General features: G+C 34.2%; 2 protein-coding genes across 2 annotated transcripts in view; both read right to left on the reverse strand.

The window, feature by feature from the left end:
• Positions 1-25191, reverse strand: part of LOC145679667 (piezo-type mechanosensitive ion channel component-like) — a 215593-nt gene extending 190402 nt beyond the window's left edge. Inside the window, exons 1-7 of the transcript XR_014130497.1 lie at positions 25014-25191; positions 21920-22121; positions 17226-17321; positions 14269-14419; positions 9194-9379; positions 4436-4617; positions 3228-3378 (exon numbers count right to left, since the gene is read on the reverse strand). The gene's annotated coding sequence lies outside the window, so the exon portion shown is untranslated. The remainder of the gene's footprint in view (positions 1-3227; positions 3379-4435; positions 4618-9193; positions 9380-14268; positions 14420-17225; positions 17322-21919; positions 22122-25013) is intronic.
• A 6798-nt stretch (positions 25192-31989) lies between these two features.
• Positions 31990-121683, reverse strand: LOC145678976 (piezo-type mechanosensitive ion channel component-like). Its single transcript, XM_081749579.1, has 10 exons — positions 121623-121683; positions 120818-120948; positions 115969-116232; positions 107452-107542; positions 105847-106055; positions 77042-77187; positions 72541-72684; positions 50320-50420; positions 39677-39819; positions 31990-32175 (listed from the first exon to the last, which is right to left on the reverse strand). Exons 1-10 carry the CDS (start codon positions 121681-121683, stop codon positions 31990-31992), a joined length of 1476 nt encoding a protein of 491 aa, XP_081605705.1.
• Between the last annotated feature and the right edge of the window lie 19273 nt (positions 121684-140956).

Raw genomic sequence — 140956 nt, forward strand, 5'->3', positions numbered from 1 at the left:
TGATTATGGTCTTCTCGTATTCCTTTACAAACGATTGGATGCTGTTAAGGTCTCTCCATTATTTTGATCAGTACCTCTCTATATATATATCTGTCTAAATTTAAGTAAGTTGATAGATATACTCAATGCCTCATAAGTCTTGCAATTAAAGTATTTAAATAGCAAACAGGTTCAAGCTCTTCGTTAGACAAATATGATGACGTCAATGTATAATAATCTCTATCTAAAATAACGGATAAGTAAATTTCAAAAATTGACCTAATTTTGAATCCAACTTCAGTACTTTTTTGATAGAATTAAAATAAGAAACAGCTCCGAAATTTGTATTCTATAAACGCATTGAAGGCCATGCTCGTGCATAGCACGCGTGAGTTATTTTGTCCAAGTTGGCCATGCATATGCATATCACGAGCAGGCTAATTTTATTATATAGCGTTGCTTATTGCGTTTCAGTCAAGCTAGATATTATTTTACAGCGCCGATGTGGGTACCTCTGCATGCTACTACACTTTCGTGGGCAAAAAATGAACTTCGTTGTAGGCAGAAAGCCAGAACAATAAGTAGCTTTATTTAAGCGCGGAGCATGTTACACTCCGAGAAAGCTAATTAGATTAATTAAGATATGTTTAAGTGAATCCCAAAGTAAAGTCCGGGTAGGAAAATTTTTGTCCACGAGCTTCCACGTCGAAAATGGCCTGAAACAAGGAGATGCGTTGTCGCCATTATTATTTAACTTTGTTCTGGAATACGCCATAAGGAAAATCAAAGATAGCAACCAGGGCCTAGAGTTGAACGGCATTCACCAGATTATGGCATATGCTGATGATGTAAATTTAATAGGGGATGATAGGAGAACAGTAGAAATAAATGCAGAGATATTATTAAACGCTTGCAGGGACATGGGTTTAGAAGTAAATGCAGAGAAAACTAAATACATGGAAGTACGTCGGGACCGTAATACGGCAAATTGTGGAGGCGTTAAAATATTAAATAATACTTTTGATAAAGTGGATACTTTCAAATATTTAGGATCAATATTAACAGACGAAAATCATATTCACGAAGAAATTAAATGTCGACTAAAAGCAGGGAATTCGTGTTACTATTCGGTTCAAAATCTCTTGTCGTCGCGAATTCTGTCGAGGAATTTGAAGCTTAAAATATATAAAACGATAATCATGCCTGTTGTTCTGTATGGTTGCGAAACATGGTCGCTTACTCTCAGGGAAGAACATAGACTGAAAGTATTTGAGAACAGGATCCTGAGAAGAATATTCGGACCCAAGAGGAACGAGAATGGGGAATGGCGGAAGCTTCATAACGAGGAACTACATAGTTTATACGGTTTACCCAACATTGTTAGGGTCGTCAAGTCTAGGAGGCTTGGGTGGGCAGGTCATGTAGCCAGAATGGAAGAAAGTAGAAACGCTTTCAAAGTCTTGACTGGTAGACCCATAGGAAAACGACCATTAGGAAGACCTAGGCGCAGATGGGAGGATAATATTAAGATGGATCTCGCAGAGATAGGAATACAAAGTAGAAACTGGATGCAATTAGCTAAGGATAGAAGTCAGTGGAGAGCTTTTGTGAACGCGGCACTGAACCTCCGGGTTCCATAGGCCATAGAGTTAGTTTAGTTAGTTTAGTTAGCATGTTACACTTTTTTTCAGGTGTGATCGCACGAGGTTTGAAAAGACAAGCGAAGGCAAAATAATGCAAAATAACACAACATGGATGTGTCCTGAATACAGTGTGAGCTTTGCATGGTAGAATTTTTTATACCAAGGTAAATACGCTTAAGTACTCAAAGCACGGACTTCTTCCTATATTGAAAATAATGTCAAACATAAACCATTATAGCTCGGCTAAGAATACATGTATGGTTGCAATGTTTGGTGGATGTAGAGGAGATGATGGCCTTTAATTTGATGTAATAAACAAACCTACTGAGCACTAGAATATTTTGTAATTCTTTAATGAAAAACATCAAAAATGGCAGGTTTTCTGTGTAATTTTTGAAATAATACCCCGTTTTATAAGTGTTAATTTGTAAGAATCATACGTATTTTAAAATAATAAAATTCGACTAGGGCATCTTCAGAGAGGACAGGCGAAGTACAACTCAAAAATTTCAAATTTCAAAGGGGCAAATAATATATAATTTAAAAGATATTTGCAAGAAAAATACTTTAGTACATTAACGACACTTCTATGTCGTCTCCTCATGATACGGATTTGTATGTCAATTTCTGAAACTTGCTTGTTCACAATTTCGAACGGACTACGACATTTCTGTTAAGTTTCTACTCAAGATGACGCTAATCTGAAGGTCAAAATTTTGAAATCTGATTATTTATCATTTCGAATAGACTACATATTACGACATTTCTATACGGTCTCCATTCAAAATCACACTGATATCTTGGTTAATTTCTGAAACTTGCTTGTTCGCCATTTCGGACAAACGACGACGTTTTCATGAAGTCTGTGTTCAAAGTGACACGGATCTGTAGGTCAAATTGTGAAACTTACTTGTTTACCATTTCAAATAGACTACACACTACGACGTTTCTGTACGGTCTGTATTCAAGATGACACAGGTCAATTTCTGGTAGACTACAAGAAACATCGTAGTCGTATCAAAATGTTTTTCAAATGATGTATCATTTGAGCCCATTACTGTTTAACCTCTGGTTATATGGCTGGTTCAACTTAATAAGTTTAAACTGTTAGTCTCTCAAAAAATGGTGCTCCTTTTGGAATATTTCACTAATATTGTTTCTGAGGTAAAAGCGGTGAAATCAGAATTATGAAACACACACTATATCTATCTATCTATCTATCTATCTATCTATCTATCTATATATCTATATCTATCTATATATATATATATATATATATATATATATATATATATATATATATATATATATATATATATATACATACAGGGTGTCTCAAGAGTCCCCTGACATAGGTAATTCTGTTATTACCAGAGATACAACAAAATGTAAGGAAAAAACTGTCTCCAAATATGATGCTTTCAATCTAAAGTGAAGATTTTTTTTTAAAAAATCGGATGAGCCGCTTGGGCTGTACACTCTTTGTGCGCCCAATGTTAAATGAAAATGCAACGTTGCCATTTATCTGGACCCACAACATAAGTGAATGAAGTTACTGTCTTCATTTCTTAAAATATCACATATGAATGGATATTGAGATCTCACCTGGAAGCCAAAGTAGATTGAGCTTTTATTTCAGTTAATAAAGGAATGACGTAATAACTTTCAAAGAATTTGCGCTGTGCTATCAAAAATGCAAAACAAACAACATCCCATCCCATTTCAGTAGCTGCTGGTACCGGACACATCTGAACGTCTGTAAAACACATTACATAATATCAAAAAATAAATTTTATGGTATTACTAAATATTCTTAATCAAATAATTTCAAATCTCAATTTTTCCACAAAATATCAAAGTTTTCATATTATATTATATTATATTATAAACTATCGGACACAAAATAAATAAAAATCTTTATTTATAATAATTTATATTTACGGCAATATGAACTTAGAAAATTCTCCATACATACAGAAGAACTAGGCAGACTTAAGAATTGGCAACACTGATACCAATATGGTGAACTTTCTTGAAGATTGGGAATAATGTTTACAAAAGAGAAAATATTGTTATCTGTATGATGAGTCAAGGGTATTGGAAACCCCACTATATTTCGTAAACCCCACAATTTGCTTACTCGTGTAGTCCGGGCTACTTCTGGAAAACCGCTTCTTAATTCATATATTTTTTTTCTTATCTTCGGAAAAAGCGATAACTTTATATGTAGAGAATGATACGAAAGCTTGTGCCATTATTCTAATGCTTTTAATAATTGAAAAAATATAGTGTAAGACATGTAACTTCTCATATAGTGAATGATATTTATAAGAAGTGTACAGTGATGTAATGCTATAATTTTTGGTAAGTATACGCTCGATCGTTTTCTAAAGTACTATAGCTTATACGCAAGATTACTTGGCGTGTACGCACCCCAATATAGGCTTATTCTTTCGTAAATTTAAGCTGAGTATACGCTGGACTACAAAAATTTTAGGTGGGTATACGCCGTATACTCCCATATACGCCCCATTACATCCCTGATATACCATCTCCACGTTCATGGAAAGCGCTTAATTTTTGTCCTATGTCTGCATGTTGCAGTCTCAAGTATCTTTAAATAGACGAGAGACATTACATCTTTCAGCAATAATTTGCACTCATTTTAGAGAATTATTCGACAAATAATGTCTAGAAAATTATTCGACAAACTACACTGTCTTTTAAATTTTATTATGTGGATTCTCTGTATAGAAATGGAGATGATACATTCTTCTATTCAATCCTTTAAGGGTACTGTACTAAAAAAATACCTGCTCTTTCTTGTTCCGACAGTTGAGATAGATCACTTTCAACATTCCCGCAGCCTATTCCAATGAACTGAATAACCCAACAACATGTTATTTGGAGTTTGGTTACAAACATGCAACCAGCAACTTGCGCAACCGTTTTGATAAAAATTACCATCACATTGTATGCAATCAAATTATTCCACCTGTAATAAATAAGAAGAAAAATTGTCAGATTCACACAATTTTGAAAAGTAAACAACTAGCATATTTAATTTAAAACTTGAGAACAATTGGTTAAATATCTTCGAATGTATATTTTCATCTTTCTTCATAAATCAATCTTTGTACACAATGATATTTACAGGGCTATCAGGCTCAAAGCCCCGAAATAAATTTGTTAGTTTTCTTATAATAATCATCTTCTTACCGTTTCTAAGAATTGCATTGAATTTCCATTTTCTTATGCTCTTTGTTCAGAAACAATACTGTATTTGTCAAATTTCATTCCATGTAAGAACTGCGTTCTTTTTCTTTCTTTCGTCCATTCTACTCTTCTGTTTCTTTTACTTAGTTGTTACTTTCTTTCATTTCTCCTATCATACTTTCGACTGTTGTTATTTGTGATTCAAGTCGGCCATCGTAAGTAACGCCAAAATTAATGGAGCTGATAAGCGAAAGTGGTCTTCTACACCAGCTTGCACGGATATCAACATAACACGGCTTTAGTTATTATAGCAAAGGAATATTTATATGGTTTAGTTATAAAGAAAGGTAAATCTTTGAATTAAAGAAAATTAAGAGGGGCGAATAACTAGCGTGGGAAATTAGGTAGGCCAAGAGGATGCATTCTTTTTCTTCTATGAATAAAAAAAAGTTCAGATTCACTGCTAAATTTTTGTGCTTATCATATCACATAAGACTCACCAGTTTGCAATTCTTGCTGTTAAAACTTCAATTTATGCATAAATTAAAATATATTTAATTCTCAGATTCAGGTGGGCAATTACTCCCCCAGCTTTCCCGTGTTGTGCATAGCCCCCCGGAAACAAAATTTCAAATACGCCACTGTTTGTACAGTACCGTCTTGAGAACTGATATTAATCCATTACATGCTATTTGTAGTTGAAATTTTATTTATTTATTTATTTCGATTTAATGATGATGGTAAATAGTATCGCAGGGAATTTTACGTATGGCTGAAAATGCGTAATAAAGTAAAATATGGTTTCTTTTTCTTATCACCACTTAAGTAAAGCCATCACTCCAAGACACTTCAAATCTATTGAAGAAACTAAGCTGACAGATGATTATAACTTTAAATCAAACTCAGGCGATTTGTTTATATTTCATAAATACATATTTTATTAATAAAACTACAATGTGATGTAGTTTAAATACAAGATCCATAAGGGGATTACTCCTGAAGGAGATTTTTTCCCAGAAGGTTTTGTTAGTGTTTCATAAATAAATAATTCGTTAACAATGCTATGAAATGACATAAGCTGCTTTTGCTGATAAAGCCTACAAGGGGTAGTTTAATCTTGGGGTGAATTTTTGTAGACGGCTCTCACAAACTACTCAGCCGATTTTGTTAATATTTCATAACTTATTGTTTAATTAATACCCCTATAATACGGCATATCTTATTTAAAACGAAAAGTTTACAAATTGTACGATTCTTGGAGTGAGATTTCTTCAAAGATTTCCCAAAACACCTAATATAATTTTGCTCATCTTCTATATAGGAGTAGTTAAGGAAAGTGGGGACACGTTTTGCAACGTTCAACTTTCAACTACTGTACCAGTAATGGCTTTCGGATTATCAAACTGAAAGTATCGTCATATTAACTTTTGTTTTTACACTTGATAAGTATAGAGTCCATTCTTGAAGCAATGTGAATACTTGTTCCACAATAAAATTTTTATTAAAAATCAGGTACTATCTCCCTTACTCCGCTTTTTAGGGTAAGTGGGGACAACCCTGTTCCCTCCCATATGTTAACACGGGCAATAAAGAAGGGAAAGTGCGGACAGAGTACCTGTTGTCTACTGGTGATAGGTCCAAGTTTCATATTTCTGTTGCAGCTCTAGCCAGAGATACAATATTTTGAAAATGATACTGTGTGAAATGTAGAAAAAAAAGCAATAAAAAAACAAGTAATGTCAATATTTCAAGAATATGTTTTATTTTGTTCAGAAAACTCTGATATTAAAAATATGTTCTGGACATCGTTTATGTATTCCAGAAACATTGAAATTATGAACAATATGTGATTGTAGTTTGCCCTGAAGCTTGATATTTGGTACAGGGAAAGTGGAGACAAACAAAATAAACTTTTGTCAAGTACATTAAAAAAAAAAAAAAAAAACTCATGATGAGGTATGTCTCTGGACTATGACAACCAAATAACAGAATACTAAGAAATTTACTGGTGTCTAACAGTTCTAAAAATGGACAAATAAGAATAAATGTGGCCTACATCCTTAAAAATGTAGACCTATGTAGATTTATAGGTCGTTGCCTTAAAAATTGATGACTATTACAGAGCACTGTAAGGGATCTAATACAAATCTATTTTGTAGTTTATACGATACAAATAGGGTCTACATAAAACATTGACTGTATGAACTAGATTTGTAGTCTACAGTTTTGCCTAAAAGAAACGATAGTGTTTATCAATATCAGCTACAATAGAAGACTTCATTACGAAAGGCATCACACTGTCAAACTTAACAGGGCCATAGAAAATAGCTCTTTTGTGTACAGTATCTATATCTTCTCGAAGTGGAAAACGAAAACTGCATGCCAATTCGTTCAAGGAACTTCATTTCATATACATGTGTGCTAACTGACTTTATGACTCTGCCAATATACCAATTTTTCACGTAATCAGCTGCATAATACTAATTTTGTCCCACGTACTCTAAGCCAGGCATTGCACTTCCCTCATTATTTTCAGATGTAATATTGGAAATACCTACATCTATCCGTGTCCCTACTTACCCTGCAGGTATAAAATTTGTGTCCCCACATACCCCCTGTACAAAAATGTGAGGTAAGTGGAGACACCTCAACTGTGCATATACTGACAAACATAACACAGTATATTCAATTTTTATGGCTACCTTATAATCTCTTCTTAACCATACAATGTTTTCCTCAGGTGATTCTGTGACAATTATCTCGGGATAGCCAAACGCTGAAAGATCTACGAAAGTTGATTGCACGCTAAAACATGGACCCACTTTTGGCATAGGGGTATTCTTTTATATTCTTCGTATTGATTAAAATCACTATACCAGACCAATAGCACTATATCCATACCCTTCAAATTTGGAAGAACTGTTTTCATATATTTTCATATTTTTACCAGATTTTAAAAAACGTGCTTGTCCCCGCTTACCCCTGTCCCTACTTACCCCAACTACCCCTATCTATATTACAGTGGAATCTCTTTAATTCGAAGTCCAAGGGAACAGGAAAAAAATCGAATTATCCAAAATTTGAATTACCCAAAAACTCTCATTTTTAAATAAAATCAAGGAAACAAAATAACTGTACTGTATATGAAAAACTAGCATGCAGTGCACCTTACCTTTTAAAGCACCACATTTTCATAAGGATTTAGAATACGCTCCGAGATTCGACATTGTGCATAATGCACGCCAACAGATCACAAACGAATCTGCTTACATTTTTGTCACTGTTTTTAGTTCAGTTAATTGGAATTGCACAAATGCCTCGCACAAGTCATTTGCTAGTGGAGGACAGGGGTTCAAGGTCATTCACACTTCTATAAAAGGAATGGATACTTCCAGGTTATTGAGAAGGAGGAGAGATGCATATCAACCACCTTCTGCCAGATTCTCTAGAGCGAGAGGGGGTCCAGCGGAGGTGGTATCAACAAATAATGCTTTCTCTTTCCCACGGTCGCCTCTGGATAAGATAACAGATAAACAAAAACCAGTTGGAATTACATTGTTCTGTTTGCAATCTGTCGAACACTACAAATTTTCCTACTGTAAATACTTCGAATTATTCAAACAGGAGATTCAAAAGTTCGATTTATCAACGATTTTTTACCATTGTTTTTAATACAGTTTTCAAGGAAAATAGACTTTAGTTCGAATTATCCAGTTCGAATTAAAAAGAGTCCGCTGTATAAAAATAAAAATCACTATGTTTGTGACTTAAAAACTCTTGACCACCCGACCGATCTGGATCAAATTTTCAACATAAATGAGGTTCGAACCTGGGATATTTTTTACCACTTTACTTTGACGGTACAACTTAGGGAAGGCGAAGAGGGAGATATTTAAAATTGATCAAAAATGACTGATATTAGTGTCGAATCCATAGTTTTCAGGGTCGCTGAGATTAACAGTGACACTTCGATGAAGTTTAAATCCAAATTCAGCCCATAATAGTAATAATACTTAATTTTTATTTATATAGATTACTTATTTTCGTATTTTTCATTATATTTTCTTTGATCCTATCGATTTGACAGAACTTAAGGAATAGTAAAAAATGACTGACTACGGAACATATTACTGATTTTTCTTATTTTAATCCAGCGAAGCAGGTAATTGACGCCAGTATTTTATAAATAAATGCTTCAGTAATAACTGCAACAGAACTTGATGTAATTTAATAAATGTGAAGGAGAAAGTTTGGTACGGTGGACCCTACCTTTTATTTCTTAATCTTTTCTTGGCCTCCATCCTATTTTAAATCTACCACAATTAAATAAATAACACAAAATACCTTGTACTCACCAGACAAGAATATTGCTAATATGTTTTAGGAAAAAGTCCGTCCCCATCCATAGATAAATGAAGGATCCCACAAGATATCCAACTGCAAAGATACTTGTACTGTTGATACCAACAAGAAATACGAAAAATAACACTATGAAGAAAGATGTACTAAATGTATATTTCTTCAATACATCAAACCACGACCTGGAAGAAACAAAATTATTTCCAATTTATGTTCTCTGACATATTATAATGTGATATAATTTATTGTGTTCGTTCTATCAAATATCTATAGTTTATTAGTGGTCGAACTGGAGAAAGAGACAGTATAATCGTGTATTTCAATATTCAACTATATTGTCCAATAAAATGTCGAATTTTATGATGAAACAGGGTGCCCACCAAAGATGGCGTGGGTCAATGAAAACTTGTCCCACCGTGACCCACTCTAACCCACCACCCACCAAAACCCATCGTCATTAACTGACCCAACGCCCTCCTCTCCAGTGAGTAAAGTGCTTACACCTGTAATAAAACAAGGCTGTGAAATTACACTAATTGCAGTTTGAATTTCTACGGTCAATCGCTCAAACACCGCTCTGACAGAATACCTCTGGATCTATCTTTTACGATATAAAATAGTTAAGTGTTTGTCATGGGTCAATTACAATGAATTTCGATTTAATTATCATATATAATTATTTCCTTGTTGAATTACAGATACTTTTCAGTACAAAAATAGAATGAAATTTGAGTCTCAAATCAAGGTAAAGTAGACCAACGTAAAGGGGGTATAATTCGACTGTGTCTCGAAAGCTAAGTAGTAAGTCCTATTGCTATTGCTAAAAGTGCCCCCCCCTCTATTTTTTTTACTTAGATATCTCAGGTAATTAAACAGAAACAAATGAAAAAGGAAGAAAAATGAAGATCTAGAAAATAAAATATAGACAAATTCACCAGGGTTCACAAGACGCTGTTTACAATGCACTAAGCCGGTGAGTCAGAGTGGATCGTTGTGGGTTGGTGGGTCAGAATGGGTCACGTTCAGTTGATTCACGACCAACTGACCCACTCTATCTCAGGTGCCCACTCAACCGTGAAACTGTAAATAAGTTGTGGACTTCTTATACCGTGAAAAGCCTGAAATAAGTCGTGAATTTCGTTATAATACCTCGGAAATCTAGAAAAGTTTCAAGCTTATATGAAGAAAGAAAAAAAAAAAACACTTATCAGAAATTATTATTGTCGAGCGATTATTATTGTCGTTTTGCAGTCAGTAAAGGTTATTTCTGTGAACTTTTCGACCGTGAAATATGAAAATTTTTGGATCGTAAAAATAGCATGAATTCGATTAATTAGCTTGAATAGAAACCCTGACGAAAGTAGACAACTACAATTTTCCAATCCCTGTAATAATAAAAACAATAATCCAATAGAGCTGTGGTTTCTCATTGAGAGGTCCCGCGATCTAATTTCAGGTTGGCCATCTTGACTGAGATTTTCCATGATTTATTCTCAGTCTCACCATGTAAATACCGGAATGGTACCTTGAACATAGGCCCTGGCAGACTCCTTTCTCACATTACCTCTAATTTTCATGCGCCCATCTGTGGTACTAGATAGCCTTTTAGAAACAGACAAGGGTTTATTAGTTGCTCTTTCTCTCTTACTAGACAACCGAAAGTGTTTTTTTTTTTTTTTTTTTTTTAATAAACCAAAATAAAACATTCCACTTGAATACAACAATTAAAGATTATTTTATTTTGGAGCTCTTTATCCGTAACTAGTTTAACTCCCTTCAACTACCAATCAGCACAAAGGGGAAAATTTACGTATGATAGGGTCATAGTTGTGTTTGTATCGACAAATAAACTTGTAGCTACTCCTTTTTTAAAAACTCAATGAAAATACGATAATGGTTGTTTCATTATCTAATTTTAAATCCGTATAAACAAAATTAGCATATCGCAAAATTAGCACAACTTTTACTTCTGGCGGTATGAAAATTAATGCAATGAAGAAGTGGCGGTATCAGCGTATACCACCCCATTTCGAGCACTGGTATTTACCAATATGAAAGTCAGAAGTTTGAAATGGTGTTTTGACAACTGTGACTGAACTGGCGAAGATAAACTATAAAATACAACAGCTGGGTGCAGTAGTTTGTGGCAAATTAGCACGGAGAGATACATAATTAAAGAAGATAGTGCACACAGCTCGCCAGACTCTGGATTTATTGCACGAAAAGTTCCCCTAGTGCATTCTGTCGAGAAATGGTGATGTGAACTGGACGCCCAAATTATGTGATTTCTGCCCCCTGGAATATTTCCTATCTAGTTATTTCAGGTTTCAGTTCTATGAGAATTTGCTACGAACGATTCGTGAACTGAAAGAGAACACTGTATACCCTATCGTGAATTTACCCCGCAAAATGTGCCCAAAAGTGATGCAAAATTGAAACCTTCAGAATCCATTCCATGTACCGAAGTAGAGGAGAATACATGAACAGCATTATCTTTAAAATATAATCCCAAAGATCGATTTTCCCAGCAAATAAAAATAAAAGATTTTTTTTTTCTTAAAAAAAATCATTATCATCAGTAGTTTTAAATTTTCGACCTGCTTATTGATAATCCCTATTCACCAGGGCCGTTTTTATGTGTCGGACAACATGGGTCATGGGCTGGGGCGGTAAATTTTCTCTGACCAGTGTCGCAAGTGATATTTTGAAAAGAAAAAAAGATTATACCGATTAAGATGTGACCGATAGTTTCGCCCAAGAGAAAATGCGAAGGAAACCTCTTCAGCAGTGACCTCATTTTAGGTAGCCAAGCATATTATACGGTACAGATGTTGTTCAGTGATAACGACCAAGATTTCTAAGATATCAATGAGCCAACAAACATATCCAGATCTGTTTAGGCATGATTTGAGGAACATTAGAATTAACTTCAACAACCTCCTAGCCTAGTCAGTATCACGATTTAAACATTATTGAACATCAATGTCCAGAGTACAGATCCGGTGAGATTTTCTCTTCCACCGCCACTGACTTGATTAAGTACTTCACTGCATGAAAAATTGGTCCACTATTCCTCTGGAAATAATTTCTGAGTTCTATGCCTTAATTTCATGGTGAACGTAAGCTATGTTACAAGGTGAAGGTGGTCCAACGCCGTATTAACAAGATATGTTGCATTTTATTAAGACTTTTCCATTATTTGGTAAATACGTCGATGTAGGTCTAGGTCGAATGTTATGACTTTGGGTAAGAAGAATGGGAGGAAAAATTAAAATTATGTGATACTTGGTTATCAATATCACTTTGGTGGTTTGTCTATTTACCTACTTTAGACAAATTCTATAAATTTCATGGACATACTATAATGTACGAGGCTAGTATAAATGACTCACTCATTTTGAAAAGGCTATATTTTCAAAGTAATACAGGTACACACCTGAAAGATATATGAAAAGATTATACGCCCTCTACAAATGTTCACCAATGTGTGCCCCTTTGGTGACAAGACACACATCCAAACGATACTCGACGTCTTTTATCTTGGTTTCCCTCCATTTTGGACAGGTACTAACCTCGTACTGCCATAATGCCAACCCGATCGGAAAAATAATGGGACTCGTACTGTCACACAATACAAACTTGCTGAGTTTGTGGTTCCTTTCGTATATTTTTCATGTGTGTACATGTGATACTTCTGAAAATATAGTCATTTCAAAACGAATGAAATTAAAATGAAATGAAATCTTTGAGTTTTACGTCCCACGGTTATGCCGGTTAGGCTAAAGGAGACGGTGATGATGAGTAATGAATGAAATGGTGGAATGAAGAAAGTGGGAGGAAACGGGAGAACCCCGAGAAAACCCACGCACACGGTGTTTGTCCACCACAAAGTTCACTTGGCGAGGGCTGGGATCGAACCCGGGACCCCTAGCACCAGGGGTGAACGCTCTACCACTGAGCCACCGTTGCCACGAATGAATCATTTATGCTAATCCCGTATAATTTCACTTGGATGCTGATACTCACATAATGTCTAACGAGTTTAGTTTAAACACTTGTTTAATGCATAATTGGCATTATACTTAAAGGAACCTAACATGGCACCATATACAGTAATATCTATAAACAAGATTTAAATATAGATAGTTTCGTTGTTAACACAATCAACAGATAACGGATGTAATAGTACAGGATTTTTGAAAAGTTGATTCCTTTTGGGATATTGTGATCAAGTTCCTTTTAAGGTTAAATGTGTAGTTAAATTAATCTATTCTAAAGTTACTAATAGAACATAAGAAACACATTGTAAACTATTATCTAGATTACTAATCTCAATGTATTCCCCTTACAATCGAAATTCTTCAATTGAGGGGGTGAGCACAACAGTGGTTTAACCCACATTTTTAAAAATGGAGAAAAATCAAGTTAAACACACGTGGTTTTTTGTGCAATATACCAAAAGCAAGCACAAGTGATTGAATGTGTCACATATTGTACATACATACATTGTACAAAAAAACCACATGTGTTTATGTTTAACTTGATTTTTCTTCATTTTTAAAAATGTGGGTTAGACCACTGTTGTGCTCACCCTCTCAATTTATCATCAATATTTTGAGCAGTCTCCTTGAGTCTCCATTATTAGTATTATTAGTAGTTTTGTGATTAACTTGCTGTGTTACATCATATAAGCACGTTAAAATCATTTTAATGAGGAGCGTCCTCAAAATATTAATGGGGACAAGCAGTGGCGGCGATTGGACGTTAAAAGTGGGGGGGCAAAACATGATCTGAATATTTGTATATCAATGTTAATATACAAATTTCCCTGGTTGAAACTAAATACATTAATAGGCCATTTCAGAAAAGTGGGGGGGCAACTGCCCCCCTTTGCCCCCCCTAATCGCCGCCCATGGGGACAAGAAGAAGTTTGCTTGCCAGAAGAATACCTTCAGCTTAGTAATTCGGATAATAATACTCTAAAATTATTGTCAAAAGGAAATTTATCTGGAGAAATTCACTTAGAATACTACTACTCAAACACTCCTTCGAGGTATCAATTTTTTCTTACTTGGATTCAAAATAGTCGGCTACAGAGATCATTTCCGAATTCTCAAAATCTACGCTCACTTCCCTATTTTTACCTCCAGGGTGATGTTCGGATCTCTCTCTCATAAATACCGATCTTTGGCTGCACACTGCCATAAAAAGAATGAAGTCTCCTAGAGAAATAAAATACCAATCACAACCGTCATGACAATAAGATTATAATAGCAAAGATATGAAATTTTCTATTACAAAATTTGATAAATACAATATGAAACACATATTTACATACTACATTTACGCAGAAAAAAAAAACACACTTTTGATGTAAAGCTGTAAGTTCTGGTCTTTGGTTCCTTTCTCAAGATGGGCCAAAATTTGCATCAGAGTAAAATTTTATAATATTCTTTGAAAGTATATTAAATTGACATAATTGTAAATAAAGCACTCATATTTGACCCAAAAAAGAAAGAAAAAAAAACATAGTACAAAGTTTCGACACTATGACAGTATTTTCATCAAACATAAGAATGTCTCCATATGATAGTTTTGCTTGATGAAAATACTACTAAAGTACAGAAACGTTACACCATATACAGTAAAATGTCGCTATAACAAACACCGGTATAACGAAATGTTCAAAATTACAAAATAATTTTTCCATAGTTTATGTATGTTAAAACATTTCATTTAACAAATTTCGAATTTTCAGTATAAAGAAATAAAAAGTTCGTTTTTTTGCCTATATTTAATTTACTTTTCTCAAAATATAATTGAAATTAATCTTGTTTTATTACCGTTAATCTTGTTTTATTATACATATTTTCTTATAACCGTACGAGTATGCAGGATATTTGGCGTTTTTTTTTCTTTCTTGAGAGAACCTGTTATCACTTGATCTCCAATATTTGCATCTCGAGTTCATTCTTTGTCTGTCTATTGTCTGTAAAGCAACGTGTACATTAGTGTACTTATTAAAATAACGGCACTATAGATAAAAGAAAGCGACAGCAGTTCTCTTTGAAAAAAAAAGTGACATACTTGTGGTAGTGGAAGAGATAGTGAAGAAATATGGGATTATCCCTTCAATATACATATTTTGAAGGACTGCTGTACAGTACAGTCCTTTAGCATTATCTTAATATTTCTGTCATTTAATAAATACTATATTAGACCTTTTTATGTGTAAATTCATGCTCAAGTAATGTAGATCCTGCAATGGATATTGCAACAGGTGAGTTATTGGAAACTGACATATTTCAGCATAACAACTTAAGTTCGTTATATTGGCATTTTACCGTATTGTTTTTTTTTTCCTTTCTATTTTTATGAATTGTATGTGCCTTGTTTACAATATATAATTTAATATTATATATTCACAAGATAAAATAATGATTTAATATAGTTAGAAGCTTTGTATGCTTAGTTACACAAATGAGAACCAGGAACATTATTGAAACGAAGTAAGCTCTAGCGAAAGGACCTTCATTATCACCCCCGAAAAGTGCATTTGGTTTTCTTCTTCTTCTTCTAAATGGTTCAACTATCTCAACCAAATTTTTTTATAGTTATCAGGACCATTGGTGGTCAGATTCATCTCGAGTATCATGTCCTACAGAAGAACAATCACCGGAAGCCACTTCTCTGATACAACTCAATTGAATTACGGGGCACCTCCACTGAATCCAAATGCGAACTTCCTACCATATGTAAATTAATTGCAGTGACTCGATTAGTTCTGACCTGCGAATTGCGAGGACCGATGAAAAGATGTGAGTACGAATGATCCCAACGTGCTGAAATTGTTGGTTTTCAGCGCGAGAAGTGCCTATAGAACCAATATTTGGTGGAAAAACTGCGAGTAGATAAGTGCAATATATATATATTTAAAAAAAGAATAGAGTAATACAAACAATTTTATATTTAAATATTTGAGACTGAATTTAACACTGTTGATACTAATGAAGACATGTTATTTTATAGAGTCGTACACTTTATTATATTCTCATTTCATATTATATTATAGTATATTAATTAACCAGGCACATTATGATGTAACTATGTAAGGTATTATGAATGAAATGGGCACCAGCGCCTTTATGGCTCTAGAGAAAACTTAATTGACACAAACAAAATCGACAGAAAAAAATATTTATTCAGACGCAATATAGCAATATGACAGGAAATGAAAATTACTTCTTTCCAGTAAAGTAACAAGTGTTAGTATGTTGTTATTGCTCTCTCAGTAGCTAAAGATACAAATTTTCAAACATAAAATTTTGTATTGAATCTTTAAAAAGAAACACGTTGATGCAATTCGCATTCGCAAATTTTCGTATCCAGTGGAGACAGTTGAGTTTGCAGTTTGCATCCGCAGTTCGATTCCACTAGAAGTGCAGCCTAAGAGACGTCTGAGTATATGAAAACATTTATTCTTATGTATAGTCTTCTTCAAAAACTTTTGGCCACCCACCTTGCTTTAGAATGCTATATTCTGACAACCATACATAGCAACTTTGGCTCTAAATAAAGGTCTTAATTGTTCAAAGAAAACCGAGGTTTACTTGATTTAATTCCAACTGTATGTAAAAGTACAGAGCATTTCAAATAGAATTGGCTGGGCAGATCATATAGAATAAGACTGTACACATGATAGTGCTTCATAACTAACTGCAGCTTTTATAAAACTCCATGTTTTCTCGCAAAATCTAACAACTGATAGCCTGTATTGCAAAATTTGAATGTGCACAAAGACTTTGTTTCATATCAAATGAAGCAAGCTTAACTGTTTCACTCCAACTTGAGATTCGGAAACCTACTTACTATTAATTCCCCCTAAGCTGATAGGAAATCAAAACAAACTTCTCTCTTCTCCTTTGATTCCTATTGGTGAAAAGAAAGTTCGTTTTTACATCATCTTAGCTTAAGTAGAATGTATAATAGTTTAAATATTTGTCATATATACCGGTACCAACCACTTACCAATCATTTTTTTGCAATCTGGTTTAATTTCATAATCTATTAGAAAGAACCAAAATCGAGCTCTCATGAGAAGTGGATGCTTACCCCAAGGTAATTCTGTAAAATAAAATGAATTAATAAATTAACTATAAATCCCTAAAAGTCAAAATTGATATGTTAGAAGTTTCTAAATCAGTTGAGAATATTCCAAGAGTATTACCAGAACGAACTTTAAAAGAATTAATTTTTCTTATTAACTTCTACAGGGTTTATACCAATTGTTCTATGTACTTTACTATTATACTCATTAAACAATTCTTGTATTATATCTATCCATTTATAATTTCCTTGACTACTAAATTTTTTACACATGTTTTGATTAAGAGATCTATTAAAACGTTCTATAATATGTTGTTTTACGAAGATATATCCTCAAAATGGAGAGCTCAAAATTGAAAAATTCGGAAAAGATCATGTCTATGACTGAACGGTTCCCGGGATATGACTCCTTAAATCTCCCGAAAATGGAACTTTTTTTTTTTTTTGGACAATATCTCGGAAACACTAAGAGTGACGTGAAAAGTTGCATCACTTTCTCAGATAGTTTTTGATGCTCTATCAAATGGACGCCTCAAAATTGAAAAATTCACAAATAACACACACACACACACACACACACACACACACACACACACACACACACACACACACACACACACACAGAGAGAGAGAGAGAGAGAGAGAGAGAATTCAGTAAGTCGAAATATGGTAGTTAAAAATCAAGAATACAAGTTCATTATTGAATTCCCTTAACATTGTTTGTTACAACTTTGGACATAAAGAAGAAATATCATGCTGAAAAAATATACTTAAAAATAATTTACAATTTGCAGTTGTATGTACTTAACTTATTATTGAACAAAACAGAATTAGAAATAAATTATACGATTTATGTTAGTACAACATTTTCCACGAATGAAGAGTTCCTATCCCTTTAGACTTTTAAATTTGTGATTATGATAAATTAGATTAAATTTGTGATTTGTGATAAAGTTCAGCTCACAATACCAATTTAGACGTCTAAAGTAACAAGATTTGTTTATTTCTAAAACTTTTGTACTATCATATCATATATTTCTACTCTTTTGAGTTTAATAATAAGGTAAGTAATGCAAAATAGCATTACTAAAGATATCTTGTTTATTATTTTTAATAATTTTCTTTTAAGTGGGACAATTAAAGAAATCACTGTTAGTTAATTATTAACTAACTTTGTATGTTATGGAATTGTTAAAAGTACATGTGAGAAAACACAGGATGTTTCATTATATTCTTGTGTAAACTGAAACTTCAATAAGTATTAAGATACGTGGGACACAGGGAAATTTCCTGCAAAACGGGAAATTCTTAGCGTTGGCGGTAATGCTGGTTAAAAATGGGAAATTCTGTCAAACTTTTCTCCTTTTTATGTCATCTCTTTCTAACTCATTTTGTACATGGAATAATATGTCGAAAAAACAAAAGAACCACAACAGCAAGAAATGTTTATAAACCAAACCAAATGGAAGTGATAGTTAATTGCGCCGATATCCATTTTCTGCTAGAAGAAAGAAGGGAGAGAGGGTTTATGGCCCTTTGCTTACTATATTTGTTGTGGCTAGTCATTCACGGAATGTTAAGGTGAAGTGAGGGAAAGGAGGGAAGAATATAATGCTTGGAAGTAGCACACACATACATATATATATACAAAGGATATATTTCTCTCTATACCAAATAAACTACAGATAGAAAATAGAAGGATAGCCTTATAATAGATTTCCTATCCGTAGGAAAGTACATAGGAAAAAATGTACTTCTGATTCATTGTTCATTGTTATTTGATTTTAATTTGAAATTATTAATATAATGATTAATTAGGTTAATATTCATTCTTGGCGGGAAATTTTGAAGGCGATCGGGAAATTTCAGGGCTTTGAAGGGGCAGTCTGTTACTCTGAATCTGACAACACTGCATACAAAAGCATCGTATTCAAGATATTAGGGAATACCATAGTCTAGTGGTTAGAGCGTTGGACTTCCGTCCACTTGATCCCGAGTTCGATTCCCGGTCGGTGCTTCCCCAATGTTTTCGGTGCCCACCTAGCGTCGTGAGGCAAACTGGGGAGTCGTGTGAATGAAAGACTCCCGATACGCCGGTTAGTGACAGGACGACGCAGCGCGCTGACTACGTCGCTAGGGGTTTGACGTAGTTCAGCCAGTCGCTAACAATAGCGTTGGAGTGGCTCAGGCCCTTAAAAGGGCTGTTAGGCCAAGTGGTTTATGTATGGCATTTATGGTCTGTACCTATACCGAACCTGCAATAATATTATCAGTGACGCATTTAGGAGCTCAGCGCCCCCAATAATTTACATGTTTCACCATCCCTTCATCCCTAACTTAAAAATAAAACTTATACAACTAAATTATCCATAACTAGTGAATTAACAATTTATTACAGTTAAATACCACTCACTAGATGCTACAGCTACAACTACGAAACAAAAAATAACAAATGAGAAATATTTTCTGAATTATTTTTAGATTTCTTACGCTACCGTGAAACATATTAGAATAGAAAAAAAGGATTGTTCATGAAATGGTATATTTGCTCTTGATTTTTTTAAGTTTTTCACACGAAAAAGAATTAAAATAAGGATTAATTTTTAAATTTTGCATCCTTCAAAAATTTTGAGCTCTAGGCACGGGCCTAGTTGGACTAATGAGAAATGCGGCACTGCATATTATCCTTTGTCATGAGAATGATGGTGATAGACTGATTCTTTCGACACTTAATGTTTCCTATCTCAATAAAACTTCTCAAGAGCTTGTTACTCATGTCATCCAATTCTTTACGTGTAGTTATTTAAGTACGTTGAAGACTTATATGAGAGTAGGGATAGACCGTGTAGCCTAAATGTTGAAGTGGAAAATGAAGTAGGCGAGGAAGATAAAGGATTTAGTATTCTTCGGGATGAGTTTGAAAAGGCTATATCCGAGATTAGGAATGGAAAGGCAACAGGAATAGATAACATACCAAACGAATTCATTAAAAATATAAGAGACATGGGAAAGAAAGAATTGTGGCGACTATGCAATGAAATATATGAAAAAGGAGAATGGCCAAGAGACTTTCTGAAAACGATCATGATATCGATGGCTAAGAAATCGAACCCAAAGAGATGTGAGGATTATAGAACTATTAGTCTCATATCTGATGCAGATAAAATTCTACTCCGAATACTAAACAGAAGGTTATATGGAAGAACAAATAAAAATGTTGAGGAAGAGCAGTTCGGGTTCAGAAGAGACAAGGGCACAAGAGATGTTATTGGATTATTAAGGGTGATCGGTGAAAGATTTATAGAAAAAGGGAAAGAGGTGTATGTTGTATTTATTGATCTAGAAAAGGCTTTTGACCGCGTGAATTGGGAATTGTTGTTGGGAGTTCTAACAAAGATAGGGTTGGAATGGAAAGATAGAAAACTCATAAGAAACTTATACATGAACCAACAAGTAAGTGTTAGGATAGGGGAAGAACTGACGGAAGAGAGTGCAATTGGAAGGGGAGTTCGACAAGGATGCTGCCTCTCGCCAACACTATTTAATGTCTATCTAGAAGAGATAGTGAAAAAGAGCCTACATGATGATGATGGCATTTCGGTAGGAGGTAGAATGATTAGATGCATAAGATTTGCAGACGATATGGCGCTTGTTGCAGAATCTGAAAAGAAAATCAATAAAATGTTAGGAAAAATGAGAAAGGGCTTTGAAGAATATGGGATGAAAATAAATGTTAGAAAGACAAAAGCCATGGTGATTGGAACAAAGGGGTCTGTGTCAAATATAAAAGTAGGAGGGGAGAAAATAGAACAAGTGAGTAGTTTTCGATACCTGGTAGTATTCTTAGTAATGACATGAAATGCGAACGTGAAATAAAAGCAAGGATAGAAATGGCGAAAGAAGCGTTTAAAAGAAAGAAAAGTCTGTTTTGTGGGACCTTGAACAAAGAGTTGAGAAAAAGACTCATAAAATGCTTCGTGTGGAGTGTTGTACTGTATGGGGCGGAAACGTGGACATTACGTAAAGGTGACGAAAATCGACTGGAAGCCTTCGAAATGTGGGTGTGGAGAAGAATAGAAAGAATTAGTTGGGTCGAGCGGAAAACGAATGAGAGAGTGTTAGAAATGGTGGGTGAGAAAAGAACACTTTTAGATATTATTAGGAAGAGGAAGAGAAACTGATTGGGACATTGCCTAAGAAGAGATTTTATCATGAGGGACGTACTAGAGGGTATGGTGGCGGGAAAGAGAGGGAGGGGGCAAAGGAGACTACAAGTAATGGATGATATTAAAACAGAAAGATCATACGCGAAGACGAAAAGATTAGCGGAGGACCGTGGAGCATGGAAGCTTTTCAGCTGCGGCAAGTGACCTGCCAACAAAGGCAGAATACCTATGATCATGATGATTTAAGTACGTTAAGTGGTTTATGTTACTTATTTTCAGAGATAACGGGACTTTGTGGCCACCCTGTATATGTGTTGAAGAAATTTCGCATCAAGAAAATTGTACACAATATTTAAAAAAAACACAGAATGGATAGGATAATAATAGAAAAAATCCAAAGAGAATGTCTACATGTACCTAATTATATTATAAATAAATAGTTCTATTTACCGTAACAAAAACTTGGAGGAATGCCGATACATACAGAATATTGATACAATATCAACAAACCAATAAATATCATATAAATCCACCAAACTCTTCTTAAAGCTTTTCGTTTGCGTTTAAAGAGTAGTGCAAGCCATATTGCATAATAAATAGATATTATATCTGCTCTGATAGCAATCACGATTACAGAAATAATGAAACATATCTGAAATTAAAAGAAAAGGTTCTTTTGGAAGTTTTACATTATGAGCCTGACATACTAAAAAATAATACAAAATTTACCATTTTTCATTTGCTTGTTTTTCATAAATGAAAGGAAATAATGAAATGTAACTTATCACAATCATAGATAATGTCATTCTACCTGGAGAATTTTCAGTGTTGCCATTCATAGAAATTACAGTGTTGCCAGAATAACATTTACCACAAAATCTAAGTTAAGACAGCGACTAGAGGAACGAATTCAACTGCATTTGATTACGTATTATGTTGTCTTGGAACCCTGTGAATTACTTATTAAATAATAGTTGTTTTTAGTATGTAATAAACAAAATTGTTTTAACATACAGTTATTAAAATTAAATAATAATGTTACTTAGAAAGTAGTTCACAGGATATTAAAAACATGATATGTAATCAAAAGCCGTTGAGTTCGTTCCTCTAGACTCCGCCTTAACTTAGATTTTGGGGGAAATGTTATTTTGGCAAAACTGTATTTTCTGTGGATGGCAACACTGAAAATTCTTCAGGTTCATATTTTCTGTTGTAGAAAAACATTATATATGATTGTGTTAAGTTGCATTTCAGTATCTCCTCTCACTTACGAAAAAGAAGCAAAAAAAAAGTGGTAAATTTTCTATTATTTTTAGTATGTCAGTCTCTTATTAAACAGTTACGATTTAAAATATCAACTACATTAACAAACTTATTATTTGTGTACTACCAACTTTATTTTACTTCTAAATAGATACATTTTTATCTCCTGGAGTTCCTAATTTTTATTAATTTCTTTGTAATATTTCGAAATTAGCAGATAATATATATGTATTTTGAGAGAACGTCTACTAATTTACTTTTAAAACATACAAAAAGAAAACTAGAATTTCAAAATATCGAAAATGAAGGACTATATTACAACTTGGATTTCGTAGTGAACTTTTTGCCCAAAATGTGCTAAGGAGACATGAGCAATGTATATACAATTTGAATGCCCTTTAATTATTACATCATTCAATAGGTGGAAAATAGTCATATATCAAACATTGGTTTTTGACAAAATTTGAAATTTAAAAAGTAGAAATGTCACGGAATTATATCTATAACAAGGATTGGGAAAACAAAAAATGGATCAAAATATTGTGATCTTGCCCAATAATTAGTTTTTGGATCAGGGGCCACAAACTTTTTGAACGGACTCTAAATCGAGTTTTCGTATTTTCTATGGAATAAGCACATCATACTGAGTTAAATGATAGGTTGCGTTTGGCTACACTGTATGTAGTTCTCCAGATATAAGACGTACAAAAAAATTTTGATTGAAATATATTGGATCTTTTGATCCAAAAAGTAAAACATATTGGCAGTCCTAGTACATGGGTTGTAAATAAAGTACTGCAACACTGTCGAAAGCAAGTATACGTATGATCGATCGTCCGTGAGAAGGAATTGAAAATTGTTAGTTAGAAACATCGAAACATTATCGAGATATATAGTACCATAGCCTAAACAGTTAGGAAACCGAATAATCGTGATACTGTGCGTGGTTGAAGTGGCCAGTGGTGTGTGAAGTGCCCTAATGATAGGTTGCGTTTGGCTACACTGTATGTAGTTCTCCAGATATAAGACGTACAAAAAAATTTTGATTGAAATATATTGGATCTTTTGATCCAAAAAGTAAAACATATTGGCAGTCCTAGTACATGGGTTGTAAATAAAGTACTGCAACACTGTCGAAAGCAAGTATACGTATGATCGATCGTCCGTGAGAAGGAATTGAAAATTGTTAGTTAGAAACATTGAAACATTATCGAGATATATAGTACCATAGCCTAAACAGTTAGGAAACCGAATAATCGTGATACTGTGCGTGGTTGAAGTGGCCAGTGGTGTGTGAAGTGCCCTAAAGTATGTTTACGAAACTTAAATACTATTTTTGGATTAAAAATTCAGTTAGTCTGTTGCGACAATGCATATCAGTGGCTTGATATGGTAGCACAAGAGAATGGCAACGATGCGCTTCCATATTGGAAGGTTGCACGATGGGTCAAGGCATTTCATTCAGGCCTGGCCTGGAAAAGGCAGCAGACTGGACTCTTAGTGGTCGTTTATCCATTACAGAGCAGCTTGTGTAATTGTTATCAGGTGTTCTTGAAATAGATCATCACTGTTAGAGAAATCATGGGTAGAAGTTGAGCTTAGTCATGAGACTGTGTGGCTCGTTCTGAAGGAAAAACTGCAACGCTCGTTTTATGGCAGGTATAGTGTTGGCCAAGTAGCCTTAGAAGACCTTGGAACATCCTCTATACGCCTCAGATGTGAGCCACTGCGATTTTGACCTATTTATACGGTTGAAAGAACCCTTTCCAGGCGCGAAGTTTCCACATACTCCGATCTTCTTACATGCCGTATTTTCTACTGTTCCATGGTCAAGATCGACAAAAAATGACTTCACCAATAACGTAAGACGACTACCACGGATCTTGGAAAGCAGTGTAAAGTAACGCAGGAGATTATATCAAAGGCATGTAATGTTATTGTCAATGTCCGTTCAGCAACTTCTTTGCACTACTTTGTCAATACTTTAGTTATAACCCACGTAAAATAGAAGAGGTATAATTTTTTAAAAAATCATTTAATTACACGATACACCTCAGCACAAGTAATCAGCAATAATAGGTGAAACTTCTGCTTAAAATAATGTAATGATCTAATATAATAAATAGCCTTCGTCGTGTTGGGCATATTTAGACTAAATTTTAACTTCTTGTTAACTTTACAGAACAATTCTAGATTTTTACTTTATACAACTTAACTATTCTTCGTATAACATACTAAGAATTCCAACTATATTTATTTAAAGTTATCCTTAAGAACATACCTCGACTCCAAATTTATAGAAGCCAAAATTGCACACGAATTTAAAACAGAAAAAAATACTTTTGTCGGCATCTTTGCGTTCAACATTAGGGAATAAAACCATAGGTTTAGGCTTTTTATGGTTATTGACTAATCTTGCATGTGCCTGACGAACTTTCACAACTGCTTGTAGTGCCATAGTAAAAATTAAGCCTGAAAACAAAGCCAAAAAAAAAATAATAATAATAAATAAATAAATAAAATAAAAAAAATGAACGAAATGAAATCTTTTGAGTTTTACTTTCCACGATTATGCCGTAAAAGCAAAGTAATACTAGAAATAAAACATTCTGAAAATAATGATCTTTAGATTTGCTGTAAGATCAATTAGTTCCCATAGCTAATTAATTCTACTTTCTTCACTATTTTTACATTTTGGAGATTAATATAACTTTTTTAGCCTTAAGGCTACATGAGATATGGATCTACAGTTTAATGTGAGATCCGAACCACCAAAATATTGGGAATCGAATTCAGATCGCCTGTATTGTAGACGGGAATTCTAATCATTTAGCCCCACAAGAAAGCTTTACTCTTTTTCATAATTAATACTAGGAGAGATATTTTAATACAGTAATTGATATATATATATATATATATATATATATATATATATATAGATAGATAGATAGATAGATAGATATAGATAGATAGATAGATAGATAGATAGATAGATAGATAGATAAATAGATAAATAGATAGATAAATATAGGGTGCACCATTTATAATGTCCAACCGTGATAATGGAGAAACGAAAAGAGGGAGAAAAGCGAAACTTTGCACGAAGCAACTATAAGAAGGTATATCTTTACATTTATTAAACAGGAAACCCAATGAAGTGTTGCCAACCTAACATAAAGTTATATTTTTTCAAACGGCACTACGTCTGATTATTATATATTTCAAATAACATGTCAAAGAAAACTTAAAATATCACATTTATTGTTCAGTGTTACAATCTAAGGATGTTATAGTATTTTTATAGTATGTTATTATAGTATTTTTATAGTAAGGATATTATAGTATGTATAGTTAAAAAAAAAAGGCTTAGATAAGTATCATATCTAGTTACTTGTATGATTTCGTACAAATTATTTTGTCGTTTACAGCACTTGAATATCTCAAACCCTTCCGGAGATGTGATAAACATTGATAAAGTTCGCAACATTGGTGAAATTAGCGTATTTGTGGAAAATATTTAAAACGACTGTTGTTTCTCTTCTCTTTTATAGCATTACAGCAATAGCTTTTAGTAGCTGTAATTACAAGTTCTCGCAATTACAGTACATGATTTAAGCAGTGTTGCAAACTTCAGCAATGTTTATTATATCAAGAGTCTGATTACATTCAAATAACTGAAGATTGATTTACGTACATTCTCATTGGCGCTAGTGTCGCTAAAAGGCTACAGGGTGTTCCAAACTCTTTAGATATCATAGATAGGCAAAAATTAAATTTTCAGAGTTAATCATAATTTGGGACTATATCTCAATAACCATATCGTATATTGAGCTATATCTCATTAACTATACCATATACTGGACTATATCTTATTAACCATACTGTACACTGCATTTTTTCTAACTAACGGCTGAGGAAGATATAAGATTTGCTGTCATCTGTCTTTTCTCAATGTCTGATGAAGAGGACGTTAGGTCCTTGAAACTTTAACAAAAATCGTATAGTTATTAAATAATTCATTTTGTTCTGGTCAGAAAAATGTGTTTTAAAATGTTATTGTGATTATCCAGAACTTGGAGTATATTTAATATATATATATATATATATATATATATATATATATATATATATATATATATATATATATATATATATATATATATCATAACTTAGTTATTGAGATAAGGGTAAATAGATTCAATAGTCAATTAGCTTTCAGCAATTAATAATCTACATTACAAAATTGAAAATGTCTATGTTTGTGACACTTAATCTCTTGAACCACCCGACCGATCTCGATCAAATTTTCAACATAGATGGTGTTCAGGCCTGGGATGGTATTTATCTATTCACTTTCACAATAGAACTTAGGGGGGGTGGAGGAGAGAGATATATAAAAATAAATAAAACTTAATAACTCTTGAACCACTGGACTGACCTCGATAAAATTTTCAACCTAGATGAAGTTCGAATCTGAGATGGTTTTTGTCATATCACTTTGATTGTGTAACTTAAGGGAAGGGAGGGGGAATAGACATTTAAAAATGATCGAAAATTACGGATATTAGTGTCGAATCTATAGTTTTTGGGATCGTTGAGATGAATAGGGACACTTGTGATGCCGTTTAAATCCAAATTCAGCCCTGTAACTTGGGAGAGGAGGATATATATAAAAATGATCGAAATGACCAATATCAGTGTCAAATTCATAGTTTTCAGGGTCGCTGAGATGAACAATGACACTTCTGATACCGTGCCCCAGCAAAATGTAAAGAAGAGGGGATATATATATATATATATATATATATATATATATAATCGAAAATAACCGATATCAAGGAGTGCTTTAGTAATAGTAAGAAGTGACTGACTAACGGAACATATTACTATTTTTTTCTTAATTTAACCCAGTGAAGCGGGTACTTGATGCTAGTTCAAGAATAATCCACAGTTCTTAGCAAATAAATAGTCAAATTTTAAGGTTGCATTTGGAATCACCGTATTCATAAATAAGTTGAAAAGAAAAAAATTAATATCTACGATACACAAAGAGTGAAAAGTTCATGACTGGACCAAAGCTCGATCCCCGGATCTTCTGCGATCCGTGCTCATGCGTTAAGAGCCTGATATACTAAAAACAGTACAAAATTTACCATTTTTATTTTGCTTGTTTTTCATAACTGAAAGAAGATACTGAAACGCAACTTACTGTGATTTCTATGGATAGCAAAGCTGAAAATTCTTCAGGTTCATATTTTCTGGTGTAGAAGGACATTATCTATGATTGTGGTAAGTTGCATTTCATTATCTCCTTTCACTTATAAAAAAGAAGTAAAAGAAAAATGGTAAATTTTGTATTATTTTCAGTATGTCAGCCTCTTAAACCACCATGCCACCCAGTCCGTTCTCAGAACAGCCATACACCCTATCACTCTTGAAATCGGTATTCTTTCACTCAAACCACATGGCTTGTACCACAACCTCCTGTTGTGCTTGGACAATCCAGTGTCCATATTCAGAACACCTCTGACAGAACACTTCTATACAACCGAGTCTCAATTTACTCATGCACTTTTTCACTCTTTGTGTAACATTAACCTCGCTCCTACAGAGGATTTGGTGTGTTGAAAATCGGTTGTTCTCTCCTTTCGTTAACATAAACATTCACAGCATTTAAATCCACAATTATCATGAAAAGAATCCCTTAATTTTTGTTAACTATAGTATATGAAAAATCTTGACATTGACTTGAACATTTTTTTATAGATAAATTAATTTACTTTTTTTGTTGATCTTACCCATATATCCTCTTAAATGGTAAGCAAAATTATTAGATTTCGTAAATCCAATATAAGCAACATCATTCATAAGGTTGTTTACATTAATTAAATTCTGGAAATAAAACAGACAGATGAAATATAATTTAAAATTGAATGGTCTTACACACTGACATCTCTGGCATGTAAAATTTTGGGGGGACATCAAATAAAGTAATTTAAATGGTATTATCTAGCCCAATCTGTTTATTATCTTCGATTCCGTTTTATCTTTCTGCTTACCTTCATGGACCTCCTGAGGTATATCAAGGACTCTGTTATAATCGTTTCACAGCATGAATATTATATTCCAAATAAATATAATTATTATTATTATTTATATGTTATTCTGTAGTTAGTAAATAAATAAATTTAGAATAAAATATTGAATATTTTGCACTTCAAAATATTGGGGAGACACGTCTCCCTCGTCCCTTCCCCCCGCCAGAGACGCCTGTGGTCTTACATAGGCTGAGTATAAGGAAGGCTGGTAACAAGACTTCAAGAGCATTTGCCAATGTAAGCTATAGGATACACATTCTAAACTAAAATCAAGCACATTCCAGACAAGTCTGGAATAACTAGAGACCAGATGTTTAGGCTTGGAAAATAGGCACTTAAAATTTAAAAAAATAGGCACTAAAACAGAACTCGAAATAATGAAGATAAATACTCAATACAATTAAAAAATAAATTCAAGTTCCAAATATATATATACGTATAAAAAAACGAAGTTTGACATGTATTCCATGTATATTTGGTAAATACATTTTCTACAGTACTTTATCACTATACATAACAGTCCAAATTTTATACACTTTATCAGTACACACAGCAGTCCAAAGTTTTACAGCACTTTATCAGTACATTTAGTAGTCGAAAATTTTACATCTTATCACTACAAACAGCACTTATCTCGGAAGAGGCAGAATCCTTTCTTGAAATACTAAATTATATACTTTTCTCCAGTAAAGTCTTATTTTGAAGAAAATGCATAGAATAAGCAACATTAGGCACTAAATCAATTATTTAGGCAGGAATGAGCGAAATAAGCAAAATAGGTAAAATGAAATTGACTTAAATTGAAACTATATCCTCCCATATAAACTTTAAAACGTTATTTTCGATCATATCTTTAATATTAAAGAGTAGGCATTTTGCCTAACATCCGGTCTCAAGAAATAACTTAATTTAATAAATCTAATACATTTTTTTGGGAATACAAGATTAACACTTAATTTTAATTAAAGAGTCCAAGAGCCCTAACAAGTGCTTATAGGGAGTAATGTGCGTTGATCAAAATTGAAGTACCATGTGGTAGGAGCGGACAGGAGTATTTTTAGGGACTATGTAAAACATAATAAGACAAAGCGTTATCCTACCGAACTGTGGTGTAAAGGAAGATGCAGTTCAGGACAACTCCTGTTCAGAACGTTTTCAAACTGATAATCATACAATTGCAACTCATTGCTTCTCTACATGAAGTCGATCACTGAGAGGCTGTACGTGATTCAGTGACGGACGTAGGCGTATACTACAAAATCGTGGTTCACATTCTACACTTTCTCTGGTACCGCAAAATTTCAGCGTGGTGGATACTCTATCAAGTCACTGAGGTGCAAAAAAGGTAACTCTATGCAAGTACATAAGACATACTGCATCATTATTTGAGGAAAAGTGATAATTTTGGCTTGGACGGACAAAACCTGGATTTGCTCGTTTAAATAACGCTTGAAACTCTAACCTAATGAATGAAGACATTCTGAATCTTCTCGGTCAAAGACAATGTATCCTACGTAAGGTCGTAGTGTGAAGGTGATGTTCATTATAATAGACTACATTCATGGATAATCCTTCACTACTCTGTATGTCACAGGTAGAACTTCGCCTTCATCTCACTTTTAGGAAAAAGCAATGGCACTCTTATAATAATTTCAGGTGTCACGCAGTTAGAACTGTGCAAGATTTCTTGCATAACTGGCGATAGAAAGACTCAAACATCATCTATATTCCCCAAAATGATTCCATGCGATTACAGTCTTTTTACCAAGATGAAACAAGCGCTTTATGATAACCATTGTGACACAAGAGAAGCTACCATTAGTGATATAGGGCGCCCCCTGCGAAATATGGACAAAGATTAACACACGCACAGAGTCTACGACGCCTCCCACGGGCGTGACAGAAGATCATAGATATGGCGGACGTTTACATTGAAGTAGAATAACTGGTATTTAATCTATCCATAAAACAAGGAAAACATTGTAGCAGTGTTAATACTAGTTTTTATTCACTTCTTGTAGATCTAGAAAAATATATCAAATGAACAAATCAGAGTAAATTACAGTTAACAACAAACGAAGGATTATACAGCGCGTTTCAAAAAGAAGGACCTGATTTTGGACGGTAATAATTACGAAACATGGAATGTGCCGGCAAGAAAATGCGAGTTGTTTGAATAGACGTAGCCTAGGGTTTCAGAAAATCGCCGTTAGATGTCAGTCAATGCGTCTTCTCAGTTTGCAGTCATCCAGAAGTAAGATGGTGTCCGCTCAACAGAAGGCATTCTGTGTGCTGCAGTTCGCAAACACTGACTCAGTGATTTCGTCCAGTGGGCTTTTCGGCGATATTTTGACATTGATCCGCCTACACCCAAAAACATTCTTCGTTAGTATCGTCAATTTGAAGAGAAAGGATGCTTGTGCAAATGTAAGAGTCCAGGTCGGCCTCGCTCTTCCGATGAAATGGTAGAATATAGCTATCGTCTAGATGTTGTTCGTGCTCTGTTGGTGGACACATAGAGCATTTAATAGCATAGCTAAAACTTGAAAATGTTGTAAGTATTTTGCAATTTATCTCATTTTTGTGGTATGTTTTTACCAATACATATGGACTTTTAAAATCAGGTCATTCTTTTTGAAACACCCTGTGTAATACATTCTTCTGAAATCAGAAAAGTGCAAAACTTCAATGCTCATAGGCGTCGATTGAAATGTATTTATTTTATTGGCTTGAGAAGTTAGGGTATCATAATGTTACTGAATTTCGAAATTTGAAAACAATGCGATATACCCTAAAACAAAACGTCATATTAAGGGGCCGCGGTAGCTCAGTGGTAAAGCGTTCACCTCTAGTGCTTGGGGTCCCTGGTTCGATCCTACCTCGCGTCAAGTGAACTTTGTGGGGACAAACACTGTGTACGTGGGTTTCTTCGGGATTCTCCCGTTTCCTTCCACTTTCTTCATTCCAACATTTCATTGATTTGTCATCATCACCGTCTCCTTTAGCCTAGCCGGCATAAGCGTGGGACGTAAAACTGAAGAGAAAAAAGAGAAAACGTCATATTTGTGTAAGAGCTACAATTTAAAAGCCACAACACACTAAGAATAAAATATATAATACAAATACTACGGCTATCTTTGCTACATTTATAAGTAAATATTACTTAACTGTGCAATTTACATCGGTTTTTGTGTGAACTATGTGTCGGAGCTGATAAAACATCTTTGCTAACATAAAACAGGACAAAAAGAACGAGCAAATACAGCAGATAAAATACTTCATTTTATATCTGAAAGGCTGCGCAATTACTGTGAGAAAAACAATAATCCAGTGAATGACACACACCTATGGAGAAAGAAAAAAAAAGCTAAAATTATCGTACACTATTTGCAAGCAATGTCTGGCACATTGTAGTATTATGCCTGGTAGAACTAAAAGAAGGTTTGGAAATCGTTTCCGTTTCGACCATATACAAAATGTTAAGTCCCGACAAACACTCACCTTCTTATAATCCATTGTTACTCTCCTATACTTTCTTTCTTCTTTATAGTGTCGTGGTTTAAAGAGTCTACTTAATCTATATTATGAAATTGAAAGTGACTATATATGTGACTCTTAATCTCTTGAACCATGCGATCGATCTCGATCAAATTTTCAATATTGATGAGGTTTGGGTCTGGCAGTGTTTTTATCTATTCACTTTGATGGTGTATCTTAGGGGAAGGGGAGGAGGAAAGATATAAAAAATAAATAAAACTTAATTACTCTTGAACCAAACTATCAATCTCGATCAAATTTTCAACATATATGAAGTTCGTATCTGGAATGTGTTTTATCATTTCAGTTTCGCGGAGTAATATTGGGGAGGAGGAGAAAGGGGAGATATACAAAAATCAATATATATAAAAATAAAAGTGACTATGTACGTGAGTTAATAACACTTGAGCCACTCAACTGATCTCTATCAAATTTTCAACATAGATGAGCTTCGAGCCTGGGAAGTTTCTTATTATTCCACTTTGACAGTAGAACGTAGGCGGGGGGAGAGGATGGAGGAGATATATAAACATGAATAAAACTTAATAACTCTTGAATCACCTGACCGACCTCGATGAAAATTTCAACATAGAGAAGGTTCACGGCTGACATGGATTACATTATTTTACGTTGACGGTGCAACGTAAGGGAGGGGGAGGAGGAGAGAGATAAAAAAAATGAAAATGAAAGTGACTGTCTTTGTGACTTCATCAGTCTTAAACCACCCGACTTATCTCAAACAAATTTTCAACATAGATGAGGTTTGGATTTGGCATGGATTTTTATCATGTCACTTTGACGGCGCAACTTAGGAAAAGGAGAAGGGGGAGATATTTAAAAATGATCGAAAATTACTGATATTAATGTCGAATCTATAGTTTTCGGGGTCATTGAGAAGAACAGTGACAGTTTCGATGCTGTTTAAATCCAAATTCAGCCCCGCAAATTGGGGAAAAGGGAGGAGGAGATATATATAGTATATATATAAATGATTAAAAAATGAACAGCATTAGTGTTGAATCCAAAGTTTTCGGGGTCGCTGAGTTGAACAGTGACACTTCCGATCCCGTTTAATCCAAATTGAGGCCCGCAACTTGGGGAGAGAGGGAGATACATAAAAATAACCAATATTAATGTCGAATCCATAGTTTTCTGGGTCGCTGAGACTAACAGTGACACTTCCGATCCCGTTTAAATCCATATATATTATTCAAAATGATCGAAAAAGGCCGATATCAGAGAGCGTTTTAGTAATAGTAAAAAGTGACTGACTAGCGGATTATATTACTATATATATATATGTATATATATATATATATATATATATATATATATATATATATATATATATATATATATATATATATATATATATATATATCTTAAATTTAATCCAGCGAAGCGGGAAATTGTTGCTAGTGTTCCGATAATCATCAACTATGTTTAAAACGTTAACATATTCATTTTCGTTTACATAACATACTTGTATATTAATGTATAATGATAAATAAAACAAAAATATTAACCTGACATGCCTTGTTTTATTTGTTCATCCAAATTATTGGTACCTCTTGGCTGTTACCTTTTACAAGGAAGAAATTGTGTTCAAGGTCCTCGTAGTTTCAGCTTGTTTTCATTATTTGCGTTAAATATTACAGGAAATAACAACTAAATACAACTTTATAGCGAATTAAAAAAAAAAAAAAAACACCAACAACGGAATAGTAAATTAAGAATTTTTGAGAGGAAACATCAAGGTAAAAAAGAGGAATCATACTAGAGCCTTTCTATTTTAACTGTGTCCCTTCTGGTGCTGCTGTCGATGTGTGTTTTCCCGTCGGCCGAGATCTTTCAATTGTTGGATGCAGAAGCGTTGCCATAATGAACTAATCCACGAATTTCACTGTACTCTGTCTTGTTAGCCATTCAAAGTAACCTACGATCTTCACTCGTCAAGACCAAATGACAGAATAACATATTGGCAACACAGCTGAGATCATTCCTCTCTTTTCCCTAAGCAAATTAAGGGTTTCTTATTTTTTTGACAAAGACTGGCGGGGGTGGGGCCGAAGTATGTTTCGGATATTTTCCGAGGGCACACCCAGAATAGACAAGCTCAAAGTGGAATCATGTTTTTCATCGAATTTTTATCCCTCGCAAAAAATAACAGCCAAGAGTTATCAAAAATGCCGGTAAACAAATAAAATAAAACGTACTCAGGAAAATATTTTAATTGTCAATATACATTCGTTAACTATTGTTTATTCTTGTTATTTCTTGCATCGAGTAAACAATATTGTTATCATTTCTTATTAATACATTCTTTTCTTCTGTGTGTTTAAATTTTAGTCTGTCAAGCAGCAAATAAACATTTTTTCAATATATTCATAATAATATTATTTGGACTCCCCATACAGGGTTTCTACTGATCAGGAGAAATTTATTTCCTTGACTTCTCCCTGACTTTCCCTGACCTTTTCCAGGAAATTCCCTGACTTTCCTGACAAATGTCGGTTGACGTTCATGTATAAATACGAAATAAATAACGGTGAATATTTATATATGAGAACATTTATTCTATAGAGACAAAAAGTACTCAATTGCTTATATATACATTCCACTTACCTCCCATAAAAATGTTAATAACGTCCGTTATAATGGTTGGCTAAGTTGAAATTTTTTTTACCGTTACTGTTAGAAAACATATATTTTATAAAACTTTCCTGACTTTCCCTGATTTGCAGTCTTTCCCTGAAGTTCCCTGACTTGCACAATTTTCCCTGAGTTTTCCTTAACTTCCCTGATTTCCCTGACCAGTAGGAATCCTGTCATGATGCCCAAAATATACCCCAAATATACCCAAATGATTGAAAGAGTACAGTGCACGTTTTTGAAACTATTAATGAAAAAAAAAAAAAAAAAAACTGGATTTTACCCCGCATATATATCATACCTAGAACTAGCAAACAACTTTAATATACTGACATTAGAGCAACGTAGGTACTTTTTCTGTATAAAATAATAAACAATAAAATCTATTTCATAGAACTAACTTCTAATATATTCATGCAAGATCCAACGTCTAAAACGAGGTTGAACAATAGTAGTATCTTGTACTGTAAGAAAGCACGTATTAACATCCTATATAAAGCCACTTTATGGAGAATGAGCTCTTACTATAATAAATTGAAGAAAGGTGTAAAGTGATAGATATATTCAATATGTCTGAAAGAGTGTTTAGGAATATAATTTGCAATCTGATAAACTAAATTAGTTACTGAAACAGTAAAGATTTCTGTATTTTATTCTGTAAAAAATTATGTTCTTTGCCATACATGTAAGCAAACACTGTAAATGGGCAGAATGCTTGTTGTGTTGTTACAATCAGTAAATAAATAAATAGTAAATAGTAGTAAAAATAAATAAATAAATAAATAATAAAATAAATGATAGAATTTGTTGTATTTGATACAAAATCACACAACTGACCCCTCACTAAGTTGCATACAAATATGACGATTATTTGATTAACTAAAAATTACTTTGTTAATTAGCTCCGTAATGTGAAACAAATCCATAAATCGCAGAACCAAGCAAAACTTTTATAATAGTTAATTTGCGTCATCGTAGACCTTTTTGTTCAAAGATAAATTAAATTGATTGAACTTTATAATATAACTGATTCAATTATGTCTGCAAACTTATCCTGTGAAGGTTTTCAAGGACTCTTCTATGCCCTTCGACGATCACGACGAAAAGAGGGAAAACGAATGCCAATACAAAACTCACATTCCTGATAATCAAAAACAATTGCACAGATTTTATAATTTCGTGATATGACAACAGAGTATAAACAGTATCTAAAAGCACTCACATAATTTGTCAAAAAGTGGAAGACATAAAATTATAATATATATATTTGAAAATGTAACCTATGATGAGCATTCACTGACAAATAACAACTCGTGGAATATAAACATAATAAAAGTTGTACTTCATTTTCCCCCCCAAGTCCAGTTACTATTTTGGGAAAGAACATCTTTGAAAATTAGTTTTCTCAGAATAGCAAGCAGTGATAAACTATAAAGTAATTGACAAAGCTGTTGGTGATAACTGCAAATTCTTATCCAGGTTTAACCCTTTATTTGGCAAGAATTGAGATATACCCGTGAAATTTTTTTTTGGTTTGTTTCTATGGTTGAGACACGTCTTCTTGTCCATGATTTCATAATTTTTAAAGTATATTCGTATTGTGGCTAAAAAGATACAAGATGTTTACTTCCAAGCAACATTGCTCTAAAATAATTAATCTTGTGTTTTTAGTTAGCAACGTTACCTGTAATATCGTCAAGTATAATTTGGAATATTTCTCAATTACATTGAAATATCATTTTACAGATCAAGAAACAACAAATAAAACAAAGTTTTGCGCACTTGGGATATGAACAATCTACAATACTGAATCTCCTGTTGACAAGAATTACAATCTACAGTACTGAATCTCCTGTTGACAAGAATTACAACTATCTAAAGAAGTTATCCGCAAGTCATATATGTAAATGTTGTCTGAAAGCAATGCCTAAAATACAAATTACAATAAGATCCATACAATTCCTTTCTGTTGGGGAAGTTGCTTGGTGGCCTAATTCTACAGGGTGTTTTTCAAAATTTGTTACAATATTATGGGAATAGATTCCTCACATAAAAAAAAAAAAAAAACTTAAAAAAAAGAAGTTCATATGGACATGTGGTCGGAAGTGCATAGTTTTGTAGTAATAGACTGCGTAGTAATAAAACGTGAAAAAATGTCCACCTTTCCATTATTATAGGACCGATTGTAGTCAGGTCAAGACAACACTGAGAAACTAGTATATGAACTATCCAAATATCCACCTTTCAGAACCTACTTGTACAATCATTTATAGAGAGGCTCTTTGGGAGTACTTAATCACTCTCCACCAACCTCTCTAAAAATTGGTGTGCAAGTACTGGGGCATTCTGAAACACGGATATTTGGATAGTTCATATACCAATTTCTCAGTGACGTCTTGACCCAACTAAGATAGGTCCCATAGTAGTGAAGCTGTGAACTTCTAAAGAACACTTGTTTCATATCTTCGCACCCTATAACTCCGAACCTATCCATTTTTGAACACAGGTCCATATCAATTTTTTTTCTTATTTTGATGTTAGGAATCTGTTCCCAAAAAAATATTCACATATTTTTGTAACACCCTGTATAGTTGGACACACCTAAATGCTCTTGCAACCCTGAAACAACTGAAAAAATGCTAATCCTTAGAATCTCTGATATATTCATGATTTCTGATAATGTTGTTCATCTTGGTCCTACCAATATATGAATTTTCACTATGACAGATGTTTTCATAGACTCCTGCAAGGGTAGACTTATTAACGAAGTACTTTATTAAAAGCCAGGAAACTGTTTTTTCAGTATCAAAGAGTGATTTATAGCTAACCTTGTAACTGTACATTTTAGCAACTTTCCCCAAACCAACCATTTAACGTTTTTATGATTTAAATACTTAATTGAAAACCCTGCATAACCAAATAGGTGGCCATCTCAATCTTTTGGTGCGAGAGATTCGAGTTCGATCAGGTAGAAACCAAAACAAAATATGTATTCAGTTGCATGATCATGTGAGTTTAGGAATATGCTGGATTTCTAGTTGTAATCAGCTGGAAAGCTGAAATTCTGCTTATTGTGTGATTTGAGAATAGCCTGAAACTATGAGATGCGTTGTCGCCATTATTATTCAACTTCGTTCTGGAATACGCTATAAGGAAAACCAAAGATAGCAACCAGGACCTAGAGTTGAACGAGGATTCATCAAGTTATGGCGTATGCTGATGATGTAAATTTAATAGGAGATGACAGGAGAACAATAGGAAAAAATGCAGAGATCTTATTAAACGCTTGCATGGACATGGCTTTAGAAGTAAATGCTGAAAAAACTAAATACATGAAACTGCATCGGGACCGTAATACGGCAAATTATGGATGCTTTAAAATAGCAAATAATACTTTTGATAAAGTGAACACTTTCAAATATCTAAGATCAATATTAACAGATGAAAATCATATTCACGAACAAATTAAATGTCGACTAAAAGCAGGGAATTAGTGTTATCATTCAGTTTAAAATCTCTTGTCGTCGCGAATTCTGTCGAGGAATTTGAAGCTTAAAATATATAAAACTATAATCATGCCTGTTGTTCTATATGGTTGCGAAACATGGTCGCTTACTCTGAGAGAAGAACAGAGACTGAAAGTATTTGAGAACAAGATCCTGAGACGAATATTCGGACCCAAGAGGAACGGGAATGGAGAATGGCGGAAACTCCATAACGAGGAACTACAATTTATACGGTTTTCCAAACATTGTTAGGGTCATCAAGTCTAGGAGGCTTAGGTGGGCAGGTCATGTAGCTAGGATGGAAGAAAGTAGAAACGCTTTCAAAGTCTTGACTGGAATACCTATCGGAAAACAATCATTAGGAAGACCTAGGCGCAGATGGGAGGACAATATTAAGATGGATCTCGCAGAGATAGGAATACAAAGTAGAAACTGGATCCAGTTGGCTAAGGATAGAAGTCGGTGGAAAGCTTTTGTGAACGCGGTATTGAACCTCCGGGTTCCATAAGCCATAGAGTTAATTAGTTAGATCTGGATATTTATAATATGCCACTGGCGCAAATCCTGGGTGGGATGAGGGGGACATGTCCCCTTCATTCTTGGAACTGGGGACTGTTCCCCCAATAATCCGATTTGATTTTTATTTATTTATTTATTTATTTATTTATTTATTTATTTATTTATTTATTTATTTATTTTTGAGGGAGAAATGTGATGATTTGTGTCCGATTGCCACAAAGGAAAGTGAGATGAAATTGATTCCCTCCCCCAGAATAAGTCTAAAATCATCCCGCTTCTCAATGTTGAAGACAGCTCTGCTCTCCTAATCTTTCATAGCATTTTTTTAACTTCATAAATATTTTGAACATCGCTTAAAAAAAAAAAAGATTATAGGAACGGTCTTACCCGTCTCTCTGCCCCCCCCCCCCCAATGTTGAAGACAAATTTGCGCCGCTGTAGTATGCTCCTTCTTAATGATTTAAGGAAATCCCGAAAAGAGAAAGGAAATGTTAACAACTATTTTGGATCTTCAGACAATTTAACCGAAGGTTCGTTTGTTCATCAAAAAGGTGTGTTAACTTGAAATAAATTTGATTTAACAGTATTTGGTTACCACTCATACAAATGTATAAATATAATTAAGTACTTACATCATAAGCTGCAAAAATAATCATCGAGATATATATTATCTTTAATATATGAACCTCCAGGAAGCCAAAAATTAAATCTGTTAGTATATTGGCTACTTTTTTGACCACTGCTTTAACTCTAGTTATATTCAAGCTGACACTAGCTTTAAAAGAGAAAATTGAAGAATCAATTACATTTCTTTTAATTGAATACTTAATATTTGAATAACTACGCAACATTAATTGAATACTTAATATTTGGATAACTAAGCAAGATTTGTTTTGAATAAATTTACTTGCCCAAAGTACTTAGAATATATTATAGATATTTCAAACGTTAACTACGATGCAGTTAGTGTTTGAGCATTGAGATATAATCAACAATTTTCATTTAAAAAAGAAATGAATCAAATACTTTTTTATTTTCTTTAGAATTAAACAATATTTTTTAAAAGCATTTACGTTGTGTTTATTTTAATTTTTAGTTTCGATAGTTTCGCTACTTACTTACCAACTTCCTCAAGGATACATTTATAGTACATTAAACTCGCAATATAAATACCTCAAATCACTCACCTAAAGTCCGGCTTAAACCTCTTGATGTCTGTCAAAAGCGAATGGTGTGTAGGTGCTGCATTGTTGCTTCCTTTCGTGTGTAGGCATAACGTGAAACATTAACGCGAGAAGTTAAGATATTGAAAAACAAATTTGTTCTTACAAATGTATTAATTCTATAGTCACATATATTATAAGGACGTAGCTTTGAAATTGCTTTTTCCTAATCCAGGAACAAAGCTATTATACAACGTCGCCCAACTTGCATTGGGTATTGTGAAAAGGAGAACACGCCTTAAACGTTAGGAGGTTTGAGCCGGACTGTAGTAACGTTTCTCATAACCTTCCTTCAATATTTCGACTGAAACACTCAGTGACTCATCCACAAGGGCACACAATGGTTTAAATCCGTATTACAATATGATTTTCCTATTGTTTATATGTGTTTACGGGTCTCAACAGTGATAATTATGAATATTGTTTAGATTTTAGCGATACTTATTGTCGCCTGGCTTTCCCGATAGTTATAAACTGCTCTTATTATTTTGCTACATAACAAAATATACGTAACCCTATTGTTAGTGCAGTAAATTAATTCACCAATACCCTTTTCTTATTTATGTTTTACGATTTTCTTTCCGATAGTTTCTTCTTAATTAACACGTCAACCATGTTCAATGCATTCCATAAGTTCAATAAGTAACCTCAATATAAATGTTCATACCTAGTACAGCGGACTCTTTTTAATTCGAACTTGGATAATTCGATTTATTGAATAATTCGAACAAAAGTTTATTCCCTTGAAAACTGTATTAAAAACAATGGTTAAAAAATCGTAAGTAAATCGAATACTTTTGAATCTCCTGTTTGGTTAATTCGAAGTACTTATAGTAGAAAAATTTAAAGTGTTCGACAGATTGCAAACAGAACAATGCAATTTCAGCTGGTTTTTGTTTATATGTTATCCAGAGACGACCGTGGGAAAGAGAAAGCTTTATTTGCTGATACCATCTCCGCTGGACTCCCTTCCGTTCTGAAGAAGTGACACAAAAGTACGATTCATTTGATGATGATAAAGAAGACGAATACGAGATCGGCGATGAAGTAACGCAAGAACGTGTACCTACATCATCGGAATTTTTCGAAATCGTTCAAAAGTTAAAACAATTTATTGAATTTCAATCAAATGTAACTAAGAACGTATTTAACGCGATTAATGAAATTGACGATTTTGTTGACCGCGTGAAAACAAACAAAAGAAAGCAAATGAAAATCACGAACTTTTTTTAAGTGAGAGAATAACACATAATTAAGGTTGTCACTTGTGTATGTGGTACTGCTGTGTGTGTATATATAAATATGTTTTCCATTATACGTTTGATTATTTAATTTATGTGAGTACAGTAAATATAAGTTTGTTCGTGTGCGGCAATATTGGATTACGCAGAAAATGTGATGCTTTGAAGCTAAATTGCATTGTATGTCAATTAGTTTTTCATGTACAGTGCAGTTATTTTGTTCCCTTGATTTTACTTAAAAATGAGTGTGTTTGGTTAATTCGAATTTTGTATAATTCGATTTTTTTTCGTGTCCTCTTGGACTTCGAATTAAAGAGACTCCACTGTACTACAATAAATACTGTCACAAAGTAATCAATAAACGGATACAATATGATGAGAGATATTGTAATATCTGAATACTAAATCATACGGAATACATTGTCAACAGAAAACATCTATCATTACTCAAAATGAGCACCTTTTGCCGGCACACAAGTCTTAAGTCTTTGTCACCACGCATTAATTGCATTAAACAGTTTCCTCACAGGAATCCGCTACTGCTTGAATAATAGAGAGCTTCAATGTGCCAGTTTTGTTGTGTCGTTCCTTGCAGGCGATTTCATGCAGTACAGTGCACAATTGGTAGTCCAGAGCAGTGTGCGAATTGAAAAATTTTCCCAGGGGGGGATGAATTTCACCCATATGCGCATCCAGTCCTCACACGCACACACACACACACACACACACACACACACACACACACACACATATATATATATATATATATATATATATATATATATATATATATATATATATATATATATATATACTAACAAGTACAAAACAGTTGAGATGTGAGATCTTTCATAAATTTTCACTAAAGTAATATTTAGGTTAGCTACGCAAAGTAAGAATTGTTCCCTTTTTCTATCTTATCTTTATGTCCATTTAAAAATACTCCAGAGGGGGAAAAAGTTATCCCTGCCAGGGATAAAAATTTTTCTTCTCCAGGGTGGGAAAGATTTTTGTCAGGGGGGAAATCCCTGGCATCCCCCCCGCCAATTCGCACCCTGGTCCAGAGGACTGATGTCTGGACTAACAGAAGACCAATCAGATGTCGCAATGAAGTCTGGTACATTCCTCTCCAACTACTCAGAAATGCTTTTAGCCTGGGTGTCGAATCTTGCTGGAAGCTCCAGATTTGGCCATGCAAAACAGAAGTGTAGAAGTGAACTTGTTTCTAAAGTGACCTTATGGTATAAACTCTCTTGTTTTGAGCAATGAAAAATTTATCATCCGTGCAGAAGATTCGTCTGTGCGGATTTGCTACGTAACGCTTCAGCAAGCGCTTTGTTTTTATGACTGTTTGACGTGTTAAATCATTAACGAGGAGTTGTCCGATACGTCGTTTGTAAGCTTGCTGTCTCAGGTCACACCTTAACACACGCGATAGATATTTTAAAAATTTGCAGTTCACGAGTCATCACTGATTGCCTTCGTATGGGATTTCTTCGAGCACGTGCCACTACCGCTTTTACAAGCTCTGGAGTCCGCACTGTTTGTCTCCTTCTTTGTCTAATGCTATCTTTCACAGTTCAGTTTCTCCTAGAGGTGTTCATCGTCTGAAGAAGCCTGAACATCTATCCGTTTGCCTTCTCTACTACATTTAGTGCTATTACAGCAACACGGTTTTCGTATTTGCTCCACTCCCTGACGACTGTCTACACAAACCACCTTTCACTTCTACAACTGAACCATTAATGACTCATATCTTCCTGCATTCCACAAGGAAGCGCTCTTCTCACTCCGAAAGTGGAAAGAATACCACGAGCAAATTTATAGAACTGTACAACAATATCGTTGTATATTGTATATTTTGTTCGTAATTAGGATAGCAGTGTCATAAAATAGAAGAAGTAAGAAATAATGTAAGCAATATCTGCAGATTGATATATATATAATTTCTGTTTCTACGTTGCATGGTGATGTTAACCATTGTCAAGAAAATGTTTACGATATATAATAGTGTGTGTCGCCATGATAGTTAAACATATAATTTTGAAGTATGATGTAAAACAAGCTATTCTCGTTAAATATAGTGTTTTGAGAATTTGAGACTGGTGTATTTTTCCTGAAGTTATCGCTAATATTCGTAGAAACTAAAAATAGCTACATGAAAACATATATACGAACTGAGGCATAGTGTGGTTATAACCAGTGATGTGCCGTAAACTATAATTTTACGTCTACGCGATTGTCTACTGTAATCTATACATAATCTACATTACACCTTTTCCCGTGTAGACTATGTAGACAACCACTATCAAATGTAAGGAACAATTTCGTTGCTCGTTTGTTCAGATTTCCTCATTCAGTTGTTTCGCTTCGGTGCAGCGAGCATTTTTGCCGAACCCAAACGTTTCAGCATTCTCCGATTTGACGTCGAGAACAGAACCCAAACAACCCCTGCGGGGCTTCTAACCCGTTCCTACTACTACATTAGCTATGGATGTATATAGTACAAGGGCAACGTACTACTACTACATTTGCTGTGGATCTATACAGTACAAGGGCAAACTTATTTTAATGAAAGAAGTTTAATGAAAATTTAAAAAAAAATGATCGTTAAATCACTTTTTGAATATTATTTTTAATCTTATTTTAACGAAAGAAGTCTTATAAAAATTTTTAAAAGTAGTAGAAAAAACTGTCCGTAGGCAGGATTTGAACCCACGCCAAAAACATTCTCTTTACTGGCATGTTGCGCTAGCCCACTCGGCTACCCGAGTCGACGCCATCTGCCGTTTACTTTGTGCTATATGTAGATCATGTCCTGTGATATCGTATCTGTATCGACCAATCAGATCAGAGGATATGTGAAACGTTTGGGATCCGCAAATATGCGTGCAGCGAAAGATTAGGGAAACGAGTAACATATAAAAAGTAGAGTGAATTATCTAATCTGTATGTTTACTCTGCTCTACACATACCACTTCCTTAGATTTTCCACTTCGAGCACTGCTTTTATAATGAAATTTACAAAACTAATTCTCACCTGTGAGCTTTCAGTCTTGAATATGCTGTATTTGCCAATTTTTTCTTGCATATTTTACAAAATGCATAATATTTTTCATTTTCCTTCATCAAGACGAAACTAAGTATTTGAAAGTTACTATTCACTGGTCTAGGCATTTTATTTTGTACGCAATTTCGCAAGGTAACTACAAAATAAAGCTCCTTTATTGTCCACGATGCCATATTAAATTACGTGTTGTTGACATATTCTACATAGTCTACGTTGTTTACATTGTCTACGCATAGTTGACACGTAAACGTAAACTATCGTTTTTTACGCGTAGACGCACATCTCTGGTTATAACTGATCAAACTGTGTGAGTAGAAGACTTTTATAAAATTTCAGCAATAATGAATTTAAATATTTTTTTCTTTTAAAATATCGTTACACTGCGAATCAATCATTTCTATTTGAAGCTCTAGGGGCAAGGGCTTCTATGTCGGAGTTAAAAGGATTTTGAAAAATATTGATGTTATTTGCAATTACATGAAATTCTGAAAAACGAGACTCAAAATTTATTTTGAAAGCACCAAAAGCTTCAATTGCAAAATCTACTGGTAATCCAGTCTCAGTTTGCTGACTAAATGTTTGGCATGTATTAAAATGCGTGAAACTTTTTTTTAAAAAAAACGAGATTGTCACAAAACAATTTTCTTTGTCGAGAAGACTTAATGTGAATGTACAAATCAGGCAAAAGCTGGTTTTCTTTTTGTAATTTTAAATTACGATCTCTCATATGTTTAGTTAAATATGTAGCCTATAAAATGCTAACTTCCATAACCATTTATTGTTGTGTAACTCAGCCAGAGAACGATTTTTTAACGCAACAAAATTTCGATTATTCTTCGGAACTCGAAAAATCTCCTTAGAACTTTTCTGCAACTAAGACAATATACTGCAGTATAATATAGTAAGTTATCTTCTCCAATCTCTTCAATAAATTCGCGGAATTGACGTTGATTGAGCCCATATGATCTGATATAATTAACAGCTGACATGACTGGCTTTAAAACTTCTGACATATCCTACCATTTTCTGTACAAAAACTATTGATTAATGATCGAAAGTACGGTTAATGGTTTTGAACCCCGTCATTTTGTATGGCCTTTGATACAAGAGCAACAACACCTTTATTTTTTCCACACATGTTTTGGCACCATCAGCAGTAGTACACTTTATTTTTTTCCCGTTGAAGATTGTTTTTCTAAACAGCATTTTCAACTTCTTTTAACACATTTCTTTAGTGGTTGTGTTGTGAATGCTATGAATGTCAAGAAGCTCTTCATATACTTCATAATTTTTATCTATTCCTTGAATAAAAGTAGTATCTGAAACTTCTTTGACTTACTCAAAGCGAAAGAGAACTATTGTCAATTGTCAACTGTCTGTCAGATATTCTTCTGCAATGTCATCTACTCTTCGAGCCACAGTGTGTGCTGACAAACATATGCTTTTAAATAGGGTTGCCATATGTCCGTATTTTGTACAGACTGTTTGTATTTTTGGGTCCGTGTCCGTATCGTACAAAGCTTGAGATAGGAAAATGTCCCTATTTGACAGTTTTTGGAGCTGCCCGAAAATTTCCGAGTCGGGAATCACTAAAATCTCGGGCGAAAAGAACTGTGTTTTCATCATATACGGTAACTTATATTTTAGTTATTATTAATAAAGTAGGTTACCTTTTTAAAAAGTGTCTCATTTTTCCATTCCAGGGTTCTTTTGGTTAGATTTGATATACGTAATCTAATGGCATGATTTATTATATTCGTGTTAACGAAAAAAATATAAAATATGTTAGTTTCCAAAAGTGTTTTAAGAGTTACTGTAAACAATTATCTGATAACCTAAAAAGGTGATTTTTAGGTAAGAAATTTGATAATATTTATTCTGTGTTTGGACACCGTATCTTTGATGAGTCGTCATTTTAAGGCTTGTCCGTATTTTGGATCAAAAAATTATGGCAACCCTAGTTTTAAATAAATTAGCTTACTCTGGGCACACTTCTTCTGCTCCTGCAACCATGTAATCCTTGATTAATTCTCCGTCGGTAAATGGTTTCCCATGTTTCACTATTGAATAAGCGACGCGGCAGTAGCGTAGCCAGGATGTGTGTTTGGGGGGGGGGACAAGTGCTGTTATAGGTACATATAGAAAAATTACAAACAAAAAATATATAAACATAAAAATATATATAAAAAATACAAACATTAAAGTACCAAAGTACATTGTCGGACCTCTTTGGGGGGGCCGGCCCCTCTGCCCCCCTTCCCTACGCCACTGCGACGCGGTAACTAGCACGAGTTGCTGCTTCTTGTTCAGCATTAACTTTCTTAAACAACAATCGCTGAGATTTCAACCTGCTTTTCAAATATTCATATTTTTTCTAACCGTAGGCTTCCTGTAAATTTGGAGTACTTCTGACTGTTTAGTTTCATAATGACGTTTTATATTTTTTTGCGGAATGATGTTGTTTCATCGCTAATTATCTTACTGTTATTACGTGACAGACTATCTTAATTACCTTATTACAGATTATCTTCATACAGATTATATTATTCTTATTACTTGACTCAATTACGAAATATTATACCTATTATTCTTTAAATGTCTTCAGTCAGTATCTAGCTCAGTGGTAGAGAGTTCACCTCCGGCGCATGGGGTTCTTGGGTCGATCCCAGCTCGCGTCAAGTGAACTTTGTGGTGAACAAACACCATGTGCGTGGGTTTTCTCGGTCTTCTCACGTTTCTTCCCACTATCTTCATTCCACTATTTCATTCATTTCTCATTATCACCGTTCCCTTTAGCCTAACCAGCATAATCGTGGGACGGAAAACTTAAAGATTTCATTTACTTAGTATCTATCTTTCGTTTCTTTTCCATATTATACAAATGCACAGAAAAGGTACATAGCTTCAAATAATAATAATGTTAATTAATGCCATTAAAAGCCGGGGTTCTGAATAAATAGAATGCACTGGTTGTATCAACTCACAATCAAACACACTATCTTTTCACTAACAAGGGAAGAGAGGGAGATTATATATCGAAGTGGAAGTTAGTTTATATACCAATCGAAAGCAGTAATAGCGTCTATTACAAAACTGTAATAAAAATTTTCCGAATGCATATACTGTGCTAGTTATATGAAAATACAGGGTGTCCAGAAAATCCGTTTCCACCCCTAGAAATCACAAACGATGAGACAGATGCTAAAAACAGGAAAACACGTGTTTGATCATTTTAAAAGCACAACGTATCAAAGCAAAAAGTGTTGTCCCAGGGCCACCTGCAGGGTCCAACTCAAAAATTGCAAAAGGTAAGGGGATCAAATAACATATAGTTGGAAATCTATTGGGAAATGAAAAAAGACGGAACAAGTCTCGATTCTCTAAAATTAAAATGTCTGCAAAATGGCCTCCGTTCAAAATGTCAGCAAAAACGTCATTGTAAAGTCTATGGCCACCCCCAAAAAACCTGAAACGGTGAGACAGATGTAAAAACAGGAAAACATGTGTGTCATCTTTTCAAAAGTACAATGATTGAAAGTAAAAATATTTGTCCCAGGGCCCCATTATGGGGCCCTACTCAAAATTTTCAATGGCAAGGGAGGTCAATTAGCATATCGTTGGAAAGCTGTTGGGAAATGAAAGAAGACGGAACAAGTCTCGACTCTCTAAAATTACCCTGTGTAAAATGGCGGTCGGTCAAAATGTACATCTTCATTTCGATTCTCCGAGCGCATTCACTTTCCAATTTGCAATCGGCACTTGTTGTCATTGTGAGACATTTGCAAGTGTTCACTATTCCTGCTGCAAGATTTTTTTGAATCATTTTATAATTGATAATCCAAACAACAAGCATAAGTATCACTATTGTAGAGTCACTAACACAAAAAAGTAGAGGAAAGAGTCTTTATTTCTTATGGCTCCAACCTCTACTTATTTATGTTCATGGTTGTATACACATTATAAACTAGTCAAATCTATATTCAAAGATGTCAAATGTTATGTCTTTCCTTTTCCTTTCTTTATTTCTTAATTTGCTTTTGTTTTATTATATTTTTTATTTATTTAAACATTACTAGGCCCAAAGAGCAGAATCCCACAGTAGAGGCATTTTCTTTCTTTCCGTTGAGTACAAAAAATAAAGTGAAAATAAACTAAAACCCGACTACAGAAAAAAAGAACTAAAACACACTGTCTTTGCCCGAACAACAGCTTTAAACGATGTGCTACTTGAGCCCCTTTATCATTTGAAAATTTTTAGTAGGACCCCGTCTGGGACCCTGTGGAGGATCCTGGGACAAATATTTTTACTTTTAATCATTGTACTTTTGAAATGATGACACACATGCTTTCCTGTTTTTACATCTGTCTCGACGTTTCAGGTTTTTTGGGGGTGGCCATAGATTTTACAATGACGTTTTTGCTGACATTTTGAACGGAGGCCATTTTGCACGGGGTAATTTTAGAGAGTCAAAACTTGTTCCGTCTTTTTTCATTTTCCAACAGATTTCCAACGATATGCTACTTGATCCCCTGATCTTTTGCAATTTTTGAGTTGGACCCTGCAGGTGGCCCTGGGACAACACTTTTTGCTTTGATACATTGTACTTTTAAAATGATCAAACACGTGTTTTCCTGTTTTGGCATCTGCTTCATTGTTTGCGATTTCTAGGGGTGGAAACGGATTTTCTGGACACCCTGTATTTTCATATAACTAGCACAGTATATGCATTCAGAAAATTTTTATTACAGGTTTGTAATAGATGCTATTACTGCTTTCGATTGGTATATAAACTATCTTCCACTTCGATATATAATCTCCCTCTCTTCCCTTGTAAGAAATTATAGTCACAAAACATACTAGTCGTACCATATTTCCATTTTCAGATCGCATCTGCACTCCGAACTCAAAATTTGGAACTGTCCGTTCTCGGTTGTCTTCCGTACTTATATCACGCGCCCTCGTTGCATAGAACATGTTCAAAAACACCCGAAAGTACTTGAATCTTCCAAACAAGTGATCGCGCAGCAGAACTTTTCCAGAATATGCTCTAGTTCTGCTGTTCTCCACAAGATGGCGCTGAAGCTATAGAATGGTCGTATTATGACCTATGGCTTGGCCCTTGGAACTTTATAGAGAAGTCAGTGTAACCCTTAGGCTAAAAAGTTCGGAGACTCCTACTCTATGAAATTCAATTTACGATTTTCAGCTCGAGGGATGCTTGGAGGCAAGAAAATATGTGCGAAAACTTATGCACTTTCTCATAGTTTCTAAGCAAGGATGTTATAAAATAGAGGAGCTGCCGATACGTATCTTAATCATATGAACTCAATGAAGCCCCCCCCCCCCAAAAAAAAATAAACAAGCATCATCTGAACCGGAACGTCTGATTTGCTACTCTCGTTTCCGGCATGGTTGTTGGCTCGAAACGTAGCGACCTTAGTGGCGCGGAGTGGGCAGAGTAGGTGTGGCGAAGCTGTGACGTATGGCTTCACGATTTTGTTGTATGGGCAGATCCTCTATTTTATAAGATCCTTGTATCTACGAACGACTTGTGTGTATGCAACCCCGTTACTTAATGGTTGTGCGGGCTTACATAACAGCATAGGATAAACTCCGGAAAATGTACCGTAGTAAGAACTGTGTTCTTGTCTCTTTTAACTGAAATTCTGAATTAAAGAGTCACCAATGGTGGTGCTTAGAGGTAGTTGAATAATAAAGAAAGAGAGTTTCTCATACGTACTTCTAGTATGCCCACCAGCTGGCACTGTAAATGTTACTCTTTTCTCATTCTCAAACGAAATTGTTTTTCTATGTAATTCTTCATGCTGTCCTTTTGGGCGCCTGGAAAATAAACACGAACAGATTCATAAAAACTAACTTTTGAATACATCAATACCAGAACACAAATATTACTTTCAGACATAATAGACGGCAATATACAAACACTGCTTACATCATAAGACATAAATATATAATTCATGCCATGAAGCAGGATGCGAATTATCGTGGGGGAAATCCCCCTTAATCACATTTTGTTCCCCCTCAAAGACATCAACTGAAGTATACCATGCACGGTAGATCCGACCCTACTCAATGCAGTTTTTTACAATAAAAACTCACAATCGTCAGTAGTGTGATCAAGAGTTAGATTCATGTTCAGGAAAGAGTTCTTCGTTAGGTAAAGAATTACACCATTTATGTTAAAATATCATATCATGTTGGATATCATGCAAACTGCTATTAATTGTTTGCATGATATCCAATAAATAGAACAAGTGGACTTAATAGAACACAAGTGGACTATTATTGCCTAGATATCACTGCCTTTTACAGTTTACGGAAGTGAACTTTTGAAACTGTACTCAAAATCTGAGTTATATAGTCTCTTGTGGCCCTATGTTAACGTATACGCTGGGGATGCGTTCGTAGTGAGCAGACACGTTAGTGAAGGTGAATAAGCGCATAAGATTTGTTTCAGCATTTGCTAACACGACTGATTCTCCGTGTCATTCATTGTCCGTGTCTGTATAAGCACTTCAACTGCAGCGGGATTTTTAGTTAACCCCTTATTTTTCCTTTCACTGTACAGTTTGTTGTTCACGCCAATAATGCTGTTTGGAAAACTTCAATGCTTATATTTCATTTGATAACGTAGCACAAAGTGAATCAACTCAGCTTGAACCTAACAGTAAAGTACTTGTAAGTGTTTACTTCCTGAGCTTCACGGAATCAATATTATTTTTTTAAAAAGTGTGAAAAGCACAGATTTAGCGAGTAGTAGAAGAGCAAGTTCGAAATTTGAGTTGAAAGTTTTTAAATATTTGGTCTTCGATTTGACCTTGATACCAGAAATCGGGGCCAGCAACAATCCATTTCTCGTATGATAGACTAATACGTAGATGTTTTTTTTTTTTTTTTTTTTTTTTTTTAAGTACGTCTGGTTTAACATAATATTAGCTGTTTTCGTAATACTGAAGTAGTTTTTTTTTTGAAAGGTTGTGTGTAATAATGCAAAGTGGAAGATTTCAATAGGATCGGAAAAACTGACTATGCTTGTGATCATGGCTATCGCTCGAGCCTAATTATTAAGTAAATAAACCCTAGAGAGCTACGAGCACAAGAGGGAGAACAACATTTAGACATATTCATTTAGGTGTGGTGTGTACAGTAGGCCGCAGAAATTTCTGAGGTACAAAATCCGTGAGATAGGCAATCCAACTAACGCCCGCTCCAAGATTAATTACGGCTGGTAGAGTAACTAGAACTGCAGGATGAAGTTACCCCCATCTGTTAAAAGAACAAATAGTAAAGAGTGTTTGTGTGCAGGAGTGAGGCAAAACGCTGGCTGACGAAATGACAAAAGGGAGTCTTTGCATACTTGTACTCACAGTACACAATACAGCGCCAGAAAAAATATACGGACACTAGAGGCGCCGATGAGACTTAAATAATCTTATAATTAACTCAAATGAGGGATTATATAAACAAGTTAACTTACTTCAAATGACTATACATATATGCGTATTAGATAATATAAAGATATATTATGCGGTATATGTATTAGTTTAATGTTTAAACTAAACACAAAGCCTTGCCCTGAGTTTTGAAACTATTAACAGTAGTCCTACCTACAAATCAATTAAAGTATGGACTGATCATTCAGGGGAAGAACCCAGCCCTTAATGAAAATGTTAGGGTCTAACAGAGCCTGAGGTCCTTGGTTCCTGCACCACTGATTAATACGTAATGTTACTTCGAAAGAAGAACTGATTTCATTATTCGTTAATTGACTTTTGAAAATGCTAAATATTGTTATGCAGTAATTTATTTGTAAATATTAAAAAAATGAAAATTCGATAACACTTAAACGAGTTGGAGAACTTATCCGTACTAAGCGTATTTCCCCTTAGGTTACAAATATAACTGAGGTTTCGTGATTTGTTTAATATTTGAGCAAATTTACACATTGAGACACAAAGAGAAAAGAGGAGAATATAGTGTCAATAAACAACAATTTAAAAATGCACGAAATTAACGGTTAATATCAAATATAGAACCATTAACAGAATTAACTGTGTAACTCGTTTTCTCCATTCATTTTCTTTCTTTATTTTCAGGATTACATCATCACTGAATTTCTCCACTGGAGATTATCTTTCATTTAGCAGTATCCAACTGGAGCTCAGTCTTGTAAATGAAACATTTTAAAAAGTGTAAACGGCGAAGGCGAGAATCGAACACGGATGGCCGTATTACGAAAATACAACGCTAACCACTCATCTAAAGCGTTACTTCTTCCGGTTTACCTAACTAAAGAACCTTTTCTGTTCTCTCAAAACAGTTGGTTGTTAATAGATTGATTGGCAAAACGCAGGAATATGTAATTGAGAACTCGGAGGGCATTATATCACTGTATTCACTAAATTATCAACATGAGATATTTTTTTAAAACAAAATACAAAACTCCTTTATTTTGAACCAAATACGGCGCGTGCATTAAACTCGTGAACAAGCTAAAGACGAATCAATTGCTGCGCAGTAATCGTTGTTCAGTGGTCAAGGCGCTTGACCAATAATCTCAAGGTAGTCGAATCAAACCGGATCTACGAACGACAAGTACTTTTTTTTACTTTAGAATTTTTGTGGCGATTGATCGGCGATGACACACGTTTTATTATCTTCAGATATTTGAATACTCGGTTGTTTCAATACTTGAATTATCAAATCCTCAGGAATAATAATAATAATAATAATAATAATAATAATAATAATAATAATAATAATAATAATAATAATAATAATAATAATAATAATAATAATAATAATAATAATAATTATTATTATTATTATTATTATTATTATTATTATTATTATTATTATTATTATCTCACAGAAGATTAAAAGTTAGGAGATTATTATAGCTCAGGGCATACCATTACAACCAGAAATGTAACATTTGGGAATAATATTTCGGTTTTGTTTAGTGTTGCCCACGAGAAGAGGAATTTCTCATCTCGTTTCTAAATTTGTATTTCGGAGCTCATTGAATTTATTATGGTCTGTGTAGGTATTTTTGTAGCAAAGCTTTTATAATTACTTCGGCATATCTTAAAAGTTAGTTTATTATATGCCTTACTGTTCAGTGATATTCGGTTATTTTTATTACAGTTATTTTCCTCAAAACGTAAACTAGAATACTTTCTACATGAAACTTCAATGGAACGCTTTGGTTTAAAATTTTGGTAGTTGCAGAGGTGTGTCCTGGAGGTCACCGAAATCCCGACTTATCTGTAATTTTAGGGCAACTTTAAAAATTTTAATACCATTATTATTATTATTATTATTATTATTATTATTATTATTATTATTATTATTATTATTATTATTATTATTATTATTATTATTATTATTATTATCAAACAAGCAAATTTCCTAGGTATTTACAAGGGCATTAGAGAAATTGACTTAATAAATAATTGCAGTAACAGTGTCAATGAAACCACTGACCATTTATATAATTTAATTTATTCTGTATTTAATGAGCATGTATCTAAGAAGTCAATTGGTTGTAAACAAAAATATAAGGGTCCATGGATTACGCGAGAATTGAAAGCACTAATAAACAAAAAAAACTAAATATTTTGTTAAAGCCAAAAGAACAAATGATGACGTATGGTATCAGAGATATTAAGACCTAAGGAAACTTGTAAAAAAGAAATACATTGAAGCAAGAAAATCTTATTATTCAGGTTTAGAAAATAGTATTTATAAGAACAGCTCATATTTTTGGAACGTTTTTAAAAAGTCTGACTGTAAACAAGTACCGAAGCAAATAAATTGTAATGGTATGCTAATTCAAGACACTGTCGAAATTGCTGAGGCATTTAAGAGTGTATTTTATGAAGCTTTTAACTTAGAAGTAGGTCAAGAGGTATTGCCTGAGAATATCGTTAGTAATAGTGCTCTAATCGGAATTCCTACCGTTACTGATTTAGATGTAATGGAAGCAATTAAACTAATTAAACCGAACACTACTCCAGGTCCAGATAATATTCCTTAGTATGTAATAAAAGCTTGTGCAACTGAACTTTCAACTAGTTTGGCAAATATATTTAACGTTTCATTACGTACAGGTGTATGTCCTTCAATGTGCAGGGAGTAATCTACACCCCCAACACCCCCTAACACCCCTCCAAATTTCTTTACACACACCCCTGGATGGAAAAGGAATACTCCCCCAAATCCAATTGTATCAATCAGTATCATATAGATTATTTATTACATCGAGTTAAAAAAGGTTTAGCGTTTAGGAAAGAAGACAATATTCTTATTTATTTATTTCACTTCAAAATACGAAGCGACCTCGTTCTCATGTACGGCTTCGAGAACCACATGACCTAATTGTTTCGGGCGATATTTCGATCAAAACAGTTGACAAAACAGACCGCGGATACCTACCCTCCTGGGCTCCGCGGTCGTTTCCGAGAAAAGAGATTGATGGACAGATGCAGATGACTGAAATTGGCAGTCTTGAGCGGTCATTCACCTACCTTCTCCTCAATAAGGAAAAATGTGACAATATAGTAATAAGCCTATACCATATTCATTTGGTATACAAGTGCTACTCTGCAACAGGCTCGTAACCAGAGGGGGGCTAAGGAGGGCCTGGCCCTTCCTAAATTTTTCATGTCCCCTCCAGACCTCAATACGAAATGCACAATTTAGATATTTGTAAGAGAATTTTTAATGACTTGTCCCCTCCTAACATATTCATGGACCCCAAAGCTCTGTGGCTGGTTTCGAGCCTGCTCTGCAAGTGGTGTATCAACAGATGGACGTTAGAAGGGTGTAGTCAAAACGTTTTTAGAAATGAAGAGATCGATCGAAGTAAGAATTATATATTTTTTAGACTGAGTCTAGTGTTATGCAGGAACGCATTTGGCGCTAGCTTAATTTTTGTAAAGTATATTTTTATTTACGTAAATTCATTGAGCGGAACAGGGCTCATAGCGAGTCACTTTTTAACTAAAATTTACTTTTTTTCAAGTTGGTCACTAAAAGTTATTTTTTTTTCACTAAGAGTTACATTTTTTAGAGGTAAAGTAACTTTTTCGTGTGATTTGTTTCGCATTGACAGTTTGCTAAGAAAAATATAAAAACAAATGGAAAAAGGCAGAAACTTGTTACTCATAACTCTTCTGAAAGCTTCAGTACTTGCTGCCATATGTGAAACAGCTTTATTCTCACTTCGGCTTCTATTCTTTCTAAAGCACAGTGGAAGGTTGGTGGATGCTTAAGCTCTCAAGGTGAGGTTGAGAACCCTTCTGTGTTTATTCTTTCTTCTATCATAATAATCTTTTAGTTTTCTCTTTTAATAGTTAACGCTCCGTTCAACGTTGTGTGTATGTGTTTGTGTGGTTCATCATGTTCGTCTTGTGTTATGCTTCTTGTATGTTCTTCTTAAGAGTAGGTGATGAATTTGAATATTTCCCGTTTTTGAAAACTCTTAATGCGAAGTTAAATATAAAGTCTGGGATGAAGAAATTCGGAAATAGGCCAGAACTGGTTCTACTTACTTAGAAGCTTTTTACTTCTGCTAAGTCTGCCTACCGTAGCTACAAAGAATACTTTGAAAACCTAGGAAAGGAGGAAGCTCAAAAAGAAGTAAAGAAGAAACAAAAGAACAAACAAAGAAAGAGGTGATGGAGAAATTGACAAGGGAAAAAAGGGGCATGATGAGATTTTGGTCACTTTTCCGTGTGCTTTTGGCCATTTTTGGTCACTTTTCAACTATTTACAAGAGATCAGACCACTATGAGCCCTGGGATTATTAAAATTAGGATATATTAAAGAAGACAAAACAGAAAGATACAACATATTTGTAAATTGAAAAACTGGATTTCTGGAAAACAACTAAATCAATGAATAATTTTCTTATGAAAGACATTCAGAGCCAATAACGTAGCCAGGAAGAGGCAGGAATTAGAGACCTGCATGGGCCGGGCTGGGGCCGATTAATTGCAATTCTTTAGTAATTATCGACTATCGTTAAACGATAATTAGAATAAAGGCAAATGTTGAAGAAGTGTGCCCGTGAGAAATGTTACAAAATGAAACTTTTAAAATTTACCGGGCCCGGGCCGGGCTTGGGTCAAGAATTTTAAAAACTTATCGGACCGGGCTGGGCTCGGGCCGAAAATCTCCAAAACTTGTCGGGCCCGGATTGGGCTCGGGCCGGGCTCTAGCAGGAACGGAAATTAAGAGATCAAATAATATTACAACAGTTAACGTTAATAACAGGGTTAGAATATTAAAATAATGAAATTGGAACTATGTATAGTATTAATTACTAAACGAATGTGATTTCAGCTTGGGACGAGGGATTTTTTTTTCCAATTAATATTTTGAAAAAAAAAAATCACCCACTAAAACTTGCTGGGGTGAATAAATTGAAATAATAGCAGAATTTTGCAAAATAATTAGACTACAATAATTCGTATGTAATCAATTCTCATGTAATTACTGGGTAAAATAGTGGAGGATAATTCCTAAGTTTAATAATAATAATAAATTCTCAAATGTGTGAACTTACTTTATTGAACCTACCACTGCGAAGAGCTGATATTATTATTATTATTATTATTATTATTATTATTATTATTATTATTAGTAGTAGTAGTAGTAGTAGTAGTAGTAGTATTGCAATAGTTGCGTAACAAAATATACTGTTTTCTTGTTTGAGTTGAGAGCACACACCCCCTTTTATTTCGAACACCCCCCCCCCAAGTAAAAATTTCTGGCGTACTTACTGTTCAATGTGGAAGGAAGTATATGTTGTTCCGGTGTATAAATCAGGTGATAAGACAGATTGCAAGCAACTACAGGCCAATAACTCTTGTCAATGCATTCTCGAAGATATTTGAACTAATTGTCCATAAACACATATATTTTAATGTAAGAAATATCTTAAATGAGTCTCAACATGGTTTTTATAAGGGCAAGTCAATTGTAACAAATCTAATTCATTTTACAGACTTTACCTATAACGCACTGAAAAATAAATTGCAAGTCGATGTAATATACATAGATATATCAAAAGCTTTTGACTCTGTCAGTCATAAGTATCTCATTAGCAAGTTATCAAATATTGGTTTGTCACCTTTGTACATTCGCTGGTTTGAAAGCTATCTGTCAAACAGAACTTACGAAGTTAAAATCGGACCTGTACATTCTAGTGTAGGCTATGTAAAAAACGGAATACCACAAGGGTCGCCCTTGGGCCCTCTCTTATTTTCTTTATTTTTAAATGACCTGACAGAAAAAATAAAATACTCTAAAATTCTCCTATATGCTGACGATATGAAGTTGTTCAGATTAGTCAACAATGAGTTCGATAATTATTTACTGCAACAAGTCTTAAATGCAGTAAACACGTGGTGTAGAAATAATGTTCTAAAAATTAATGATAAGAAAACAAAATTTATGACATACACCAATAAAACTCAATATTATGTCAGTAAATATGAGGTCAATGGTGTACAAATTGAGAAAGTAAGCATTATTAAAGACCTAGGTATTACATTTGACAGTCAGTTAAAGTTTTCTAATCATATAAATTGTACTGTACAAGGTGCCAGAAGGATAATAGGTTTTATTTTTAAACAGTGGTCTGTATTTCAAAGAGATAAAACGTATGTATTTCTATATAAATTACTTGTAAGACCAAAATTAGAATTTGGTTCGGTAATTTGGAACAGCATTTATAAAACTTTGACAAACAAGATTGAATCTGTGCAAAAATGTTTTATTCGACTTCTATGTTTTAAAATGAAAATGAGCTATTACTCACATAGTTATGAATATTGGACTGATTATTGGGGTTTAGAAAGCCTTATGAATAGACGAAAAAATTTCGACAGAGTATGCATGCAAAAAATACTAGATAACATTTATATCAGTGAATACTGTTTACAAAACATAGGTTTTAAAGTGCCAAATCATAGCATAAGAAATACCATGATTTTAGTTCCTCTGAATTGGAAATGTGAAATTTTAAAAAGATTGACATATTCTTTAAGCTCATTTTAGACTTATTGTATCAAACAATGTGAAAGTTTTATGTGATCTGACTGATAGTTTTTAATCAATGACGTTTAGAAACATTAAGCCAAATGTAATTTTATGACTGCTGTTCTTAGCTTCTTGTTGTTTTAGATGGACGGAAAACTTGATAAGTTTTACTGCGTTGACAAGGAATTATTTCTGCTTAGCTGACTTTTAGCTACATTGTGTTTTATATTAGTACCCTTCTTCTTATTGTTTTCTTTCTTATTATTTATTTTTAGTAGTATTATTATTCCATCGCATACTCTGATACCAAGTGCTGTATTTTTGCCAAAAGCTGTTCGCGGCACTAAAATAAAGATTATTATTATTATTATTATTATTATTATTATTATTATTATTATTATTATTATTATTATTATTATTATTATTATTATTATTATTATTACTGAAAATTTAAGACCTCAATTTTACGTCCTATTGCAATGTAAATAAGCATACTGAAAATGATAGAAAAAGAAAAAGAAAGGATAAGAGATTCTTTCGAGGGATTAGTGTCAGAAAGGAAACTTGAGGGGAGAAAGAAGGTGTCAGCTCCTGGACAATATTATTATCGAAACTTCGGATGCCTAAAGAGAAACTAAGTAGGATTTGTCTTCATTAAGATACATAGTAACACGCTTTCTTTGTTTAAAAGACTTTGGATTACGTATATGTTATATTGATATTTTAACAAAATATACATACCAATATAATAAAGGAAAAATAGTACGTATTTACAAATTTTGGTTGAACGGATACATGGAACGTGTTGGAAATGGCGAACAAAAAATTATTATTTCTAGCACTAGGAGTAATAGTGGAACAATTGCTCGGAATAATTGCACGGAAACAATATCGTTTCAGACAAATTTATGACTCTTACTAGGCTCTAAGCATGACCCTTAGGGGTCGTACTCATGAATTGCTTGGTAAACAATTTACGTTTCCACACACAGTACGAATCAAGGTTGTAGACAGACATGTAACGTCATTTTCCTAGTATTTCCATTGTGAAGAAAACCGTCTCCACTATAACTTGTAATCGGGCCGCGGTGGCTCAGTGGTAGAGCGTTCACCTCTGGTTCTTGCGGTCCCGGGTTCAAACTCTGCTCCCGCCAAGTGAACTTTGTGGTGGACAAACACGGTGTGCGTGGGTTTTCTTGGGGTTCTCCCGTTTTCTCCCACTTTCTTCATTCCACCGTTTCATTCATCTTTCATGATCACCGTCTCCTTTAGTTTAACCGGCATAACCGTGGGACGTAAAACTCAAAAATTTCATTTCATTTTTATTATAACTTGTAAGACCGAAAGAAATTTAGTATTTTTCATTTTATTACACATCAGAAGTATGAGTATTGTAGTTGATAAAAACAACTTACAGCACCGAGAATCGAACCAGGGACCCCTAAATTACGAAACGAATGTTCAAGCCACTATTCTAAGACTGCTGTTAAGTAACCGTCAAAAAACACTTGTATATGAAGCAAATTGCACACATTTACGATAACGACGAAACACACTGATTTCGGTCATGATAAAATACTATAGTCGAGAGACTTCAAATTTAAATTAAAAAAAACAAAAATAGACATATAGTGCCTCAGACCATTTTCTTTTCAGATTCACCGAAAGTATGCGTATACTTATACTTAGTATACTTATACTTATACTTATACTTAGTAGTAACTTAGTATACTACTTAGTTATACTTAGTATACCCGTTTTACAGTTTCGTGTGCGTGGGTTTCCTCGGGTTCTTCCGTTTCGTCCCACTTTCTTCATTCCACCATTTCATTCATTACTCATCATCACCCTCTCCTTTAGCCTAGCGGGCATATTCGTGGGACGTAAAACTCAAAGATTTCATTTCGTTTCGTTTTACAGTTATTTCCAGTAACCTTGAACGACATGGACACGAACACAGATACATCGAGGACATATACAATTTCAAAGCATCTCCCACCGGGAATTGAACACGGGACCGCGAGCACTGAACTATCTGAGGCAGTGATGGCGTGGGTCAATGAAAACTTGACATCACACAGTATGACCCGCCATGACCCTCCATCAACCGTGACACACTCTGACCCACCATGACCTACTCGAACCCACCACCCATCATGATCCACTCTGACCCACCACCCACCGACCCGCTCCGACCCACCACCTACCAAAACACATGGTTATCAACTCTGACATATGATACACAGCCTCTTCTTTACCGACTAAAGAGTTTATACTTGTAATAAACCAGGTTGTGAAATTGTAACTAATCAGAGTTTGAATTTTTACGGTCACTTGCTCAAGCACCGGTCTGTTACAATACTGGTGGATCTGACCTTTACGATATAAAATGGTAAAGTGTTTGTCATATGCCAAATTTCGATGAATTTCAATTAAATTATCATTATATTTATTTCCTTGTTGAATTATCGATACTTTTCAGTGGAAAAACGCATGAAATTTGGAAGTCCCAAAACAAGGTAAGTAGACTAACGTACAATCCAAACTTAAAATTTTTGTGTAATTAAGCGTACATTACAAATTTTGTGTATTTTTCTCACAACTTTATTGCTTGATTGCCCTGTGCCCTAAGCGCTCCATATAATAAACGTAAGCTTCAGCAATTATTATAATAGAAAGCGCATGGTTTCTATTTCTCAATTTGTTTGTGAATTTGTTTCTGAACTAATATCGATCGTTTTCGATTATTTTTACAAATCAACCCACTATCAATTTTGAATATATAGAAAGTGCCTCCCTCATAAAGAAGAATTTTAAAAAATGCTATGAGATGTTCTGTTCATTTTCGATGAAGAGTTAATATACTGCATTTCAGCTCCGAAAGTTTAACGGCTTGTGAGATACTCAATTCTCTTCGCAAAAATATGGATCCAAACTACTCCCTTAAGATATTATTATAACGAAAGTGATATGATGGCATCCCTGTTTGGATTAAGGTCTAACTATATACCAAAAGTCATTTCATTTGACTTTGCAATTTGACCGTGATGATCAGGCACACATAGTTACATCCATTTTTAATATAATAATTTATATATTATAGTGATTCAAAAATGTATTGTTTGCAGTAGTAAGCTCCTCTAAAAGCTCTCAGGCTGTGTATCTTGAAAGCCAAGTATAGTATAAGTCCTATTGCTATTATTGCAATTACAAATATCAATATCCAAAAATACCTGAAGTTCTTTTTTCACTTAGAGATACTCATCTGATGTAAGTAAACAGAAACAAATTAGAAAGGAAGGGTAATGGAGGCCTTGAAAGTAAAATGTGGACAAATTCACCAGTGTTCAGAAGCATATTTTTAAGGACGCTCGACGCTAGCAATAGGAGCTAAATACGCGGTCCTGATTAGTTGAAGTTATACGTTTCTCGCCACGTACCATAAACAGCAGAAATGAACCACCTACCACTGTTGGTCTTCGTATCCGAGGTTGCTGGCACAAGTGATTAGTAATTATAATTACTTTTGGCGTGGGTTCAAACCCGGCTCAGAGACACTTTTTTAATTCTTATATCTTATTTTTAATTAAGTTTCCATAACACTTTTTTTCATTAAAATAAGATAAATAATACTCAAAAAGTGATTTACTTACGTTACGCATGCAGTTTTGCTACACGAATCCATAAGTATAAGTAGTAGTAGTAGTAGTAGTAACAACAGGTCAGAAAATCCGCAGGGCTCGTTTCGTTCCAGTTTGACTGTCATGATATTAATTTAACCTCAGGTGCTTCTACAATTTTCTTCTTCTTTAATTCCAACAAAGTGACAATTTCCTTCTATTACTATAATACACAATACATACACCAGCAGTTTTGGACAATCCCAAACTGCAACCAATCAGAAACGTGTAATTATTTTCTATGGCTAGTGTCGAGGGTGAAAATAATATACTGTTCAGAAGATACTGTCTACAATGCAATAAGTAGAGTGGGTCAGTAGATGAGAGTGGGTCGGTGGGTAGCAGTGAGTCATGGTGGGTGGTGGGTCGCAGTGGGTCACATGCTGTTGACCCTCGACCCACTGATCTACTCAGAAAATACGGTGCACTGACCCACCGACCCACTTCAACTCTGATCTGAGGGTGGGGTACTTGGTTCGCTCCCAAGGCAAGTAAGCTTGAAGTGAACAACATCGTGCTCGTGGGTTTTCTCGGGACACTCTAATTTCCTCCCACTTTCTCCTTTCACTTATTCGTCCATCGTAATTCACTTGTTTTCATCATGGTCTCTCTTAATCTCACAGACGTAGTCGTGGAACATTAAACAAAAAGATCACGAAATGTCAAAAGTGCTCATAACAGTATGTCAGAAGTGCCTAAGGGACATGATGAGTTTGCAACTAAACTTTGTGTACGAACAATACGCAAAAATAAACGAACACGTGTTTTTTTATTTTCTGCAGAAAAAACGGTTTTAGGGGTCAAAAGCCCCCACCCAAAATTTTGAAATTTGAAATTTGACGCCCGAAAATCAAAAAGTGGACCAAAGCGAACGGAATTGTGCACAGATATTCTAGACCCGAAATGAGGGAATATGTTTCATATTTTCCTGGAAAAAGGGTTGGGTGGCCAGGGACTCCGGAAAGCCTTTGATTATGAAATATCAAAATTGCTAATAACAGTATGTCATGAAGAGTTGCAACGAAACTTTGGCTAATACGCAAAAAGGAAACGAATATTCATTTTCTGCGGAAAAACTGTTTTAGAGTGCAAAAGCTCCTACCCAAAATTGTGAAAGTTGACGCCCTATAGGCAAGAAGAAGCGGACTGAAGTGAATGTAATTGTGCACAGATATTGTATACGAAACACATATTGCCTCATTTTACGTATCTCCTGCTCCATCACCGCCTCAGATAGTTCTGTGCTCGCAGTCCTGTGTTCAATTTCCGGTGGGACATCCTTTTAAATTTTATGTCCTCGATGTATCTGTGTTTGTGCCCCTGTCCTTCAAGGTCACTTAAAATAACTGTAAAACGAGTATTACTAAGTATAATAAAGACAAGTTACGGAGATATAATACATTCGGTGAATCTGAAACGAAAGTGGTCTGAGGCACTATATATCTATTTCTGATTTGTAATTTAAACTTGAAGTTTGTCGACTATAGTATTTTATCATAACCGAAATCAGTGTGTATCGTCGTTATTGTAAACGTGTGCAATTTGCTACATATACGATGAAGACGAATTGTCGTGATTGGGAAGGTTGCTAATCTCGAACTTAATTGCATAATTTAGAAAAACTATAAACTAAAATTAATTTTGATATTTTGTTTTGTATGTATATTTTAGGATTGGGTAATTTATATAGAACTTCCGAAGAGGAACATCAAAAGAATTTAATGACCGTATCTGTAGCGACGACTCCCAGTTACGACCCCTCTTCAATTTTATTAGAAATAAAATAGGAAGAGTGAGGAAGAAGAGAAGAAGGTAGAGGGAAAGAAGGAAGAAGAAGAAGGAAAGGAAGAAAGAAGGAACAAGAGATGAAGGATTACTGGATAATGATGGAAATATGGTAAAGAAACTTGAATTGTTATTGGAAAGGTGATTCATACCCGAATGTTATTACTTGAGAATCTCTTCTGAAGTGATCCCGAAGAGACAGATGTTCCCTCATACTGCTCTGACCTGGATCCAGGCAACTGCACACGTGGGAGTAGCCCTGACAGCCCAGGTGATGAGAAGTTTTAATTTAATCGTTTGTCTGTTATATGCGAATGTTGAATAACCTTTATCCAATATCTGAATTTCCATAGTGGAGATCGAACACACATTTCAATTAGCCAAAGAAAGAAAAAAATCAAAGTGATTTATATATTTTCCTCAAATAGAAGTTTTCCAGATTTTTTGAACAGACTGTCGTTATCCAACCTCATCCTGTTGTTTTGGCTTTCCTTTCAGAGCCGATTTAGAATAATTTACAGTTAGTTATCTTTCATGACCTCGGTCATGCACGAATACACATATAATATAGTATTACACGTGTATTGTAAACACTATTGTCGTAAATCAAGCTTAAAAGCTACTACTTAAAGCTAAATTTATCACTCATTCACGCACACATACATGCAGGACAATGTATTGATATAGGTGGTTCAGTTTAAAAAGAAACTATAATCTAACTACAGTTGGTCGACATTTATTATATCTATTAGGAATTTAAAACATAAAGAAAATATTTATAATGTGCAATTGAATACACATATAAAAGTATCATTCCACATAGAATCTTGGATTACATCAATATGAATTTAGAAAGATGAGAGAAATACAAATAATAAGAAAAGCATAGTTTAAATGTTGATAAAATAAAATGTACATTTGAAAAAATCTAGTTACATTCTATAATCTTTTGTATTAAATGAAAAAAAACTAAAATAAAAGATGATTCGACGAGTCCTTTCTCGTACTTTCAAATAACTTTTTCTATCGCACGTTCGTAAGGCAGCCTTATGGTGTTCATGTACTTAAATGCACTTTATGTCGATATGCACACATGAAATAATATTTATAAATTGTGAGAAAAACATATTCAGTTCGTAAACTTACTTATTCATACATTTTTTATTCTGAGAGATTAAGGAAAGTTTTGTCACTAATTTCACAGTGACTACGTCACTTTGTTATTCCATTTATTATCCCGTCCATTTACTAGCACTTTGAATCACTATCACATAGTACCACATTAGGTGCACATAATTATAGTTATATTCGCACACTATATAGGAAACGAGAATTTTCTAAGTTCAAAGAGGTTTTATTTTGTATTGAAATCACCATTAATGAAGTAAGAACACTATTTAGTTTCAAGGATTGGTATATGATGAGTGAAAGTGGAATGCAAATGCACAGAAAGATTCCAGGTTTGTGAACTTGAGGGTAAAGTTTTAATAATAAGTTAGGGATACGACGACCTGCCTTAATTTCAGTCACCGTTAGTATAATAAAAGTTAATATAATAACAGACGATCGATATTAATAGTTACATATGTTAATTAATAATATTACAAAGATTAAGGAAAATATCTAACATGCGGCAGTATTTTTTAAATTAACATTTTATATTCGTCGAATATTTCGAAACTATGGCAACCAACGACCGTTCGGGATAGGTACCAAGATCCTTACAAATATTTATCTAAGTCAACATTATGCATTTTGCTTTAATATCACATTTATATTCAACACATATTTATATCTCAACATACATACGCTAAATTATCATTTAATCTTTCAAATCAATGACCCCGATTAATAGCATTTTCAGGTTGCAACACTTCACATAAAAAATCCAACTATATAACAAAATTCGACTAATTAACCGCGCATAATAGTAAACATTTCTATTCTCAAACATTTTTTAAAAGAGTGGACATTTAATGTACAAGGCAGACACGTAAACACTATATATATATATATATATATATATATTAATGACCATCAATGTTAGTAATACTTATGGGCCGAAAATTTACACAACATTCATCTCTATGGTAATCAACAGAAACAAAGGTAGAAACAATGGACTGTACAACGGAGAATTTCAAATGGATAATGACAAAACAGACGAAGGAAAAATTGAATCGTACACTGAACTATCGCGGTGGGTCAAATTGCTGATGGAAAACGGTCCCTTGATATTCGACATCAACAAATACCTCAACGAATCGTGTCTCGAGACATCTCAGTTGCTAATTCAGGTTCAAATGATATATGTCAAGTGGTTGATATTTGTCAAGTTCAAAACTGGGAGGGAGGTTGAAAAATAAAAATTCTTGAAGAGGAGAATAGCGAGATAGATAGAGAAGAGAAAAGGAAAAAGCGGCGTTCCAAAGGGAAATACAGTAGAACAGTAAATACTACAAAGATAAGTGGTCGAGTTTAGACATATGACAATCCACAGCCAAATATACTTTTATATTCCGAAACAGGTGGCCTACTAAAATGAGTGGCCCAACGGGGTCTCTGAGTGCCTAAGTACGAGTCCGTGCCTTCTAGGCAACCATCTCACAAGGAATAAGCCCTGTGGAATGATTTACTATTAAGTGTTTCCGGTACCAATTCACTCAGATTATGGCCGGTCCAGCCGGAAGATTGGTGTAGTCTCTAATTTAGAATTTCTAAATAAAAAATTATCTGACCCCTCAGAAACTGAGAAGAGTTTCGAGTAAAGTATGGAAAACTAGAATAAAATCAATAAATAGAAAATTCTAACAGGGATTTGCCAAAATTTAAAAAAAACAAATAAAATAAATTTTGTACTAGTAAGTTGTCTGCCAAATCTTACTAGTATCTCCAAATCCGCAAGATTCGCTACATCTTGAGGTGTCATTTAATTTCAATCACTACCTAGTTTAAAAACTAAGGAAAATGAAAATATTTATGGGAGGGAGGATCGACACCGGATACGGAATAACGATATACTACTGTAATAAATTTACTATGTTATTTACTCCTATCCACTTCGTCACCTCTGCGAACAGTGATGAACTTGGTTTAATCAGGTGACGTGGAAAGAAAAAATCAAAGTTGCAGAGTAGTATCGCAAATGTAAGCTGAACGCACATATTTAAACTGTACCAATTCTGCAAACGAGTATTCTGTTCTGTGATTACTTGGGAACTAAACGGGATCATTTGCTGCATGACCCCTATTCGCATCGTCAGACCAGATGAGCAGTTAGTATGTACGGTTACTACTAAATGTCAAGCCACGAAGTGAAAATACAATCCATCATTTTCACACGACACACTATCATCACACAAAATTCTGACGTAATGGTCAGTGCACGAAACATTTATAATTATTATATATAAATACAGTCAATACATTGTGGCAAAAATTACAACTGGTCACATATATGCACGGGTGTCCTATTATTTATTCACACTCACTACAATATATATATATATATATATATATATATATATATATATATATATATATATATATATATATATATATATATATAATCACTATCTTTATTCGTTTATATTTATTCTCATTTATTACATAAACTCCTTTATAGACACCCTATTCCATCATTCTGCCGTAGACTGTTCAAAGCAGTCTTCTTATATATATTAAAATCAACAAGCTACTACATGATCGATACTTGAGAATTTGTATGAATTAACACTAGATTCTTTCTGTACAAACCAAAGTATATTTACACTTCACGTCTTCATATTATTTGTATATGCAATGTGAATTGAATATTATTAACTATCCTCTTAACTAAATGCGATTATATTTTAAAAACGACAACAATCCGATCGTTCACAGAACGTAACGAAAAGAGAGAATTTGAAACTGCAGTCTGACGACAAAATAGTGCTATATAGACAAACTTCGGTTTAAGGATAAACGCAAAGTTTAATTTTATTAATCATTTAATTATGAAACTATATAACGTATTGTGCTTTTCAGAAAAGCTAATTTATAACGTAATTCGTCTACATATCCATTCATATGGACCAAAACTAATATTTATGCATCAATAATTACAAAAGAAGAGTAATTTTCGAGTTGACTAGATTCTTAAGTCTCGGAGGAACAAAACAGTAGCTGCGAGTAGTTTTTAGCCCGACTCGAGATGGCGTTGGTAGTATGAAAACAAACTTTGCACTACTAAATACGTTTTGTACTTTATTATCGATTAACTATAAGTAGTACACTATGTAATAACGGTACGAAAATACTATAAATTTGCATTACGGACTAATTTACTTATTTAAACCGACCAAACGAGGTGAATAATCAAACAACAATACACTGTCCTTAAATAAATAAATCATACTTTCATTCACACATTATTCCTACTATCCATGTACTAAATTACACACATACATGCTATATCACACATAAACTAAGAAAGCGCATATTAACACATATCACTATACATACTAATCCATATTATTACACAAAAAAATTACTACATGTAAATCAAACAAATCACTAACATTACCCCATTCTAAACCGGATCGGGAACTGAAAAGGAAGGGAATAGTCAGAGCCGGAATGGGCCTTCTATCAAACTAATTCATTTTTCCAATTACAGACTTATATTAATGCCCTGGGAGGGACATATTGAAACTATTAAGAAAAAGAAAGATAGGTCCCTTTCCTAAGGGGAAAATAACCCTTTTGAATTACTTTTTTAACCCATGATACGTTGGAAGCTATGATCAATTTAGGAATAAATTAGAGTCCCTGTGCTAACTTACACTAACATAATGGTAATTATTCTACTACAAAGAAACCTATACCTACTTCCATGTAAAAAAAATCACATACTACTACACATAGAGAACTATACGTGGACAGACTATCGTACCCTAAATGAATTCGGAAGGGTAAAAGGGATATCCTAAATGTTTTAAATCACTTTATCCCTATCTGGGGAGCTCACGACACCAGATTACCAAGACACTATTGTTTCACTGCTGTCCACAGCAACTTGTTGATGTAAACATGACGTCCTTGACTTGAGATTCCATATCTCACCGATTTTCTGACTGTTTTAGTGAAATTTCGCTCAGTTGAGACTCTCAGATGCTTCCTCACTATTAACTAAAACATTTTTTTACCTTAATAATGCTTGTTTTTTTTCATTCGAAATCCAAAATGTTTTCGGGAGCGGAACTAGCGTGGTCTTGCCCGATGCTTCGAAGCTTTTCCCAAGTAAAATAACTCAAGACGCCCCATAATACTAAGGCGTCAGAAATATAGTTCCAAACAGAGCAGAGAATTTTGGCGGAGGAAGATACAAATAGGGTTGCCAGAAGTCCGGCTTTTAGCCGAACCGTCCGACTTTTGGACATAAAAATTGATGTCCGCCTTTGTAGCCAGGCCGGACGCGCTTTTGTCCTCTTTTTCGAGTTTGGAGACCAATTAATAAAACAGATCAACAAAGTTGGGCTCTTCTTCCGAATGATCGATCCATACTTTAATTGATTTGCAGGTAGGACTATTGTTAATAGTTTCAAAAGTCAGCGCAAGGCTTTGTGTTTACTTTAAAATATAACCTCCTACATATACCGCATAATCTATCCGTATATTATTTGATACCATATATGTATAGTCATTTGAAGTAACTTGTTATATAATCCCTAATTTGAGTTAATTATAAGATTATTTAAGTTCCCTGACTGTTATCTTCTCATCGACGCCTCTGGTGTCCGTATATTTTTTTCTGGTATTGTGCTGTTTATTGTGAGTACAAAGACTCCTTTTTGTCATTTCGTCAGCCAGCGTTTCGCTCCACTTCTACACAAAATCACTCTTTAGGATTTGTGGTTTCAACAGTTGGAGACAACTTCACGTTGCTGTGCTAGCTACTACCAGGCGTAATTCATCTTGGAGCGGGCGTTAGTTGGGTTGCCTATCTCACGGATTTTGTACCTCAAGAATTTCTGTGGCCCACTGTACATGTCAGACATATATATATATATATATATATATATATATATATATATATATATATATATATATATATATATATATAGTTATTGTCAGTAAATTTATTTAATTAACAAATCTCTTACTTCTTTAAAGATGTCATATCATATTTATGTGTGGACGGAGGGGTCGTAAGGCATTATTGTCTCATTTTGAATTATTCCTCCTTCAGACTCTACGTCCTGTTGGCTAATTTTATCCCTCCCCCCAATATAAATTATCTAATTCGTATACTGCCATGAAGCAAGTTACACAGTACAGTTCTATTGTGACAAACTGTCAGAGAACTGTTTGCAAACTACGTGCAACAAAACAAAATGAACTTTGGAATTGACAATTTGATTCTTGTGACACAATATGCAGTGTTTTGAGTTAAACGCCTTGTATAGTAAGTGAAGTAAATATTTAATATACTAAAGAGTGTATTATTCAACTTGTCATTCCAAAGAACGTAAGTTAGAAAAAGAAGAATAACTTCTTATTGCTACAGACAACAACACTACTCATAATAATAATAATAATAATAATAATAATAATAATAATAATAATAATAATAATAATAATAATAATAATAATAATAATAATGTCCAGGGTAGCCAGAAGAATTTTTTCCAAGAAGGAGAGGTGGCAAAAGACCCGAAGCACAAGCACAGTCGCGAAATGTACACGTACCCATAATACATCCATAAAACAATAATTATTTACGCCTTTATCCTTATTAGAGTACTTCGTTTTACCTTGACACCTCTCGCCAGTGCACTTGGTTGACCTTTAAAGTACAGAGTGATTCCAAAAAAACGGAAAATTTTGAAAATTAAATAAGTGCATGAAAACATTTTTTTTAAATATACCATTTAATAGTAAAAATAATGCCATTTTAGAATACACAAAAAGAAATCACAAGCTCACATATCAGGGGATCTGGGAGACTATTGAATGTAACGTTTTTCGAAATTACACGTATCCCACACAATTGGCATACAGCAGCCATCGATATTCGTGCTGTGTGGGACGTTGATCTATCTTGTTGAAACCAGGCTGTGTGAATGTCTACACAAATCTCTGTAGTTGTTGCACAACAAAGGTTTCAAGCATGGCGACGACGACTCGATGTGACTGTAATCGCATGGCCATTCTCGTCCTCAAAACAATAAGGGCCCATCACAGCGTATGATGACATAGTACACCAAAGAATAACTTTGTTGTTGTGGAATGGACGCTGGTGTAGCTCGATAGGATTGTCCTGTGTCCCAGTATTTGCACACCAATTTTTAGAGATGTAGGTGGAGAGTGATCAACTATTCTCAAACAGCTTCTCTAAAAAAATGATTGTGCAAGTACCTGAGGTTCTGAAATATGGATATTGGATAGTTCACATACTAATTTCTTAGTGATGTCTTGACCCGGCTATGTCTTGGTCCCTATAGTAGCGGAACTATGGACCTTTAAAGTTCATTTCACATTTTCTTCACCCTATAACTAGAAAACTACGCACTTCCAACCACAGGTCTATATGAACTTTTTCCTTAAGTTTGATATGAGGAATTTATTCCCATAATATTGACAATTTTTGTAACACCCTGTATATAGCATAGTTTACTAAAATTTTAAAGTATTCTTGAGTGCTTTACCACTAAGAGATATTTCATCATTAAAATAAAGAATTCGTCGATATGCTAACGAGAGAGAGTGCATATTCTTCCGAAATTCCATGTAAAGTAATTCATGGATAAATTTAACCTAGGAATATGTGTCGACCATATACGGAGCATTATATTTAAAACATACTGGGCCTTATGCAGAGTAGTTTTGACGCGTTATTAGTGCCATACTAAAGTGCTCGACTAACATATGTTTCCTGCAGTAGTCAGGCTTTTAGTATGACGCTAATCATACGTCAAAATGACTCTGCATAAGGCCCACTGTGTTCAACACATGCGATGTAAATGTTATTTAAATTTTCTTATATAAACCCATAAACAAGAGTTTTGGAAAGACACATTCCGCCTTATGCAGAGTAATTTTGACGTATGATTAGCGTCATACTAAAGGTCTGACTACTATAGGAAACATATGTTAGTCGAACTCTTTAGTATGGCACTAATCACGCATCAGCACAACTCTGCATAAGTCCAATTAAATTTAAGAAATATTAAAGTATTTAAAATTGCTAGAACTTAAGTGTTTGAAAATATAATAAATAGAGCCTATGTAAAGAAAACACGAAACTCGTTAAGGTGATAAGAAGGATGAAAACAAAGGCACAAAGAGAAGAATGATTGCATTTTGTAATAAAAATCCTTAAAAAAATGTTCCCTGTTTACAGATATTGTATACAGTAATTTTAGAACAATAGACCTAACACGTACCTTTTCTTTAAATCATATTCCTTTATAAAGTCCTTATGAAAATATTGCAGCTGTATTACAGCAGTTATGACAAATACTGTAGGCAATAAGAGATTAATAAATAAGCTTTCTGTATTATAAACTTTAAGTCCAATATCTGGTTGCCTGAAAAAAGAAAGAAAATAGTTCTGTAATTTCAAAAGTAATTTTAACCATCAACACATTTAACCTTATATATTTACTTGAATAAATGATGATGAGTATAGCAATTTGTTTTATATTTTTATCGCGAATAAACTATGGACTACATATGCAGTGTTCTTTTGTTAATATTTTATTAGCATCATTTCGTTCAAATTTGAGCCCTAAATTGCATAACCAGGCTTGTCAACCACACAATAATTTATCTTGATAAAATGATCATTTAAGTCTTAATGTTATATACGATAATGCCCTTGCGGTAAATAGGTCAATATATCTAACTAACTAACTAACTAACTAACTCTATGGCCTATGGAACCCGGAGGTTCAACGCCGCGTTCACAAAAGCTCTCCACTGACTTCTATCCTTAGCCAATTGGATCCAGTTTCTACTTTGTATTCCAATCTCTGCGAGATCCATCTTAATATTGTCCTCCCATCTGCGCCTAGGTCTTCCTAATGGTCGTTTTCCGATTGGTCTTCCAGTCAAGACTTTGAAAGCGCTTCTACTTTCTTCCATTCTAGCTACATGACCCGCCCACCTAAGCCTTCTAGACTTGACGACCCTAACAATGTTGGGTAAACCATATAACTTATGTAGTTCCTCATTATGAAGTTTCCGCCATTCCCCATTCCCGTTCCTCTTGGGTCCGAATATTCGTCTCAGGATCTTGTTCTCAAATATATCTAGGTATTATAATTTTAGAACGCAAACTTTTTTTTACAGTTTTTGAATGTGGAAACAAACTGTAGATGTGCATTAAATAATTATAAAATACACACATGTAGGTTTTTAATAGTCATTCTCTCTCAAATAAATCAATAACGATTTGAGAATTGGCAAATGGCAACCCTGCATTCATTTTTTATATATTCAATTGCTTTTGCAAGGGGGTAGAAATGTTGTTATTCAGAGTAGTACTGTTAATAAGGATTTAACAAGAGGGTAAGAACAGTGATGATGATTTGGAGTTCGAAACTAAAGATTACTATATATTATTGCTATTATTAGTAGTAGTATTCCTGTTTCTACAATTATCCTGTGCATAACAAATATACGATATTTTTTTGTAACATACGATAATTTTAAAGACGAAAAACGATAATTTTGTTCTCTGAAGTTGGTAGCTCTGATGAGAACATTGTTTTACGTCACAGAAGTTCAAAGGACATGCTGGTAACACTAGTAAATCATTGTTCTCTTCAGTTTCTGCAAGTAAAGTTTTCTCTTTTGCTTTTATGTGTAAATATTAAGTTTTCTAATAAACTATTAAGATACGTACTATTCAGTTTTAAAAATATTTTGCATCACTTATTTCTTGATTGCTTATTGAAAACTGGGCATACTTTGCCCAAAGGAAAAGAAAGATTTCATTTTTTCCTACATGGTTATTCTTTTCTTCTGTTTCTTAAATACAGTGTTACAATAATACTTTCGTGTATTAACTAGTCATTTTGACAATTGGGCTAAAGTTACCTCAACTATGAAAAATCTTGCATGGCATCAAAAAAATTGGAACTATTATTATCATTCTTGGTCACACTGATCATTCAAAGCTTTCAAAAGAAAGCCAAAGGATTGCATTTTAACAAAGAGAAATGTCAATAAATTACCTGCCTAATCTTAGGAGATATTAGAATGGGAATTCTGAAAATTTATATTTAAAAAAGTATACCCAAAGTATACCCAGTTTACGGTATGTGTACAGTTAGTTCTACAAAAATTACAATGTTGTGATTTTACTTACCAGGGTTAATGAAAAACATTTCAAGATGTAAGTACAGTAAAACCTGCCTTCAACGGACCCTTTATTAAACGGAAAACTGTCTTAAAGGGAAATATTTCATGGTCCCATGGATTTTGGAGTAAAAGACATGTAAAAGTCCCTTCATTAAGCGGAAACTGTGTTATGCGGACAACGGAAAGCAAAATAAACCTTTAACGGAAAATTCTGAGTTTCAGACTACATCGTTTTGAAAATTTTTAAACATCCTGTGAGAGGGTAAACATATACCGCCTTATGCAGAGTCGTTTTGGAGTATGATTAGCGACATACTAAAGGCCTGGATACTGCATGAAACATATGTTATTCGAACTCTTTAGTACGGCACTAATCACGTATCAGAACGACTCTGCATAAGGCCCATACTGTCTGCGATAAATACTTCGTTCTTTTGTTAAATCTTTATGGGCAGTGTTGACCTTCGTCAATCACTACTCATATTCAGCTCCCACAATTTTTCGCTAGTCCTACGTAGCATGTCAGCTGTCAGTCTTCTTTGTAGGCGTACTTCTGTTCCGCTTGTGTAGCAACTAGCGACAGCCAACAAAAATGAGAAGAAAACTGACAAAACAAAGTTCTGGAAAAAAGGAATTGAGGTAAAGCAGAAGTTATATATCTCCATCACGTGTCGTGAAAACAAGGAGGAAAGACTTCACTCAGAGGACTTTCAAAATTCCAGAGAAAGCTTTTCTGTGTCCTGAAGTATATCGCAGCCAAGTAGTAGCAATGTATGCAAAAAAATCCTGCTTGACTATTGGAAAAAATAAAGGAAAGTGTGCACAGCATATTTTGTGTTTAAGTTTTTTTGGGTATTAATCCGTAGAAGGAAAAAGTACTGTAATTGAACAAGTTGCGTACATCAATATATTTTCTCATTATGTCCGTTATAAGCATATATTTTTTTTTAACGGAAAGGTCTATCTCCATTAAGCGGAAACCTGTCTTTAACGGAAATTTTTGCGAGTCCCGCTCGATTCCGCTGAAGACAGGTTTCACTGTATAACAAATTGCGTTTTTTTTTTTTTTTTTTTTGGAAAAACTAATACTGTTGACCACGAAACAATAAGGCAATTCGAGAAATAAGATTTTCTCGTCTCGTCTCGATTCTCGAAGGATTCTTTCTCGCCTCGAAATTTTCCACCTCATTTCATAAATGTATGTACAACAATTTATACGTACTCTGATTTTTTTTCGTAATTTCATTTAGAAGTTAGAATCCTTCCAGATCACGAGAAGTCCACGAAGAATGCGATATGACAACATTTAAATCATATTTTTTTAAAATTGAAGTACATTTTGTAATGACTTGCGTATCTTTAAACGTTGATAAATGACGTTCATTGTGTTCGTATAATCATTTTATCAATTTATAGTTTTTATACTATGAATCATATAAACTAAAGCAGTATTTGAGATCTAAGACTTGAGTGAACCTGTATTGGCCACAAGACTATATCGATTCAAATGAAGGAAGTTTCGCTACGCTCCGTTAATTTATGATTGGGAGAACCTTTATTCTCATTAATACTGCATTACATATAATTCTATGCATTATAATATATATATATATATATATATATAGAGAGAGAGAGAGAGAGAGAGAGACCCTATATATATATATATATATATATGATCTAGCTATATTATATAGGATCTGGGAAGCACTTTCAAACTTGAACGACCGACTGGAAGAAAACATGCAAAATGTAGATAAATAAGAAGAAAACCAAAGTGATAAAGTGCACAAGACAGGTAGGGGAAAATGTATGGCTAGATGGAGAGAAAATCGAAGGCGTTAAGACGTTCTCCTATTTAGGAAGTCTAATATCCTCGGACGAAAGAAGCGAAAAAGACGTAAGTTCCAGAATAGCACAGGCTACAAAAGCATTCAATAGGAAAAGAGAACTACTAACATCAAGAAATGTGTCGTTGGACGATCGTAAACGATTTATTAAGTCATTTGTATGGAGCGTGGCGCTGTACAGTTCAGAGGCGTATACATTGAGAAAAGCTGAAATATCCAGGCTGGAAGCATTTGAAATGCGGTGTTGGCGCGAAATGCTGCGCATAACATAGACCGAAAGAAAAGGAATGAAGACGTACTAAAGGAACCAAATGAAGGACGACAGATCATGAAGATAATAGGAAAAAGAAGAAACAGCATGTTTGGCAATCTTATTCGGCACTCCGATTGGATCACCGTGCTGATAGAAGTAAAGACAAGGAAAACCAGCAAGAGGAAGATCAAGGATAGAATATCTAAACTCAGTTACGAAGAAGAAGCCTTATCAAAGTATAAAACAGCTCTCCCAAAGCGAGAGAAATGTTTTAAAATTTCCATGTTGCCCACCAACTTAAGGTTGAGGTGAACAAGAAGAAGAAGAAGTTATATTATGTGAGTTAGCTGTTTAATATTTGGAAATCCATATTAAATATAAACAATCCTAATATCTTTACTATCATCTATTTACGTACAAGATTATTCTAATAAATATATAGTACAAAATTAAGACTAATTACTATTGACTCTTCCTTACACATCTTTTGGAATACCCATCTGCTCCCAATAAGCATCATATCCGTCAAATTGGTATGTATAAATACATATTAAAACAACCATTGAGTACACAATCACCACCACCCAAAAGCCAAAAACTATCTTCCTCCATACATTATACGAAAACTGAAATTTAAAATCCAATTCATTTATGAATATTTTATTTATTACACTACTGACTTTCATTTCAAATCTTAAATTTAGCAAAGCGTATGTATACGGTACTAGCGGAAATACGTTTAAGAACATAGATAACGTGGGTGACTACTACACTCCAGTTTACCGGTTTTGGGGATGGGTAACAACCATACCTTTTCGGGACCTGCCTTATTACTTACGACTGATCCGGTGTTTGTAGATCCGTAGCCATTTTTTTTTTTTTTTTTTTTGAGAGGCAGAAATAAATGCTGAGAGGGCAATGACAAAAGCCTCAAGAAAAATCATAGAACCTTTTATTTATGGAATCTGTAACATATCTGTAGCTCCTTATACAAAGAATAAACTATACTGACAAATATTACGGTATACAGATACAGCATTACATCATTAAAATATAAATATTTTTAAAAAGTACGATGGTACTTAATTCAGTTACATATTTTTCTATGTTCTAAGTGGTACAGAAAAATGCATTATATTAATTTATATGAACAGAACTTGGTAACATTGTCAATTTAAATACTTGGGAATTACAGAACACTTATCAGAAGGATATTTGAAAATATTTTTAAAAAAAGGAAAATGAGAAAAAAATAAAGAAAAGGCATGTTGCCTTACATGGCGGAGTTCAGTGTTATAAAAGACAACACTCTCGCCACATAAAATGGTCTAGCTCGCTTAGTTTTTAAGATACAGAAATGATTTTGCTGTCAATGGAAAGAGGACATTCTATTCTATAAAGAACATTTCAGATGTTTTTTTGGAAACTTTAACGGTTTCATAGTTATATACCAATTAAGACATAACGAACCGAATATAACGATTTTTTTGGAAGAACGACCGCCATATTTAAATATGGCGGCATCATCACAAGACTTCACCACCTTTCCTAGGTTATGTTATCTATTACAATTAATTTGACACAAGAACGGAGTTTCTATCTTAATTCTGTGAGAAGATACAATTGCTTTTTCCGAGAAAGGTGTTTAGTAACAAAATCCAAAATGGCTGCCAAATGGACGTCTATTTTTTGCTAATTTTTGGTATGTTGTTCAGAATGCTTTTTTCTACCAGAAAAACTAAAAAAAGCTTTTCTTGCAATTAGTTGGGGGTTCAGCCCTAATTTTCCTTACTTATTTACTGGACTATAAATGTTTGAAGCATATTGTTCTAGAATTTCTGTTATGTGTGTGGTAGATTTACACCCAAACCACAAAGGAAAAAATACATAACCGTAAAAAACTTGCATATTCTTTGTAGTTCGGTTGTCGAATTGGTGACCAGGACAAGCCACGGGCTCCGTAACAGTGCTGTAAAATTTCTGCAACAAATATTATGTTGTAATTACATAGGAAACTAAAAGCCTTCAGTTTGCTATACCGATGGTGTGGATGATACCAACGAACCACCTTAATGACTGTTACTTCTGCATGACGAAGATCTCCGGCATGTCTAGAAAAAGTAAATACGTCATCTAGTATCCTGATATTTCTTCGGTCATACAACCTGTGTCTCACAGTGACAATTTTACCAATACCTGTACCCCCTGACCAGGGGCGTCATTTCAGACTTTGCTTGGGGGGGGGGGCAAGAGCACCACCGACGTAAGACTTTCACGTTTTGTACTAGTATATTAGTAGGCAATCTATTAAAGTATATGTATTCCTCAAACTCTTGGGGGGGCAATTGCCCCCTCCTGCCCCCCTAAATGACGCCCCTGCCCCTGACACATGGACAGTGGGAGAAGGTGACTGGAATGAACTGACATTTCATGGCTTCTGTGTCAAAAGATCCGGAATATATACCAATACATGTTGACAGTAATATACATTTAATAGAGCAGGAAGACTTAAATGATTTAGCATGGGACAAATTTGTCGAAAAAAGCATCCGAACTTCTAGGTTCTAGACTACAGGAATGGAAATTATTTGCTCCTGGTACAAAAATTTCTGAGTTTCGACACAGACATCAATCCTTTGCACAATATTTTGCTATGGAGGGGAATATGTGTTTCTGTACAGATGTTACTGGTTTGATGAACAAAATAGATGTTTTATACAGTCCAGATGCGTGGCAATTGTTTATCGATTCCTTAAAATTTATTAAAGCTGTATTGCTTCATAATAGTAATATTTTGCCATAGGTTCCGGTGTTCCGTGCTGCTGGCTTGAAAGAAACCCATGAAAATGTCTGTCATTTTGCTTGGTACAAAATACAAGGATCATGGTTGGAAAATATGTGGTGAAATGAAAGTGATTGGCTTGTTGCTTGGATTACAAAGTGGTTTCACTAAATCATTCTGATTTGGTTTGTGAAACAGTCGTTCAAAAGACAAACATTATGTGGTGCAACATTGGGAGAAACGCGAAGAATTTATCCCAGGAATATGTAACATAAAAGCAAACCATTGATTCCTCTTTTTCCTCCCTTGCATATAAAATTTGGGTATATCAAGAACTTTGTGAAGGCATTCAACAAAGATGGTGACGTACCTGAAAAATATGCTTATTGAGATTATGTACGGTAAATTGAAAAAAGGAATTTTTATTGGGCTCCAAACTAGGAAAGTCATTTTGACGAAGCGTTTGAAAATCTTCTACAAGGAGCTCAGTAAGTAGCTTGGCAGTCATTTACAAGCGTCGTTCGTGGGTTTCTCGGAAACGAAAAAGAAGAAAATTACGAAACATTGGTCAGAAATTTGTTAGAATGCTACAAAAACAGGGGTCCTTGAAAATTCACTTCCTTCATTCACACAACTAGACTTTTTCCTTGACAATCTAGGAGATGTTAGTGATGAATAAGGGGAAAGGTTTTTTTCATCAAAACATTTCCGTGATTGAGAAGAGATACCAATGTCGTAAGGATCCTGCAATTATGAGAGACTATTGTTGGTTCCTTCTGTGCGATAAGAAACAGGATTACAAGAGCAGCACAAACACAAGCGTTTGTAAGGGAGGTAAGAAGCACATTTCGTTACAGTATAAGGTACCAATTATGTAGATAAAGGGGGGCACTTAATAATGAAATCAACATCAAAAATTCGAATATATATATATATATATATATATATATATATATATATATATATATATATATATATATATATATATATATATATATATATTTCCAAGGCCTTTTATAAACATCTTATCTCCGTGCACCCCAAAATTTATCAATTCTTTCCTTCGCCATTGTTACGTGATTTCATGCATACCTATTTACATTAGTAGGCTGATTTAAAAAGAGAGTTACATGATTTTACAAGTGTGACCATGTAACAATTCTGGAAAGTCAATTTTATCGTTTAATAATTTAGGTTGATAAGAACTGCATATCAAACACCCATCTCTTTTTTCTAATGTTTGAAAACTAAAATTCGTTACTAAGTCTTCATAGGGGACTTACTTTGGGTAGAAACCGGTTTTCTTGTATGCAAGCATTTAAAAAATTTTAAACTATATATTTTCTATTGCATTAGAGTATGTAGTGACATTTGGTGTCCAAACTGTACAACAGTATTCTAATTTTGACCTCACATACGAAAAATATAACCTTAAAAATGTTGAGTCTTTGTAGAAACCCTGTCCTATCCTATAAGTTAAACCTAGGTTTCTATATGCACTACTCGTTATTGTGTCAATGTGTTGAACAAATATTAATTTGCTATCAAACATAACTCCTAGATCTTTGATAGTATTTGTGGTAGACAAGAAAGTGCCACTTATCGTATAGTGAAGTTAACTGGATTTTCTTTCCTCGTGAAAGACACAGGTTTACATTTGGACACATTCAGAACTAATTTATTCTTATCACACCATATTTGAACTCTCTGTAGATCCTGTTGAAGTTTCATGCAGTCATCAATTGAACTTACTTTCGAGTATAATTTGAGATTGTCGGTAAAATGAAGAACTTGAGAAGTTTTAATACAGAGAGGAATATGATTAATAACAAGAAGAAACAACAGGGTACCTAGATTAGATCCTTGATGGACTCCTGATTGAGTATTGATTTTGAAAATTACCGGAAATGTAAAACATTGTCTAGGATTAGTCAACTGGAACTCTCTCCAGACCTCTGTGAGTTTTTTTTTTTAAATCTTGAAATTTAATATTTGTATCGTTATTTGTATACTTATATTCTATGCTATTACCATGTTCATGTGTATCAAGTTCAAAATAAACAAGAATTGCACTAGATTTCAATAATTCAAAACCTGTTTTCATTAACTACGAAAGGCATTCAGTTTTAAAAATTGACATCATATCAACTTCTTTTATCTAACATTATGATCTTACATTCCATATTTAAATGTAGGAGTACAGAATAAACTCTCATCAACACACTGCGGGGGTGCCTTGGAATTCTCGCCCCGGGCGCTTACAACTCACGCAGCGGCCCTGTCTGTATCGAAACGTTTTGAAGTACCGGTACGTATAATACAGTAGGACATCGATTATCTTACACAGTTTCCGGGTTATTTCTCAGCCCCTATTCAACTGATCTGTACAAAATTTTGAGGGACATAACTAGATAGTCCTAAAAGCTTACCCTCCAAATTTGCTGTAAATTGGTTGAACAGGGACTGAGAAATATCCCGAAAAGTATGTCGGATAATCGAGGTAGTGCGAATAATAAATCTGTTCATATGTTTTGAACCTGGCGTGACAGGACATTCTTGTGGTGATTTTCGAGATCAGCGTGACTATTTCCTTAAGAATCACCTATTTTGATTTCTGAGGTATTAAAAAAGTGTTTATTTGTTAGGCAGTGATATCTAATTAAAGTTGTCTCTTCAAGCGTTGAATGTTGGCAAAAAGTCATAGTTTGTTGAACAGAGGTATTATTAAAGAAGATATTGATTGGAAAGCTAAGATTAGACAGTATTATGTTAATAGGCGTAACAACATACAATACTTCTAGAGTTCTAGTTTTGTCTAACAGTTTTCAAGTACAATGTATCATAGAAACAGGATCATTCCACATACGATGCTTTATAATTACCCAAGCAGTTCAAGATATTTTCTTTTCTATAAAAATAAGATATCAATTCTTCGAAATATAGTCGTCTAAACCAGTGGTGGCCAAAGTCTTTAAACTAAAAGGCCGCATCATAGAAATTTCTATGTAGTGAAGGCCGCAACTACATATGATACTTCGCTTTACATTTATAGTATTACAACGATATTATATATCTATTTTGTAATTTCTTCTATTTTTATATCTTGGTTTTGGGCAACGGTGCTTAAAAGTACACAACCTGTCGTGTAGAAGAAGAAGAAGAAGAAGAAGAATTTAGATTTTGATTCTAAATATAAAGAAATAAGATTTAATCTTAGTATGTTGATATATATGTATGATCGATACTTTTAGTTACCGTAACACAGGCACGTAGCCAAGGGGTGGGTCCGGGGGGTCCGGAACCCCCCCTTCGGATCCAGAAATGAAAATATTAAGGAAAGATGAAACAAAAGAAACGAGAAAAAGATGAATCAGGGTCAAAAATATAAAGCTACAGCAAGCGTTTGGTTTCTCTTTCTTATGGGGCGTTTACACTTGGTCGATTTAGTCGCACAACTAATTCGACTCGCTGCATTTGCCACTAAATCGAAGCAACTAGGCCGAATCAGATCGATGGATGTGTTCAATTATTTCAACCACAGAAAATAGAACGTCTTTCAATTCAGTTGCCAGTCGATTAGTCGCCTTCGATCAACAAGCGATTAAGTTGAAGTCCCGTTTACACGGTCGATTAAGTTGAAAGTGACGTCAATTCAACTGAATCGAACGCAAATCGACTAAGTGTAAACGCCCCAATATGAGGAGCTTTGTGTGGAGGAAACGGGGGGGGGGGAGTCAAGTTGAAAATGAATATTATTGTAACGAATCATTCTGAATTCCATCTATTTTCATGCTAATCCTATGGACTACAAATGACAATCGATAAACCGGTACGATAAGATAGACTCTCAGGAAGAACTTAAGAAATGTCCAGAATCACCAATAATATGAGCCGTTTTGAATTTCGCGGCAACACTAATCCATTTATAGGATGTCTTTACCCCAGAAAGAGATCTCGTTGCTATCCTTGACTGCATTAAACGAAGATAAGAAAAACAAGAAGACAAATAGAACCGAGTTCGAATGATCTCGGAGGACTATATGTTTTTCAATACCTTTTTTTTATTCTTTTACTCAAGATTTCTTCACAGTTTTTCTTATTAAAGTACTTACTAACATATCCTCATTTTATTGTTCTAAAAAAAAAAAAACAATATGGGTATGTTGCCAGTAAAATAGTTCAGATTGATCGATCCCCTGGTGTGTAACCACAGTATTTTATGTCACTCCCCTCCCCACACCATTACGAAATCCCGGGTAAACGAACAAATATATGTTGCCAGTAATTTGTTTAGAATGATCGAGCCTCTAGTGTAATAACCACAGTATTTCGTCACGGACCCCCCCCCCCTATTGCAAAATCCTGGCTACGTGCCTGCGTAACATCAGATAGTTATTAATTTAAACGTTGCTATGACAACTGAAAAAAGAAGAGTTTGGAGAATAAAGGTAATAGTGATATAAGTAGTCGTGTCTGATTTAATGTAATTGATAGTGTTGACATAACTAAAAATTACACGGACTGTAGGCTGGAATATAACGTGAAAAATAATAGGTTATAATTGTTACAGCATATACTCATGACATTCTACCCCAGAAATCGTCAAATTTGCGGAGTTTTCGTTGTGACACGAGATACCTTATAAACACACAAGATACTGTAGTTCAGTATCTTGATTGTCCATGAAAAGAAATTCACTTTCCCACTTATCTTGAAACTTTCAGTCCGCAATAGCACTAACTCAAAAGACAACTCAAAATAATGTGATTCTTGAGGAATCATCTTGCATTCTGAAGTATGCAGATGTAACGTATCAGTCTCAGACACAGACTCAGATTTGCCAGATTCTCAATGACGAAATCCCTCGAACGGGTCTTAGAAATATATTTACACTATCAAGGTTGGATGAAAATATATTGGATAATTTCTCAAACATGAAAACATATGAAAGAAATAGAAAACAAATATTTTAAATCGAAAGTAAAAACATAAACCTGCCCTCAATGGTACTGACGTTTAAGAATATTCACAACCACATATTTTTCACGCTGTGGCGTGAACAGAAATAGTACCCAAAACACTAACCTAAATATTTTTAGCCTTAAATTTAATTTTTGTTTCCGCACCTAAAACATACATTCACTTATGTATTAGTCCAAGTCATTACATTTTAACTATTTTTTAGAATTTTTATCTACTCAATAAAATATATTTAAAAATGGTTAACATTTATATTCTCGAGGGCTGCACGAAAATGTGGCCCGTGGGTCCGTAGTTAGCCATCCCTGGTCTAAACCTTCAATCAATTGTTGAAGCCTCATTAAGGTATGTTTAGATGTTGTATGACGATATGTGCTCGATACATTCTTTTTTTTTTGTTAAAATTTAATGAGATCTATATTACGAGGAAACCTGGCCACAACGAAAATAGAATATGGTGCCGTGAAATACTGTTAATAATAGGTCTCACTGTATTAACAATAGAGATAAATTTAAAAAATAAGATTGAATGGGATATCATGCGAAACAAATAAAATAAAGAAATTTAGTTCGAAGAAACGAGAAGAGTACTACAAGGTAACTTGTTCTGGGACTGGGAATTAAATTGTTCAAACATTGCAATCACAGAAACAAATTAGTCAATATAAAAAGAAGTAGTGAAGGATCAGCGTTAAAATCTTCAATTAAAAGTAGATGCAACGTTCTTCATATAATTGTTTCTTCTATAGCAATACTTCAAGTTTTGAATTACTCAAATCTAGTACTTTTGATAGATTCTGATAAAACCGAACGAAGATTGTATACACTCATAATGTTGTATTACCAATTATAATAAGTAGATTGGGTAGCTAACTTCTGGCCCACTTTTCCCCCCACCCCCTAACTACCAAAATTTATGAAGCCGCCACTGACCATTGTACTTTAACAAAGTTACAGAGCGCAAAGTAGATTGAGTATTGTACCTTGTGCACTTGCTTTTATCACATTTAGAATGATAAAAACGCTTACATCTAAAACTTACAACTTATAGCGCTGTCTTTGATTGAAAAAATAGTTTTTGTTTGGTGTAAATTGGTTCAAAAATAACTGAATTATAAGATAAAGTTTACTATGTTGCATACTACAGATATATGTATATACACTCCCGCTCAATCGCACACACACACATTTACAATATCAGCTGTCGAGCACACATATGCATATATAGCAAAGAGGAAGAAGGAGGAAGTAAAACTTGGACGCTTGCCAATTTTTTTTCTCTCTCATTCTCTCTCTCTCCTTCCCATCAGCTCTGAACGACAGAGAGGTTTATGCAATAGAAAACAGAGAGAGAATGATTAACGGTGGCATATACGTCGCCTCTCATATACTTAGTATTGAAATTAACAGCTAAACATAGCTCGAGCGCTGTATCCTTCGCTAAACTTTCCTCTCTTAACGATTCGTAACGATCAGAAACCGAGCGAAACATTTCGCGCTGTTACACGGCGGACTTTGGCTGTGAGCATCGTTGGCGACAGAGCCACTATTTAGTTCCAAAACGTGCCACATGCGTGCGCTAGTGTTTCATATACAAGATGTATTTCTCTCCACACATTTTCGTTTTTTCTTTCTCCACATACATCTCTAGAGTTGAAAGCATTCAATAGCTGAGTTGTATTTGTATATCCAAAGGTCTTAGTTTTATGGCTTTATCACCATAAAAACACTTAAAACATACTTAAAATTACAAGTTCGGATATTGATAATGGAATCTTCTGTTAACCTCGTTCTCTATAGGAAACAATGACTTCTTAAACTCTGTCCACTGATCGTAATTCAAGCTGAATAGACAGCCGTTAATATCAAAAACCACTTGAACTTCGGTTTGCACATTTTTCACAATTATATTGAAGTTATTAGTAAGAATGAACTTTTTTTGAGGATCCATTTCTAAACACTCCATTTTTTACTTGTGACGACATATTTTAGTTCATTTTCGTTCATTTTTGGATTTACATACAGAACTCAACAGTTGGATAATTACCTTTTAGACCAGTGTATTTGATTTTTATTCCATCTTTAACGATCTCATCAATCATTTTATCTGTTAAGTGTTTTGTAAATCTAGGTGGAAGAAAAATCTTAAACTTCTCACATTCGGCTAATATGCTCTTTCCAAATTTAGTTTTAATCTTTTCCATTTTCACAATCTTATATTCTGTATTTAATTCTAATTCTCTTAATCCAATAACCTGTTTCTGCTCAAGACTTCCAAGATTGTTTAAAAAATCAATGTGTTTTGCCATCGTATTTATTATATAGAAAATCAACGGTCACGCTTCAATTTTTATCTTCACCAAAAAATATTTAATCATTTTTTATCAATTTCGTTTGATGGAAAAACTTCCATAAAACAATCGTTAATGAAAACAGTTTGAGGGTATCTTTTCGATACCCTTATGCCCGTTGATATTTTGCTAACTAACTAAAACTCTTCTACTACTTTTTCATTCTTGGGATCATATGTAAAGTTCTTTCGCCCAATTAAAATCGCATAACATATAGTATCACCAGCCACACCTTCTGAAAAGTCTACAACAATCTTTATGTTTGTTCTCTCATTTACCGATACATTCTTCCTCTTACTACAATTAATCACATACATTGGCCTGTTGTCTATAAACTCTTTAGGATCATAGTACATTTCGGTGTTGCCACACGTTATTCTCTTAAACGCAGTATAATCTTCGTACATCTTAAAGTAATCCTTGTTAGCAATATCTAAGTTTCTTGATTCTTTTGGAAATACCTCATTCCTCCCATTCTTAAGATAGATATTCTTTACCTTACAATGATCAAACTTACTTGCATCTGCTGTTTGCCGCTTCTATCAGTTTGGAACATTACAACTACGAAATCAGGCATATCAAATTGTCTAGAATTAAATTGAGTAGTAACATCAAACTCCAAGAAAGAACCTACAACAGCCTTTTGAACACATTGATAAGTATGGAATGAAAACATGATTTTTGGTTCTTTAAGAATGCTCAACTTTAACTTGTTTTCATAATTAGATTCGTATTCAACAATAGGCATTCTTATCTCCATACTTTTTATTGTTATTTTTCCATCATGAGGAGCTGCTCCCGATCCAGTCCATTTGTACAAAACATCGTTATTGTTGTTAGCTTTTGTAAATGTTATTCTCAATCCACCTTTCCACATAACCTCTTTATAATCACTTAAGAAGCCTGGAATTAATCTTAATGGATACAAAACGCTAAAGTCCTTTCTTAGACCAAGTTTATCATCTGTTTCAAATCCTGCTTGTTTTAAATATTCAACTTCTGGCTTGGAAATCTTTAATGTTCCGATAGCTGTAGATGTTATCCCTGGTAGTTCGATTTTATCTATAACAACACCATGCTTTCTAACCTCAATTTGAGAAAAGAAGAATGGGAAGAAGTTATCTACAAGTTTTATAGTATCATTTGCACTAAATGTTCCTCCAGCTGATGCACCAACTTCAAAAGTCATATGACAATCTGCTTTGTGTGGATGTACGAACCCATCACCCACACTGAAATCGAACTCAATATCTTTGTTAGCTTCATTCAAATTATTAAATGTTCTTGTGTTAGCTTTAAAACTCTGTAACTCGTAGCTCGCAACACTATCCATTTATTATAAAGAAAATCTTGAAACAACGCTTTTATGGGATATGTCCATAAAAGAATCATTGGTCCTTCACATGTGAAGGTCATATTAACAATCAAAAAACTTATAATCCCCATCCCAACTTAACCTTAGCATTCATAGCAGTACCAACCCCAAAAGCAGCTAATCGTTCACCAATTGACGCATCACTACTAAATGCTCTTTTCCATGCTTTAGTTTCTAGTTCCTTATCTGCAATATGTCTTGACTCTGTATCTTTATTGTCTCTGTAGTATATATCGTGTTCTTTACAAGCCTCATCTAATGGGTTAATACCTTCATCACCTCTCTCTAACCTTTCTTGAAGCTTCGTAAAAGGTCCGCAAAATCTGAAGCCTGGTATATGTAACTCCGGTATTCCCTTCATGTTTAAAATCTTATTCATTAGTCCTTTCCCAAGCTTCTCATCATTCCAGAATCGTGGTGGTAATGTATTTAAGATCTTAATCAAATAACCTATACCTTTTGGATCATTAGGAATAAACTGTGAAAGCTTATTATTAATCATACTCACTATACCTACTTTCTCATTGTAAAAGTTATGATTTCCAGCCTTTTCTTCTCCATCTATGACAATTAGCCTATCTATAAGCTTTCTCACGTCATCCATCCATACATATTCTTTAGGTATCTCGGTATATTGTTTAATTCCTTCACCAGTCCTTTTAGCTGTCGTGTTCTTTTTAGGAGTTGGGGGTAAAGTTGGTTTAATATAATTATCCCAAATAGGCTTGATAATATTAATGTACTTTGAACCTCTACTAGATGCTACCTTTTTATCTCGATTATATTTTTGGAAGGCAGCATCTGAGTCTATTATTATTTCCTTGTACTGTTCAAAATCATCATCATCATAATCTTCAATGGTTTTACTAGTATTCGTCGTTAACAATTCCCATAGACCTTCTGTTCCTTTATAAGTTTTACCATTAATTGTCAAATCATCACCATTCACTTTAACTTCCAAATTTCCTATCTTGTTTATTATTTTTCCATCTTCTTCTACAGTTCTTATTCCAAACACAGTATCATTTCTTTTACTATAATATTTCGTTGCAATCTTACCAAATGACTGTGCTGTTGTTAAAGGTTCAACTCCTTCCACTTTGTCTTTAATTTGTTTTCTCATTTGTTTTATTTCTCCCGTTATAGGCGTATTACTACTACTTGGAGAACTATCATAAGTTATCTTTTTAGGTGTTTCTAGTAGACTGGGGTCTATTGAAGCCGTCTTATGTGCAACTGGAACAAGTTCAGTTATTAGATTTTTATTTTGTTCTGCTACTTCTTTGATCTCACTTCCCAAGTTTTGAATAGCATCAATTACAGGCTGTTCTTGTGTCTTAAATTTATCGTATATACCTGCTCTTTCTTTCTTCCAAGATTTGAAGCCCTTTATCAAGAACTCCTTTAACTTGATATTCTTCTCAATTTCTTTCTCATCCATTTATTGTATAGCAAACGAACAAACGTCAATGAACGTCAAAGAACGTCAATAAACGTCAAAGAACGTCAAACGTTATAACGTCAAACGTCAATAAACATCAAACGTTCAAGAAGTGTTTTATCTTGTTCCTATACTTACCATTGTTTACCTTCCTTGTCATATCAATTACTATGAAACCATAATCTTCTTGCCAACATTTTGAGCATATCTCTTTAAATTTATCATAAGACATATCTCCCCCAACAAACTCATTATACACATGTTTAAGATTAGTATCATCTTGTCTGAATATACATAGGAAGTTGACGTTATCTCTTATAAGCTGTTTAGGTACTTTTGAATATGTTTGTGCGAGATAGAAACAGTCTAAATGTCTATGCCTACCTCTTGTAAAGTAATTTCTAACAGTATCTTGATTCTCCAAAATGTAATCGTCAAACACAACAACAGAGTATTTTTCACATTCATCAATAGGCACAATAGAATCATTACTGCTTAAGAACGTTGCTATTTGCTTCTTAAACTTTAGTTCTGCCTTTTCAAATCGATCTTTTAACTGCTCATACTTTGGCTGATTCATGCTTTTAGAATATATGTAGAAGTAATTATTGTTTAACCAACCTGGCTGTAATAAGAAGTTAAATAGCAAAAACGTTTTACCAGACGCCGACGGACCCACGATAAGACAACGAACATCATCAGGTATAAGCTCTCCATTTCTTTTCTTAGCTGTTGTTTCTTTTATCATCTCTTTTACATCCCAATTAATAGTTTTCTTACTCATTTATTATAGAGAAAATCAGGGGTCCACCAACACTGGACCTCTTTCAAACAGTTTGAGGATGAACTGTAGGGTGAGCGTTTTGCTCACTCTTAAGAACATTTTGGACATTCGAATACAGCGAGGCACCTTTTATGATCTTATATCTTTAAGTTGTTCTCTGATCTTAAGCAACGTATCTTTTATATATTCGCTATCCATTTCGCCATTCAATGTTATTATCATCTCTAACTGTTCTTTAAATGAGTTAATACAAGTGACAATGGTTTTATATTCGTCTTTTCTTTTGCTTATGTTTAACTTCGAAGACAAACCTGTTATTATAGCACTTCCAGTTGCAAGAGACGTTGTTAATATTGAGTAAATTGTTACAGGTATAAAAATATTAATAAACCCAGTTGTTGCAGAAAGAATAACTGATAACGTGATCAAAGAGTAGTATGCATATTTAACAATTTGTAGTTTTCTCTTTTTCTTCTTTAAACTGTATTCTAACTTTCGAATGACATCTTCTATTAGCTTGATTACTTTCTCTCTTGGAATATCTCTAGGTAAATCAAACTCATTCATTTATTATATAATAAATGGCTAAGGTATTTAAGCTAACGAGTGATACTTCTGTTTTAAAGAAGAAACTCCATTACGAATTAGACAACAGGAGCAACTATTTAAGTATAGGACTAGTTGGGTTTTACAGTACATATCTGACACCAAACATAACAACACAAAAAAACAGTTTCTCATATGGTGATAGACAAGTTTTTATACCAGAAGGGCAATACAGCTTAAACAGTCTTAATGAATATTTAAAATCTCAATCCATCAACATAACATTATCAGAAGATCATTTAAGAAATAGAGTTAAAATTGCAACTGATAGTAATGATATTACAATTGGGAGTATAGGCACTGTCCTCGGGTTTAATGTTTTTGAAGTTTTAGAAAAGAACAAAACACATATTGGAAGTAAGTTGCCAAAGTTTCATCCGTTTGATACTATAAATGTTCACTGTAATATAGCAGATGGCATGTTTGTTAAAGATACAGAATACACACATAGAGAAACAGGGATCATAGCATCATTCAAAACAGATGCCGAGTTCAAACATAGTATTATTTACGAGCCTACTTATCCATTATTTTTCCCTATATCCAAAGACAAGGTCGATAATTTTGAGATAAGGATAAGAGATGAGAATGATTCCTTAATTGATTTTGGTGGAGCAACAACAACTGTACTTTTACAAACCAAGATTTTCTCTTAGATAAATAGGAAGATGTGTTCTATTAAAGGTTGTATGTTTAGTGTTCCTTATAACGAGCTAAAGGATTTAAATATTGATCATGTATTAACAAAGAAACAACTTAACGATAAAGCCAAGAAAATTAAAGAAGGTAAAGGAATGGATTTAACTTTAACTACTGCACAAATGAAAAAGATTAAGAAAGAGCATATTGGCGGTTTTATCTTTACAATTCCAGCCATTCTAGCAGCTTTAGGAGCAGTTGGCTCATTAGCAGGTGGTGCAGCAGCGATTACTAAAACTGTACTTGATGCTAAGAAGAATAAACAAGAACTTGAAGAACAAAAAAGACACAATATGGCTATGGAAGAAAAGCAGGGGGCAGGTAAACCCAAGAAGTCAAAAAACTAAAACCATTGACCAACTTCGATATAGAGAGGTTGGCTAAAGAATTAAAGATAAAACGATTTAGAGGTGTATTTATGAGTGATGAACTTCCACAAAAACCTTATATAAATGAGTGTGGTGTAGTTAACCTTGATAAATCAGAAAACATTGGTACTCATTGGATATGCTATTGGAAAGATAACAAAGTACGTGTTCGATTCTTATGGTGGTGTTCCTCCTAAACAACTGGTACAATATCTTGGTACTGAAAACTTATTCTACAATGACGAACGAATACAAGACTTTAACTCAGTTATATGTGGTCATCTTTGTGTTAAGGTTTTAAATCTTCTAAATCAAGGGTATTCTTTTAGCGACGTTATGTATATGATTAAAAATGATTAAGTGCTTTTATGGTTTGTATCCATAAAAGTTTTGCTTTAAGATAAATATGGAAGCTATACACAATAGATTTTTAGAATATTTTGAGAAGCATGAGGATGAGCTAGATACACTAGATAGATATAATTTTTGTCAGTATTTTCAGGATGTTAGCGAGATAGACTTAAAAGATAAAGACAACGTATACAATGCTATTGATCTATGGAAAAGGTTAATACCAAAATTTTTGTACACGGAAGAAGAGTTAGAAAAGTTACGTCCAATAATTACGTTAAAGGACTTGTTGTTGAATTATAGCTCTAGTCCATTACAATGCAGTTATTGTGGTAGTAAGTCATTAACAAGAGGTATGAGTAGTTACATTTGTGATAATTGTTGTGTAGAGAGTGGTTGGGTTTACAGTACTTGTGAAGAAACGAAAGCTGCTTGTGCGAGAAAACCCTGGTACGATACTATAAAAAGATTTAAGTTACAGTTATCTCGTTTGCAAGCTTTACAGGATAGAATTGTCCCCGAAGAGGTGCTCAAGGTGTTAAATGATGAACTTAGAGATATACCAAGAGATTTAATATCAACAAAGGATGTTCTAGAAGTACTAAAGAAAAACAAATACACAAAATATTATGATGATGTCTATTTAATACACTATCACCTTACCGATCAAAAACCATTAAAATTACAACATATGGAAGAAACACTTATAAGCGACTTCGAAAACTTACACGAGGCCTTTAGGGAGCTGTATCCGGAAAGAGCATTGTTTATTAACTTGAAATGTGTATTGCACCATCTGTTGAAAAAGCACGATGTTCATGTTGATATTGATTTTAAACGCTCACCTAGACAAATAGAGATGTTAAAGAAATGTTTTGAAAAACTAGGATGGACATTTTCTGTATAATAAATGAGTATAGATATATTTGGTAATGTTAAAGATAGAAAAGGTGATGTTGATATTAGTGAAGAAAAATTAAAATTGTTGGAGAATTTAAATGATCTTGTTAGCGTAAGTCAACTTAGATCAATAGAAGCCCAATTAGAGAACGATAGAAAACGATTTGAAGATGCATTAGAAACGTTACAAGACACATACATAAAGAAAGATTTTCAAAAGATTAGGATGGATACTACTAAATTGGTTATGCAGAAAGAAACCATGCCTCTACTATATCGATTAAAAGTTAAATACGTTAAGGAGCCAATCTTTAGAATATTTAATCTCTCTAACGGTTACAAATTTCTCTATAATGGGAAAATAATGCACATGGACTTAAGTTTGGATAAATACTTTCTAGATATATATTTGGGTGATACTTTGATTAAAGAGATACCTTTTGACTTTAAGAAGAACGATATAATTACGATTAAACCAAATAAAAATTCTGCTATGGAAGAAGGACAATTATTGTTTGTTGTAATGTACATAGAAAGAGAGCTTTCTTAAAGACGTTTGCTATATAATAAATATGGATATCTTTGGTAATGTTAAAATGACATCAGAGTTAGATAATGCAGTTGTGAGAAAAGATATTGCCATGTTGAAAGAAGAGCTTAACTTCACCAAACGGAGTTATGTTATTGAGCTTCATAGTCGATTGATATCAGAAAATGTTGAAACTCCGTTCTTTTTAATACATTATCTATCGCATACAAATTTCTTTATAAAGGTAGGTTAATGCATATAGAGTCATCTTACAATACGTATTATATAGATCTATATTTAAATGGTTCTCTAGTTGAAACTTTTCCATTACACTTTAATACAAATGATCTATTAGCAGTTAGGCCATCTAAAGGTTCTGATCTGAAACATGGTAAATTGCTATTGCTTCTTATGCATGTAGAAAGAGAAGACGAAGATAGTGATGATGATGGTGAGAATGTTGAAAGCATAATATTAAACAACGGTAGTTATTGATTTTCTATATAATAAACAGGATGTATTGTGTTAAGTGTAAGAAATAGACAGATACGAAGAAAGATACCATTAGAATTGAACAAACAAAGAATGGAAGATATCTAAAGAAAGGTATTTGTTCTGTGTGTGGTGTTACTAAAACTCAATTCGTTAGGAAGCCTGATTGACTAGAAGAAGGTAAAGGTGTTAGAGAAGACATTGTAGAAGAAATTCACAAACCATCTAGAAAAAACTTTGACAGATTAAGTGTAGTTATAAAAGGTATCGATGATCTTTGGCAGGCTGATCTTGTAGAAATGGATAGCGGAGTATTAAAAGGCGTTTCCAAAATCAATAAAGGTTATAAGTATTTGCTAACGATTATAGATGTGTTCTCGAAATATGCGTTTGCTGTTCCTGTTAAAGATAAGAGTGGGAAGAATGTTACAGAAGCATTCGAATCCATATTAAGAACGAGAAAACCTAGTAACTTACAAACAGATCAAGGTAAAGAGTTTTACAATAAAGAGTTTAAGAAGTTGATGGAGGAAAATAAGATTAATCACTACTCAACCTATAGTGGTAAGAAAGCTTCTGTTGTTGAGAGATTTAATCGAACGCTTAAGCAGAACATGTGGAAAAGGTTCACAACACAAGGGAATTATAAGTGGATAGAGATATTACCAACACTAGTTAAAGAGTATAATCATCAAATTCATAGAACAATTGGTTTAAAGCCTGTAGAAGTTAATAAGAAGAATGAGCAAACAATATTGGAGAAAGTGTATCAAAAAGAATATAAGCGTGTTAAGCCCAAATACAAGTTAGGTGATCATGTTCGTATAAGTAAGTCGAAAGGGTTATTTGAGAAAGGATATACACCTAATTGGTCAACAGAAGTATTTGTTATTAGTGAAGTTATTCCATCCAATCCACCTACATATAGAATTAAAGATTTAGAAGAAGAGGATGTGCAAGGTAGATTTTACGAACCAGAACTATTAAAGACGAAACATAAGGATGAATACTTGGTAGAAAAGGTGATAAAGTATATGTCAAATGGTTAGGTTTTGATGATTCACATAATAGTTGGATAGATAAGAGTAATGTTGTAGTGTAAATATAAATGTTTGTCTTTTATGGAATAATAGCCATAAAAGGATAGTTCGAATGAGATAAGGGGGTAACGAAACGATACCCCCATAACATATTTCCGGGGTCGGTATTTCGACTGTGGAGATTATCAGAAAAAAAGCGATGGGGACGATTCTACCAACCGCTCCATGTACACAGTCAAAGGTGGAGAAAGGCTTGATAACTGGTTAAGAAATAAAGAATCAAAAGAACTCACAGCATATATTTCCAGCACTCGTATTATAGGAGATGAAATTATCAAAAATTAACAACACAAAAAATAAGCAACTCCCCATATATGAGTGATTGCTTTACGTATCTAATTCTAGCTGTGGAAATTATCAAAAAATAAGCGACTCCTCATATACGAGGGGTCGCTCCAAGACAAAGTTACATACAAACAAATCAAGGTCCCGTTTTCCAGGACATTGTCAAGTGTACATCCTCATACAATCTTCATCAACGAGTCTGGTCTGTATTCCTTAGTGTAGTGTAAATATAAATGTTTAAATGAGATAAGGGTATCGAAACGCTACCCCTCATAGCATATATTTCCAGGGACCGAATTCGGCCCGATGAAATTATCGAAAATTAACAACACAACAAACTTCGAAGTGACCGGGATTCCGGCCACTTCAGAAACTCATCTTACACAGTAATGAAACGTTACTCTCATAGCATATATTTCCAGTACCGGTATACCGGGTTTAGAAATTATCAAAAAAGGCAATGGGGGCGATTCTACCAACCGCTCTATATACACAGTCAAAAGGTGGAGAAAGGCTTGATCATTGGTTAAAAAATAAACGATCTAAGAAACAAGTTGAATATTATGAGAAAAAGCATGGCTCCCGGAAAACCGGGGATCATCATCAGCCATTTTGGACCTCCGAATACAGAGGGGCTAAAAATTTTCTGAAATTTAGTACCATCTGCTTGCTTCGTTTGGTTTCGCTGTGTGGGATTTTGCACATGGGGAAATAAGTTCCTCCGAAGCTAGGAACTTCAGAAACTCATCTTACACAGTAAAACTAGCTGGTAACGAAAATGAAGTTAAAAATAAAGATTTTCTATATAATAAATATGAGTACTATGGATAGTTCACTTAGTCTAAATGATATTTGCTATGAACAGATCAAGGACAACTATTGGTATGGTCTGTATGGTGACTTCAAGTTGATTATAGATAAGAGTACAGGGTATTTTAACGCTACTAAGATGTGTCAGAGTGGTGGTAAGAGGTTTGACAACTGGCTGAAAAATAAAGATTCTAAAGAATTATTGGAATACTACAATGAAAAATTAGCTTCCTATAATTGTAGGAGGCTAAATTTAACGTATTATATAGAGCCAAAAGGTACAAACGAGAAAGATTTATTAATTTCTGGCACATATGTATACAAAAGAATTTTCCTAGCTATTGCTTTTTGGACATCACATGACTTTTACGAAAAATGTTCTGTAATCATCGAAGACTATTTCGTTTCTAATTTTAAACAGATTCAAGAAGACCAAGAAGAATTACAATCAAGAGTAGAAGAGATAGAACAACAAATGGGGCAATTACGATTGTACAATCAAGAACTAGAAAGCAAAGTTGATTATCTTAAAACAGTTGCAGCACCATATACAGAAGATCCAGGAAAGATACATAGGCTATTCATTATCAAGAAAAACCTTACTAAAGAACAACTTGAGAATATACTCTTTTACTATGACGAGGAAGAACGAGATCAAAAAGAAAGAATAGAACGATATAAGTATTGGGTTGGAAGAGTACAAACATGCAATTACGAAAGTAGGATTAAACAACTCAAACTTAAGTATCCAAGTATGAGTATTCTGCTTAACGTCGACGATCCAAACTCTATCAACTTATACAATAGAGCTAAAGAACGCTATGATGATAGAATAACTTGGCACGGTTCGCATATGAACACAGATTTAAGTGATATAGATCTTGTTGACAGGTTTATTCAGTTAAGAGACATTTAAGTATAAAAATACGAGAAACTAAATATACCATTGCTTTTATGGGTTAGCCCATCAAAGTACGAAGCGTTGTATTATAACAAACAAACCCCCAAAGCCGGTGCGGGATATCTGGCGCTGGTTACGATTGTAATGTACATTTCCAGCGCTGGAATTCCAGCTGTAGAAATTATCAAAAAAAAGGCAATGGGGACGATTCTACCAACCGCTCTATGTACACAATCAAAGGTGGAGAAAGGCTTGATAACTGGTTAAGAAAAAGCGTCATTGCAACGAATTCGTAGGGATGACTTTAAGATTGTTAAAGGGGGAACTTCAGAAACTCGTCTTACACAGTAAAATTAGCAGGTAACGAAAATGAAGTTAAAAATAAAAATTTTCTATATAATAAATATGGGTACTATGGATAGTTCTCTTAGTTTAAACGATATATGTTACGAGCAAATTAAAGATGATTACTGGTATGGTTTGTTTGGCGACTTTAAACTGATTATAGATAAGAAGACTGGTTACTTCAATGCTACTAAGCTGTGTCAAGATGGTGGTAAGCCGTTTAAAGATTGGTTGAGAAATAAAGAATCAAAAGAACTAATAAAAAAATTAGAAGAAAAGTATCAGTTTAAAAAAATATATTACATGATTTTAGGAGGAAGACCAAGGATAATCACGGGTACATATGTTCATCCAGACTTGTTCCAAGAAATAAAAAGATGGTCTCAATTGAAAAAAGATAATGATAAATCAGGTTTTGTTTATATAGCAACTACCAAACAGCACCAAGAGAAGAATATATATAAAGTGGGTTATACAAAAAACCTTGAACAACGCCTAGCTCAGTTTAATGAGTTTAGACTTGACTTCGAGCTATTTTATTATGAAGAAACGTATAAGACAAATGATGCTAAAAAGTTAGAGTCACTTGTACCTAAACAATTAGATGAATTTAAATACAAAGGTGAATTTTTCAAGTGTGAACTCAACACGATCAAAGAAGTTATAGAAGAAATTCAAGATGATGAAGTAATCGAACAATTAAAAGGATTGGAGTTAAAAGATGAATAGGCGTAAAAAAGGTAAAAGGCAATGAGTTTCGTACGTTCTTATAAGAAGAAGAAGATTTGGTTACAACTGGGGGTCTACCAGCACTGGACCCCTTTCAAACATACAACTTTTATGGTATAATAGCCATAAAAGATAATTAGTTATGCATTAACCCTCTGCTGCAACAGTGAATGCTACATTCAACATATCACCTAAATTGGGATTATTATGATATTTTCTTATTATAGCTCTCCAATCCACAAAATATTTATATGCATATATGAAGTCTATAGATAGGTCTTGATAAGTTGAAATGTTAGTCCATTGAACTCTGCTTTCAAACTCTGCAATAAATTCTTCTGTTAAATTTTGAGACATTGAAATCATTTCCCAATCTACTTTGTCAGCGTAATCTCTTATAAAGTTTTCTGATAATTGACGAGTTCCAGATATGTACCACCAATTAACTCTATCTGCATGTTCTCGTATAAAGGCTTCAGAGAGTTCGTTTTTGTAAGATATAGCATCAAAATCAACTTCATCTATAAACTCATTAATAAATTCTTCAGATAGCTTTTGGTGATACGATACTTCTTTCCAATCAACTCTATCTGCAAATTCTCTTATAAAGTCTTCTGATAAGTCTTGACTTCCTGAAATAATCTCCCAATCAACTTTATCAGCCAATTCTCTTATAAACTCTTCCGATAAATTTTTCCATAAACATATTTCACTCAAATTAACTTTCTGCAGATATTTGCGTATGAAGTCTTCTGTAATGTGATCATAGTTATATTCCTCCTCATAATCATCATAGCCTATAGATAGCCATTGTTCATCAGTCAGTGAATCTAATATTTCATCAGACAAGTTCATAACGTTCGCATAGAGAATGTTTTGTATGAGAAATGAGTTCTTTCTTGAACAGATGATCTAACATACCTATGGACACGCTAAAATTTATTTTGTCTTTATCATTGTAACAACCAATATCTAAATATTTACATACACAATCAAATATAGGTTTGTAAGATAATATTTCCTTAGCACTAGTCATGTTTGTTTTTATTCTTAGATTTTTAAATTTATTTCATTTTTTTCTTGGTTTCCTATATAACAAATATGGAAGCACATTTTGATTTAATACATGATAGACTTGAACTAATTCATCATGATCTTAAACTCTTAGCAACGCTACTAGAGAAGCAAATACTGTTAAAGGAAAAAGAGTTATTAGTAATGCAACAAAAAACATCTGATTTGAGTAGTGATGATGAATACAAATATGGTAGTGATGATTATGATGATGATGATGAGTAAGCTTACAAAAATGATTCAGTTTTAAATGTGTATACGTGACTTTGATGGGTTAATCCCATGAAAGCCGTGTTCTAATACAACGCTTAATATGTAGACAATGGCAGGAGTGTACAATGTTAAGCGTTGTACTAGGACAAATGAAAATGAACTGAAATAACCCGGTGAAGAGTACTAACGAAGATTTTCTATATAACAAATAAGATGAGTAATTATAATAAGTTTACTGTAATAGAGTTAAGGCGCCAATGTAAAGAGAAGGGAATCAGAAGATATTCCCGATTAAGAAAAGCAGAACTAATAGACCTTCTTAAACAACATGACGATGAACAAAGCAGAAGGCAGATTAGAAATATATACCCATTTCAACAAGAAGTATTTGAAGAACCAAGAATCAAAGTTGAATCAGTACCAATCGATGTAAAACTTAAAAGCACAGCATTCAAATCAAGATTAGAAACATGGAGATTTACAACAGATTACAAAGAACATGATCCTCTAGAGCAATATATCACCTCAACATCGAAAGCTTTAATAAATAGATTGAACATCAGCTTACAAAAACATGGATCGTTAAAGGCTAATCTCCTAATAAGCTGTCAATATAAGAAAGGTAAAGAGATTCAAGACATTTACTTCAACATTAATAACAAAGAGGTATTCCAATCAACCAATCTAAAAGAATTCTTAAGTGATGCTAAACAAATATTACGAGCAAGAATGGATGAGTTCCAAGCTAGAGGTTCTGGATGGGCTCTTACAAATATAAACTACTTAGAGTTAGCTCTTAATAAATATGCACCATATAGAGGATCATCATACATAGAACTACCAAATGAAATTAAAAAGAAAAAAGCTGTTATCAATGTAAAGAACAAAGATGAAAAATGTTTCTTGTATTCAATTGCCTCTGCCTTGCATCCTGTTGAGAAACATCCACAATGACCACCAAAGTACAAGCAAGTTGTTAAAGACTTAGAAACAATATTAAAAGATATTCATTTTCCTGTAAAACTAAGTGACATCCCAAAAATTGAAAGACGGCTCAATATATCATTTAACGTTTATACATATAGTGATGATAGAAAATATACAATATACGTTTTATATCATACTAAAAACAAGAAAGACATCCATGTGAATTTATTATATGTAAAAGAACAAAATGAAGACCAAGTTAAAACACACTATTGTTGGATTAAAGATCTAAGTATATTAGTAAGCAGCCAAATAACTAAATGGAGAGCTCGAAAATACTTATGTGATAGATGCTTGTTATATTTTTACTCACAATGTGCATTAGATAAACACGAAAAAGATTGTTCCACTCACGAAGCTGTTAAGATAGAAATGCCACCGAAAGATACATACGTTGAATTTAAAAACTATCAATTTACGATGAAATTGCCATTTACGATTTACGCTGATTTTGAATGTTTGCAACATAAAGTTATGGGTTGTAAAGAATGTTATCCGGATAACGAGCCATATACCAAAAAATATCAACAGCACAAACCATCTGGATTCTGTTACTATATTGTAAAAAGTGATGGGAGTAAAACTAATCCTGTTGTGTATAGAGGTAAAGATGCAGCAATAAAGTTCATAAGAATGTTAAAGAAAGAAGCTAAACAAATATCAAACATATATAGTCAAAATAATGAATTACCATTAACACGTAAACAGATAAAAGAGTTCAACCAATAAGAATCCTGTTCTTACTGTAAAGTAAAATATACACCAGAAAACCATAAAGTTAAACATCACGATCATATAACAGGAGAGTTTGTAGCTGCATTATGTAACAACTGTAATTTGAAAGTTAGAATACCTAAGTTCGTACCAGTGATTATACACAACTTATCCGGATATGACTCTCACTTGTTTATAAAAGAGCTAGGATGTAATAAAGAACAAATAGAATTAATACCTAATAACGAGCAACGCTACATATCATTCAGTAAAAAAGTTGGAACTATCAAATTAAAATTCGTAGATTCATTTAGATTTATGGCATGTAGTTTAGACAAATTATCATCAAACCTAACGAGAGAACAAATGGTGCACACACAACACTTCTATCCTGATGAAGAACAATTTAACCTTGTAACAAGAAAAGGTGTTTATCCGTACGATTATGTTAACAATTGGGATAGGTTTAGAGAAAGAAAATTACCACCAAAGGAAGCATTCTACAACAAGCTTAACAACACACATATAAGCGATGAGGATTATAAGCATGCAAAGAAAGTGTGGAAAACATTTAAAATTAAGAATCTCGGACAATACCATGACTTATATCTAAAAACCGATGTGTTGTTATTAGCAGATGTGTTTGAGAACTTTAGAGAAACATGTCTTAAAGCTTATGGTCTCGATCCAGCTTGGTATATGACAGCACCAGGTTTAGCTTGGGATGCAATGTTAAAGATGACATCTATAAAACTAGAGTTATTAACTGATTACGATATGGTATTGATGATAGAAAAAGGTATAAGAGGCGGGATTAGTCAATGCTCAAAAAGATATGTGAAAGCAAACAATAAGTATATGGAAGATTACAATAAGAATAATGAAGATTCTTACTTAATGTATCTAGATGCTAATAACTTGTATGTTTGGGCAATGAGTCAATATATGCCGTATAAGGGATTCAGATGGTTAAGTGAAGATGAGATAAGAGAAATAGATTTCACAAATATACCTGATGATTCTGATACTGGTTACATATTAGAAGTTGATCTTGAATATCCTAAAGAATTGCATGACTATCACAGAGACTACCCATTAGCACCTCAAAACATGTGTCCACCTGGTTCAAAACAATCAAAACTCTTAACAACCCTATATGGTAAAGAAAAATATGTAATTCACTATCGAAACCTAAAACAATGTCTTTCACTTGGATTAAAACTTAACAAGATACACCGAGTAATAGAGTTCGAACAATCAGATTGGTTAAAGAAATATATTGATTTAAACACGCAGATGAGAACTAGAGCAACAAATGACTTTGAAAAAGACTTTTATAAGCTCATGAACAATTCAGTTTTTGGAAAGACTATGGAAAATATTAGAAAGAGATGTAAACCTATAAAAATAGAATGTGATCCAACAAGAGTAGAAAAACTAATTGCTAAACCAAATTTTAAAGATAGAATTATTTATACTGAGAATCTATGTGCGATCATAATGAATAAAACAAAATTAACTTTCAATAAACCAATATATGTTGGAATGAGTATCTTAGATCTATCGACATATTTAATGTACGACTTCCATTACAATGTGATGAAACCAAAATACCAAGACAAAATAGAAGTATGTTATACAGATACTGATAGCTATATATACCATATTCAAACAGAAGATGTGTACGAGGACATGAAAAACTACATTGATTACTTCGATACCAGTGACTACCCTAAAGATAACAAATATAAGATACCGCAAATCAATAAGAAAATACTTGGTAAAATGAAGGATGAGATTAAAGGCACAATCATAGAAGAGTTTGTGGGTTTAAGAAGTAAGATGTACAGTATAAAAGCCCCCCAAATAGATTTAACAGATAAAGACTTTAAAGGTAAGTTCGATAAAGAAAAGTGTTGTAAGAAGGCTAAAGGTGTTAAGAAGAGTGTTGTGTATAAAGAACTTTCATTTAACGAATATAAGGACTGTTTGATTAGCCAAAAAGAATATTATAAGAAGATGAACTTGATTAGAAGTTATAAGCACGATTTGTACAGTATAGAATTAAATAAGCTAGCTTTAAGTTGTGTAGATGATAAGAGATGTGTTTTAAAGAATGGGATAGATACTCTACCATGGGGACACTATAAGATAGAAGAGAAATAGGTTTAGATGTAAGATTTTAGGTTGTAAGTTTTAGATGTAAGCGTTTTATGAGTAATTTCATAAAACAAATGTTTATTTAGCTTTACTCCCAATTTGAATAAGGCATCATCCTTACCCTCCATTTCAAAAATGCACTTATATAATCATTCCACTTCTTATTATTGATATGATTAATAAAGATATGATGGTTCTTAAAACTAAAATAGTAGTCTAAATTCTTATAGGGTAATGCATTATTCCACAGCTCGTGTATTTTATTAAGATGATATTTTGCTCTTTCATCAAGTTGAGCTTTCCCATTCTTGTAGTCGATGTAAAATTCTAAAAACATTAGTTTGATATCATTCAATTCGTTTTGTAAGTCTCTAAATTCTTTTTCAGATAATTGTTCAGGATTTACAACATGATAAGCAAACGCGCCCATTTTTTCTATTTCATCATTTTGTTTGCTCATTTTATTCCGGCATGCTTTACACTCATCTCGTCTTGTATTACCATTTCTAGAGAACTCTTGGTATTGTTTTAATTCACCGCAAATTACACACTTCTTCATGATTTATTAAATATAAAATATTCAAAATACTTAGTTCATTTTTGTTTGATTTTTAAATGTCATAAAAGCATATGCGTAGTGCAATTACCCAATCTCGCTTTATGCTATCCTTCTGTGTTAAAGTGTAATGGTCAGTGGCGGCTTCATAGTTTTTGTTAGTTAGGGGGCTTTATGCTATCCTTCTGTGTTAAAGTGTAATGGTCAATGGCGGCTTCATAGTTTTTGTTAGTTAGGGGGTGGGGGGGAAAGTGGGCCAGAAGTTAGCTACCCAATCTACTATAATAGTTTATAATTTCGGTGACTTTAATATACTATCGCCTTCATTAGAACATCCAGAAAGGACGAATTAGGGAACTGAGGTGTCACAGAAGATAAAAACAAATACCTCAAATTTTCTAATCAATTTTATCTAAATGCTTTGCCAAAGGTAGCAGTATACAGAACTCGACGATATTATCACTATCCGCTAATAAAACTAGAAACAGAACACAACTTTGATGAGTTTATATCTTAATAATTTGTTATTTCCATACTGTATTTATAACAAAAGATATGTATATTAAATGTAATAACTCATACTAGCTTAGCTATCTTAAATAACTTAAACTAGAAATATAAATCGCTGAGCAAAGCAACGTTTATTTAATAATAATAAATGTGTAACAGTTACGCCAACCAACCGAACATATTGGCTTCATCGGACACTGTAACAAACAAGAGGGAGTGGCGTATAAATATAAAAGGATCCTAGTTCTGAACGCTGATTGGTTCTATTACGATTGGTTGAGTCAGTTCTGACCAGCCAATCTGCATTCAGAACTAACTTCTAGGATCCTTTTATATTTATAAGCAACTCCCTCTTGTTTGTTACAGTGTCTGATGAAGCCAACATGTTCAGTTAGTTGGCGTAACTGTTACACATTTATTATTATTAAATAAACGTTGCTTTGCTCAGCGATTTGTATTTCTAGTTTAAGTTAATTAAATTTATTGACATATAATTAATTTATTTTTAATCGTGTAACTAGATTTTTAAGTATGTTTGAGGTCCAATAAGATTTCAAATTGTATCAGGAATGCCTCAGTCACTTTAAAGACTTACAGTATTTCTTCGTCCAGAACAGTGGAAGGGTAAGTTCTCTTTTCAGAGCCTTTGTTTAATAATTTCCCACCTAGAGTTTACTAACTGTATTGCTTGAACTTAGGGAATTGGATGACATTATACTTTCATTCTAGAATCTTGATGGAACAAGTATAAAAAAGATACGGTAATCTCTTTTCAGCATATTTACATTTCTGTTTAGTTTCCTTGTAGTCTCCCAAAGATGAGTTGCTAACTTTTCACTTCTGCCCTAAGAAATGATCAGCAAATAGATTGTAGCGAACTGCTTTTGAGTTTTCAAATCAATATTATAAATGATAACATTTGAGAAGAATTTCGTCTATTTCTATTCCATGAAATATTGAAATCATGAATTGTGGGGCATCTAAATACAAGTAAAATAACCGGCAACAGAAAATTAATGGAATCAAGAAAAAAAATTAAATTACTTATTTTGGGATTCACTATTATCAATCGCTTCTCTGTTTTCCTATTACTATACTATCTCTAAAATTGTATTAATATATCAGATGTTCTATGTCACATGGAACACTAAAAGCTGGATGAGGGCTCAAACTGGATGTCTACCAGTTCTACTAATCGCAGTAAAATACCTGAAAATTACCAACGCAACAAGAACATACACACCTGCAGAAGTAGCACAAAAACAAGAAAGAGTGCTACGTATACAACTCTGAAGACAACAATCTCTGTCCCTTGTAGTCCTATTGCAACCAACATAATTGTTACCACAAATATCCAAACTTTAGCCATTAGTCTTCTATATACAGTAGAAATTTTACGTGCCCAATCTGCTATTTTCTTTCTTCTTTTTGCTGAGTCCAGATCCGTCGATTCTGTAAAACAGGATATAATTTAAGACAATAACAACAATTTTGATAGAAAAGAAAGTCAAAATAATATATTATCAAGTTTTATCACTTTTCTATTAGCCTATGTATCAGAAATTACTACTTTTCTATTAATAGTAAATTATGGAATTACATAGTAGCTTAAGAAACTGAATTGCAAAACTTTACTTAGGCTAATCTTAGTATTCATGTGTTTTTTAGTAATTGCCGAAATCCATCCCGTGAAACTTTGGGACGGATTTCGGCAATTAGACTAAAGAGACGAATACTACAAAGAAGATTCAGAAAATAATGCCTCCAAGATGGTACCTTTATTTGTGTTTGACAGATAATGATACAGGTATCAATGGAAAGCTTGCAATGTCAGCTACAAATGATGGCATCATTTTTCAACATAGTCCCCGTTACGGGCAATATCTTGCGCCAACATGAAACAAGGTTCTTTTTATGCCGTCGGCGAAGAATTGTGGTGACTGCTGCTGCTAGTAACACCATTACCGAACTACTGCTTCCGCCTCCGCGTCACAACTACAGCGTTAGCCCTTAAGTGTCTTCATCCCGGCGAAATTAAAATACCGCTAATTTTACAGTAATTATGTGATATCTTCAAATAGATAAAAGATGATTTAATATGGAACAAGAGCGCCCTAGACAATATTATTTTGCGTGAGGCACCGTTATCACAAGTCACCTAGTGGCTTTCCGTTTTCAGCTGTTTAGAAACACGAAAATAAATGCCGATTTTCAAAATGGCTCGAAATCGAATGCAGATAAGTGAATCGTGATAACGGTTTCTCATGTAAAATAATATTGTCTAGGGCGCTCTTGTTCCACATTCATGGACGCACAACCTTCTGCAGTCAGAAATTCAATGGCAGCCCGCTGCTTCAACCGGACGTCACCCTCACCACTGAATACCATAGATTGCTCCATTACTCTAGAACAAGAGACAGAAAGGTGAAACAAGTGACATTCTATAGCTTAAACATCAGCGCATTAATGACAAACAGTTCAGAAAGTTTGCCGTATTATTGGCCAAGTAGTGGACTTGAAGGCATTACTTTCTAAATCACCCTCGTAAGATTAGTCCAAGTTAATACATTAATTATTCATTAGTGCGCTGAATTAAAGAAATATTTGAACCCTTTATTTCACCTCTTAATGTTCAATAGTTTATTATCACTTGTGATCTGCGAATTCTTTTCTTTTGTCATTTAAAAACTGAACTTTAAAAAAATATATTGATTACCGAATATGAACAAAGTCTATTTATATCAGAAGAAAACAAGAAAATTGTTTCGTCAACATTGCTTGGCAAATAGTAAATTCTTGAAATTGTTGTATTTATAAGAAGAAAGAACATTTCAAAATATTATCTCACCTCCACCTTCGGAACTTCTTAACATCTGTTTTTCTTGACGTTCTCGTATGTATACTCGCAGTGTCAGCCAGAATATGACTGTACAAGCACTCTAAAAATATAAAATAAAATATTTTTCTCTCAAAATGATTATTCTCGTATTTATATATATATAGGGTGTTTCAAAATGAATATCGGAAAGCCTTAAGGCTTTGTAGTATTTATTACAACTAACTTATAAGTATAAATAATACATCACATGAAAGAGCAATTCAAACTTTTGTTGAATATATATAATCAGAGAATATAATGTCGGCAAGCCAAATAAAGAACTTCTTTTCTCATATTTTGCTCTAGAAGGACACATGCTTCACTACGTAACGCAGTATTTGCTGATGTTATATCAAAACACATACATTTCACTTGGTCTGTAACTCTCCACTATTCCAATGTTTTATTAACAGAACAAGCTGTTGCTTTCCCTGTTCCTGTCTGAAGTTTTGGAACAGCTAGTAACTGCTCAATGCCATTTCCTGAAACAATAATTGCTAATCTATAAACCGTTTCACTACCTGAAATATTTTCTAAGAGTTAACCGTCCCATTAAACGGTCAAACGTACACTAGCTGAAAATTCACTTTTTAAGTCTTGAGTTCTCCTTTCTCTGATTTTGATTCTAAGACGGCGAACAAAAGATTTGTTCACATTATGCTCGGAAGGGTAGCATCCCTCACTTTTTAGTGTACTAGTCAAAACAACAGCTGCTTTTCTATCACTTAACTTTGCTGTATCAAGGCTTGCAGCTATGTAACTGTCTCGAATATTCTTTCTACCTCTTTTCTTTGGAGGTGGATCATAAGATGAAACCACTTCTTCATGTACCGAACTACTTTCACTTTCAGTTAAACTGTTTTGTTCACATGCATCTGGAGGAATTGATGTTCGTTCGAAAAGTAATCATTTATTTGCTTCTTCACGCTCTTTCACTTTTTCCAAACGTCCTTTTCTCTCTCTTCTCTCTCTTGCTTCTTTCTTTACAGGTAAAAATATAATAGGGAAAGTTTAGCTGATACTAGTAGAATCCTGCTCCTGCTACTTCATATTAAACTTGGCGTCATGAAACAGTTCGTAAAAGATCTGTCAAAAGAGGGAGAATGTTTTCGATACTTGACTGAAAAGTTTCCATGACTTTCAGAAGCTATATTGAAAGAGGGTGTATTTATTAGTCCAGACATCAGAAAACTAATGAAAGATATAGAGTTCGATGATATGATGACCGTACCTGCAAGAGGCTTGGAGTTTGTTTAAAAAAGTCGTTCACAAATTTCTTGGTAACTTTAAGGACCTTGACTTCAAGCTCATTGTAGAAAACATGCGAGTAAAATTCATCAAAGATTTGGGATGCTCAATGAATTTAAAACTGCACTTCCTTAAATCATATTTAGATTACTTGGCGGAAAATCTAAGTGCAGTAAGTAACGAGCAGGGGGAGCAATTCGATCAAAGTATCAAGGATATGGAGTGAAGGTACCAGAGAAGATGGAACGTCAACATGCTAGCAGATTACTGTTTGATGCTGCAGAGAGATCTTCCACTATCAGATGGAGTTTTTAAGTAAAAAAGGCAACATGAGGACCTGTAAACTATTTGATCGAGTTTTATTTGAAAACTGAAAGGTAAACTGTAAACTTTTCATAAAGTATGTTCATAAAGTAAGAATATAAAAGCTGCTTTTCCTTGTATGACTCTCTTTTATATAGAAACCTTACGCGATACAGAAATATGAATGTTGTTTTTGGAATTAGTGTACCAAACTACATAAAGATGAGTAAATATATTTTAAACACTTTTTAGTAACCTTAATTTTGCAGGCTATTTCGTTTTCATGTTTACAAGTGTGATTAATTTTAATAGAAATTTCAATAAAAGAACTCGATTATGTTGAAATTGTAAAACATGGTAGTGACCCCTAAAGTATTTTTTTAAACATTTGAAAACTTTATGGAAGTCATTTTTTTAGCGCTACTGCAGATGCACTGTGCACATTTATGTTCTCATTGTTTAACTTGTCGCATTAAAGTGCAAAACATTTCTGGACCTGAGAAGTAGACTATGCCAAGTCACTTTTTGGTCGAAATTGAGTTATCATCTTTTTCTTACTTATATTAGCACGATGCTTCCAGTGGTAAATTGATCTAGATCCAAAAGCAGCTAGTTTCGGAAATAGCCAGTTGTAAACTAATCCAAGTCACAGTTTGTGTAAGAGGTAAAGAATGCTATGTGCACTTAGCTTATCCTTCGATATAAATATTCAGATACTAATATTCTAAGTCAGACTTGAAATAGTCTACCTTGCAAGAACATATAAAAATATTTTTTATTGTCAAATAATAATATTCTAAGTCAGACTTGAAATCTTATACCTCTCAAAAATATATAATTATATCTTTTACTTCTGACTTATCATATTTGTGTATTTAAGCACATAGGTGTTAAATTCACTCTCTCTGGAGCGCAATAATCGATTACCACAATAAGCGACAATGTAGCTTCTATATAAAAAAAAAAATAAAACAGCGGGTGCTTAGTCTTATGCGGTTGTTGAATCGAGCAGACGCACTGCAAAATGGCTGAGAGAAATCATAGGATATTGCAAATGGTCCACAAACAAGCAATTGAAGATGATAGGGAAGATATTGGTAAGTACTTGTTTATTTTAATTTTAGAAGGAATAAGTAAAGAGAGGACGTTTTGGTTTAATCTCTTTTAATAGATAATAATTAAATCTCACTCATCCATCTTTTTAAAAAGAGTTAATCAGAAATAAAAAATCTGTATTTCCAGAGTTGCTTTCAGAAAAAGTTATTTGGAAATATTTTTTTTTTTTAAACAAAAGGGGATATTATATGCAGAAATACAAGTTTCGTGGTATTCTTTCAGTATGCGCTGGGCAGGGAGAGGATTTTGCCAATACATTACAACGAGACCGATGCAACTCACGCAAAACGTATCTGGTCCATCCACATTTTTTTTTTTATTTAAATTTTGAAACGGCGCATATCAGGAATCTGCAAAGACTCAGTCTCGGGAAGCGTCGAAAATTAACACGGAATTGGCATAATACTTTTTTCTAATATTGCAACCCTCATTTTAATCATTCCTCATTTTATTTTGATGGGGAAAATACATGAAAACTCACATATTTTTATTCTCATTGCTTATAAAGGAAGTTCTAAGCTAGAACATATGATGCTACTGTGAGAACTTGCGATGCATGTGTCTAGGTTTTCGGCCAATCTAATTTTATTTCTTTTATGTCGTACATAATCCCGTAAATGTTTACTTTTTGTTCGCTCTCAAAGCAGTAAGATCAGAAGCTGTTGTCTCATTAATTAATTACTTTTTTGAACCTAATTGGAGTACTAAGAGTGTCCTGCCGAATCCATGGAGTCCGCGAAGAAGAGTTGAAGAACTCCTGATATGTACTGAACAACAAATTCAAATACAGAAATGTACGAGGCAAGTTCGAAAAGTAAGAATACAAAGACTAGTATTTAATGAAGTGTAAACACACTAAAACATCTGGATTAATAATTTGAATAAAACACGTAGATTATTGTAATCTTGTTTTTCGAACTCACTTTGTGCATTCGTTTATTTGGATTTGATCGTCATTCAGTCCAGATCAGCGGTTCTTCATCTGTGTTCCCCAGACCCCTTGGACTCGGCAGGACTCAACAAGCCTCCCTTAGATTCCGAAAAGTTTCGGATACAAAAGCAAACGCTGAGGCATATCCGTAAAGTTACAACCCCTGTAGGCGGACAAGTAATATTTTTGTATGTAAATTTTTAGACTGGCTTTCAGTGCCAGCCTCTTGCTTCCCTCTCGCGGCTGTTTCTCTAATATTACAAAATGTTCACTACAAGCGATTTAGTGATTCAATGATACCGTATTCCTCAGAGGCTGACACTGAAAGCCAGTATAGCCAACCTACACACTAAAACATTACTTGTCCATCTACAGAGATTAATGAATATGCTTCTCAGAATATTGTGACTTGTGTTATTGATTTTTTAAAAATTTTTATCGTTTCAGATGGAGCTGGTGTGCCAGGACCTAGTGGCTTAAAGTGTACTCCTACTGCACCAAGCGATGTATGTAGTATGGATGATCTTTTGGATGTTGATGATATTGATGATCCCGACTATGAAGAACCTTCATCAGTTTCAGATTCACCCCCTGAAGAAACTACAAAGACTAAAAAATCAAGGAAGAGACGTAGAGATAAATCTACTTGAAAATCTGAAATTCTCAAAAGGAAGAGAGCAGCAGGAGAGGAGTATGTTTCTAGAACAAATAAAATCGTGGCCGCGAAAAGTGTACGACCTGGTTGTCCTGGGAATTGTCGCCGGCGTTGCTTTCAACCTATCTCCGAGAGTGAAAGGAAACATATCCATAAAAACTTTTGGAATTCAAATGTAATGATCAATCAAAAACGGCAGTTCATAGTGTCTTGTGTGGAGAAGGTGCCCATCAAAGTCAGAGGGAAAGAAGTGGCCAAAGGAGTGGGCAAAGGACCACAAGTCTTTGCTACAGCTTTCGAATCGAAGGTCGAAAAATACGAATTTGTAAACGCTTCTTTTTGACGACACTCGATATTTCTGCCCAGTTTGTGACCACTGCACTAAAAAAACTGCAAGACGGAGGTGTTGTTATGGAAGATAGAAGGGGAAAACATGAGCCTCCAAATAAAATATCTCCAGAAGTACGTGCACAAGTAATACACCACATTTCAAGATTTCCAACACATAGTAGTCACTATTCCCGTGAAAAATCAGTAAAGTACTTGGGTTCCGAATTAAATTTAGCAAAAATGTACAAACTGTATCGCGAGGAATGTATACAGAATGGTGTACCGGAAGCAAACGTTGTGAAAGAGTCTTATTATAGAGCGGTGTTCAATTCAGAATTCAACTTATCATTTAAAATGCCCGAAAATGACACTTGTGACAGTTTTGTTGCCAGCTTGAAAGAGAATCAAAGTGAAGAAGACAAAAATAAGCTCCAACTCGATTATGATAATCACTTGGAAGAGGCTAATAAACGATACAATTTGAAATGGGAAGATAAGAACAGAGCAAGAGGCAATTGTAAAGAACGGGTTCTTATGGTTGACTTACAAAAGTATCTCCAAACATCACTGCTTAAAAATTCTGAAAGTTTTTACTTACGGAAATTGTGGACATTCAATTACACTATTTTTGATAGTACTACCCAGAAAACTTACTGTGTTATGTGGGATGAAACAAAGTCTGGGAGAGGTGCCAATGAAATGGCTTCGGGTTTATACAGGTGGGCAGAAATAGAGCTTACCAACAGTGATGTTGAAGTGATAACAGTTTGGTCTGACAATTGCAGTGGACAAAACCGGAATCTTGTGATTGTGTCTTTATACATGTGGTTGCTTCGAAAGTTTCCGAACTTGAAGATTATCAACCACAAGTTTCTTCTAAGAGGTCACACTCACTTGGAAGTGAATTCCAAACATGCTGTGATTGAGAAGGCAAGGAAAGTGCTTCCGCATTTCTCGATAATGACACCATGGGATTGGCAACAACTTGTTAGAAGTTGCAGACACAAACAACCTTTTATAGTTGTTAACATGAAGCTTGAACATTTCAAGAATTTCAAGGCATTGTGTGGACAACGCTCAAGTCCTTTGCGTCTTTCTAGAAAAGATACTAGTGAACAAGATGTATTTATATCAAAAATGGTCCACATGCAAGTACGAAAAGATAGTCCTGGAGTGCTATACTACAAGGAGAACTTCGGTGAAAACTTTCAAAGTGTTGACCTAAACAAACCTACGCGATATGCTGTGTGGCCGGACGAAGTTCCCCAATTAAGTGATTCATTGAAGCCCATCAGTTCGGCTAAGTACAAGGATATTCAAAGACTTTTAACGTGGGTCCCCATCATTTGGCATGAGTACTACAGAAACCTACCGCATCGTAATGCTGACGGGGACTCAAGTGATATGGAACATGAATGATTCTCAGTGTAATCATTGAAATCTCAATTATTTCTATGAGTAAATACCCTGTAAAACAATAATATCATTGTACCACATGCGTGATACATTGAAATTACTACTTTACAATGTTTCTTTCATTTTAAACTGCAGTTATTACTTTGCTAGTATATAGCGAAAACAAAGTTTTGTGGTAAAATATTACAAGTCATTTTGCACTAACACATAAAACATTGTTGCTAACATTGCAAAATACAACTTTAGGACACGGAATAAAGCAAAAATGTTTACTTTAAAGACCATGTTAGAAAAGTTATGTGACAGTTTTAAAATGTTCAATAAAAAAATTACGCAATTAACCAAAATAGCGTCTTCAAAACAGTTTTTTGCTTCTCCTGTAAAATTAATAAAATGTGACTTATACTACTCTACTTCTCAGGTCCAGATTTAGTCTACGCCGCTGGTACTATTTTTAGTTTATTAATGTCAAATTTACACATACATGTAGCCTACATACATTAACATCTATGGTAACGCACACTTAACTGAACTAGACTGAAGTGGCGCTCACTCCAGTAAGAACCAGCGAAACCACCTCTCTAACCAAAGGAGCAACTGACTAAATCAACCAAGATCGTGAAACAAAAGAGCGATTTATGAGTGAAAGAATCGTGCTTCCCAGAGAACAGTGGTTCCAAAACAACTACGACTCCTGAAGAATCCCGACTCTTGAAGAACAATGACTCCCGAAGAGCCAGCTCCTAAAGAGTAGTTGCTCATTTCAAGTCAGCCACGACTAACTTATTCATTCAAAAGAGTCGGTCAGAAGAGCCGGCTCACTCGCGAGTGACACATCGCTAAACCAAGTCTCTAAATAGTTTAAAGATGTAAAACATTATTTTCAGGAAGTACAGGACATTAAGAAATCTTAATCATTTATAAGAAGATAGAAATTTGAAGCTGCCCACTTTCGTTCAAAGAAATCAAAATTCAGTGGTGAATAACATTAATCTGGACAGAAGGGAATGATGCCCCCATCTATAGGCCTATATATGAACAGTAGCAGAAGATTTTGATTTTTGATTTATTGACATATAACACAACAGGCACAGGCCTAATTACAGTGTTACATAGTATATACGTTATACAGATTATATAGGTTAATAAAGCTATTGGTAATAATTACGTTTGTCTTACAGAATTAATAGACTTCTTAAAACTACTTACATCCATTGCCAGTACATCCAGGTTGAAATTTTCTTTAACTAACCTGTAGTAACAGATATTTGATCTGTTATTTATACTGCAGTATACATATGTACTGCACAATAATAATCCCATTTATAAGTAACATACTACAAATCACATAGAACATTTACGCTGTCAGAACTTCAATCAGAATCAGAATCAGAACCAGAACTTCAAAACAACAAGAAAAACGATATATATATATATATATATATATATATATATATATATATATATATATATAGAGAGAGAGAGAGAGAGAGAGAGAGAGAGAGAGAAAATAAGAGAATATTTTTTGGTATTTCTTTATACATACAACCCTTCGAGCAGCTCATATTAATGGTGACAAATATTTCTTCTATCATTGTTTCCTACACTACTCTAAACTTTGAACATAGTGCAAGGATCCGTATACCTACACGTACTGCAAACCACATGTGTTCACTACAAATACATGCTTTTACATTTATAAACAAACTGTGGTAGACCAAAGGAGGCTATAACTACAGGAAGAAACGATGAAGATTCGGAAAACTACGAAAAAAGCCGATATCCCACCATGAGTCCTCCCTCCAAGAACATGGCTATAAAACAGAATGACGGAACGAAGAAGTTACCAGTGCCAGTGCTGATTGATAACCTACAATACCCTTCTCCTGAGGCCGCCATGGGCTACGAAGATATCTTTAAATACCTACTCCCGGGGCTGCTATGAGCTACGGAGATATCCTTTAATATCTACTCCCGGGGCTGCTATGAGCTACGGAGATATCCTTTAATACCTACTCCCGGGGCTGCTATGAGCTACGGAGATATCCTTTAATACCTACTCCCGGGGCTGCTATGAGCTACGAAGATATCCTTTAATACCTACTCCCTGGGCTGCTATGAGCTACGGAGATATCCTTTAATACCTACTCCCGGGGCTGATATGAGCAACGGAGATATCCTTTAATACCTAATCCCGGGGCTGCTATGAGCTACGGAGTATAACCGATTCCGTCTGAGGCCGCTCTGGACTAAGATAAATATCCTTTAGTTTCTGAGGCCACATGGTGAGCCGAGGGGTTTCACTCTTACCATACATTGGAAACATTTAAAGAGATATAGAAATTTACAAAAACTTCATTTAAAAAGACATAGAAATTTAGAAAAACTTCGTAAAGTTTTATAAGACATTTTATAATAAATGGATGAAGTGTTAAATTCCGATGTACATTATTTAGACTCTAGCTACAGAACATTGCAACATACTTACTTTAATCACCAAAGGCTCAAAAGGTATACGGTACTTAATAAGGCCGATCTGACTAAGGTTAACTCCTTCGAGGTTCGAAGGCAACTGGTCTTCTGTTAAATCCAGTCCATAAATATAGTCTGCTATAAGTAGAATTTCGGCGTATAAAACAATAAACGGAGAACAAAGTAGCGTAAATTGTCTCTGGTTCCTCATGAGCCAACAAAGACTTGCCCAAAGTAACCAAATAAATGTCAGCCAACTATGGTAGGCAATGCTCCACGTCTAAAGAACAAAGCATTAAATGTTTACATACAGCGAACAAAGTTTGAAAAAAAAAATAATCTAAAATTTTCCAGCAATTAATTAGTTAATACTGTCAATCAAAGATTTTTAGCACATAAAATAATACTGTCCAAAAATGGAAGCGACAGAGAAAAGAAATAAAATTCAACTTTGTATATTAATGAAAGTAATATCAATTTTCAATAATTTTCTGTTGTTTTATTTTACAGTAGACTCCCGAGTATCCGGCTCGCGACTATCCGGTCTAGTTTTCTTTTGCAAGGTGTTGCATTGGCAACATTGCCAAGGCATTAGAAGCTGGCGTCTGCTACGATCCTCCTACGTGTCGTGTGCAAAATACAAGTTGTGACAGGAAAAGAGCAACGTTCTGCTCCTTGTTAATTGTTTCGTCAGTGTGTAACGGACCTCAATACAGTACGCTTGCCGCTGTTCCTGATTATAACTATACAGTACGTACCATGGGCGCCCGAAGGTGGGGCCCGGGTTCCCTCTGGATCACGAGTAATATAGCAAACCACATATATTAAATACCAGACGTAATATTGCAACCATAGAGATGGGCCCCCTCTAGATAATTCCTGTTACGTACAGTACGGTATTCGTAAATTGTTCTTGGGAAAATACGTACTGTATTATAACAGTGAGTTTTGGTATAAAAATGTTGTCTTCTGGTATTGGTGGGGCAAAGAAATGATTTCATATAACTCCGGCCTATCTGGTTTTCTTGTTATCATACCTGCTCTTCCGTCATATTAGGCCGAATACTCGTGAGTCTACTGTATTTTTTATTTCTTTAAATGTATTATTTTTTCAGTTGCCATGTTAAAATTAACTGTGAAAACAAAGAAATTCCATCATAATACAATATACACATTTTTAAAACTTAGTTTTCTTTTTCCTCTATCACTCAAGCTATAAATGTGTACTAATGAATTTATGATTAATGAACAAAAACAATAAAAATTTACTACAGTAACTCACATTAATATTCGGACACTTGCATTTTGTTAAAAGTAGGAAGGATTATGAAATAAATGAGAGCCGTGTGAGTGAAAAAATTAGGTATTTAGATATTCATATACTTACAGAAAGAAAAGAAGTACAAATACGGTGTCTTGAACGAAAGAAGCAGAAAGAACTTACAGATACTGATGACACTGTGTATTTGCAACGTCACTTTAATATTCGGATACCTACTACATAGACGTTTTGTGTGTGTTGTTGCTTCCTCACAAACGCTTCACTAGTACTTAGTGGGAAACCCACGACGTTTCCTGACTTCCTGTAAACGGTTGAACATGTTTTCAACAAGTTTGTTGGTAGAATGGGGCGATATGTCATCCCATGCTGCGCGGAGAGCCCTTTTCAAATCGTCTCGTGACGTTACTTGTACCCGTTTGACCTTATGCTGTAGCTCATCCCAGATATGCTCTCTAGGGTTAAGGTCGAGACTCTGCGGTAGTGTTTCAAGCACTTTCGGACAATTATACAGCAACCATTCGCGCACCACATGCGCTTTATACTTCGGGTCATTATCCTGGTAAAATTTAAACATCCCCATAATTCCTAATTTTTCAGCACTTTGGTGGAGATTTTGCGGAGAATATTCAAATAAACCTCCTTTGTTATAATCCCTTAAACAAATACCAGTTCTCACACTCCCGATGCAAAAATACACCCCCATACCATCACAATTCCTCCTCCATGCTTTACCTTAGGTTGAAGATTTGCAGAATCTAACTCTGTATTTGGCTTCTGCCACACAATTACCTTGGCATCGGACTCATGGAGATTGAATTTTGATTCATCCGTGAATAACACGACATTCCATCAAGTTCCGGGCTTCTCAATATGAACTTTAGCGAACTTAACTCTTTTACCTTTGTTAATTTTACTAATAAAAGGCTTTTTTCTAGCTATTTTCCCATTAAACCCTTCACTTCGCAACACTCGCCGCACAGTTTCAGGATGCACTGTCTTACCTGTGTCTTCATACATCTCTACTGTTCATTTCAGCGCACCTATTCTGGAATTTGCTTCACTTTCTGAATCAATTTGCTTTTTTCTCAGGTTTCACATCATTCAGTTTCACAGGTCGATCCTATTGAGGCACTGACTCGATTCAAAATCTCTATTAAATCTTTGTACAATGTCAAAACCGTGCTTTTGCAAATATTGAGTAGATCTGCAATTTCCTTGTACGATAGACCTTTTGCATGGTGAAAAATTACTAACTGCCTTTGCTTAAACGTTGTATTTGGTCCCTTCTGCCCCATTTTCCTTTTATGCTTTCTCTCGGTCACACTAATCACTCGTAAACTAAGCAGATACACATGCCTTGTCTCGGGACAACTTAAACTGCAACTGGAACTCTTCCACTGTCTCGCTCAGTATTGGTAAACAAACGTCAAAACAACCGTTCGAATATTAAAGTGGCGTCCAAAATACGGTATATTGCAATTGTGTGCTCATAAAGTGGACTTAATTTGCATAATTTAATTAACTGATAGCATATTTGCTCGACCAAACCATTGCCTTTTTGCTTGTTTTCCGTTGGTTTCCCATTTATTATTTTTTACATGTACAGCAAGCAAATTATGTGTAATATCTATGGTGCCCGAATATTAATGTGAGTCACTGTATAACTAATATTAGCATTTAAAGCCATGTGAGTTATACTGTAGTTGTGTTACATAAAGAGAAAAACCTGAAATCACTGATAGTTACATCTAATGAAACTAATACTACGTATTTTAATTTAGTATTGATTTAACCGTCTATTTCATTAAAAATTATTACATAGCATTACGATTGTCTAACTGAAGATCAATAAAAATTTTATAGAATTGTTGAATTAAACTTAGAGGAGTTGAATATGGTTACACTGAAAATGATTATAAATGTTGAACATGTTTATAAGAAAAAAAAAACTCTATAGGCCTAAGAAATATTTAGTGGTGTTCTTTCGATGTAATAGTACTGAAGAAAGTGACCGACAAACGTTGCATTCAGTTTTATCGATAATGAAGCTAGTAAAGTTTTTAGAGTCAGCGGCAGAGTGAAATTTTCACTGTAATTTCACTCAGTTTGGGCTATGAGCTCCTTCGTGGCTAAGCGGTTAGCGTAGGCGTCTTTGGTATGGGAGACTTGAGTTCGATTTCCAGCGGAAGCTCATGTGGTTTGGATTTCACGTTAATCAGTAGGTCCCGTCTCATATAGCCTCGCTGCTGAAAAGGACGTTAATCTCAAAATCGACTCAGTTTTGTCTATATTAGCTGCTATGTTAACTCTCACTTCTAACGTTAAGTTAATTAGTTGTAAGAATAACCTAACTTCATCTTTCAGAAGTATCATTGGCTAGAACTAAAATTAGATGAACAATTTAGTAACTTTCTCATATATATCGTTGCTAGAAATAGTTATATTACCAAACAAATCACTCAGAGCTACTGGTAACAATTTTAACAATTTCTTTACGTTGCTCATTGTCTGAATTGATCTGCAATCTTACAACACAACTTATATGATCAACTCTGATTAGCACCGACTTCCCCATGTCAGTTGTCACTATACATAATTACAACTACAGATAATGCTTAATCTAGAAATCAATTTCACTGTCCGCTCATTCTAAAAAGTTTACCAGCTTCATTATCAATAGAACTGAGTACAACATTTGCTGGTGCCAAATCCTAGAAAAACCACGCCCACGATATTTCACTAGAAAATCCACTTGGTGGAGCTAGGATCGAACCAGGAACCCCATGCGTCGAGGCGAGGGCTCTGCCATTGAGGCACATTGGTACATGAACGAGGATGATATAAAAAGTATCACCATCTAGTACGCAAACCCCACACATCTATGGTGTTGGTCTTTATTTTCCTATATTTCTGTAACCATAAGACGTACTGAGTTACTGTTTTCGGTAAACAAATACCAATAACGTTCTTTACAAAATTTCAGAGACATATTTCAAAATATTCAAAAATGCAGAAATTAGGTACCGCATGGTACCCCCTAACCTCATTGGGGAACCCACCTACTTTTGCGTAGTAATACATGTTGAGTGTTAAGCCTCAATAAAAGCTTTTTTCGAAATTCATTGTTCTTCTACCCAAAATTCAAAAGTCCATACTCGACCAAGACTAGCATATGGAAATTATATGCGCTTTCAGTTATTTTATTTAAAATGTACTAAGATATAAGTTTCACCAGAAGTTTTCAGAAAAAAAGACCAAGATTTAAATAAAAACTATAAAAGAACTTGGGCTGCGGTGGTTCAGTGCTAGTGCGATCACCGCTGGTGCATGGGGTTCTTGATTCGATTCCAGCTAGCGCCAAGTGAACTTTGTGGTGGACAAACACTGTGTGCATAGGTTTTCTCGGAATTTTCCCGTTTCCTTCTACTCTACTAATTCCACCATTTTTATTCGTTTCTCATCATCACCGTCTCCTTTAGACATAACCGCGGAACGTAAAACTTAAAGATTTCGTGTCATTTTGATATAAAAGAACTTACGAAAATTAACAAGGAGAAAAATAAACAAAAAAAAAGATACTCACAATCATAATCACATTAGTTGCAATATATGAACATGCATACGCTAATCTCAGTGAAGTTGCAAATGTATCCGCAACGATTTGTAAATGGGGTAGTTCCATTTGAGATTCTATCATTTCACTTTTAGTCTGTCCTTCAAAAAAGAAAACATAAATACATAACTGAAAAAAATATATTTGACTCTCTTCTTGTAGTTACCATATAAATTACCAGGGTTAGGATTTTTAGGTGCGCACTTTTTCTTTGAAGGACAAATTAGAGCTCTCTGAAAGAAACCAATATGTGAGATCTTGCCTGAAATTAAGAATGGGGGTCATTTTCCAGCACCTTTTTTCCCCTTTTTGTAGCCTTTATCCTTTTTTTTCTTCACTCTGTTCAAATCCCCTTCTTTCCCCCTTTTCTGGTCTTTCTCTTCTACTTCTTCATTTTTCTACAGCACATTTTACCATTTTATTTACTTTCCAATCCATAAGATATATATATATATATATATATATATATATATATATATATATATATATATATATATATATATATATATATATAACTTCTCGTCACCTTGCCGTGAACGTGAAATTATTGCGCCTGTTTCCTTTCAGTGAACGCCGGACTGTAAGAAATACAAATACAGCACACCTGCAACAATGGAAAACATTAGTTCATTGGGTTCTTTTAATTTATATTGAATCAGTAGCAGTGTATTTATACATTCTAATTGCTGACAACAGTCAGAGTTGAGTTTTAGCTAGCTTGAAATTTAAATCTAGTAATAGGGAATAAAAATTAACTTACACCTTTTCCCAGTACGTTTCTGTTGTTGAATCGAAGTTGTTTGTTGCTTAACAAGTTCAATATAAGAATTCCCCATGCCGAAGGTGTCCAAATTCAGATATTTGGCCCTGTCTCAGGAGTTCAAGCAGGATTTCATCGAGAGTGATGGGAGCATTATTCAATGCACTGTTTGTGATTCAGGAATCACATTGGATGAAAAACATCAACGAGACTATATCCTGCAACACATTTCTAGTTTAAAGCATCAAAAGAATAAGTCTCTTCAAACTAACAAATTCCGACAGCCGCTATTGAGCAGTGTTCTTCAAAAGGTCCAAAATCTAAAGGAATTCAGCATTGATTTGTGTGCAGCTTTAACTCAAGCAGGAATTCCACTCAATAAGGTGAACCATCCGGCCTTGAAAGGATTTCTTGAAAAGTATACACGAACGTCAGTTCCCGATGAGAGTACTTTAAGAAAAAAACTATCTTGAACCTGTTTATCAAGAAACCATACGAAGAATCAATGAGAAAGTGTCGGATTTCGATATGGGAATCATGCTGGATGAAACTACAGATACAATGGATCGATATATTTTGAGCATTGTGGTCTTTCCCCTCGCAAGTGAAAAAGTTAAGCCAATGTTGTTCAAGATGTATGAGTTGCAGAAAGCCAATGCCAGTACAGTCATGCAGTCATTCTGGATTTTTGTCAAAAGCTCTGGCCCAATTGTACCCAGTTCGAGAAAGTTGTCCTGGTCATTATGGACCAGGCTTCATACATGCTTTCAGCAGTTAACCAATTGAAGACATTGTTTCCCAAGTTGAAGCATGTAACCTGTTTGATCCATGCACTTCATAGGGTTTGTGAATCTATTAGGAATGAATACGACATAGTGAATCATTTCATCGCTGGCCTGAAGAAAATTCTCCTGAAAGCCCCGAGTCGTACCGTTGTCTACAGAGAAATCACAGACCTACCCCTCCCAAAATTGCCGGTCATTACTCGCTGGGGAACATGGATTGAGTGTGGTGTTTTCGTATGTGAGAATTTTGACAAGATTAAGGAGTTTGTGCTTTCTTTGGATCCAACTGACGCAGATGCTATCTCTAAGACACAACAACTTCTGCTACCGGAGAAGATATAAGATTTACAGACAGAACTATTTTGTGTCCATGCTTACAAGTATAATCCAGTAGCTATTAAAAGTTTGTAAGAAGAAGGTCTCGAGAAGGAAAAGCAGTGGAAAATATTTACATCGGTGAGGGAGCAGTTAGATAGTTTTGCTAGAGACAAGCTTGAGGCTAGTCTTCACAAGAATCCGGATGTTGTGGAGTTTGCTACATCTACAGAGTTACCATGCCGAGTGAACACGAAGTTTGCCCCCTTGTGTCTTTGGATGTGGAAAGAAGTTTTAGCATCTATAAAGACGTCTTATCTCCCGATACGAACAAACTTACCCTTAAGAACATAGAGATGCTTAATGTATTGAGGTACAACAGCTTCATGTTTTTTCCTTCCTCTGATCAATAATTAACAATGGTGTGGAAAAACATATGAATTTATTTCAATTATCTTAAGTAGGAGAAAGAGAACTTTTTGTCGTTCAGTTTTTTAGGGCTATCTTACGTTTACTAGTTGTGATAAAGCAATATTATGGATAGAGTTAGAATGTAAACAGGTTTTTAATTTACACTATTGCTTTACAAATACGACCATGTTTTCACTTTTTTAAACTTTCAATTTCTTAATAAATAATGCGCTAAGGGCTAAAGAGGAAGAGTGCCTTTTTGTTCCCTTTTTTAGCTTATTTTTAGCACCTTTTCCCTCCCTTTTTGCCATGAAAATTGCACCTAAAAATCCTAACCCAGTAAATTACTATAATTTGGTAAGCAAAAAATAAGATCCCATAGCATAGCGATGAGTGAATTTCTTTTCGCTGAGTTCTCTACTATTACCTAATTGATGCGTTACGTCAACCGATTTCTGTTAAGTCCGCTAAAAATAGTTCGAACAAAAGAAGAGACTATCAAAATAAATAAGGTCTTTCGAAGTGTGTAATGCGTCTGTAAAAAAAAGGTATGGCCTTTTTCGAAAAATCTGTTTTTCGATTTTCGGACATTTCATTTTTCGTTTTTCGCTTTTCCGAAAATTTTTTCGTTTTTTCGAAAATTTTTTCGTTTTTCGTTTTTTCGAAAAAATTTTCGTTTTTCGTTTTCCGAAAAAATTTTAGTTTTTCGTTTTCCGAAAAAAATTTCGTTTTTCGAAAAATTCGTTTTTCGTTTCCGAAAAAGCCATTTTTCGAAAAATGTTGCCATCCCTACTGTAAAAGTAAAGTTATCGTTGTTTCATGTAATGCATCTACTTTTGAATAGAAATACACAAATAAACTTCAAATACTTTTATTTATGGTGCATATGCTGAAAGATGTATAAGAGTCAGAGAATTCCCAATCGTTTATTTCATGCTATATTGGAATTTGGGCTCAGGTGGATTAGGACACTGCATATGCCTCTTAGGGGCGAGTTCTGGCAATTAAATTTCTGGCCTGTGGAGCAGTCTTCGCAGTGAGAAGCCAGGTCTACAGAAAAGACCTATGAGTGCCTGCTATAGCAATGAGTAAAAACGAAAATCAATACAGTATCAGCAAATAAAAGTTCATTCCTAACCGGTAAAAGGCAACGGGAAACCATCACCGTGTCTCTACCAAGAACACGCAACATGGTAATGACGATTTTTAAAATGAAGTACCCCCAAATGGGTAGAGCAAAACATTCAGAATCTCATACTACAAACGTAGACAGCTCCGGAAATTTGGGGAGTGGGGTGAGGGAGCGAAAAGTCGCTTACGTATGGACAGGTGATCACATCAGAGGATGGAATGTCATGAGTTTAAGCATAGCAGGTAAGTTAGAAAACCTGAAGAAAGAAATAGAACGATTGAACATGGATATATTGGGGATCAGCGAAGTAAAATGGGAAGAAGAAGATGAATTCTGGTCAGATGACTATATAATTATCAACTTGGGAATAAAAAACGGAGTCACTGGAGTTGGATTTATAATGAATCAAAAGATAGGGCGACGAGTAAGAAGTTACAACATAGTAAATGACAGTCATAGCTGTAAAACTTACTACCAAACCAAGAAATACAAGTATTATCCAAGTATATATGCCAACAACAGCACACGATAATGATAAAAATAGAGCAAATGTATGAAACCACTGAAAACGTCATGAAAAGTGTAAAATACAAAGAAAACCTTATGCTGGTAGATCGAAATGCGATCGTAGGGAAAGACACAGAAAGGAAAATAGTAGGAAAATATGAAGTAGGAAAACACAACGAAAGAGAAGAAAGACTGACTGAATTTTGTACGAAGAACAAGCAGTTACACAGCTTAATAGCACGCTTTGTTCAAGAAGTATAAACATATTATTTATATTTGGAAAATGATAGAATGATGCCAGATAAATTACATACTTGGAAAGGAAAGGTTCAAAAATCAAGTAAAGAACCGTGGAAATTACCCATGAGGGGATTGGGCAATGACCACAAGTAGTGATGAAGAGTGAGCTGAAATTAAAAAAAAACTGGGAAGAAAGAAGACTTAGGCAAGCTGAAGAACAAAGGAACGCAGGAAAAGTTGTGCGAAGAAGATAATACAGAAGATAACACAGAAACAATGATGGAAGAAATTAACCAGAAATAACAACTGGACTACTTATTGCCGCGAAGAAAGTATTAGGTCATGAAGAGAAAATAGGAAAGAAAGAATGGATCATCAGGAAAACTGAATTAATGAATGAGAAAAAGAAAGTTAAGAATATTAATAACAATAAGGCTAAGGAGAAGCATAAAAGAATAAGAAATGAGATGATTCGAAAATGTAGACTTACCAAGATGAATGTGTAAGACAATAATGGGAAGAAATAGAAAATAATATAGACAAATATTGACACAAGAAGAGTAGATGTGCTTATAAGACGATTAAAAGGAACTTCAAACTACGAAGAGCAAATAGCAATGTACTGAAAGATGAAGACCGTTGAGTAAAGCAGAAAACACACTAAAAATATTTAGAAAGATTCTATGGAAGCGACAAAGCAATTAGAAGAACTGAAAAGCATAGATGAAGTAGAAGAGGAGACTTCATACTCAGAAATGAAATCTTTAAGTTTTACTTCCCATAATTATGCGTCTAGGCTAGAGAAGACGGTGATGATGAGAAATGAATGAAATGGTGGAATGAAGAAAGTGGGAGGAAGAGGGAGAATCCCGAGGGAAGCCACGCACACGGCGAGTTCATACTTAGGTCAGAGTACGACGAAACATTGCAAGATCTAAAACATGTGAAATCTTTAGGTATAGATGATGTATACTTGCAGAAAAATCACACGAAGTTCGAGATAAAACGTTCAGGACAAGTTGTATAAATTAATTAACAACATTTACGAAGAAGGGAGCTACCTCCAAACTTCCAGGGGAACAAAATACTGGTAATCCCAGAAACAGTAGGTGCTTTAAAAAAATGTGGGAATCACAGAACGATAACTTTGCTTACGCAAACCACAGTGATGCTATTCAGCCCGCACCGGTTCCCTAGAACCGGTTGTTGAAATATTACGAGTTCGCAGAACCGTTTGTTATACCCAGACATAAAATACACATACGCACGACCTAACAAAGACTGAAAGAAAGAAGCCAGACAAATTAGTGAAAACGCCTGTACTTTTCAACAATTCAAGCAAAATTAGATATTAAAAATCGAATTCGTCGGATATTCATCTCATGCTGAATTTTTTATCTTTAGATTTGAATTTTCCAAAAGAAATCGAGTTCATTCGCATTCTGTCACTGATTTAGGACAAGAATAATTTGAAAAGGGGTAAATTGAAGTCCAAAGAAAATGGCCGAAAGCTTGTTCACAAACGAGATGTCTCTGCTCCTTCAGATGTGCAGCCACATCGAATCTGTGATCTACGGGGAAGAGAACTTCTTTGTATCGTCGACACTGGGAAACTTCAAATACAGGAACCGTCCTGGATTCCAGAAAAACGAGGTCAATGTCAATTCTCTAAATCGTTTCACCTGAATCTTCCTGCAGCACTTCCTCCTTGATAATCATTGGTGACCTAAGAGATTGTGTGCGATATCCTTGGAAAAACGACAGTATGGAATTTCAAAGAATTAAGACTGGTTAATTGAACAATCTTATGGGGTTAAAGTTAAAATATTATTACGGTACTGTCATTTTCTAATACTTTGATTTCTTGGCGAAAAAACCCTACAAATATATTCAAAATACAAGCAGTTTGTAATGAAAAGCTCTGCCATTAAAATTATTAGAGAGAGAGAAAGAGAACCGGTTGTTATAGCACCACTGTCAAACGGTACTTCAAAATCTTGGTAAAAAAAAAAAAAAAAAATAGTCTACAGAAAATTGGAAGCCAAGATAGAAGTACTAGCACAGGACCGGTTTGGTTTAAGAAAGAATACTGGGACGAGAGAAGGAATACATTAAGCTGATCGAGTAGGAATAGCAACGTATGTAACATTTGTAGAGTTGGATAAAGCATTTGATAATGTAAAATGAAACATTCTGAAGAAAAGAGTAATAAACTATAAGAAGCTAAGAATAATATATAACCTATACAAAGAACATAAGGAAATATTGAGGTCAATTTTGTTTAATTTCAACATGAAAGAAGCAATAAAAGAAATCAAGTGTATTCACGTCTCAGGAATTACTGTTAGTGGACAGACAACGCACATGCTTAGGTTTGCGGATAATATAGTCCAGGAACTTTAGCATTTTTCTTCGGAAAAATTAGAAGCCAAGGTTTTTCTTCACAAAAACGTTCATTAGGTCATACTAAATGACATATCAAAAGTCCCCGACTTTCTGATGTACGCTTCCCCTTTTTTCAGGGGGTGGAAGTGGGGGAGGAAAACGCAATTTAAAATACAATCAAATTCAGCTTATTTGCATGTTAACCTAAATATTCCGAATAAGAAAACAAAATTTACCGGTAACGCTTAGCACATTTGCTCGTAAATGTTTCACAGGAAGTCCCAAAGAATATCGAGTCGGGTTTCGGAAATATGACGTAATCAAAATGGCCGACACCAGAATTTGTAGTGTTTTGTGGGAATGGTTATAACTTCCCGCAGAATAGTGGTAAAACCGTCGTTTTTGTTTCAGATTGAAGATAATTAATTACTAAATGTACGGAATGAAACGTGCTGTCTGCATTGTTAATTTCTTTCGAGATACAATAACAAAAAAAAATAGTTTTTGAGTACCTGGTTTTCAAGTGTAAATGCAAATAACTCAGTAATCATAAAATATTTCAAAATATATCTTCAAACAATGGTTGTAGGGCATTATAAAGCCTTTCCAACGGTACCTGTACCTGCATTTTTTTGTATTTTGAAATGTAAGGAAGGTATGTTGTTTTATTTAATAGACCGACTCTTGTAAAGACAATATAAGCCTACTTTTTAAAAAAAAAATTGAAAAAAATCGGATATAAGATTCAATATCGCATTAGAATCCGTAAGTCACACACACCTCAGACACAGATACAAAAATGAGGATTTACAACGTTCGGCGATAGATTCTTATCGTTTGTAGAATGAGAAATGTAAAATTCATAGTAATAATGAATAAAAAATGTAAACTATTCAACTTACCTGAAATGATTTACTTATTGAGTTCCTTTGCTGATTAATAAATAATAATTGTAATTATAGCATGTCCGCCTGGTTTGGAACATGCTATAATTACAATTATTATTTATCAATCAGCAAAGGAACTCAATAAGTATTCGGCCTCTATTTCTTCGGCGTCCATAATTATTTCACGTTCAGAGATTCTTTCCGTTGGAGTGACATTCAAACAGGATTGTAGGTGACAATTTGCACAAGCAAGAGAACAGAACAGAACCAGCTTTCGACATCTACACACATTGCCACATCCTTTAAATCATGAACAGAACGTCATTTTTAAAGGGACGGTGGAGCAGGTGGCTGCGTTGATCGAATTGGTACTAACAAATTGTCTTTCATAACCCAACCCCACTCCTCAGGATTTAGTTGGTTTCCGAGCCATGTTTGTACGTGGTAATATACCCGAAACAAATGTTGTGCTGCAGCTGAAGTCGGTGGTATGGCTTTTAAATCGACAGACTTATTTCTCTTCACGGATTTGGTGAAATAATGATAACGGTAATCATTTAGTGAAATGTCATTTGCAGATGCACCGTATAACCCCCCCCCCCAAAAAAAAAACTGTATGCCATTTTCAGTTATTTCTGGATGGGAAACATTACTTCGATTAAAAATTTCTACGACATGTTTTAAATATTGACGTTTTTGTAATAATTTCAAACAAGCTGATTTCCCCTTCTGAAAAATGGCAGCACAGCCTAAAAAAGCTTGTAGAAATAAAATGTAATTTTTGAATACACCTTCTAAACTCCTTGATGAGTAAATCTTCTGCACTGTCTTTCCTTTTCCTGGCTTCAAGAAAAAATTCTAAATTCGGCGGAGATCGAGCTGTCATGATTACTAACAAATGAATATCCTCGCCAACAATAACTGTAGAATTAGAATTAATTTTTGATATCGTGAGTGCGGTTTCTACAATGAGGACATCAGCAGCATTCTCTGCTTGTTTGACATCAATATTGGCAGCCTTGAATTTATCAGTTAGCAAACCAATCAACTTACTTTTGTTGTTTGCGTTGGCGAGAAAGTTTTCTTGGCTCGTAGTCGCAACCATGTTTCCATCAAATATAATTGTTTTTGATGCTGCTTTCGAGCACCGTCGAAGTTGCTCCATGCCTTTTACATTTTTCTGAGGATTACCATATCCATCAAATACGATGACAGTGTTTTCACCGAAGCGTTTTTCCATATATGCCACATATTTATCACAAATATCCATGAAAGAATCGTTTTGACGCCACACCACTCGATGAAGAAGGAACCCTCCATCAACGACGTAGTTTGCGTTTCCGAGATCAGGATGAACATGTTGAATAAGGATGATTTCTTCGTTTTTCTCATTCCGGTTGCATCAAAAAGAGCCATTGGGTAAGGATCCAGTTCGAAATTTAAACATGCTCGAAGGTCATCATCTGGTCTTTTGATTACGCTGAATCGTTGAAACAACAGCAGTGGATCGACTGGCACAGTAACATCATGTACCGTAAGGTGACTGTTCACTGTTTGAAGAGAAAGAACCCTATCAGTAGAAGAATATTTTATGTCATGAAAATTGTCACCAACTTTTCTTTCCATCATGGTTGCTCCAATGTTCAGTGCATCGTAGCAGTTTATTTTCTCCACATTACTTGTAACCCCTGTTGCTATACACATGATCACTTGTACATTTGGGAAAGGGTTGTGGGCATTGAACCACTCTGATACTTTCCTAACATCTTCTTGGTCCCGTTTGATTCGAGATTCTCATGCATCTACATGCTGTTCTCCACTTGCAAACGAAATCCCACAAAAGTTTTCTAGTCCTTCAGAAATGTTGCTCGTACTTAACAAACCAACAACAAACTTAGTTAAAACATTCTCTTTTGTACTTCTTCCATGCACAAAGCCTCCTCGTATCTTTGAAGACTTCATGAGTGACTGTTCTGTTACCATATCTGTTGGAGTTCCACTAAAAAATTTGTCTGATCGCTTAACAGTGAAAAAGTCTGCAGTAAATTTTCTATAGATTTCTCCATCCATTATGTTCTCCAACTTTACCATGTCTTGTACAAACAAGTTGGCACTTTTAGCGTACAAAAAATGTCCTACGGCGCTGAAATACGGAATCATCATCTTCACGGCAGACAGATATGCCTTCCAGTCACCCATCCTCTCTGCCCCAATAACGGATTAACACCATATCTAAATACTGGTACCATAATTGTGCAGTTGGATCTCTTCCTTTTAGTTAGTTTTAGTTACAAAAAACGCAACTAAAGGCTTTATAATGTTCTACAACCTTTACTTGAAGATATATTTTGAAATATTTTATGATTACTGAGTTATTTGCATTTACACTTGAAAACCAGGTACTCAAAAACTATTTTTTTTTGTTATTGTATCTCGAAAGAAATTAACAATGCAGACAGCACGTTTCATTCCGTACATTTAGTAATTAATTATCTTCAATCTGAAACAAAAACGACGGTTTTACCACTATTCTGCGGGAAGTTATAACCATTCCCACAAAACACTACAAATTCTGGTGTCGGCCATTTTGATTACGTCATATTTCCGAAACCCGACCCGATATTCTTTGGGACTTCCTGTGAAACATTTACGAGCAAATGTGCTAAGCGTTACCGGTAAATTTTGTTTTCTTATTCGGAATATTTAGGTTAACATGTAAATAAGCTGAATTTGATTGTATTTTAAATTGCGTTTTCCTCCCCCACTTCCACCCCCTGAAAAAAGGGGAAGCGTACATCAGAAAGTCGGGGACTTTTGATATGTCATTTAGAATGACCTAATGAACATGTTTGTGAAGAAAAACCTTGGCTTCTAATTTTTCCGAAGAAACACCCATTTTTTGACTAAAGTTCCTGGACAAATATTGCACTATTCGCAGATAATCAGAAAAATTAGATACAGATCTAAATGTAATGCAAAAAGTGTTTAGCAGTGAATTCAACATGAGGTTCGCAAAGAGCAACAAAAAAAAGTTATGATATGCGAAAGAAAAGAAACAAGAAAAATAAAGATCAAACTAGATGGAAAAGAAGCAGGAATTATATTACTTAGGAAATAAAACAACAAACATAAAAGGTACAAGCAAAATGTAAAATCCAGAATAGGCTTGGCAATAAAGATATTTATTTAAAAAAAAAAGTTTCTAAGCGGGAACATCTCAGGTGTGTAAAATGATATGTACGACGAAATGTTACAAGATTTTCATTAATTAACAACATCTATGAAAAAGGAAGATGCCTCTAGACTTCCAGGAGAGCGATGACCGCGGTGGCTTAGTGGTACAGCGTTCACCTCTGATGCATGGTGTCCTTGGTTTGATCCCAGCTCGCACCTAGTGAACTTTGTGGTGGACAAACACTGTGTGCATTGGTTTTCTCTGGGTTCTTGCGATTCCTCACACTTTCTTCATTCCACCATTTAACTTTCTCATCATCACCGTCCCCTTTAGCCTCGCCGGCATAATCGTGGGACGTAAAACAAAGATTTCATTTCATCTCATTTCGAGGAGAGCAAAATATTGGCAATAACAGAAACAGTAGGTACTTTGAGTAATGCGGGCGGATATTATTTCCATCTTCCTAAGACTTCACCTCTCGCTGACTCTTTCCATTCTTATTTTCTACTGCCGTTGTTATATACCCTTCTTTCGTCCCAAGTTCCATAGATTTCACCTCCTCGTACTGCACATTTCCTCATATTTCCCAATTCTTTCTAATTCTTTTATGTCCACGCATTTTCTTTTGTAAAACTCTTTTCAGGGGCACTGAGTGTCTCAGCGTACGGTTCCACTGTTAAAGTCGAGGCCATCGTGTTGCACCGTATCTTTATTGTGTAGAATTTTTATTTTGTGGCTAACAAATATTGAAAGGTTTGACAATGGACTCTTTATCGCATATGAAGGTTTAATTTATTTTCTTACCATGATCCTTGTTGTTAATTTCTTAGTTACTCTAGCAACGTGCTTATTTGTCATCGCTAACAGGTTTCTACCACATGTGACAAAATTAATATCATGACTGCTATATCATTTAGTTTCATTTAGTTTCATTTAGTTTCATTTGAATAAATATCATTTAGTTTCTTTTTTTTTTTCATTTGACATGTCAATGATTGAATAAATGTTTTGGTGTAAGGAATTTCCCATGCTATATTTAATCTCTCTTTTTTTAATAATTTAAATTATAAAATGCTGCATTACATAGCGTTATTAGTGGGTTGTTATTGTGGTCAACAATGAACACAATTTAAATAAACACATATACTTGGCCAAAATAATATGGACGAGCCTCATAATTTAAATTATAATCCAAATTTATACCTGGAAATTGATATTTAGATTTATTTTATGTTTTTCTCTTATGACATACTTAAATAGTGACATTTGTTAATATGTACATCAATATACATATTTACTTATTGAATTCAACGCAACCATTAGGTACACATTTCAATATTGGAGGCTTATATTCACTTTTCTTTTATTACAAGTTTGCATATGCTTTACAGTGTTTACAGTTCATAGCACTTCTATTACTTTTAAGTACGCGGCACACTCAGAGATAAGGCACATACGGCACGGAGTTCCACAAGGATCAATATTGTTTCCTATACTTTTCCTAATATATATATATTAACGATATTCCCGATTATATAAGTAGATTGGGTACCTAACTTCTGGCCCACTTTTCCCCCCCACACCCCTAACTGCCAAAAATTTATGAACCCACCACTAACCATTACACTTTAACACAGAAGGATAGCATAAAGCGAGATTGGGTAATTGCACTGCGCATATGCTTTTATGACAATTAAAATCATAAAAACTTACATCTAAAAACTTACAATCTAAAATCTTACATCTAAAACTACAACTCTTCTATCTTATAGTGTCCCCATGGTAGAGTATCTATCCCATTCTTTAAAACACATCTCTTATCATCTACACAACTTAAAGCTAGCTTATTTACTTCTATACTGTACAAATCGTGCTTATAACTTCTAATCAAGTTCATCTTCTTATAATATTCTTTTTGGCTAATCAAACAGTCCTTATATTCGTTAAATGAAAGTTCTTTATACACAATACTCTTCTTAACACCTTTAGCTTTCTTACAACACTTTTCTTTATCGAACTTACCTTTAAAGTCTTTATCTGCTAAATCTATTTGAGGTGCTTTTATACTGTACATCTTACTTCTTAAACCTACAAACTCTTCTATGATTGTACCTTTAATCTCATCCTTCATCTTACCAAGTATTTTCTTATTGATTTGCGGTATCTTATATTTGTTATCTTTAGGGTAGTCACTGGTATCGAAGTAATCAATGTAGTTTTTCATGTCCTCGTACACATCTTCTGTTTGAATATGGTATATATAGCTATCAGTATCTGTATAACATATTTCTATTTTGTCTTGGTATTTTGGTTTCATCACATTGTAATGGAAGTCGTACATTAAATATTTCGATAGATCTAAGATACTCATTCCAACATATATTGGTTTATTGAAAGTTAATTTTGTTTTATTCATTATGATCGCACATAGATTCTCAGTATAAATAATTCTATCTTTAAAATTTGGTTTAGCAATTAGTTTTTCTACTCTTGTTGGATCACATTCTATTTTTATAGGTTTACATCTCTTTCTAATATTTTCCATAGTCTTTCCAAAAACTGAATTGTTCATGAGCTTATAGAAGTCTTTTTCAAAGTCATTTGTTGCTCTAGTTCTCATCTGTGTGTTTAAATCAATATATTTCTTTAACCAATCTGATTGTTCGAACTCTATTACTCGATGTATCTTGTTAAGTTTTAATCCAAGTGAAAGACATTGTTTTAGGTTTCGATAGTGAATTACATATTTTTCTTTGTCATATAGGGTTGTTAAGAGTTTTGATTGTTTTGAACCAGGTGGACACATGTTTTGAGGTGCTAATGGGTAGTCTTTGTGATAGTCATGCAATTCTTTAGGATATTCAAGATCAACTTCTAATATGTAACCAGTATCAGAATCATCAGGTATATTTGTGAAATCTATTTCTCTTATCTCATCTTCACTTAACCATCTGAATCCCTTATACGGCATATATTGACTCATTGCCCAAACATACAAGTTATTAGCATCTAGATACATTAAGTAAGAATCTTCTTTATTATTATTGTAATCTTCCATATACTTATTGTTTGCTTTCACATATCTTTTTGAGCATTGGCTAATCCCACCTCTTATACCTTTTTCTATCATCAATACCATATCGTAATCAGTTAGTAACTCTAGTTTTATAGTTGGGGGCGCGGTGGCTCAGTGGTAGAGCGTTCACCTCTGGTGCTTGGGGTCCCGGGTTCGATCCCAGCCCCCGCCAAGTGAACTTTGTGGTGGACAAACACCGGTGCTCGTGGGTTTTCTCGGGGTTCTCCCGTTTCCTCCACTTTCTTCATTCCACCATTTCGCTCATCTCTCATCATCACCGTCTCCTTTAGCCTAACCGGCATAACCGTGGGACGTAAAACTTAAAGATTTCATTTTCTAGTTTTATAGTTGTCATCTTTAACATTGCATCCCAAGCTAAACCTGGTGCTGTCATATACCAAGCTGGATCGAGACCATAAGCTTTAAGACATGTTTCTCTAAAGTTCTCAAACACATCTGCTAATAACAACACATCGGTTTTTAGATATAAGTCATGGTATTGTCCGAGATTCTTAATTTTAAATGTTTTCCACACTTTCTTTGCATGCTTATAATCCTCATCGCTTATATGTGTGTTGTTAAGCTTGTTGAAAAATGCTTTCTTTGAAGGAAATTTTCTTTGTTTAAACTTATTCCAGTCACTAACATAATCGTACGGGTAAACACCTTTTCTTCTTACAAGGTTAAATTGTTCTTCATCAGGATAGAAGTGTTGTGTATGAATCATTTGTTCTTTCGTTAGGTTTGATGATAATTTGTCTAAACTACATGCCATAAATCTAAATGAATCTACGAATTTTAATTTGATAGTTCCAACTTTTTTACTGAATGATATGTAGCGTTGCTCGTTATTAGGTATTAATTCTATTTGTTCTTTATTACATCCTAGCTCTTTTATAAACAAGTGAGAGTCATATCCAGATAAGTTATGTATAATCACTGGTACGAACTTAGGTATTCTAACTTTTAAGTTACAGTTGTTACATAATGCAGCTACAAACTCTCCTGTTATATGATCGTGATGTTTAACTTTATGGTTTTCTGGTGTATATTTTACTTTACAGTAAGAGCAGGATTCGGATTGGTTGAACTCTTTTATCTGTTTACGTGTTAATCGTAATTCATTATTTTGACTATATATGTTTGATATTTGTTTAGCTTCTTTCTTTAACATTCTTATGAACTTTTTTGCTGCATCTTTACCTCTATACACAACAGGATTAGTTTTACTTCCATCACTTTTTACAATATAGTAACAGAACCCAGATGGTTTGTGCTGTTGATATTTTTTGGTATATGACTCATCTTCTGGATAACATTGTTTACATCCCATAACCTTATGTAGCAGACATTCAAAATCAGCGTAAATCACAAATGGCATTTTCATTGTATATTGATAGTTCTGAAATTCAACATATGTATCTTTTGGTGGCATTTCTATCTTAACAGCTTCGTGAGTGGAACAATCTTTTTCGTGTTTATCTAATGCACTTTGTGAGTAAAAATATAACAAGCATCTATCACATAAGTATTTTCGAGCTCTCCATTTAGTTATTTGGCTGCTTACTAATCTACTTAGATCTTTAATCCAACAATAGTGTGTTTTAACTTGGTCTTCATTTTGTTCTTTTGCATATAATAAATTCACATGGATGTCTTTCTTGTTTTTAGTATGATATAAAACGTATATTGTATATTTTCCATCATCACTATATGTATAAACGTTAAATGATATATTGAGTCGTCTTTCAATTTTTGGGATGTCACTTAATTTTACAGGAAAATGAATATCTTTTAATATTGTTTCTAACAAGTAAACCTTACGTTTGGGTGAATCGAGTTGCTGGCTGAGACACATATGAGAAAGTAGTACTAAATGTGGTCAGTATTTCAGTGAAGTTGTAGGTGCGAAGCTCCAGGGGTTTAGGAGATACAGCTACCAGAACATCACATGGAAATACAGAATAGTCTTCATACAGTTGGAGGTAAAAGCTCTGTAAGACCTCTTGTAACGACAAAAGGTGAATAACAAATATATAGGTACATATTAGGACTAGGGGGAAGTCATATAGTAACGGTATACCTGACAACGGCCATCTTGAAATCCGCCATTTTGAATTAAGGTTAAGTTTTTCAAATAGGAATAGGGTCATGTGATACATGATTTAAGGCGCAAATTTAATCAGAAGAACAATGATGACGTTAATTTTGATTTACGCGCAATTGGTAAAAAGTTACAGGGAAATTAAATATTGTTGCAGCATATGTATTAGTCCTTTACCCCACTTTGTAAATTTTGTGTTAATGATAATAATTAAATAAAAAGCAGGTGGATAAATATTAGGTCTATGGTAAGAGTTGCCTTGGTGGCGGCCATGTTCAAATCCACCATTTTGAATCAGACAAAAATTTTAAAAAAAACGCATAACAGTGACACCTTATTAATAGCAAATTTTACCATAAATCCAACGGTATAACCATTTTTGGTTTATCATTAACCAGCACAAAATTAAATGGGAATAGTGTAATGCAATAGATGACTTCGGGCTAGAAGTTAATCAGAAATACAATGGTGGCGTTACAATGTTAGTTGTTTGATGCTGTACTTGCATGCCGTTTCGTTGCTTTTCTTGTATCCTGTTCACATCTATTTCTCCCTCGCTATTAAAAACTTCTGTCTGATTCAAAATGGCAGATTTGGACATGGCCGCCACCAAGGCAACCTTTACCATAGACCTAATATTTATCCACCTCCTTTTATTTTATTATTATCATTAACACAAAATTTACAAAGTGGGGTAAAGGACTAATACATATGCTGCAACAATATTTAATTTCCCTGTAACTTTTTACCAATTGCGCGTAAATCAAAATTAACGTCATCATTGTTCTTCTGATTAAATTTGCGCCTTAAATCATGTATCACATGACCCTATTCCTATTTTAAAAACTTAACCTTAATTCAAAATGGCGGATTTCAAGATGGCCGCCGTCAGGTATACCTTTACTATACGACTTCCCCCTAGTCCTAATATGTACCTATATATTTGTTATTCACCTTTTGTCGTTACAAGAGGTCTTACAGAGCTTTAATCTCTAACTGTATGAAGACTACTCTGTACTTCCATGTGATGTTCTGGTAGCTGTATCTCCTAAACCCCTGGAGCTTCGCACCTACAAATTCACTGAAATACTGACCACATTTAGTACTACTTTCTCATATGTGTCTCAGCCAGCAACTCGATTCACCGAAACGTAAGGTTTACTTGTAAGTCTTTAACAACTTGCTTGTACTTTGGTGGTCGTTGTGGATGTTTTTCAACAGGATGCAATGCAGAGGCAATTGAATACAAGAAACATTTTTCATCTTTGTTCTTTACATTGATAACAGCTTTTTTCCTTTTAATTTCATTTGGTAGTTCTATGTATGATGATCCTCTATATGGTGCATATTTATTAAGAGCTAATTCTAAGTAGTTTATATTTGTAAGAGCCCATCCAGAACCTCTAGCTTGGAACTCATCCATTCTTGCTCGTAATATTTGTTTAGCATCACTTAAGAATTCTTTTAGATTGGTTGATTGGAATACCTCTTTGTTATTAATGTTGAAGTAAATGTCTTGAATCTCTTTACCTTTCTTATATTGACAGCTTATTAGGAGATTAGCCTTTAACGATCCATGTTTTTGTAAGCTGATGTTCAATCTATTTATTAAAGCTTTCGATGTTGAGGTGATATATTGTTCTAGTGGATCATGTTCTTTATAAGTTGTTGTAAATCTCCATGTTTCTAATCTTGATTTGAATGCTGTGCTTTTAAGTTTTACATCGATTGGTTGTGATTCAACTTTGATTCTTGGTTCTTCAAATACTTCTTGTTGGAATGGGTATATATTTCTAATCTGTCTTCTGCTTTGTTCATCATCATATTGTTTAAGAAGGTCTATCAGTTCTGCTTTTCTTAATCGGGAATATCTTCTGATTCCCTTCTCTTTACATTGTCGCCTTAACTCTACTACGGTAAATTTACTATAATTATTCATCCTATTTATTATATAGAAAATCTTTATTACTCTTCAATTTTTATCTTCACAGGATTATTTCAGTTCATTTTCATTTGTCCTAATACAACGCTTAACATTGTACACTCCTACCATTGTCTACATATTACGCGTTGTATCAGAACACGGCTTTCATGGGAATAACCCATCAAAGTCACATATACACATATTAAAATTAAATCATTTTTGTAAACTTACTCATCATCACCATCATCATCATCATCATCATCACTACCATATTTATATTCATCATCACTACTCAAATCAGATGTTTTTGTTGCATTATTAATAATTCTTTTTCCTTCAACAGTATTTGCTTCTCTAGTAGTGTTGCTAAGAGTTTATGATCATGATGAATTAGTTCAAGTCTATCATGTAATAAATCAAAATGTGCTTCCATATTTGTTATATAGAAAACCATAAAAGTTGTTACCTTTACAAATATCTAAACACACAACTTATTGTTAATTGTCTCTTATACTCAAAAACAAATCAACAACAAACTCGTCGTCTTCTTCTTCAATATCCACATGGCAACCATACGAAACAACACAGCTGTATTTTTCTTTGACTTTGTTTAGGAGGTTGACCGAGTTTGGATCTTTGGTTTCTGATAACACTGACATTTTTGGATATTTTTCTCTGAGACACTGAAGTCTCGCTTTGACGTTGCGCTGCTGAACCCTTCCAACCCAATATTTGTATGACTCGTAACGCCTAACCTGATCGTGTTTGTCTGTGTCGTACTTGTCTACTATGTCTTGAAGCTGACTATCTGTGAGGTTCTTTTTAACAATAACTAGTTTGTGTACTTTCCCTGGATCTTCTGTATGTTCTGCAGCTATTGACTTGAGTTTTGATTTCTTGTGTTTGTTCTTCGTTTTTTATTTTTAATCTTTCCATTACTTGTTCTATCTCTTCTACTCTTGATTGCAATTCTTCTTGGTTTTCTCTATATTGTCTAAAGTCTCTAGTGAAATAGTCTTCTATGATTACAGAACATTTTTCATAAAAGTCATGTGATAACCAAAAAGCAATAGATAGAAAAATTCTTTTGTATACATACGTGCCAGAAATTAAATTTGACATATCCCATCTTCCACATGGTTCTACATAGTAAAAATGGGTTTTGCAGCTTCCCGGAAAACTGGGAAGCTAGGTTTCTCTTATAATAATCCAATAAATCTTTTGAGTGTTTGTTTTCTAACCAATGATCAAATCTTTTTCCGCATTCTTTACACAACTTGGTAGCATTGAAGTATCCTGTACTCTTATCTATAATCAACTTGAAATCACCAAAAACACCATACCAATAATTACCTTTAATCTGTTCGTAGCAAATATCGTTTAAACTAAGAGAACTATCCATAGTACTCATATTTATTATATAGAAAATGTTGATTTTTAACTTCATTTTCGTTACCAGCAGGTCTTGTTTATTATTTCCTTTTGACTCAACTATGTAAATTGGGTTTTGGTGGTGCAGATCTGGCCCACCTAATTTCTTGTTGTAATATCGCAGGAGATCTTTTGATTTATCTAACCTTGTCTAAGATGAGTTTCTGAAGTTCCCAGAATCCTAGGAACTTCGAATTTTGTTGTAGTAGCCCAGACTCATTGATGAAGATTGTATCTGGATGTGTTTTTGGTAAGGGCGGTAAATTGCCGCACTTCTGAAATTTTTTTCTTACATGGTCGCCTATTGATGGTAAGGAGTTAAGAGATTGGAACCGTCTTGAAAATTCAAAAGATCTTCTGACTATGTTTAATAAGATTTCCCCATGTGCAAAATCCCACACAGCTATTTTTGGTAGCACCGATCGGAGCTCCCTATCTGTTAAGTATTTTCTCGCATCTAAAGGTACAAATCCATCACACCTCTTAATCATATGTTATGAGAGTAACGCTTCGTTACCCCTATCTAGCGCTGGAAATATATGTTATGAGAGTAACGTTTCATTACTGTGTAAGATGAATTTTCAAAGTAGCCCGAATTCGGTCCACTTAGTTTGTTATTGCAAATCGTTGATCGCTGTTTGTACCTTTTGGTTCTATATAATACGTTAAATTTAGCCTCCTACAATTATAGGAAGCTAATTTTTCATTGTAGTATTTCAATAATTCTTTAGAATCTTTATTTTTCAGCCAGTTGTCAAACCTCTTACCACCACTCTCTGACACAGCTTAGTAGCATTGAAGTGTCCTGTAACTACCTGCAAGTTTTATCCCATCTCCTATAATTATAGGAAATGAAATTACCAAAACAATAAAAGGAGGTGGTTGTGGATTAACGCGGGTCCCCGTTTCGAGGACTCGTATTTGTTTGTATGTAACTTTGTCTTGGAGCGACCCTTCGTATATGAGGAGTCGCTTAT

This window comes from Thermobia domestica, chromosome 2 (genome assembly GCF_964235325.1).
Source record: "Thermobia domestica chromosome 2, izTheDome1.hap1.1, whole genome shotgun sequence".
Taxonomy (NCBI): Eukaryota; Metazoa; Arthropoda; class Insecta; order Zygentoma; family Lepismatidae; genus Thermobia; species Thermobia domestica.

Excerpts from the sequence above, each read along its gene's own strand:
- LOC145678976 (XM_081749579.1), bottom strand. The coding sequence starts at position 121,683 with ATGGGGAATTCTTATATTGAACTTGTTAAGCAACAAACAACTTCGATT. Across the intron at positions 120,949-121,622 it reads TTCGATTCAACAACAGAAAC|GACAGACTAAAAGTGAAATG; the intron begins GTACTGGGAAAA and ends TCTTTTTTGAAG. Across the intron at positions 106,056-107,451 it reads AAGAAGTTCCGAAGGTGGAG|AATCGACGGATCTGGACTCA; the intron begins GTGAGATAATAT and ends CCTGTTTTACAG.